This window comes from Pseudophryne corroboree, chromosome 3 (genome assembly GCF_028390025.1).
Source record: "Pseudophryne corroboree isolate aPseCor3 chromosome 3, aPseCor3.hap2, whole genome shotgun sequence".
In the NCBI taxonomy this organism is placed as follows: domain Eukaryota; kingdom Metazoa; phylum Chordata; class Amphibia; order Anura; family Myobatrachidae; genus Pseudophryne; species Pseudophryne corroboree.
In genome coordinates this window covers 293287394-293431572 of record NC_086446.1, presented here as the reverse complement: position 1 = coordinate 293431572, position 144179 = coordinate 293287394, and the positions used below count along the sequence as shown (strand labels likewise).

At 46.4% G+C, this 144179-nt stretch overlaps 1 long non-coding RNA gene across 1 annotated transcript; it reads right to left on the bottom strand.

Annotated features, from left to right (window-relative positions):
* Positions 1-66393: 66393 nt before the first annotated feature.
* On the bottom strand, positions 66394-143405 carry LOC135057717 (uncharacterized). Its single transcript, XR_010244321.1, has 3 exons — positions 143206-143405; positions 131976-132095; positions 66394-68572 (listed from the first exon to the last, which is right to left on the bottom strand). It is a non-coding gene; the product is annotated as an uncharacterized LOC135057717 (long non-coding RNA).
* Between the last annotated feature and the right edge of the window lie 774 nt (positions 143406-144179).

Sequence of the window (144179 nt, the reverse complement as noted above, 5' to 3'; positions counted from 1 at the left end):
TGGAGGTTCATGCCTCCGGCAATTTCTAGTCAATATTGTCCGTTAGCCAGAATCGCATTGTTTGTTATCCACTCACCTCTGTGTCTGTTGATACTGGGATTCCAATGGCTTTAAAAGTGCAACCCATTCATTGATTGGAAGCTTTGCCATATTCTAAAGGGGGTGGGAACTATTTTATGACATGCATTAAACTACCAATTAGTTTCCGTTCTGAAACTCTTGAGAAAATTCCTGAAACTTATCAAGATTTCACAGACGTGGATATTTTGCTGCTTCATCATCTGTATGATTGTGGAATAGATCTGGTTGCAGGAGCCAAGCTTCCCAAATGGAGATAATTTTTTTTATCTGTCCCGGAGCTGAAGTCCGTAGACAACTACAATGAAGAGAACCTCAAAAAAGTATGTAGGCAGGATTTCTTTTTTTAAGTATGACATTCACAATATCAGCAATGGCATAATGTCTACATTGTAAATAAAATGTTGGCAGATTATTTTTTAATCCCTGAAACCCTAAAATGTAGGGTTTATTTTAGTCTCCAATTAGGGTTATAGTTAGGGATACTAACCTTGTCACTGGAAAACCACATGATTGACATATTGACTGTTGCCATTCATGTTGACATTTTGGCAGTAGAATTAGTAGAGACCCTGGGGGTTATTCCGAGTTGATCGCTAGCTGAAAATGTTCGCTGCGCAGCGATGAAGCAAAAAAATGGCACTTCTGCGCATGCGGCGCAATGCGCACGCGCAATGTACTTTCACAACGGCCGATGTAGTTTCACACAAGGTCTAGCGAAGCTTTTCAGTCGCACTGCTGACTGCAGAGGGATTGACATGAAGTGGGCGTTTCTGGGTGTCAACTGACCGTTTTCAGTGAGTGCTCGAAAAAACGCAAGCGTGCCAGGAAAAACGCAGTCATGGCTGGCCGAACGCAGGCCGTGTTCGTGGCATCAAATCCGGAACTGAATGGACTGAAGTGATCGCAAGCGCTGAGTGGGTCTGAAGCTACTCTAAAACTGCACAATTTGTTTTTGTAGCCGCTCTGCGATCCTTTCGTTCGCACTTCTGCTAAGCTAACATACACTCCCAGAGGTTAGCGTTTGCACGACTGCTAAAAACTGCTAGCAACCGATCAACTCGGAATAACCCCTCCTGTCTATACAGCCAAAATGCCTTTTAACCACTTAACTGACGATTTATTTCACCAAAAACCGCTCCGAAATTGTCGGGTTTTTTATGAGTGAATTAGGTGAAGAACATGACTTTAACCCTATCCCAAATGATTTTAGTTTAAAAAATAGGATTTTAATACCTACCGGTAAATCCTTTTCTCTTAGTCCGTAGAGGATGCTGGGGACTCCAACAGGACCACGGGATCCGCAGGAGACATGGGCAGCTTAAGACTTTAATGGGCGTGAACTGGCTCCTCCCTCTATGCCCCTCCTCCAGACCTCAGTTATAGGAACTGTGCCCAGAGGAGACAGACATTTCGAGGAAAAGGATTTTGTTAAACTAAGGGTGAGATACATACCAGCTCACACCACAACACACCGTACAACATGGCATTTAACTAAAACCAGTTAACAGCGTGAACCAAAGCGATCAGCAACAGGCTGACCTTAACCAAAACTCAACCATTGTGTAACATAAGCAATAACAGTTAACAAGTACTGCAGATAGAGTCCGCACTGGGACGGTCGCCCAGCATCCTCTACGGACTAAGAGAAAAGGATTTACCGGTAGGTATTAAAATCCTATTTTCTCCTTCGTCCTAGAGGATGCTGGGGACTCCAAAAGGACCATGGGGTTTATACCAAAGCTCCAGACCGGGCGGGAGAGTGCGGATGACTCTGCAGCACCAATTGAGCAAGCATGAGGTCCTCATCAGCCAGGGTATCAAACTTGTAGAATTTTGCAAAAGTGTTTGAACCCGACCAAGTAGCTGCTCGGCAAAGTTGTAATGCCGAGACACCCCGGGCAGCCGCCCAAGACGAGCCCACCTCCCTAGTGGAATGGGCCTTCACCGAATTCGGTAATGGCAATCCAGCCGTAGAATGGGCATGCTGAATCGTATTACAGATCCAGCGTGCAATAGTCTGCTAAGAAGCAGGAACCCCAACCTTGTTGGAAGCATACAGAACAAACAGCACCTCTGTTTTCCTAATACGAGCCGTTCTGGCTACATAAATTTTCAAAGCTCTGACCACATCGAGCGACTTAGAATCAGCCAAGGCTTCAGTAGCCACAGGTACCACAATAGGTTGGTTCATGTGAAACGAAACCACCTTTGGGAGAAATTGTTGACGAGTCCTCAATTCCGCTCTATCAACATGGAAAACCAAGTAGGGGCTTTTGTGAGACAAAGCCGCCAACTCTGACACCCACCTTGCGGACGCCAAGGCCAATAGCATGACCACTTTCCAAGTGAGAGATTTCAACTCAACCTTTTGTAAAGGTTCAAACCAATGTGACGTCAGGAACTGTAACACCACGTTAAGGTCCCATGGAGCCACCGGGGGCACAAATGGAGATTGCAAAAAATGGAGAAAACGACCCAGCTGAAATTCTTCCGTAGGTACCTTCTTGGATTCGCACCAAGACACATATTTTCTCCAAATACGGTGGAAATGCTTCGCCATTACCTCCTTCCTAGTCGGGATGACCTCTCCGGGAATACCCTTTCAAGCTAGGATTTGGCGTTCAACCGCCATGCCGTCAAACGCAACCGCGGTAAGTCTTGGAACACGCACGGCCCTTGCAGTAATAGATCCTCTTTCAGAGGAAGAGGCCAGGGATCTCCTATGAGTAATTCCTGAAGATCCGGATACCAGGCCTTCCGTGGCCAATCTGGAACAACTAGTATTGCCTGAACCCTTGTTCTTCTTATGATCCTTAACACCTTTGCGATGAGTGGAAGTGGAGGGAAACATAGACCGACTGAAACACCCATGGTGTCACCAGTGCGTCCACTGCTATTGCTTGAGGGTCCCTTGACCTGGAACAATATGTCTGAAGCTTCTTGTTGAGGCGAGACGCCATCATGTCTATTTTAGGCAGTCCCCAACGACTTGTCACTTCTGCAAAGACCTCTTGATGAAGACCCCACTCTCCTGGATGAAGATCGTGTCTGCTGAGGAAGTCTGCTTCCCAGTTGTCCACGCCTGGAATGAAGACCGCTGACAGAGCGCTTGCATGTTTTTCCGCCCAGCAAAGAATCCTTGTGGCCTCCGCCATCGCCGCTCTGCTCCTTGTTCCACCCTGGCGGTTTATGTGCGCCACCGCTGTTATGTTGTCCGACTGAATCAGGACAGGTAGGCAGCGAAGGAGATGTTCTGCTTGTAGGAGGCCGTTGTAAATGGCCCTTAATTCCAGAATGTTTATGTGCAGACAAGCTTCTTGGCTTGACCATTTTCCCTGGAAATTTTCCCCCTGTGTGACTGCTCCCCAACCTCGGAGACTCGCATCCGTGGTTACCAGGACCCAATCCTGGATCCCGAACCTGCGACCCTCTAGAAGGTGAGAATTTTGGAGCCACCAAAGGAGAGAAATCCTGGCCCTGGGGGACAGACTTATCCTCCGGTACATGTGTAGATTAGTGATGAGCGGGTTCGGTTCCTCGGAATCCGAACCCGCCCGAACTTCAGTTTTTTTTACACGGGGCCGAGCGACTCGGATCTTCCCGCCTTGCTCGGTTAACCCGAGCGTGCCCGAACGTCATCATCCCGCTGTCGGATTCTCGCGAGGCTCGGATTCTATCGCGAGACTCGGATTCTATATAAGGAGCCGCGCGTCGCCGCCATTTTCACACGTGCATTGAGATTGATAGGGAGAGGACGTGGCTGGCGTCCTCTCCGTTTAGACTAGAGTACTAGAGAGAGACACAAATTTTGGGGAGCATATTATTAGGAGGAGTACTACTTGCTGCTGATAGTGTGACCAGTGACCACCAGTTTAATTAATCCGTTCTCTGCCTGAAAAAAAAGATGCACAGTGTGACACAGTCACATACCATATCTGTGCTCAGCCCAGTGTGCTGCATCATATGTAATACTGTATATCATTATCTGACTGTGCTGAGTGCTCACTGCTCACACAGCTTAATTGTGGGGGAGACTGGGGAGCAGTTATAGCAGGAGTACATATTTTAAGTACAGTGCACACTTTTGCTGCCAGAGTGCCACTGCCAGCGTGACTGACCAGTGACCACTGACCACCAGTATTGTGATTGTCTGCTGACCACCAGTATATTGTGATTGTCTGCCTGAAAAAGTTAAACACTCGTCGTGTGGTGTTTTTATAAACGCATTCTGCAGACAGTGTCCAGCAGGTCCCAGGTCCGTCATTACATAATATATACCTGTCCGGCTGCAGTACTAGTGTGATATATATATATATTTTAATTTTATCTCATTATCATCCAGTCTATATTAGCAGCAGACACAGTACGGTAGTCCACGGCTGTAGCTACCTCTGTGTCGGCAGTCGCTCGTCCATCCATAATTGTATACCACCTACCCGTGGTTTTTTTTTTTTCTATCTTCTTGATACTAGTAGCTTACTTTAGGAGTCTGCAGTGCTGAGTCTGACAGACAGTGTCCAGCAGGTCCGTCATTACATAATATATACCTGTCCGGCTGCAGTACTAGTGTGATATATATATATATTTTAATTTTATCTCATTATCATCCAGTCTATATTAGCAGCAGACACAGTACGGTAGTCCACGGCTGTAGCTACCTCTGTGTCGGCAGTCGCTCGTCCATCCATAATTGTATACCACCTACCCGTGGTTTTTTTTTTTTTCTATCTTCTTGATACTAGTAGCTTACTTTAGGAGTCTGCAGTGCTGACAGACAGTGTCCAGCAGGTCCGTCATTACATAATATATACCTGTCCGGCTGCAGTACTAGTGTGATATATATATATATATATTAATTTTATCTCATTATCATTCAGTCTATATTAGCAGCAGACACAGTACGGTAGTCCACGGCTGTAGCTACCTCTGTGTCGGCAGTCGCTCGTCCATCCATAATTGTATACCACCTACCCGTGGTTTTTTTTTTTCTATCTTCTTGATACTAGTAGCTTACTTTAGGAGTCTGCAGTGCTGACAGACAGTGTCCAGCAGGTCCGTCATTACATAATATATACCTGTCCGGCTGCAGTACTAGTGTGATATATATATATATTTTAATTTTATCTCATTATCATCCAGTCTATATTAGCAGCAGACACAGTATGGTAGTCCACGGCTGTAGCTACCTCTGTGTCGGCAGTCGCTCGTCCATCCATAATTGTATACCACCTACCCGTGGTTTTTTTTTTTCTATCTTCTTGATACTAGTAGCTTACTTTAGGAGTCTGCAGTGCTGACAGACAGTGTCCAGCAGGTCCGTCATTACATAATATATACCTGTCCGGCTGCAGTACTAGTGTGATATATATATATATATATTAATTTTATCTCATTATCATTCAGTCTATATTAGCAGCAGACACAGTACGGTAGTCCACGGCTGTAGCTACCTCTGTGTCGGCAGTCGCTCGTCCATCCATAATTGTATACCACCTACCCGTGGTTTTTTTTTTTCTATCTTCTTGATACTAGTAGCTTACTTTAGGAGTCTGCAGTGCTGACAGACAGTGTCCAGCAGGTCCGTCATTACATAATATATACCTGTCCGGCTGCAGTACTAGTGTGATATATATATATATTTTAATTTTATCTCATTATCATCCAGTCTATATTAGCAGCAGACACAGTATGGTAGTCCACGGCTGTAGCTACCTCTGTGTCGGCAGTCGCTCGTCCATCCATAATTGTAAACCACCTACCCGTGGTTTTTTTTTTTCTATCTTCTTGATACTAGTAGCTTACTTTAGGAGTCTGCAGTGCTGAGTCTGACAGACAGTGTCCAGCAGGTCCGTCATTACATAATATATACCTGTCCGGCTGCAGTACTAGTGTGATATATATATATATATATTTTAATTTTATCTCATTATCATCCAGTCTATATTAGCAGCAGACACAGTACGGTAGTCCACGGCTGTAGCTACCTCTGTGTCGGCAGTCGCTCGTCATCCATAAGTATACTAGTATCCATCCATCTCCATTGTTTACCTGAGGTGCCTTTTAGTTGTGCCTATTAAAATATGGAGAACAAAAATGTTGAGGTTCCAAAAATAGGGAAAGATCAAGATCGACTTCCACCTCGTGCTGAAGCTGCTGCCACTAGTCATGGCCGAGACGATGAAATGCCAGCAACGTCGTCTGCCAAGGCCGATGCCCAATGTCATAGTACAGAGCATGTAAAATCCAAAACACCAAATATCAGTTAAAAAAAGGACTCAAAAATCTAAAATAAAATTGTCGGAGGAGAAGCGTAAACTTACCAATATGCCATTTACCACACGGAGTGGCAAGGAACGGCTGAGGCCCTGGCCTATGTTCATGGCTAGTGGTTCAGCTTCACATGAGGATGGAAGCACTCAGCCTCTCGCTAGAAAAATGAAAAGACTCAAGCTGGCAAAAGCACAGCAAAGAACTGTGCGTTCTTCGAAATCCCAAATCCACAAGGAGAGTCCAATTGTGTCGGTTGCGATGCCTGACCTTCCCAACACTGGACGTGAAGAGCATGCGCCTTCCACCATTTGCACGCCCCCTGCAAGTGCTGGAAGGAGCACCCGCAGTCCAGTTCCTGATAGTCAGATTGAAGATGTCAGTGTTGAAGTACACCAGGATGAGGAGGATATGGGTGTTGCTGGCGCTGGGGAGGAAATTGACAAGGAGGATTCTGATGGTGAGGTGGTTTGTTTAAGTCAGGCACCCGGGGAGACACCTGTTGTCCGTGGGAGGAATATGGCCATTGACATGCCTGGTGAAAATACCAAAAAAATCAGCTCTTCGGTGTGGAAGTATTTCAACAGAAATGCGGACAACATTTGTCAAGCCGTGTGTTGCCTTTGTCAAGCTGTAATAAGTAGGGGTAAGGACGTTAACCACCTCGGAACATCCTCCCTTATACGTCACCTGCAGCGCATTCATAATAAGTCAGTGACAAGTTCAAAAACTTTGGGCGACAGCGGAAGCAGTCCACTGACCAGTAAATCCCTTCCTCTTGTAACCAAGCTCACGCAAACCACCCCACCAACTCCCTCAGTGTCAATTTCCTCCTTCCCCAGGAATGCCAATAGTCCTGCAGGCCATGTCACTGACAATTCTGACGAGTCCTCTCCTGCCTGGGATTCCTCCGATGCATCCTTGTGTGTAACGCCTACTGCTGCTTGCGCTGCTGTTGTTGCTGCTGGGAGTCGATGGTCATCCCAGAGGGGAAGTCGTAAGACCACTTTTACTACTTCCACCAAGCAATTGACTGTCCAACAGTCCTTTGCGAGGAAGATGAAATATCACAGCAGTCATCCTGCTGCAAAGCGGATAACTGAGGCCTTGGCATCCTGGGTGGTGAGAAACGTGGTTCCGGTATCCATCATTACTGCAGAGGCAACTAGAGACTTGTTGGAGGTACTGTGTCCCCGGTACCAAATACCATCTAGGTTCCATTTCTCTAGGCAGGCGATACCGAAAATGTACACAGACCTCAGAAAAAGAGTCACCAGTGTCCTAAAAAATGCAGCTGTACCCAATGTCCACTTAACCACGGACATGTGGACAAGTGGAGCAGGGCAGGGTCAGGACTATATGACTGTGACAGCCCACTGGGTAGATGTATGGACTCCCGCCGCAAGAACAGCAGCGGCGGCACCAGTAGCAGCATCTCGCAAACGCCAACTCTTTCCTAGGCAGGCTACGCTTTGTATCACCGGTTTCCAGAATACGCACACAGCTGAAAACCTCTTACGGCAACTGAGGAAGATCATCGCAGAATGGCTTACCCCAATTGGACTCTCCTGTGGATTTGTGGCATCGGACAACGCCAGCAATATTGTGTGTGCATTAAATATGGGCAAATTCCAGCACGTCCCATGTTTTGCACATACCTTGAATTTGGTGGTGCAGAATTATTTAAAAAACGAGAGGGGCGTGCAAGAGATGCTGTCGGTGGCCAGAAGAATTGCGGGATACTTTCGGCGTACAGGCACCACGTACAGAAGACTGGAGCACCACCAAAAACGCCTGAACCTGCCCTGCCATCATCTGAAGCAAGAAGTGGTAACGAGGTGGAATTCAACCCTATATATGCTTCAGAGGTTGGAGGAGCAGCAAAAGGCCATTCAAGCCTATACAATTGAGCACGATATAGGAGGTGGAATGCACCTGTCTCAAGCGCAGTGGAGAATGATTTCAACGTTGTGCAAGGTTCTGCTGCCCTTTGAACTTGCCACACGTGAAGTCAGTTCAGACACTGCCAGCCTGAGTCAGGTCATTCCCCTCATCAGGCTTTTGCAGAAGAAGCTGGAGACATTGAAGGAGGAGCTAACACAGAGCGATTCCGCTAGGCATGTGGGACTTGTGGATGGAGCCCTTAATTCGCTTAACAAGGATTCACGGGTGGTCAATCTGTTGAAATCAGAGCACTACATTTTGGCCACCGTGCTCGATCCTAGATTTAAAACCTACCTTGGATCTCTCTTTCCGGCAGACACAAGTCTGCTGGGGTTCAAAGACCTGCTGGTGAGAAAATTGTCAAGTCAAGCGGAACGCGACCTGTCAACATCTCCTCCTTCACATTCTCCCGCAACTGGGGGTGCGAGGAAAAGGCTCAGAATTCCGAGCCCACCCGCTGGTGGTGATGCAGGGCAGTCTGGAGCGACTGCTGATGCTGACATCTGGTCCGGACTGAAGGACCTGCCAACGATTACGGACATGTCGTCTACTGGCACTGCATATGATTCTCTCCCCATTGAAAGAATGGTGGAGGATTATATGAGTGACCGCATCCAAGTAGGCACGTCAGACAGTCCGTACTTATACTGGCAGGAAAAAGAGGCAATTTGGAGGCCCTTGCACAAACTGGCTTTATTCTACCTAAGTTGCCCTCCCACAAGTGTGTACTCCGAAAGAGTGTTTAGTGCCGCCGCTCACCTTGTCAGCAATTGGCGTACGAGGTTACTTCCAGAAAATGTGGAGAAGATGATGTTCATTAAAATGAATTATAATCAATTCCTCCGTGGAGACATTGACCAGCAGCAATTGCCTCCACAAAGTACACAGGGAGCTGAGATGGTGGATTCCAGTGGGGACGAATTGATAATCTGTGAGGAGGGGGATGTACACGGTGATATATCGGAGGATGATGATGAGGTGGACATCTTGCCTCTGTAGAGCCAGTTTGTGCAAGGAGAGATTAATTGCTTCTTTTTTGGTGGGGGTCCAAACCAACCGGTCATTTCAGTCACAGTTGTGTGGCAGACCCTGTCACTGAAATGATGGGTTGGTTAAAGTGTGCATGTCCTGTTTATACAACATAAGGGTGGGTGGGAGGGCCCAAGGACAATTCCATCTTGCACCTCTTTTTTCTTTAATTTTTCTTTGCGTCATGTGCTGTTTGGGGAGTATTTTTTTGAAGGGCCATCCTGCGTGACACTGCAGTGCCACTCCTAGATGGGCCAGGTGTTTGTGTCGGCCACTAGGGTCGCTTATCTTACTCACACAGCTACCTCATTGCGCCTCTTTTTTTCTTTGCGTCATGTGCTGTTTGGGGAGTATTTTTTGGAAGGGCCATCCTGCGTGACACTGCAGTGCCACTCCTAGATGGGCCAGGTGTTTGTGTCGGCCACTAGGGTCGCTTAGCTTACTCACACAGCTACCTCATTGCGCCTCTTTTTTTCTTTGCGTCATGTGCTGTTTGGGGAGTGTTTTTTGGAAGGGCCATCCTGCGTGACACTGCAGTGCCACTCCTAGATGGGCCAGGTGTTTGTGTCAGCCACTAGGGTCGCTTAGCTTACTCACACAGCTACCTCATTGCGCCTCTTTTTTTCTTTGCATCATGTGCTGTTTGGGGAGTGTTTTTTGGAAGGGCCATCCTGCGTGACACTGCAGTGCCACTCCTAGATGGGCCAGGTGTTTGTGTCGGCCACTAGGGTCGCTTAGCTTAGTCATCCAGCGACCTCGGTGCAAATTTTAGGACTAAAAATAATATTGTGAGGTGTGAGGTGTTCAGAATAGACTGAAAATGAGTGGAAATTATGGTTTTTGAGGTTAATAATACTTTGGGATCAAAATGACCCCCAAATTCTATGATTTAAGCTGTTTTTTAGGGTTTTTTGAAAAAAACACCCGAATCCAAAACACACCCGAATCCGACAAAAAAAATTCGGTGAGGTTTTGCCAAAACGCGGTCGAACCCAAAACACGGCCGCGGAACCGAACCCAAAACCAAAACCCGAAAAATTTCAAGTGCACATCTCTAGTGTAGATGGGACCCGGACCACTTGTCCAACAGGTCCCACTGAAAAGTTCTGGCATGAAACCTGCCAAACGGAATGGCCTCGTAGGCCGCCACCATTTTCCCCAGCACTCGAGTGCATTGATGAATCGACACTCTTGCCGGTTTCAGAAGTTCCTTGACCATGTTCTGGATTTCCAGAGCTTTTTCCAACGGGAGAAAAACTCTCTGTAGATCCGTGTCCAGAATCATGCCCAAGAACGACAGCCGTGTTGTCGGAATCAACTGTGACTTTGGCAAATTTAGGAGCCAGCCATGCTGCTGCAAAACCGTCAGGGAGAGCGCAACGTTTTTTCCTTAACTGCTCCTGTGATCTCGCCTTTATCAGGAGATCGTCCAAGTACGGGATAATTGTGACCCCTTGCTTGCACAGGAGCACCATCATTTCCGCCATTACCTTGGTGAAAATCCTCGGGGCCGTGGAAAGACCAAACGGCAACGTCTGAAATTGGTAGTGACAATCCTGAACAGCGAACCTCAGGTACACCTGATGAGGAGGATAAATGGGGACATGTAGGTAAGCATCCTTTATGTCGACTGACACCATAAAATCCCCCCCCCCCTCCAGACTGGAGATCACTGCGCGGAGAGATTCCATCTTGAATTTGAAACTTTTCAAATACAGATTGAGGGATTTTAAGTACAGAATCGGTCTGACCGAGCCATCCGGCTTCGAGACCACAAACAGGCTTGAATCTTAAACTCTAGTTTGTATCCTTGGGTCACAATTTCCAGCACCCAAGGATCCAGGCCCGAAAGAACCCAGACCTGACTGAAGAGCTGAAGACGCGCCCCCACCGATGCGGACTCCCGCAGGGGAGCTCCAGCGTCATGCGGTGGACTTGGCAGAAGCCGGGGAGGACTTCTGCTCCTGGGAGCCTGCCACAGCTGGCAATCTTTTTCCTTTTCCCTTACCTCTTGCCGCAAGGAAGGATGACCCAGGTCCTTTCCGGAATTTCTGCGACCGAAAGGACTGCATCTGGTATTGAGGCGTTTTCTTTTGCTGTGGAGGAACAAAAGGCAGAAAAGAGGTAGCTATAGAAACCAGGTCCGCGAGGCCTTCACCAAACAAAACTCCACCCTTATAGGGCAGAGCCTCCATAGCCTTCTTAGAATCAGCATCACCATTCCATTGATGAGTCCACAACGCCCTCCTAGCCGAGATTGCCATGGCATTGGCCCTTGATCCCAAGAGGCCAATATCTCTCGCAGTCTCCTTTAGATAGACTGCAGCGTCCCTGATATGACCTAGTGTCAAAAGCACGCTCTCCCTATCTAGGGTGTCTATTTCAGATGACAAGGTATCTGCCCACTTTTCAATCGTGTTACTCACCCAAGCCGATGCCACGGCCGGCCTGAGCAGCGTCCCCGTCGTGACATAAATAGATTTCAAGGTAGCTTCCTGCCTACGATCAGCAGGATCCTTAAGGGCCGCCATTTCAGGGGACGGTAGCGCCACCTTCTTGGACAATCGCGCTAGAGCTTTGTCTACCGTGGGTGTTGATTCCCACCTAACCCTATCCGGAGAAGGAAACGGATATGCCATAGCAATTTTCCTGGGAATCTGCCACCTTTTGTCTGGAGTTTCCCAGGCCCTTTCAAAAAGAGAGAGAGGGAGGAAACGTTACCTCCGGTTTCTTCCCCTTAAACATACAGACCCTTGTCTCAGGGACAGCGGGGTCTTCCGTGATATGTAACATGTCTTTTATCGCCACAATCATTTATTGAATACTCTTAGCCACCTGAGGATGCAACTTCGCATCATTATAGTCGACACTGGAGTCGGAATCCATGTCGGTATCAGTGTCTGCTATCTGGGTAAATGAACGTTTTTGGGACCCCGAGGGGGTCTGAGTGTGTGGCACCACCTCTTCCATGGATTGTCTCCATGCTTGGTTCTGAGACTCTGATTTGTCCAACCTCTTATGCAACAATGCCACACTTATTTAAAACACTCCACATCTCAACCCAATCAGCAGTCAGCGGTGCCGACGGAGTCACTCCCTCATTCTGTTCAGCCCCCACGCGAGCCTCCTCCTGGGAAGAGCATTCAGCTTCTGACATGCCGACACACGCGTACCAACACCCCCAAACACACTGGGCTAAAGGGGACAGACCCACAGTAAGGCCTTCCAGAGAGACAGAGAGGGAGTTTGCCAGCTCACACCCAGCGCCCCACCGGTCTGAAGAATTAAACAATGCCCCAGACCTATAAGCGCTGTTTTATAATAATAATAATAACCAACACCAAATTTTCGTGCCCCCCCCCCCCTTGTTTTTAACACCCTGTTTGTGACAGCAGTGAAGGGCCAGGAGCAGCGTCTCTGCAGCAAGCTGTGGAGAGAAAATGGCGCTGGTCAGAGCTGGAGGACGGAGCCCCGCCCCCTACATGGCGCGTTTATGTCCCGCATTTTTTTAATACTGGCGGGGGTCTCCTAACAGTGCCCCCGCACTGTATATACATGCCAGTCCTCATTTTTTAGGTTTTTATTGCTGCCCAGGGTGCCCCCCCTGCGCCCTGCACCCATGTAGTGCCTGTGTTGCTGGAGCAATGGCGCGCAGCGCGACCGCTGCGCAGTACCTCAGAAAGACTGAAGTCTTCTGCCGCCTTCACTGAAGTCTTCTTTGCTTCGGTTACTCACCTGTCTTCTTTCTTTAGGCTCTGTGAGGGGGACGGTGGCGCGGCTCCGGGAACGAGCAGCTAGGTGACCCAAGTGATCAGACCCTCTGGAGCTAATGGTGTCCAGTAGCCTAAGAAGCAGAGCCTTTCAACTCACAGAAGTAGGTCTGCTTCTCTCCCCTCAGTCCCAAGATGCAGGGAGCCTGTAGCCAGCAGCGCTTCCTGAAAATAAAAAACCTAACAAAAGTATTTTTAGAGAAACTCAGTAGAGCTCCCCTAATGTGTGACCAGTCTCCTCTGGGCACAGAATGTAACTGAGGTCTGGAGGAGGGGCATAGAGGGAGCAGCCAGTTTACGCCCATTAAAGTCTTAAAGTGCCCATGTCTCCTGCGGATCCCGTGGTCCTTTTGGAGTCTCCAGCATCTTCTAGGACGAAGGAGAAAAAGGACAAAAATATATATATTTTTTATTTTTATTTTGTCATTTTTTTCAAACATCGAAACATCGATCGAAAACATTGGGAACATCGGGAACATCGCGGCTTTCATTTTGAAAGCCGGGGCAGCCTGCAGGTATACAGGTGGGGTCTGGGGGTGGCTTGGGAGGGTTCATTTACACTTTCCCAGTGGCTGCCATTGTCTGCAGCCGCTGGATGTGGGGGATCCTGCCGTGCTGACTGATCAGCAGTGATCAGCAGCACGGCAGACACAGGGGGAGAGTGCAGGGAGGCAGAGGGACCTTCCGGTCCTTCTGACAGCAGCAGCAGCGGAGGGAAGTTTATCTTCCCTGCCACTGCTAACACTCTCTATCTGACTGGTCGCATCCTGTGTGTCCAGGTCAGATAGAGCACTTGCAGGCATAGTCGCATCTGATGCGACCATGCCAGGCAAGTGGTTAAAGTAAAGCCTCCATGGCAGTGGCGTCACAAGGGGGGTGCGGGGGGTGCGGCCCGCTCCCGGGTGTCACCCACCGAGGGGTGACACCAAAATGCCGGCTCCTGCAGAGTGACAGAAGCCGAGTGCTGCACTGTTATATTATGTGCAGCACTCGGCTCCTGTCACTTTGTAGGAGCCAGCACTGCAGGGACAGCACCTCCCGAGAGTCAGCCCTCACCTCCCACACACCCCAGTGGAAAAAAAAAACGGGTGTCGGGACGCAAAGCCCCGCCCCCTCGCAAAGCCCCGCCCCCTTTGCGTGCCTGCAATGGATTAAAAACGGGTTCCGCCCGCGAAGCCCCGCCCCTCTATTTAAGCCCCGCACATTCCTGTGAAGTCCCGCCCCTCTATTTAAGCCCCGCCCGTTCCAGTGAAGCCCCGCCCCTTTATCCTCGCTGCCGCACCGGGTGTCACAGAGGTGAGTGACGCCTCTGCTCCAGGGGATGCTACCCAAATAGTATAACCAGTGCCGTAACTAGACATTTTAGCGCTGTGTGCAAGAAACAGCATCGGCGGCGGCACGCATATACAAAACAAGGCCAGTGCACGCCAAAAATATAGAGGCGTGGCTTCATGGGGAAGGTGCATGGCCACAGATCTCCCTTTTTCACATTACAGCAGCAGAGTCCCCCTTTTACACATTATGGCAGGCAATCCCCCTTTTTTTACACATAAGGCAGGCCAGAGCGGTAACTAGACTTTTGGTGCCCTGTGCCAAAAAGAGAATTGGTGCCCCGTCCCCCCCCCCATAATTAAAATAGGGCAGTGCGTGCCACAGGCGTGTGCCAAATATATAGGGATATGGCTTTATGGGGATAGGGCATGGCCATAGAATTGTACCAATTCACATTACGCCACACAGCAGAATCTGTCAATCACTTTACCATGCACAAAAGCATCCGTCGGTCACATTACACCACACAGTAGCGTCCAACGGTCACATTACCCCACAGTAGCGTAAAACGGTCACATTACACCCCACAGTAGCGTACAACGGTCACATTACACCACACAGTAGCATCCGTCGGTCACATTACACCGCACAGTAGAGTCGGATCGGTCACATTACACCACACAGTAGCATCCGTCGGACACATTACACCGCACAGTAGAGTCGGATCGGTCACATTACACCCCACAGTAGCGTCCAACAGTCACATTACACCCCACAGTAGCGTCCAACGGTCACATTACACCCCACAGTAGCGTCCAACGGTCACATTGTACCACACAGTAGCGTCCAATGGTCACATTACACCACACAGTAGCGTCCAACGGTCACATTACACCACACAGTAGCATCCAACGGTCACATTACATCGCACAGTGGCATCCGTCGGTAACATTACACCGCACAGTAGCATCCGACGGTCACATTACACCACACAGTAGAGTCGGATCGGTCACATTACACCACACAGTAGCATCCGTCGGTCACATTACACCGCACAGTAGAGTCGAATCGGTCACATTACACCACACAGCAGCATCCGTCGGACATATTACACCGCACAGTAGCATCCGACGGTCACATTACACCACACAGTAGAGTCGGATCGGTCACATTACACCACACAGTAGCATCCGTCGGTCACATTACACCGCACAGTAACTTCCGTTGGTCACATTACACTGCACAGTAGAGTCGGGTCGGTCACATTAACCCCACAGTAGCGTCCAACGGTAACATTACACCCCACAGTAGCGTCCAACGGTCACATTATACTACACAGTAGCGTTCAACGGTCACATTACACCACACAGTATTGTCCAACGGTCACATTACACCACACAGTAGCGTCCAACGGTCACATTACACCACACAGTAGCGTCCAACGGTCACATTACACTACACAGTAGCGTCCAACAGTAACATTACACCACACAGTAGCGTCCAACGGTCACATTACACCACACAGTAGCGTCCAACGGTCACATTACACCCCACAGTAGCGTCCAACGGTCACATTGTACTACACAGTAGCGTCCAACGATCACATTACACCACACAGTAGCGTCCAACGGTCACATTACACCACACAGTAGCGTCCAACGGTCACATTACATCGCACAGTAGCATCCGTCGGTCACATTACACCGCACAGTAGCATCCGACGGTCACATTACACCACACAGTAGAGTCGGATCGGTCACATTACACCACACAGTAGCATCCGTCGGTCACATTACACCGCACAGTAGAGTCGGATCGGTCACATTACACCACACAGTAGCATCCGTCGGTCACATTACACCGCACAGTAGAGTCGAATCGGTCACATTACACCACACAGCAGCATCCGTCGGACATATTACACCGCACAGTAGCATCCGACGGTCACATTACACCACACAGTAGAGTCGGATCGGTCACATTACACCACACAGTAACATCCGTCGGTCACATTACACCACACAGTAGCATCCGTCGGTCACATTACACCACACAGTAGCATCCGTCGGTCACATTACACCACACAGTAGCTTCCGTTGGTCACATTACACTGCACAGTAGAGTCGGGTCGGTCACATTACACCCCACAGTAGCGTCCAACGGTAACATTACACCCCACAGTAGCGTCCAACGGTCACATTATACTACACAGTAGCGTTCAACGGTCACATTACACCACACAGTAGCGTCCAACGGTCACATTACACCACACAGTAGCGTCCAACGGTCCATTACACCACACAGTAGCGTCCAACGGTCACATTACACCACACAGTAGCGTCCAACGGTCACATTATACTACACAGTAGCGTCCAACAGTCACATTACACCACACAGTAGCGTCCAACGGTCACATTACACCACACAGCAGCGTCCAACGGTCACATTATACTACACAGTAGCGTCCAACGGTCACATTACACCACACAGTAGCGTCCAAAGGTCACATTACACTACACAGTAGCGTCCAACGGTCACATTACATCGCACAGTAGCATCCGTCGGTCACATTACACCGCACAGTAGCATCCGACGGTCACATTACACCACACAGTAGAGTCGGATCGGTCACATTACACCACACAGTAGCATCCGTCGGTTACATTACACCGCACAGTAGGGTCGGATCGGTCACATTACACCACACAGTAGTATCCGTCGGTCACATTACACCGCACAGTAGAGTCGCATCGGTCACATTACACCACACAGTAGCTGTTAGGCACCGTGGTCCGCGATGTCCTCGCGGCCCGGCACCTAGCAACTAGGGACGCCAGGCATGCGAGCCGCCGCGTCCATAGCAACGCTGGGACGCCGTGCGCGCTTAACCGCCGGCTCCCTAGCAACACTGAGCCGCCTGGACCCTAGCAACGGGGACGCCACGGGCGGACCGCGCTCCCCGTTGCAGGGTCAATCTAATCAAGTTAAAACACTCACACATTTGTCTTCTGCTCGTGCAGCAAGCCAGCTGCACGGCATGTTTGTTAATCAGGCTCCGAACATCTGATTGGAGGACTCCCTGCTAAATACCTGCTCAGTGCTTCACACAGACGCCGGTAATACCTTCCTGCATGCTGTTTTGGTTTGCTGAACGTCTGTTCCAGTCCTGCTGTGTCCGGTCATTCCTGTCCTCAGAAGTCCTGTATCTTGGAGTTGTCATCTCATCCCAAGAAGTCGTTTGGTCCCCTGTAGTCCTCAACGATCACCAGAGAATATCGAGTGGTGTTCGTGAGTTGCGGCTCTGCCGTGTGTTGCGGCTCAGCTGCTTTATCTTTATATTCTGTTTCGGAGCATTTGCGGAGGGTTCCGCTTCCACAAGTCCTCTCCGGAACTCGGCGGTGCCGGGTAGGAGAGTGGACAAGTGGATGATTTGGTTGTCCTTTTCCCTGGCGGTTTTTCCGCACATATTCTAGTTTCCAGTTAGCTTGTAGCCCCTGGCCTGGTTGTTTAGTCAGAGGGCCCTTTGTTATCACCCTGTCTCGGATTTCCCTTTGTCTCCCATTAAGACCTGAGGGGGCATCGGAGTTGGGCAGACATAATCCGCCCTTCAAACGCGGCTGCCATGGGCTCAAGCAACCATAGTCTCGCAGGGGATTTCTGACAGCACGGGCGAGACAACGGAGTTAGGGTGCCAGGGGCTATTTTCCATTCCCGCTCCCTTCCCCAGCATTACGTTCCAGTGCTCCGGTCCTTGCAATAAGATCTCCTCAGACCAGAGTGCTGGAATCATAACAGTAGCATCCGTCGGACACATTACACCGCACAGTAGCATCCGACAGTCACATTACACCGCACAGTAGCATCCGACGGTCACATTACACCACACAGTAGCGTCGGATCGGTCACATTACACCACACAGTAGCATCCGTCGGTCACATTACACCGCACAGTAGCTTCCGTTGGTCACATTACACAGCACAGTAGAGTCGGGTCGGTCACATTACACCATACAGTAGTGTCCTTCGGTCACATTACACAGCACAGTAGAATCCGTCAGTCACATCACACAGCGCAGCAGCGTCCGTTGTTCACATTACACCATACAGAAGCGTCCGTCGGTCACATTACACAGCCCAGTAGCATCCATCGGTCACATTACACCGCACAGTAGCGTCGGTCACATTACACAGCACAGTAGCTTCCGTCGGTCACATTACAGTGCACAGCAGGGTCCGTCAGTCTCATTACATAGCGTCCGTCGGTCACATTACACAGTGCAGCAGCATACGTCGGTCACATTACACAGCGCAGCATCATATGTCTGTCACATTACAGTACACAGCAGGGTCCGTCAGTCTCATTGCGTAGCGTCCGTCGGTCACATTACACAGTGCAGCAGCATACGTCGGTCACATTACACAGCGCAGCAGCATACGTCTGTCACATTACAGTGCATAGCAGGGTCATTCAGTCTCATTGCGTAGCGTCCGTCGGTCACATTACACCGCACAGTAGCATCCGTCGGTCACATTACACCACACAGTAGCTTCCGTTGGTCACATTACACTGCACAGTAGAATCCGTCAGTCACATTACACAGCGCAGCAGCGTCCGTTGTTCACATTACACCATACAGTAGCGTCGGTCGGTCACATTACACAGCCCAGTAGCATCCATCGGTCACATTACACCGCACAGTAGCGTCAGTCACATTACACAGCATAGTAGCGTCCGTCGGTCACATTACACCGCACAGTAGCGTTCATCGGTCACATTACACAGCACAGCAGCATACGTCGGTCACATTACAGTGCACAGCAGGGTCCGTCAGTCTCATTGCGTAGCGTCCGTCGGTCACATTACACAGTGCAGCAGCATACGTCGGTCACATTACACAGCGCAGCAGCATACGTCAGTCACATTACAGTGCACAGCAGGGTCCGTCAGTCTCATTGCGTAGCGTCCGTCGGTCACATTACACCGCACAGTAGCATCCGTCGGTCACATTACATCGCACAGTAGCATCCGACGGTCACATTACACCCCACAGTAGCGTCCAACGGTCACATTACACCCCACAGTAGCGTCCAACGGTCACATTATATTACACAGTAGCGTCCAACGGTCACATAACACCACACAGTAGCGTCCAACTGTCACATTACACCACACAGTAGCATCCAACGGTCACATTATACTACACAGTAGCGTCCAACGGTCACATTACACCACACAGTAGCGTCCAAAGGTCACATTACACCGCACAGTAGCAGCCGTCGGTCACATTACACCGCACAGTAGCTTCCGTCGGTCACATTACACTGCACAGTAGAGTCCGGTCGGTCACATTACACCATACAGTAGTGTCCATCGGTCACATTACACAGCACAGTAGAATCCGTCAGTCACATTACACAGCACAGCAGCGTCCGTTGTTCACATTACACCATACAGTAGCATCCGTCGGTCACATTACACAGCCCAGTAGCATCCATCGGTCACATTACACCGCACAGTAGTGTCGGTCACATTACACAGCACAGTAGCGTCCGTCGGTCACATTACACCGCAGTGTAGCGTTCATCGGTCACATTACACAGCACAGCAGCATACGTCGGTCACATTACAGTGCACAGCAGGGTCCGTCAGTCACATTACATGGCGTCCGTCGGTCACATTACACAGTGCAGCAGCAGACGTCGGTCACATTACACAGCGCAGCAGCATACGTCTGTCACATTACAGTGCACAGCAGGGTCCGTCAGTCTCATTGCGTAGCGTCCGTCGGTCACATTACACCGCACAGTAGCATCCGTCGGTCACATTACACCGCACAGTAGCTTCCGTTGGTCACATTACACTGCACAGTAGAGTCGGGTCGGTCACATTACACCATACAGTAGTGTCCATCGGTCATATTACACAGCACAGTAGAATCCGTCAGTCACATTACACAGCACAGCAGCGTCCGTTGTTCACATTACACCACACAGTAGCGTCCGTCCTTCACATTACACAGCCCAGTAGCATCCATCGGTCACATTACACCGCACAGTAGCGTCGGTCACATTACACAGCACAATAGCGTCCGTCGGTCACATTACACCGCACAGTAGCGTTCATCGGTCACATTACACAGCACAGCAGCATACGTCGGTCACATTACAGTGCACAGCAGGGTCCGTCAGTCTCATTGCGTAGCGTCCGTCGGTCACATTACACAGTGCAGCAGCATACGTCGGTCACATTACACAGCGCAGCAGCATACGTCTGTCACATTACAGTGCACAGCAGGGTCCGTCAGTCTCATTGCGTAGCGTCCGTCGGTCACATTACACCGCACTGTAGCATCCGTCGGTCACATTACACCGCACAGTAGCATCCGACGGTCACATTACACTGCACAGTAGAGTCGGATCGGTCACATTACACCCCACAGTAGCGTCCAACGGTCACATTACACCCCACAGTAGCGTCCAACGGTCACATTACACCCACAGTATCGTCCAACGGTCACATTATATTACACAGTAGGGTCCAATGGTCACATTACACCACACAGTAGCGTCCAACGGTCACATTACACCACACAGTAGCGTCCAACGGTCACATTATACTACACAGTAGCGTCCAACGGTCACATTACACCACACAGTAGCGTCTAAAGGTCACATTACACCGCACAGTAGCTTCCGTCGGTCACATTACACTGCACAGTAGAGTCCGGTCGGTCACATTACACCATACAGTAGTGTCCATCGGTCACATTACACAGCACAGTAGAATCCGTCAGTCACATTACACAGCGCAGCAGCGTCCGTTGTTCACATTACACCATACAGTAGCGTCCGTCGGTCACATTACACAGCCCAGTAGCATCCATCGGTCACATTACACCGCACAGTAGCGTCGGTCACATTACACAGCACAGTAGCGTCCGTCGGTCACATTACACCGCAGTGTAGCGTTCATCGGTCACATTACACAGCACAGCAGCATACGTCGGTCACATTACAGTGCACAGCAGGGTCCGTCAGTCACATTACATAGCGTCCGTCGGTCACATTACACAGTGCAGCAGCATACGTCGGTCATATTACACAGCGCAGCAGCATACGTCTGTCACATTACAGTGCACAGCAGGGTCCGTCAGTCTCATTGCGTAGCGTCCGTCGGTCACATTACACAGCGCAGCAGCATACGTCTGTCACATTACAGTGCACAGCAGGGTCCGTCAGTCTCATTGCGTAGCGTCCGTCGGTCACATTACACCGCACAGTAGCTTCCGTTGGTCACATTACACTGCACATTAGAGTCGGGTCGGTCACATTACACCATACAGTAGTGTCCATCGGTCACATTACACAGCACAGTAGAATCCGTCAGTCACATTAAACAGCACAGCAGCGTCCGTTGTTCACATTACACCACACAGTAGCGTCCGTTCTTCACATTACACAGCCCAGTAGCATCCATCGGTCACATTACACCGCACAGTAGCGTCGGTCACATTACACAGCACAGTAGCGTCCGTCGGTCACATTACACCGCACAGTAGCGTTCATCGGTCACATTACACAGCAGCATACGTCGGTCACATTACAGTGCACAGCAGGGTCCGTCAGTCTCATTGCATGGCGTCCGTCGGTTACATTACACAGTGCAGCAGCATACGTCGGTCACATTACACAGCGCAGCAGCATACGTCTGTCACATTACAGTGCACAGCAGGGTCCGTCAGTCTCATTGCGTAGCGTCCGTCGGTCACATTACACCGCACAGTAGCATCCATCGGTCACATTACACCGCACAGTAGCATCCGACGGTCACATTACACCACACAGTAGAGTCGGATCTATCACATTACACCCCACAGTAGCGTCCAACGGTCACATTACACCCCACAGTAGCGTCCATTGGTCACATTACACCCCACAGTAGCGTCCAACGGTCACATTACACCCCACAGTAGCGTCCAACGGTCACATTACACCCCACAGTAGCGTCCATTGGTCACATTACACCCCACAGTAGCGTCCAACGGTCACATTACACCCCACAGTAGCGTCCAACGGTCACATTACACCCCACAGTAGCGTCCAACGGTCACATTACACCCCACAGTAGCGTCCAACGGTCACATTACACCACACAGTAGCGTCCAACGGTCACATTACACCACACAGTAGCGTCCAACGGTCTCATTACACCACACAGTAGCGTCCAACGGTCAGATTACACCACACAGTAGCATCCAACAGTCACATTACACCACACAGTAGCGTCCAACGGTCACATTATACTACACAGTAGCGTCCAACAGTCACATTACACCACACAGTAGCGTCCAAAGGTCACATTACACCACACAGTAGCATCCGTCGGTCACATTACACCGCACAGTAGAGTCGGGTCGGTCACATTACACCCCACAGTAACGTCCAACAGTAACATTACACCCCACAGAAGCGTCCAACGGTCACATTACACCACACAGTAGAGTCAGATCGGTCACATTACACCCCACAGTAGCGTCCAACGGTCACATTACACCCCACAGTAGCGTCCAACGGTCACATTACACCCCACAGTAGCATCCAACGGTCACATTATACTACACAGTAGCGTCCAACGGTCACATTACACCACACAGTAGCGTCCAAAGGTCTCATTACACCACACAGTAGCATCCAACTGTCACATTACACCGTACAGTAGCTTCCATTGGTCACATTACACTGCACAGTAGAGTCGGGTCGGTCACATTACACCCCACAGTAGTGTCCAACCGGCAACATTACACCCCACAGTAGCGTCCAACGGTCACATTACACCCCACAGTAGCGTCCAACGGTCACATTATACTACACAGTAGCGTCCAACAGTCAAATTACTCCAAACAGTAGTGTCCAACGGTCACATTACACCACACAGTAGCGTCCAACGGTCACATTACACCACACAGTAGCGTCCAACGGTCACATTACATCGCACAGTAGCATCCGTCGGTCACATTACACCGCACAGTAGCATCCGACGGTCACATTACACCACACAGTAGAGTCGGATCGGTCACATTACACCACACAGTAGCATCCTTCGGTCACATTACACCGCACAGTAGAGTCGGATCGGTCACATTACACCACACAGTAGCATACGTCGGTCACATTACAGTGCACAGCAGGGTCCGTCAGTCTCATTGCGTAGCGTCCTTCGGTCACATTACACAGTGCAGCAGCATACGTCGGTCACATTACACAGCGCAGCAGCATACGTCTGTCACATTACAGTGCACAGCAGGGTCCGTCAGTCTCATTGCGTAGCGTCCGTCGGTCACATTACACCGCACAGTAGCATCCGTCGGTCACATTACACCGCACAGTAGCATCCGACGGTCACATTACACCACACAGTAGAGTCGGATCGGCCACATTACACCCCACAGTAGTGTCCAACGGTCACATTACACCCCCCCAGTAGCGTGCAACGGTCACATTACACCCCACAGTAGCGTCCAACGGTCACATTATACTACACTGTAGCGTCCAACGGTCACATTACACCACACAGTAGCGTCCAAAGGTCACATTACACCACACAGTAGCATCCGTCGGTCACATTACACCGCACAGTAGCTTCCATTGGTCACATTACACTGCACAGTAGAGTCGGGTCGGTCACATTACACCCCACAGTAGCATCCAACGGTAACATTACACCCCAAGGTAGCATCCAACGGTCACATTACACCACACGGTAGAGTCGGATCGGTCACATTACACCCCACAGTAGCGTCCAACCGGCAACATTACACCCCACAGTAGCGACCAACGGTCACATTACACCCCAGAGTAGCGTCCAACGTTCACATTATACTACACAGTAGCGTCCAACAGTCAAATTATTCCAAACAGTAGTGTCCAACGGTCACATTACACCACACAGTAGCGTCCAACGGTCACATTACACCATACAGTAGCGTCCAACGGTCACATTATACTACACAGTAGCGTCCAACGGTCACATTACACCACACAGTAGCGTCCAACGGTCACATTACATCGCACAGTAGCATCCGTCGGTCACATTACACCGCACAGTAGCATCCGACGGTCACATTACACTGCACAGTAGAGTCGGATCGGTCACATTACACCACACAGTAGCATCCGTCAGTCACATTACACCGCACAGTAGAGTCGGATCGGTCACATTACACCACACAGTAGCATCCGTCGGTCACATTACACCGCACAGTAGAGTCGAATCGGTCACATTACACCACACAGTAGCATCCGTCGGACACATTACACCGCACAGTAGCTTCCGTTGGTCACATTACACAGCACAGTAGAGTTGGATCGGTCACATTACACCACACAGTAGCATCCGTCGGTCACATTACACCGCACAGTAGCTTCCGTTGGTCACATTACACTGCACAGTAGAGTCGGGTCGGTCACATTACACCATACAGTAGTGTCCATCGGTCACTTTACACAGCACAGTAGAATCCGTCAGTCACATTACACAGCGCTAAAATATATATACAAGGCGCTTGTAACAATGTTACAAGAGCCTTGTATATATATTTTATTACTAGTATCCGTTTATTTTTGTTCAGGGCTGCTCAAACATTTAAATCCCAGCCACAGCGCAGTCTTTCTTTTTTATAAACATTACACAGCGCAGCAGCGTCCGTTGTTCACATTACACCACACAGTAGCATCCGTCGGACATATTACACCGCACAGCAGCATCCGACGGTCACATTACACCACACAGTAGAGTCGGATCGGTCACATTACACCACACAGTAGCATCCGTCGGTCACATTACACCGTACAGTAGCTTCCGTTGGTCACATTACACTGCACAGTAGAGTCGGGTCGGTCACATTACACCATACAGTAGTGTCCATCGGTCACATTACACAGCACAGTAGAATCCGTCAGTCACATTACACAGCCCTAAAATATATATACAAGGCGCTTGTAACAATGTTACAAGCGCCTTGTATATATATTTTATTACTAGTATCCATTTATTTTTGTTCAGGGCTGCTCAAACATTTAAATCCCAGCCACAGCGCAGTCTTTCTTTTTCATAAACATTACACAGCGCAGCAGCGTCCGTTGTTCACATTACACCATACAGTAGCGTCCGTCGGTCACATTACACAGCCCAGTAGCATCCGTCGGTCACATTACACCGCACAGTAGCGTCGGTCACATTACAGAGCACAGTAGCGTGCGTCGGTCACATTACACAGCACAGTAGCGTCCGTCGGTCACATTACACTGCACAGTAGCGTCCGTCGGTCACATTACACAGCACAGTATCGTCCGTCGGTCACATTAGATCACACAGCAGCAACCGTCGGTCACATTAAACAGCACTGTAGCGTCCGTCGGTCACATTACACCGCACAGTAGCGTTCATCGGTCACATTACACAGCACAGCAGCATTCGTCGGTCACATTACAGTGCACAGCAGGGTCCGTCACTCACATTACATAGCGTCCGTCGGTCACATTACACAGTGCAGCAGCATACGTCGGTCACATTACACAGCGCAGCAGCATACGTCTGTCACATTACAGTGCACAGCAGGGTCCGTCAGTCTCATTGCGTAGCGTCCGTCGGTCACATTACACAGCGCAGCAGCATCCGTCTCTCACCTTATTTGTGTTACACCATAGAAAAGCTTCTTATACATATTATGCTAGCTAGGTAGAGGAGTGAGAGAATGTGTGTACAGTATATGTGTGCAAAGAGTGTTTGTGTGTGTGTATGCAAAAAAGAGAGAGAGACTGTGTATTGCACTACTTACTTCAGCTGCCAGCTTCTGTTCTGTCCCCTGGAAGGCCCTCTCCACACACAGCAAGGTGGGCAGCGCAGGGAGGACGGTGATCTGACGGTAGATGCTAGAATCAAGTAGGCTAAGGGACCTTTTCCGTTTGGGGGAGGAGTCACAACACAAGGGGGAGGAGCAAGGCCAGCGGGATAGTTCCTCTACTATCCACGCCACCATTACCTTTAATAATCAGGTGGTGAGCAAAGCGAGCCACCGAGCCCGCGAGGGTACTTTTCGGGTACCCTGTTCGCCCGTAGCTCCTCCCCCTGGTGACGTGTCTCCTCCCCTAGATACGTCAGAAGGTCCCTTCTCCCACTCCGAAATAGAATCAACCGTGATCTGACCGCATGGGAAGCACTGTCTTACTTCCTGCTGCTGTAATCTACATACAGCAGACAGACATTGCGGGGCTGTCACAAGGAGGTAAGTGGGCGGGGCTTCGGGTGGCCGGAGGAGCTGCAGCCGGGTATGGGAAGCGGGCAACTGCAGCGCTGGTGGTCGCAGCAAGGTAGCATAGCGCTGATCACTAACAACAGACACACAACCATTGCGGTAATTGCGGGAGAAGGGGCCAGGCGTACCTCACGGTCACTGCTGCCAGCGCTGCAGCTAGCGGTGGTAGTCGCGGCCCCACAGTTTCTGGCGGTGGTCCTGCTCCCACAGTGCTTTTGCGCTGTGTGCCAGGCACCGCTGGCCCATAGGTAGTTACGGACCTGAATTTAACTGAAGGTTAGGAAGATCCAGACCCCAGAAGACTAAAGGCCCCCATACACTAGTATTATTTCGCCATTTTCTTCATGATTTCGATCCATGGGGCTGATAAATTGTGGGAAAAGTGTCAAGTCGTGTGTCATTTACTTCCGATTCCAATCTGATGTGTGGTCCACATCGGATCACATCCGGAGATTGTCACTGCTGCACCAAGGATACATTGTATACCAGAGCAGTGAATGGGATCGCATGCAAAATGACGGCATATGATGTACTGTATGCGATATAACCGCTGGCGAGGAGTTGCCGAGGTGCGATACCTTGGCTTAATGTATTGCCACCTTTAGACTAAAACAATATACAGAGACTGACACGTGCCTTTTTATCACCCCATATGAATGAGAAGAAAATTTGATCAATAGCCTGGAACACTTTTTTAGGAATGAAAATACTGGAAAAGATATAGGTATTTTCGCTAGATTTTCATTTTAAAAAGGTTTATACTGTCAGTAACCAACAATGGAAGCTTTTTAAAAAATGTGCCTGCAATTTAAATTAACTAGTAATAGGATCAAGGATATTTTAAAAGTGTGCCATGGAAGGGCTTAGAGCTGGTGAACATCAGTAGTTACTGGTTAGGTGAAACTATTTGTGTACTGGGTCATCACCAGAGGCGGATTGGCCATAGGGTTTACAGGGAAGATTCCCGGTGGGCCGACGCACCAGTGGGGCCTGTTTTTTTTTTGAGGACGTGGTCCTTTTTATAGACATAATGAATAAGATGCAAAATAATTTGCATATATGATAATTACTTTGCCACTTAGCCTGTGATTGCAGCTGATCTAGTGTATGCTCTGTCTGCCTGCTTGGCTGACATATAAGATTGAATGAATAGTGATTGGGATACGGTTGGTGTAATAAGCAACAAACTATATCTTTCAAAAGAATTACATAGTTTCCTAAATTATGAAGATGTATCATATAATGTGCTCATAATATTTAATTTTATTTCTTTTTAACTTCCCCCTTGATGCTGGACAAGCCCACTATCTGGAAAGTCTTGGGGGGAGGGTGCTGCTGCCATGGCCCATGGCTAGACCTAACACCTCTGGTGCTGCCCATGTGGGGCCGCTAGTACAAATTTTTCCAGGGCTGCTTTTTGTTCCCAATCCGTCCCTGGTCATCACCTATCTGGCAGCCTCACCATGGTAAAGAAGATGAATATATGAGAAAGGGGCACTACTGTGGCATCATGTGAATAAGGGACTCTAACGTGTGGCATAATGTGAACTTTGTACACTACTCTATGGCATAGTGTAATTTGTGTGCACTATTATGTGGCATAACCTGAATAAGATGTACTGCTGTATGGCGGAATGTGAACAAGGGGCACTTCTATGTGGTATAATGCAAGATGTGGCACTGCTGTGTGGTGTAATCTGATTTGGGGCACTATTGGGAGCATGTGAATTTGGAGCACTGTGTGTGGCATAATGTGAATTGGGGCATTATATTACAGTATAATGTAACACTGATTATATTAATGTTATATTACTGATGTATCTATAACTGTACATCAGCTTCAATGATGCACCCAAAACTTTGGCCTTCAAAACTCAAATGTGTGCACCTCAGTTGTCAGCAGCCTGCCCCCACTAACTTGTGCTATGTCAAAACCACAGATGATAGTTGGCTCTGACTGATATTTTTACAGTGGCAACATAAATAAATGCTGTACCAGAGTCTACAGTGCATGCAGAGTATTGCAAAATGCTGCAAATTGCGGGTCTGTGTAGAAGTGGCAGTGCCAGTATTACCTTCCCATATTGCCCACTTCTCTAGGAAGTGGGGGGGTGCAGAAGATCCACCCACTCTCCCAGGGGTCCGTGGGACTATCCGAAAAATTGTGAGTCTTTCGCACCTTCTGGGAGAGAGGGTGAGTATACATAATCCAGGTGCAGACCTACGTGCATCTTGTACTAGCAGTATCTTTGGAAAGGCAACATTTTTGCTGGACACATTTCATGCCTGCAATATTCATCTCATTTGTAGCCGAATGTGTATCTGTCTCTTGTAGCACAAATATTGCACTTTATCCCCTTAGTTGTCTTTATGGCTTTCCAAAGCCGTATATAGTAGCATGGGTTGGTATGTGTTAGTTGCATTATGCACTGTAACAAAAAGGGAGGTAATCTGCGCACTGGGGTGGTTTTACTGTATGGGATGTGCTGCTAGTCAAAAGGGTGTCCTTGCCCTTTGGTTCAATATGGATATCTGGTTTTCACCTGACTGCGCTCATCCCCTACAGTTTGAGTACTCGTGAAATGATGCAAATGGATACTTATATAAAGGTGTGTTTTACTTCCACATGTATCAAATATGACACTCAATATAATGAAACAGTGCAGATAAATATTGTTGAACATGAAAAAGGTGGTAATCACAATGTGTGCTCCACGGGGAGCACCTGTTTTACTCAGTCCTTTAATCACTCAAATTGGTGATTAAATCCTTTAGGTTCTTGGCGTGTGTGTTCTGACACAAAGGCCAATGGGCTGGAAAAAATATATATATGTAATGATTAAATCTGGCTGTGTTGCTTTAAAAGTCAAATATAGATTTTCCAGTGGAAATGTCTCTAGTCCTGACCGGACTGTGTGGGCTTTAAAAATCTGTCTTTAGTAATTAGATTCATATAGTTGCAGAGGACGGCGTCCCGTACCTCTGCGTGTGGAAGTCAGGTATTCGTGCACTATCGTTACGGCCGTACTTGTAAGATGTACAGGTGCGGGGGGCAGCGGGAACCTCCTGGCGGCTCCGGACAGACTCGTCCCTCAGCTCGCGCACCCGCTCTCCGGTTCGTCCTGTTAGGGATCTCCCCGTTTGCCTGCGCCGCTCGCTGGGTTGGTCGTGTTCGCGTGGGGGGGAGCTCAGCCGCAGGATCTAAACAGAGCCTGTGGCAGTGTTGCACCTCCCCACAACGGAGTACTCACCTGTGTGGTCCTCCTGCTGCCCGTCCGTCTGTACTGCTTACCGATGTCTGCGCCGTAGGTCCGAGGGTCTCACAGCACTCTCCTGTCCTCCAATGGTTTGATGTCTCTTAGTCGTCTCCTCCAATGCGTTTCAACCGGATCGGTCTTCCTCTGGGAGTCTTTGCAGTGTTCTGATAGTGGTGGGTGTTAAATTGGCTTGCGGGCGGGACCAGCATCAGTTCCTCCTTTGTTCCACTGATTTGATTGGTGGTTGAGGTTGTCAGTATTGGGTGTTAAATTGGCTTGCGGGCGGGACCAGCATCAGTTCCTCCTTTGTTCCACTGATTTGATTGGTGGTTGAGGTTGTCAGTATTGCAGGGGGCAGATCACATGTTCCTGCAATCTGTCCCATTTGTGAGTTTCAGAAACAGGGAAAGTATGAAAACATGGCAATGCAAATGAAATTCCTTTTTTTTTTTTTTTTTTTTTTTTGTTAAAAGGTCCATAGTGGTGTTTCTTAATTATTTTTTGTTAGGCATTTGTATTCTCAGACAAATAATACGATTCTGGTTGTGTGTCTGGATTTCTGAATTTCAGTCATCGGTACCAAGGTGCATTAACCAATGAACATAATATACTTTGGTCATGTAAAATTAAATGAGAATTGCGGTTATTGTATACCAGTGATGGTGTGAATCTTATTGTTAGAGCAAATGGTATAGGGCCTGTTGGTAAGCTTACTATTGTGGAAGATGTTACGTTACGTCGGGATATTTCTTATGTGTTTTATGTGGCAATGGTATGTGGCTTGTTAGTATGCTATCTGATCACGGAGCTTTTCAAAAATTCAAGATGTTTCTTGTGTGTCAACAATTGTGGTAAAGTGGATTCTTTGGTATTGTTATGAAATATCTGGGATATATGTAACTTTCCTACTTTGGAGTGGTTTATAATCCTATGTTACCTGTGGGCTATTTCTGGGTATTGGATATCTGTATACTAAATGATTGGTTCTACTTGCAGATGATAGACCTTATTTCATTATCAATGTTTAACCCTTTTGGTGCTAGTGTGCCAAAGGAAATTATTAAACGTAACTCTTCTTTATTTATTTTTTTGTATATAATCCCTTCCCCTCCAGTTCTTCTTGATTTCTTTCAGCCCCGTAAACTTTAGTAATGCGGGGTTTGATTCATGATGGTCTCTAAAGTGTAATGAGAGCGGATGATCTTCTGTTTTTCGTTTAATATTGCGAATGTGTTCAATGATTCTGATTTTCAGTGGTCGGACGGTTCTCCCTATATACTGTAACTTACATGGACATTCTAGTAAGTATATGATGCCTTTGCTGTGGCATGTGATTCTGTCTTTGATTTTGTAACTGTATGAGTTAGTTGCGGATTTTTTCATGATAGTGGGTAATGTGCTTCTTGCTTTTACCATATGGCAACCTGAGCAGGTCCCACAATGGTAAAAACCTCCTTTGTTCTGTGACCCATCTATTGTGGTTTGTATCTGATTTGGTGGCGGTATGTGGCTGTGTGTTAGTTTTTTCTTTATGTCAGGAGCCTTTCGATAGATGACTTTGGGGTTAGGGGGTAGAACTTTAGCTAAATTGTCATCTTGCAATAATATCTGCCAGTGTTTTGTGATGATCTTTTTGATCTGATGGGCTTGGTCTGAATATTGTGTTATGAACAGTGGTTCTTCGATTTGTGTCATCTGTTTTGGCTTCTCTTTGTAGTTAAGGAGTGCGGGCCTCTCTATCTTTTTTGCTGTTTCGAAGGCTACTTGTACTGTCTCGGTGTGGTAGTTTTTTTCCTTAAATCTGTCACTCAAAACCTTCCCCTGTGTTTCATAATCACTCATTTTGGAACAGTTTCTACGAAGTCTTTTAAATTGTCCCATTGGTATGCCATTGAGCCATGTCGGATGATGCCCACTGGTGGCTAGTATATAACTGTTCACGTCGACAGTTTTATTGTAAGTGTTTGTGTGTATTCGATCTTCATCTATGAAAATGTTGAGATCTAAAAATTGTACTTTTTCCTTGCTATATGTGGTGGTGAGTTTGAGATTCCGATCGTTCTGATTGAGGTGTGTATTGAAACTTTTGAGTGATTCTTCATCTCCCTTCCAGATGAAGAATATATCATCTATGAATCTGGTCCAGAGGACGAGGTTCGCACCAAGCTCCACATCAGACCAGATTGTATCGTCTTCCCACTTGCTCATGAACAGATTTGCGTACCTTGGCGCGAACCTCGTCCCCATAGCGGTCCCGGTGGTCTGTAGGTAATAGTTGTTGTTAAACCATAGGTAATTGTGGGTGAGAATATACTCTATGCCCCCCAAAATTAATTCTCGTTGGTCTGGTAACATGTTGGGGTCTTGTTCGAGGTAATGACGTGTGCTGTCTATTCCCTATGATGGAATATAAAGAAGTGACATCGCTTGTGACTAACCAGTAGTCCTCTTTCCATGTGATTGATTCTAACTTTCTAAGGATGTCAGTAGTGTCTCTAAGATAGGATTTCTGAGTTTTAACGTATGGCTATAGAAAGACATCAATATACTGTGAGAGATTTGAGCTGATTGAATCTATTCCGGATATGATCGGTCTGCCTGGTGGTTTTGTTGGGTTTTTGTGCACTTTTGGTAGGTAGTAGAATACTGGTATGATTGGATGTTGTATGTTGAGATATGTGTGTTCCTGTGCCGAGAGGATCCCTTTGTCCAACCCTTCTCTAAGTAGGGTCTGTAGTTGCTGTTTGAATGTATGGGTGGGGTCTCCTTGTAGTTTTCTGTAGGTGCTCGTGTCGCTCAGTATGTTGTTGGCTTCCTTCATATAGTCATCCTTGTTAAGAAGTACTACCCCTCCCCCTTTGTCAGCCGGTTTAATTACCAAGTTAGTATTTTTGCTGAGTTCTGTCAGTGCTCTTTGTTCCTTATTGGTCATATTGTGTTTCCTAAGTCTATTAGGTCTGTCGTCTAGTCTCATGACGTCTTTCTCTACCATATCGGTGAATGTCGCTATATGGTTTCCCATCATGTAATTGAGATAAAACTGTGACTTGGGTTTGAGAGAAGTGTGAGAAAAAGGGTCATCTTTGTCTGGTTTATGTTGTGGTAGCGGGGTCTTCTGAAAGTATTTCTTTAGTGTAAGCTTACGTGTAAATTTTTGTATGTCCAGATAAGTTTCGAATTTGTTTAACGGTGCTGTAGGTGCAAGTTTGAGTCCCTTATCTAGGGCACTAACTTGATGTTTGTTAAGTACATGGCTGCTCAAGTTGAATATGCCCTGTCCTTCGGTTTGTGTCACTTTAGGGTTCAGTGTTTTGCTTTTTTGTCCCCCCCTGCATCCTCGTCGGGTTCTGAAACTTTTCTCTTTGTCTGCTGGTTCTGTGTCTTGACAGACCCTATCTGGTGGATGAGGTCTGTCGTTGATTCTAAAAAACTGTTGGAGTCTCCACATGTCGGGTTGGTGTCAGTTTTGGCTTCTTCAATGAATATGGTGCTCTCACCGGTGGCCTTGAGATATTCCGTCTGTGACCCCAGTACTCCTGGTGTTGTATTGAGTAACGCTAATTCAGTGTCAAGCCAGCCCTGTTCTAATGATTTTCTGGCTAAATCATGGGAGAATTCGTCGTTAATGTCATAGTTAGAAAAGGATGTATCGTTATCAGTTATCGTAGATGTTTCAATGGATGTGTCATGATAGCTTGATTGGGTAATGGGTTTGCCTGTTTCTAAATTTCTCGAATGTAACTTTGTCATGTACTGTTGGTATGTTAATTTTGACCTTTTGTATATAGGTGTTCTAGGTATAGCTGGTGGTGCTTTTGTTCTCGCTTTGGGCAGACTTTTGTTCTGAATAGCGTTTCTGTGTGAATCATGAGTTGCTTTCTGTTTGGATTTGTTTTTCTGATGTATTCCAAATTTATCTCTGAGTATTTTATTCTTTTTAATGGTGATGATCTTCTCTTCTCCTTGTCTAATCCTTTGTAGTGTGATTTCTGTTAAAGTGCGGAATTCTTGTTTTTGTTCAAATGGTTCTAGTTCCAAACTTAATTGTTGAATGTTGTGTTCTAGTTTGGCTAACTCCTCCGTATGTGTATCTAGTAGTAATTTAACTAATTGATGAGAGCACTCATCAAGTATGTTGTTCCATCGTTTCGTAAATGTGATGTCAGGATTGTGTAGGGCTGAAGCCTTCTTGATTTTAAGCCCTTTTGGTATAATATTGTTGCTTTTGTACCATGCTAATGTCTGTATGTCCCACCATAGTTTATTTTCTTTCGTAATATGCTTTTCTAATAGGGTAAATTTGTTAAAGAAGTTAGTGGTGTTGGGTACCTCATTGGTGGCACTACTGAATTGTGCAAATAAATCCTTGGCTCTGTTTTCCCTATCTCTTCGATTGTAAATGATGTCCATGAACGTGAATGTAGTGACCCTTGCTGCAGATTATGGACAGGCTAGACAATTTAACAAAAAGGGAGGTAATCTGCGCACTGGGGTGGTTTTACTGTATGGGATGTGCTGCTAGTCAAAAGGGTGTCCTTGCCCTTTGGTTCAATATGGATATCTGGTTTTCACCTGACTGCGAATCATCCCCTACAGTTTGAGTACTCGTGAAATGATGCAAATGGATACTTATATAAAGGTGTGTTTTACTTTCACATGTATCAAATATGACACTCAATATAATGAAACAGTGCAGATAATATTGTGGAACATGAAAAAGGTGGTAATCACAATGTGTGCTCCACGGGGAGCACCTGTTTAACTCAGTCCTAAAATCACTCAAATTGGTGATTAAATCCTTTAGGTTCTTGGCGTGTGTGTTCTGACACAAAGGCCAATGGGCTGGAAAAAATATATATATGTAATGATTAAATCTGGCTGTGTTGCTTTAAAAGTCAAATATAGATTTTCCAGTGGAAATGTCTCTAGTCCTGACCGGACTGTGTGGGCTTTAAAAATCTGTCTTTAGTAATTAGATTCATATAGGGACAAATGGGACAGATTGCAGGAACATGTGATCTGCCCCCTGCAATACTGACAACCTTAACCACGAATCAAATCAGTGGAACAAAGGAGGAACTGATGCTGGTCCCGCCCGCAAGCCAATTTAACACCCAATACTGACAACCCTCAACCACCAATCAAATCAGTGGAACAAAGGAGGAACTGATGCTGGTCCCGCCCGCAAGCCAATTTAACACCCACCACTATCAGAACACTGCAAAGACTCCCAGAGGAAGACCGATCCGGTTGAAACACGTTGGAGGAGACGACTAAGAGACATCAAACCATTGGAGGACAGGATAGTGCTGTGAGACACTCGGACCTACGGCGCAGACATCGGTAAGCAGTACAGACGGACGGGCAGCAGGAGGACCACACAGGTGAGTACTCCGTTGTGGGGAGGTGCAACACTGCCACAGGCTCTGTTTAGATCCTGCGGCTGAGCTCCCCCCCACGCGAACACGACCAACCCAGCGAGCGGCGCAGGCAAACGGGGAGATCCCTAACAGGACGAACCGGAGAGAGGGTGCGCGAGCTGAGGGACGAGTCTGTCCGGAGCCGCCAGGAGGTTCCCGCTGCCCCCCGCACCTGTACATCTTACAAGTACGGCCGCAACGATAGTGCACGAATACCTGACTTCCACACGCAGAGGTACGGGACGCCGTCCTCTGCAACTATATGAATCTAATTACTAAAGACAGATTTTTAAAGCCCACACAGTCCGGTCAGGACTAGAGACATTTCCACTGGAAAATCTATATTTGACTTTTAAAGCAACACAGCCAGATTTAATCATTACATATATATATTTTTTCCAGCCCATTGGCCTTTGTGTCAGAACACACACGCCAAGAACCTAAAGGATTTAATCACCAATTTGAGTGATTAAAAGACTGAGTTAAACAGGTGCTCCCCGTGGAGCACACATTGTGATTACCACCTTTTTCATGTTCCACAATATTATCTGCACTGTTTCATTATATTGAGTGTCATATTTGATACATGTGGAAGTAAAACACACCTTTATATAAGTATCCATTTGCATCATTTCACGAGTACTCAAACTGTAGGGGATGAGCGCAGTCAGGTGAAAACCAGATATCCGCATTATGCACTGTGACTGGAGTGTTGCTTCTATTCCAGCTGCTCAATCAGCAAAAATTACTGTTTATTTCACTTATGATGGGAGACCTCTTTCCTTCTCTCTTAGTTTAGTCAAAAAGCACCTGTTAAGTGGTGAGATGGAGCAGTTTATTCTAATGAATGACTCAGAGAGTTGCCACTAATCTGTACAGATCAGGTTAGTGGTACATTATAATAATTATCTTGTCTGCAGAGAGTTGCTGCTTATTATTCCATACTTACCGAGACAGATCTCACGTATCAGCAAACTGCAAACTCTTCAGTGAAAATGTTCCTGTAGCAGTACATATACCCAGGGAAAAAAGGCTGAAATATGCATGTGTCTAAATAGCTTGTTTTCAAAAAAGAAAAGTCTGTCACATTTTGATATATAGTATACAGTCAATCCAAAATACCAGCTGTAATCATGTGTTTTAATTCTCTGCTCAGATACTGGTTAGCACTTGGATTTCTCTCTGTGTTTTATCATGTGTTTTAAATACACTGCTCAGATACTGGTTAGCACTTGGAAAGCAAATGCCGCCTCTCCCCACTGCCACTACATCCCTAGCATGTCCTCAGTAATAATAACACTGATCACTCATCCAATGTCCTTAGATGCACCTGCAGGACAAGCACTACCCTCCTTGCCTCTTATCTAACTCTCATCTCCTGACTGTCCTTTGTATCTCTTCTCATTCATAGTTGTTGTCTCATTTGTCTCCTGTCGGCCCTTTGTCATTACTGGAGTCTCTCTCCTCATGTCTCCTACCTGCTGTCCATCTTGTTTGCACCCCGGTAACTTTTGTGTCCATACATTATGTTTTCCCATTTACCCTCTATGGCTAAATTCAAGGTTGATTGCAAAATAAAATTTTCCTCTAATGGACAAAACCATGTTGCACGGCAGGTGGGGCAGATATACCATGTGCAGAGAGAGTTAGATTTGGGTGTGTTATATTGTTTCTGTGCAGGGTAAATACTGGCTGCTTTATTTTTACACTGCAACTTAGATTTCAGTTTGAACACACCCCACCCAAATCTAACTCTCTCTGCACATGTTATATCTGCCCCCCCCCCCCTGCAGTGCACATAGGCCCTCATTCCGAGTTGTTCGCTCGCAAGCTGCTTTTAGCAGCTTTACACATGCTAAGCCGCCGCCTACTGGGAGTGAATCTTAGCATAGTAAAATTGCGAACGAAAGATTCTCAAAATTGCGATTACACACCTCTTAGCAGTTTCTGAGTAACTTCAACCTTACTCGGCATCTGCGATCAGTTCAGTGCTTGTCGTTCCTGGTTTGACGTCATAAACACACCCAGCGTTCGCCCAGACACTCCTCCGTTTCTCCAGCCACTCCCGCGTTTTTCCCAGAAACGGTAGCGTTTTTTCCCACACGCCCATAAAACGGCCTGTTTCCGCCCAGAAACACCCACTTCCTGTCAATCACACTCCGATCGCCTGAACGAAGAAAAAGCCGTGAGTAAAATACCTAACTGTATAGCAAATTTACTTGGCGCAGTCGCAGTGCGAACATTGCGCATGCGCACTAAGCGGAAAATCGCTGCGATGCGAAAAAATTACAGAGCGAACAACTCGGAATGACCCCCATGGTTTTACCCATTAGAAAAAAATGTTGTTTTGTAATCAACCTTTAATTAGGCCCAATGTCCATTTCCAGTTCTATATCCCAATGTACCAGTGGGACCTTTATACTGGGTATTGGAGACTTTCTTGTTCTGAATTATTATAGTGACATCACAGTGCTGCATTTATGATTTAAAAAGTGTCATTAGGTACTCAGTAAAGCTAACGGATGTTGCATTGTGGTAAAGACAATAAAAGCTCTTTTCAAACATTGTGCCACTATTTATTCAGTCCTTATTAGGAGAAAATGCAGGAGTGTTTGTGGGGAATTGGCAGTAATTCTCTGGGAGGCAGATGTTTTACATAAAGCTATAATGGATTTATTTGTTACTTGACGAGTATTCAACTTTATTAGTCTGGTAAAACAAAGAATTTCTGGCCAGACAAAACTGTCACAGAGGATGTCATGCTAGCTCAGTGCAAATCAAAGATCTGTAATAAAAGCAATTTCACTCTGTTATAGAACTCCAGTGAAGTTTGCACATATCCTGGGTCACCTTCTTATATATCCTCTGCATTGTGCAAACTTAAAACAATGTGAAGGTGTCTGCACAAAGGCCAAGCCTATGCAAAGATTAAATACAGGGCTGCCATCAGAAATTGCGGGACCCGGGACTGACAAAACAGGCAGCCCCCCCCCCCCCCCCCTGCCCAGCCTGTGGAGGAGTCAGCTTTAGAATTGCACCAGTTAACGTGTGTGTGTGTGTGTGTGTGTGTGTGTGTGTGTGTGTGTGTGTGTGTGTGTGTGTGTGTGTGTGTGTTATATACATACATACATACTGTAAATACATACATACTGTACATACATACATACTGTACATACATACATACATACATACATACATGTGCCGCTGTCGGGAGGGCCCAGGATGCTGATGCCACTGCGTGCCTGCCTCCATCCCCGCTGTTCTGCTGCTCTCCTTCGTCCTCCTGCAGCTGTATTGAAAACGTCCCTCCCAAAATGGCCGCTGCCTCAGAGGAGACAGTTATTCAAGATACTAGAGGGGACGACCGCGGAACGGCGGGGATGGCGGCGGGCGGGCTGGTGGCTGCATGAGCATCCCGGGCCCTCCTCTATCTGTCAGAGAGGATGGGCCCAGGACAGCTGTGCCCCAAGCACCCCCCTGATGGCGGGCCCTGATTAAATATAATAAGATCTAGGGGGTATATTTACTAAGCTCCCGATTTTGATCGATTTTGAGTTTTTTCTTCAAGAGTCATCTCGGGAATTTACTAATCTCAAATCTCGGCAGTGATGAGGGCATTCGTATTTTTTTTGAAGGCAAAGAAAAAAAAACCGAATGAATACACCATCAGTCAAACACGCCTGTTATTTTATACAACTCGGTAATTTACTAAATATTCGTATTCACAGTCACTGCCGGCAACAGCCAAACACTGCCGTGAAAAAGTACAAATCGTAAAAAAAGCAGTTTTCAAATAGACCTGCTTTTTTTTTACCGTATTCTGATAGGCATGCACGGATCAGTGAGATCCGTGCATGTTTATCAGTGGGAAAGGGTGTGAAAGAGTTTAAAATCAGAAAAAAAATTGCGTGGGGTCCCCTCTCCTAAGCATAACCAGCCTCAGGCTCTTTGAGCCGGTCCTGGTTGTAAAAATACGGGGGGGGGGGGGGGGGGAATGACTGGGGTTCCCCCATATTTAAACAACCAGCACCAGGCTCTGCGCCTGGTCCTAATGCAAAAAAATACGGGGGATAAAAGACGTAGGGGTCCCCTGTATTTTTAACACCAGCACCGAGCTCCACTAGTCAGAGAGATAATGCCACAGCTGGGAGACACTTTTATATTGGTCCCTGCGGCCCTGGCATTAAATCACTAACTAGTCACCCCTGGCCGGGGTACCCTGGAGGAGTGGGGACCCCTTAAATCAAGGGGTCCCCTCTTCCAGCCACCCAAGGACCAGGGGTGAAGCCCGAGGCTGTCCCCCCACCCCACCCCCATCCGTGGGCGGTGGATGGGAGGCTGATAGCCTTTTGTGTAAAAACAGAATATTGTTTTTTGTAGCAGAACTACAAGTCCCAGCAAGCCTCCCCCCGCAAGCTGGTACTTGGAGAACCACAAGTACCAGCATGTGGTGGGGAAAACGGGCCCGCTGGTACCTGTAGTTCTACTACCAAAAAATACCCAAATAAAAACAAAACACACACACCGTGAAAGTAACATTTTATTAAACATACATGCACACTTACATACATACATACATACATACATACATACATACATACATACATACATACATGTTGACACGAAGCACTCGGTCCTCTTGTCCAGTAGAATCCCGGGGTACCTGTAAATAAAATTATACTTACAAAGAATCCGGTGTAGATCGGTCCTCTTCTTGGGGGAGATGTACTAAGCCTGAAAAGTGATAAATATCACTGTGATAAAGCACCAGCCAATCGGCTCCTAACTGCCATGTTACAGGCTGTGTTTGAAAAATGACAGTTAGGAGCCGATTGGCTGGTGCTTTATCACAGTGATATTTATCACTTTTCAGGCTTAGTACATCTGGTCCCTTAAAAGTTATAATCCACGTACTTGGTAAAATAAAAAAAACGAAATACCCAAACCACGCACTGAAAGGGATCCCATATTTACACATGGAACCCCTTTCCCCGAATGTCGGGACCCCCGTGAATCCTGTCAAAGAGGGTCCCTTCAGCCAATCAGGGAGCGCCACCTCATGGCACTCTCCTGATTGGCTGTGTGCTCCTGCACTGTCAGTCAGGTGGCGCACTGTGGATACAATGTAGCGCAGCGGCGCTACATTATATCCAATGGTGGGAACTTTGCGGTCTGCGGTAGACTGCGAAGTTAAGTGGGGTCACTCCCGTAAAACACTGCCTGAAATTACGAATGACATCGGCATCGGAAAAAACGAAAATGCAGAATACGACAGATTAGTAAATGAGTCGTAAAAAAAAACCTAAAAGTTGTAAATTCACACTACCGATATCATTCGTGTTTAATCTCCCTCCAAATCCCGACAATTACGAATCTTAGTAAATATACCCCCTAGATCTGAATCCCCTACTCTGAATGACTGACTGATAAAGTATGTAACTGAGATCTTGAATTGGCAACTGGAATCAGTCGGTCGGCACATGGTCATCTTAATAGTTTTAGAGGTTTTTATATGTTCAATTTTATTTTCTGTTTGCATTGCATGTGACATTGTGAGAATATGAAGGGGCTACAATAAAACATATCCTTATACTGGAAAATCTGTCAATCCAATTCCATCCTCCATATACATTAAATGAAACACATAATACTAGATATCATACCAAGCAATGGAAAGATTATAGCCATAGACTTTATTTGTTTCCCTCATAGCTATAATAACTCTAATAAAACAAATGGCCACTTACAGCATGCCCAACCACCGTAGCCACCTGATCTTGAGTCTTTATGACAATTATGGGGTATATGCAATTGCCGGCGAATCGTGGCAATTTTTTGCCCGTTTTTTAATTCGACACAATTCGACCGTCGAATTCCGGCAAGTGGGTGCCGGAATTCAACATATTCAATAAAAAACGGATTCGACAGTCCCGCTGTCGAAAAACGGCCGATTTGACGGATTTGGATTAGACTTGTAAAAATGTAAAAAAAACCCCGGGAAAAACGTTAAAAACCATGAAAAAAAATTGCGTGGGGTCCCCCCTCCTAAGCATAACCAGCCTCGGGCTCTTCGAGCCGGTCCTGGTTCTAAAAATCCGGGGGAAAAACTGACAGGGGATCCCCTGTATTTTTAAAACCAGCACCGGGCTCTCCGCCTGGTGCTGGTGCAAAAAATATGGGGGACAAAAAGCGTAGGGGTCCCCCGTATTTTTTACACCAGCATCGGGCTCCACTAGCTGGACAGATAATGCCACAGCCGGGGGTCACTTTTATACAGCGCCCTGCGGCCGTGGCATTAAATATCCAACTAGTCACCCCTGGCCGGGGTACCCTGGGGGAGTGGGGACCCCTTCAATCAAAGGGTCCCCCCCCAGCCACCCAAGGGCCAGGGGTGAAGCCCGAGGCTGTCCCCCACATCCAAAGGCTGCGGATGGGGGCTGATAGCCTTGAGAAAAATTATAGAATATTGTTTTTTTCCAGAAGAACTACAAGTCCCAGCAAGCCTCCCCCGCAAGCTGGTACTTGGAGAACCACAAGTACCAGCATGCGGGTGAAAAAACGGGCCCGCTGGTACCTGTAGTTCTACTGGAAAAAAAATACCCAAATAAAAACAGGAGACACACACCGTGAAAGTAAAAGTTTATTTCATACATGCCGACACATACATACTTACCTATGTTGACCCGCCGACTGCCACGCCCCCCTCGTCACTGAAGAATCCGGGGTACCTGTGAATAAAATTATACTCACCTGATCCAGTGTCCGGATCTTTTAAAATAATCCTCGTACTTGGCAAAACAACAAAACGAACACCCGGACCAAACGGACTGAAAGGGGTCCCATGTTTACACATGGGACCCCTTTCCACGAATGCCGGGACCCCACGTGACTGCTGTCACAGAGGGTCCCTTCAGCCAATCAGTGAGCGCAACGTCGTGGCACTCTGCTGATTGGCTATGCACGTCTGAGCTGTCAGACAGCGCATCGCAAAGCCTTACCATTATATTCAATGGTGGGAACTTTGCGGTCAGGTCACCCGCGGTCAGCGGCTGACCGCGGGTAACCCCACCGCTGACCGCAAAGTTCCCACCATTGAAACTAATGGAGGGAGCTGTGCGATGCGCTGTCTGCCAGCAGACGCGCATACAGCCAATCAGGAGAGTGCCACGAAGTGGCGCTTCCTGATTGGCTGAAGAGACCTTTCTGTGACAGCAGTCACTGGGGGGTCTCTGCATTCGGGGAAAGGGGTCCCATGTGTAAACATGGGACCCCTTTCAGTCCGCCTGGTCCGGGTGTTCGTTTTTTGTTTTTTTTTGCAAAGTACGAGGATTATAATAAAAGACCACAGGACACTGGATTGAGGTGAGTATAATTTTATTTTCAGGTACACCGTGGATTCTACTTGGACAAGTGGACAGAGGTCGGCGTGTGAACATAAGTAAGTATGTGTGTGTTGACATGTGTGAAATAAAGTTTTACTCTCACGGTGTGCGTGTCCTGTTTTTATTTGGGTATTTTTTCCCAGTAGAACTACAGGTACCAGCGGGCCCGTTTTTCTCCCGCATGCTGGTACTTGTGGTTCTCCAAGTACCAGCTTGCGGGGGAGGCTTGCTGGGACTTGTAGTACTACTGGAAAAAATAATATTCTTTCAATTTTCACAAGGCTATCAGCCCCCCATCCGCAGCCCTTGGATGGGGGGGGACAGCCTCGGGCTTCACCCCTGGCCCTTGGGTGGCTGGAGGGGGGGGGGCCTTGATTGAAGGGGTCCCCACTCCTCCAGGGTACCCCGGCCAGGGGTGACTAGTTGCGTATTTAATGCCACTGCCGCAGGGCGCTGTATAAAAGTGACCCCCGGCTGTGGCATTATCTACCCAGCTAGTGGAGCCCGATGCTGGTGTAAAAAATACGAGGGACCCCTACGCTTTTTGTCCCCCATATTTTTTGCACCAGCACCAGGCGCTGAGCCCGGTGCTGGTTTTAAAAATACGGGGGATCCCATGTCAGTTTTTCCCCCAGATTTTTAGAACCAGGACCGGCTCGAAGAGCCCGAGGCTGGTTATGCTTAGGAGGGGGGACCCCACGCATTTTTTTTTTCTGATTTTTAACATTCCATTAAAAAAAAAATATATATATATATATATATATTTTGAAAAATATATAAATAATACTTGTGCCTCCAAAATAGACAAACCAAGTACCTAATCCCTTCTAATATAGATATGCTAAAACCAATAAAAAAATAGCACCCAAAAAAAATGTTTTTAAATTTTTTTATTAGATTCCGCCAGCAAAGTGTGGCGGATTGAAAATGACGAATTTACTGTCTAAAAGCACTGTTGTCGAATTTACAATCTTCAATTGAATATACTTTTGTCGAATTGCCGCATTTGTACCATTGCAGAAATGTCGAATTTGACAAATGTCGAATTTCAAAAAGTCGAATTTTGAAAGTCAGTTTTTTTGACAAAAAAGTACTGAATTGCATTGTCAAATTTTTTTTGGGGGCGAAAATGTCCGGTTTTTCGACATTTTCGGGAATTCGACCGCAATTGCATATACCCCAATATCTGTTATAATTATCCAATACCATGCGTCAGGAACCACCTTTTGCATCCCAACTCAAGCAGGTTCAGGAGTTTCCCACAAATATACCCATATTTTATTACCTTTTACCTGATTCATCCATGCTATGGCCAGGCTGGGTGGCATCAATAAGAAAGAAATCAGATAAGCTACAGATAAGTGGGGGTACAGATTGCAATCAGTATAGCTGAGGAAAGAGAATCATAAAAAATAATGGAGTTTCTTAATTTTATTAACATTTACTCATAGAGCGCCAGCATATTCAGCTATGCTTTACAATCAGGAATAAACAGTAATAAAACAATTCTGGGTAATAACATACAGATAAAGAGGTAAGAGGGCCCTGCTTGCAAGCTTACAATCTATACATATGATAGGGTTCTATTATGAGAGTGAAGGGGTTAGAGTTTAATGGAGTTAATTATGAAGCGGTTATTTTGATTAAAATTAGAGTTTAATTGGTGTTAATTGAAATAATTAAGCAGGGCTTGAATAATAAAAATTAGGTAAAATGGACTTATAGTAGATAATTATGCTGATTTGGATTGTTATGCTGATGTAGTTAATGGGATGCTCTCTGTATTGTTTAGTGGTTACAGGGATATTCTAGGGATATGGCAATCACTAGAATGCTTTCTGTATTATATGGCAGTTACTTGAATACTCTTTGTATTGCATGGAATTGACTGGGATGATCTATGTATTATATGGTATGTATTGTATGGTGGAAGCACTCTATATTTTCTTGCATTCACTAGGATGTTCTCTGTGTTTTCTGGTGGTCCCTATAATTCTCTATTGTGCGGCAATCACTGGGTTGCTGCCTATATTGTATGGTGGTCACTGGGATTATCTAAATATTGTATGGTGGTCACCGAGAGGCTCACTGTATTATATGATAGCACCTAGGATGCTCTCAGCATTGTATGGTGGTCACTGGGATGCTCTCTATATTGTAAAGTGGAAATACTGGAAATACTCTCTGTTTAGTATGTTAATCTCTATATCAGGGCTTAAAATGGTCCTGTAGAGGCGATGGAACTCATTTCCCCTGAAACCCATCTGACATGACATCTCATCCCCCAAAAGGCGTCGAGGAGCGGGAGGCTGGAGATGGACTCTAAAATCTGCCTGACTGTGCTGCACCGCACTGAGGTCAGTGAGAATGAAAGCCCCTGCAATTCCACATCCGCTGTCATCCAACACCAACTCAGCAAGGAGCGAGAAATCATCCCTGGACTGAACGAGCAATAAGGTACCCTACACTATTGTGCACAAACTTTATTATTCAGGGGAGCAGGACGTGGAACCCCTGCAACTATAATAATATACATCTGAATATTTGACATGGATCATCCAAAAAAAAGGATTGACCACTGGCATCTGGATGATCACATACACCAGGACGCATTTCTGATTCATAGACATACATAATATTTCTGTTCTCATTTAAATTTTTATTTTTGCTTTGTTATGTTTTAACTTTTGTTATAACTTTTTGTCTGAGTTCTTATAAATTCTTCTTCTTACACTTTTCCATCCTTTCTTCCCTCTTTTCACCTTCCTCCAACTCGTCTACACCCCTTCACCCCCCCCCCCCCCCCCCCCCACACACACACACACCTTTTTGGCAATCCAATGAACCTCAGTGGTACGGATTCTCTGATATATCTGCAGATACCCTCCCTCTCTCCCTCACACTCTCTCCTTCGTCGGGCGGCGTAATGTTAATGAGGGGTACTAGTGTGTAGTGTAATGAGAATATTGTTTTTTTTTTAATTATTATTTATTTAGCGAGGGTGGGGGGCTAAATTACTGCCTTGCCCTGGATGCTGAAAATCCTAGTTTCAGCCCTGCATTCAACCATCTTAGTATCCAATCCCTTGCTTTCAAGTTTATTTAAAAGTGTATGATGTGGGACAGTGTCGGAAGCTTTACCAAAGTCTAGATCTAGATAAGCTATATCTACAACACCCCTTTATCTATTGCTTTAGTCACCCAGTCAAAAAAAGTAATTTGTTTGACATAATCTCCCCCAGTAAATCCACACTGTTTGGGATCCTGAGCACGTTGCTGCATTTGAGATGATTTACAACTTTTTCTTTTAAGAGTGTTTCCATCAATTTCCCTACTACTGATGTGTGGATGACTGGTCGGTAGTTGCTTGCCTCTTCCTTGCTTCCACTTGTGTGCAATGGGACTACGTTTGCTCTTTTCCAGTCCTCTAGACTTACTTCTGTAGCTAGTGACTGGTTGAATAATTCTGTTAATGGTGCGACCAGCACTCCTTTAAGCTATTTTAGTATCCTTGGATGTATACCATTTGGCCCCATTTATCTATTTTCAGCTTTGAGACTTCTATTATACCTTCTCTTCTGTAAATTCACTTTTCTCTGCAGGGTCCACAGTAGTATCCACAGGATATACATTGGGATATGAGGTAGCATCAGCGGATTGGCACCAATGATCAAAAGCTTTCGGCATCCCAGAATGCAATAAGCCAGTCCCCAATACCCCCGCCTCCTCGCTCAGGCAATTCAGGTTTTTTTGTTGGTGCGGCAGGAGCCGGACCACGATCTTTGGGTTGCTGATTTTGGTAGCCATAAGCTTTTTATTTACAGTATTTTATTTTTATAGTCTTACGATTTTTTGAGCACATTTTCTAAATGTCTTACATGCACCTTAGAAAGAGTCGCTCCACAACTCTCCCACGTGTACAGTGCTGTTTCGGCGGGCATCAGTATGGTTGTACTAGCAAGTCCAGCTGACGTTACCAGGCTGTGGCCGGAGCACAGGGAGAGGGTAAGGCATTGGTTCCGCTTAGCGGGGGAGATGCAAGACACAGCCGCACTGTTTTCGGGAGAAGATTACCGAACAGTCGCTGATGTGGCTGCCACCTCGGGTGCATCAGTGCTAGGCCCCAGGGATCATAACCTCCAGGGATTAGTGTGAGGCCAGGATCCCCGGGGTTGACATCAGTAGTGGAGAGTAAGACGCTCCCCTGGTTGCCCCTCCCCTCGGTTCATGCCGAGTTTCCCGTCATGAGCTGATTCCGCCGAGTTTCCCGTCATGAACTGTTCTCTAGTTTCCGGCTGAGACGCTGTTTATCTAAAAGACCCAGTCGTAGCATAGGCGGCTGTGTGACTGTTGCATCTGTGTTCAGCGTCTGTGTTCACTGTTGTGTACACTAGCGTTTGTGTACACTATTTGCATCTGGATCCACTCAGCATTCACTAACGTATTGATCGATCCTGGAAGCAGGGTGAAGTCTCCCTGTGTCCCACTCTCCTGAGGCAAGTGATACAGCACTAAGTTGGTCATTCCGAGTTGATCGCAGCCAGCAACTTTTTGCTGCTGCTGCGATCAACTAGTACATGCCTATGGGGGAGTGTATTTTAGCTTAGCAGGGCTACGATCGCTTGTGCAGCCCTGCTAAGCTAAAAAAATTTCAAGCAAAAGTAGACTAGGCCTGGACATACTTACCCTGTGCGACGATCTCTGCGACGCTGGGACCGGCTTTGACGTCAGACATCCGCCCTCCGTTCTGCTGGACATGCCTGTGTTTTCTTCTCCACTCCCCGAAAACGGTCTTCAACGGTCCGGATCCGCCCAGGTACGCCTTCTTTCTGTCAATCTTCTTTGCTGTCGGCTCTACGAGCGTTTCCTTCGTAGGACGCAACGAAACCCGGCGACCCCTGTCGCCGGGCAACGTCGCGCACGTGCACTGCAGCCACCGTGCATGCGCATTCCGGACCCGTTCGCACCGCAGTGACAAACCGCTGCGTGCGAATGGGTCGGAATGGCCCCCTAGGTCTACTACCTACCATTGGGGTATGAGTAGTTGGATATGTGCCTGATACATATGAGTCTGTAAACTATTGCTGCTTTGCTGCTATTTCTTTCGCTGTGCAACTGAATACGCTAGAGGTCCTATTTAAGGTAATGCAGTAATATGTTTCTCCTACATACTTAAAATATATCTGTAGTTGAATGTGTGCTCATATTGCTTATTATACTAATGTATAACTTGTGACTGATTACTAGTGTGATTGCTGACTTTACTATTCCTGTCAGTTTCTGTGTATATACCGATCCTTAATGCTGGTGCAAGGCAGGGAGGGATCGGATTGTATATCACTTTAGCAAGCTATAAAGTGATATTTTTTAAAAATATAATACAGGTTGAACTCGATGGACATTTTGTCTTTTTTCAGCCTCATCGACTACTATGTAACTATGGAAATTTCAGTGACAAAATTGTGTAGTTAACACCATACAGGTGTTTGATTTGTTTACCATGTCTAAAAAAGGCAAGGGTGAGGAGGATCCACTCTCCACAGCAGCACCAACACTAATTTCATGTTTGTCCTGCAAAGCTGGGTTAACCTCTCAGGATCTGGTTCAAAATGGATTATGTGCAAAATAATTTTAGCTTTCACCAAAGACTCCTGAATAATCCAAGGCAGACACAGGTTCAAGTTGAACCTCCGTGGGCTTCTTTTGCACATACATTATCCAATATGGCTGAGCGGACAGTGCCGGCTCCTATACCAGGAATAGGTTACCCTGTTAACCCTTACATGCAACATTTCCCCTGGGTTTTATGACATCCATTTCAGGAATCTGCAGCCTTTCAACAAAAACAGTCTGAAAGGCCTGTGGAAAGTAAATCACACAGACATGAAACAACATCTTCACAGTCTACACATGTTTCGGATGGAGACACTTTGGAGGATGAAGATTCCTTGCATTCTGGTTCTGCATACAGAGATGAGGAAGAAGGTCCCAGCTCAGTGGATATACCTGAGCTTATTAGTGCTTTGAAAGCCATTCTATCCTTATAGGAGGCAGCAGAGCCTTTGTTAAAATCCAAGGCACCTGTGTTTAAACGTCCCAAAACAGTCAGAACTGAGTTTCCGGGGTCAGAACAGCTGACAGAGATTATGGGTCACACCCAGTAAGAAGTTTAGAATTCCAAAGAAATGGAATTCCCATTATCCTCTTCCAGCTAGGTACTGTTTAAAAAGGGAGGTGGCTCCAAAAGTAGATATGCACGTCATTCGATTGGTGCGAAAATCTACATTGCACCTGTCTGCAACATCATTAAATGATGTTACGGAGAGAAAAAGTTAGATGGTTTATTAAAAACCATTTTCTCCTTGTCTGGGGCAGTTGTAAGACCAGCCATGGCTTCAGCTTGGATGGCAAAAGCAGCGGCAGCTTGGGTAGATGCATTGGAGGATGATCTATCATTGGCATTTAGAGAACAAAAATCCCATATTGCACATATTAAACAGGCGGCTATTTTTATGGAAGAAACAGTCTTGGATATGGATACTATTGCCTCTCAAGCATCGGCCTCAGCAGTAGCAGCTCGTAGAGCTGTCTGGCTAGGTACATGGAAGGCTGACTCAGAGTCCAAGAAGGTTCTTGAGTCTTTGCCTTTTACTGGAGATATACTTTTTGGTAAAGAATTAAACAATATTTTGGAGTCAGAGGCAGACTCCAAGAAAGTGAAGTTTACTTCAACCTACAAGTACATTTTTCGGTCCTTTCGGACCCAGGGAAAAGCAAAAGGAAAGGGTTATGGCAAACAGTCCCAATCTGATAAGTCTGGAAAGACTAAAAAGCATTGGGCTACCAGAGGGCCTGCTTCCAAGCCAGAAGATAAGCCATCAGCATGATGGTGCAGGCCTCCACCTGGGGGACCCCTGGGTGGGAGGCCGACTTCTTCATTTTGCACAGACCTGGCAGCAAGTCCACCACAGATGCCTGGGTGCAAGAAGCAGTATCTCACGATTATACGTCTGCCTTCACGAAACACCCTCCACAAAGATTCTTTTGTACCAGCCCGTCTTCAGTGGAAATGAAGGCCAGGGCCTTACAAGAGGCAGATCAGAAGTTGCTTCAATCAGGAGTGATAATTCCAGTCCATCCTGCGCAACAAGGACAGGGTTTATATTCCAACCTGTTTCTAGTACAGAAGCTGAATGGGTCGTTCCGGCCCATACTCAATCTCAAGGTGCTGAACAAGTACATTTGGGTGCCTTGCTTTCATATGAAGACTTTAAGTTCCATTATTTTGGCCATGGAGCCGGAGGATTTTATTGTATCCCTGGATATCCAGGATGCTTACTTGCATGTTCCTATAGCACAGTCTCATCATTGCTATCTCAGGTTTGCTATCCTCCAGCAACACTTTGAGTGTCAGGCCCTACCATTTGGACTGGCCACAGTTCACCAAAATTATGGTGGTAATGGCGGCTTATCTCTGTCATCAGGGGATAAGGATTTTTACATATCTCGACGACCTATTCATCCTGGCTCAGTCTCAGGAATTGCTTCAGTGTCATCTGTAACAGACAATAGCTTGTTTAGAGAAACATGGTTGGCTCATAAATTGGGCAAAGTCGTCCCGTGGTCCGTCACAACGTATGACACACTTGGGGGCTGTATTGGATTCAGGACTTCAGAGTGTTTTTACATCTGAACAAAATATCCACAATACAGTTGAGGATTCGGGAGCCACTACACAGTCAAAGGGTATCCATTCACATAGCTATGCGTGTGATGGGTTCAATGGTGTCCACATTCGACATGGTGGAGTATGCTCAATTCCACTCGAGGCCTCTTCAACAACTGATCCTTTCCAAATAGAATGGGTTACTTCAGACAATAAAAACTCAGACTATGGTCCTTCCTCTGGTAGAACGGAAATCATTAGCCTGGTGGCTACAGACAGCCCATGTGGACAAAGGGAGACCCTTTTGGATCTCAAATTGGGTGGTTCTGACAATGGATGCCAGTCTTCAGGTCTAGGGAGCAGTGTCAGAAAAAAGTTGCTTCCAGGGGCAGTGGACCAAGGAAGAAAGTTGCCTGCCAATAAATATATTGGAACTGCAGGCCACATATATGGCACTTACTGAGGCAAAATACATTCTTCAGGGGAAACCAGTTCAAATTCGCTTGGAAAATGCGACGGCAGTAGCGTACCTCAATCATCAGGGAGGAACGCTCAGCCAAAAGGTGATGAAGGAGGTAAGCCGCACATTAAGGTGGGCAGAACTTCATCATCCGGCCTTGTCCGCAGTATTTGTTCCAGGAGTCCTAAACTGGGAAGCAGATTTTCTCAGTCGACACGCCATTCATGCAAACGAATGGGCTTTAAACCCCAAGGTCAGAGTCTGGTAGACAAGTGGGAGTTGCCGGAGATAGATCTCATGGCTTCTCAGCAGAATTTCAAAGTGCCAGCATATGGGTCAAGAACAAAGGATCTCAAAGCGATCTTCATGGATGCTCTGTCGGTGAGATGGGACTTTCAACTAGCCTATGTGTTTCCACCAATCGCCGTGTTGCCCAGGGTGATTCAGAAGGTCAAACAAGGAAAGAGCGCCATGATATTAATAGCGCCGGCATTGCCTAGAAGACATTGGTACACAGATCTGCAGAGGCTGTCAGTGGACACTCCGCTGCTACTGCATCAACGTCCAGATCTGCTGTCTCAGGGTCCTTGTTATTACAAGCATCTGGATCGGCTGTCTTTGACGGCGTGGCTCTTGAGACATCCATCCTGAAAGCTAGAGGATTTTCACCACAGTTAATTCAAACAATGCTTAAAGCAAGGAAACCATCTTCTGCTCGCATTAATTACCGGGTGTGGCAAGCATATATTCAGTGGTGCGGTGCCAGGAAGCTGGACCCCAGGTCTTTTAGAGTTTCTAGGGTCTTAGCATTCCTTCAGGCAGGAATGGATAAAGGTCTCCGGGTGGCTTCCTTGAGAGTACAGGTGTCGGCATTAACGGTTTGGTTTCAAAAGAAAATTGCCAACCTGGAGGATGTTCGCACTGTTTTCCAAGGTCCAAGGGGCACTTCACATCCAACCACCTTTTGTTCCTCCTACAGCTCCTTGGGATCTAGGTATAGTCCTAAAGGCTCTTCAGGTTGCTCCATTTAAACCACTGACTTAAGTGGACCTTAAGTGGTTGACAGCTAAAGTTCTCTTTTTACTAGCTATTGCCTCAGCTAGAAGAGTGTTAGATCTAGGGGCATTGTTATGTCGCCCTTCTTTTCTGATATTTCATCCAGATAGAGCGGTTCTCAGAACCAAATCTGGTTATCTTCCTAAGGTGGTATCTAAATTCCACCTTAACAAAGAAATTGTGGTGCCGGCTTTTCAGGGGCCAGATCTTTCTACAGGAGATTCATCCTTGGATGTAGTCCGGGCTTTAAAGATCTACGTGGATCTTACCAGGGCCATCAGAAAGACAGATACTCTTTTCGTTCACTATGGGTTCCACAAGAGAGGATGGTGTACGGGCAAGCAGACACTGGCGAGGTGGCTTTGAATAACCTTGGAAGCTTACTCTCGGGCTGATCTCCCTATTCCGGCTAATGTCTCTGCTCATTCTGCTCGTAAGGTAGGTCCATCTTGGGCAGCATGCCGTGGTGCCTTTGCAGGACAGATATGTAATGCAGCCACATGGTCTTCCATAAACACATTCATTAGACATTATGCCTTTGATACCTTTGCCTTTCAGGACGCTGCATTCGGGTGAAGGATTCTCCTGTCCAATCAGGAGCATCCCCTCCACTAAATTTGCTTTGGGACATCTCAATGTATGTTAATTCAGTGGGAGTGGAAGAACCCACATCTCACCAAAAGAAAAGAAATTCCTTTGTTTGGAGCACTCTTTTAAACATTCAATGTGAATTGAAATGAGAAATTGAATAAATTAATACTTAACTTTTATTATTCCTTACTTAACTAAAATTTAAGAGGGATTGGTATATGTATCTCAAATTATTGTATCCCTATATAAACAGTGGTAGAATATAAAATAGGAGCAAAAACAATGGTAGAATATATATTGATGTGATTGCTCAAATAGTAAAATAACAGTGATAGTAATCTATCCGACCATTCAGACAGACAGCAGTGGTGATATTTGTATACTCTTGTAAAGTCAGAGGATTCATGACCATTGAGATATCACCAATAAGTTCAGACTAATAATGTGCGTCTGAGTTTCATCAAGCGGTGTAACTATTTCTATATGAATTCATTAGATCAGCTAATCCCCCGACCTCAATCAAAATTGTACACAAGGACTGATCCTTTATCATGTAGCAAAAAAATATATTATCCATATCTAGTGTTTTAACATATGTTGTATCACAATTGTATGGAGCAGATATAAATGCATAAATAGCCACCTTGTATTGGGGCTAACTTCCAATCACTAAGTCACACAATCATATGAGTCAATAGACATACAGTAACATTCAAAATCGACAGAGTATGCATTGCAAATCCTGTAATTTGTTCAAAAATTAATCCAAGATCTGGAAGTACATTGCTACATAAACAGTAGATGTGTTGTGTACCAAATGTGGAGGGGAGGGGGGAGAGAGAGAGACAAAAGGATAGACACTCTAGTCAAATAATCCCATCTGCTGTCCGACCTCATCCAAGAGCGGAGGAAAGATGAGAGTAGGACCGTCAACTGTGCCGTAGAAATAAGAAAACAGGCACTCTGGCTAAAAGCCCCGTCGTGGTGTTAGGTAGGCCCTGATGCTAATAAGCCTTGCAGGGTCTAAATGCGCCACTTGAGCCCGAGCCAGGGGCCGAAATATACTCTCAACAAAGATTTATGACTAATAAAATCAATACATCTGTTTTATATCAAAGTTTAGGATATAGAAATCCTATTTGGTATCTCTAATATAGATATAGGCACCTTGGTTGCACCTTGCCAATTGCCATATTTTTCAGAAACGATGTGTACCTATGAAGAAGAATTATTCTGGTAGAGATATACCTATATATAGACCAAAAAAGGATAGTAGGCACTCCTAGTTCACTATTCCCATCTGCTGTCTGGCCTCATCAATTAGAGCGGAGGACAGATGAGAGTGGGATCGTGGGCTGTGCCAAGAATTGGGAGAGAAGCGGAGGGTACCTTGAAAACCCGTAGGTGGTGTTAGGCGGGCCCTGATGCTAATGAGCCTTGCAGGGTCCGGATGCGCCACCGGGTATCAACTGTCCGTCCGTGAAAAAAAGGCAGGGAGAGAGGACAGGGGTTGTAAAGAGTGCCAGATCGTTGTCTCAAGTGTGACTCACTATACCTCACCGCCGGTGGCGGCGGTCCGTAGATCCCAGCCGCTCACCTAGCAGCCTATAGTGGTGTTCAAAAAAAAAAAACCTTTTGAACACCACTATAGGCTGCTAGGTGAGCAAGCCCAGGTGGTGAAACGTACGTCCTACTAATTACGGCCTCACACACGGTCTCCTCACTGCAGGGGGAGCCGTGATCAGCGGCAGCAGCGTTCAGCTATCAAGCGGTGTAAAATCACTGACCGTAAGCCGGCAGCGGGGAAAACCATTACCAGCAGCAGCAGCAGCTTTCAATGACCTAGCGGCTGGGATCTACGGACCGCCGCCACCGGCGGTGAGGTATAGTGAGTCACACTTGAGACAACGATCTGGCACTCTTTACAACCCCTGTCCTCTCTCCCTGCCTTTTTTTCACGGACGGACAGTTGATACCCGGTGGCGCATCCGGACCCTGCAAGGCTCATTAGCATCAGGGCCCGCCTAACACCACCTACGGGTTTTCAAGGTACCCTCCGCTTCTCTCCCAATTCTTGGCACAGCCCACGATCCCACTCTCATCTGTCCTCCGCTCTAATTGATGAGGCCAGACAGCAGATGGGAATAGTGAACTAGGAGTGCCTACTATCCTTTTTTGGTCTATATATAGGTATATCTCTACCAGAATAATTCTTCTTCATAGGTACACATCGTTTCTGAAAAATATGGCAATTGGCAAGGTGCAACCAAGGTGCCTATATCTATATTAGAGATACCAAATAGGATTTCTATATCCTAAACTTTGATATAAAACAGATGTATTGATTTTATTAGTCATAAATCTTTGTTGAGAGTATATTTCGGCCCCTGGCTCGGGCTCAAGTGGCGCATTTAGACCCTGCAAGGCTTATTAGCATCAGGGCCTACCTAACACCACGACGGGGCTTTTAGCCAGAGTGCCTGTTTTCTTATTTCTACGGCACAGTTGACGGTCCTACTCTCATCTTTCCTCCGCTCTTGGATGAGGTCGGACAGCAGATGGGATTATTTGACTAGAGTGTCTATCCTTTTGTCTCTCTCTCTCCCCCCTCCCCTCCACATTTGGTACACAACACATCTACTGTTTATGTAGCAATGTACTTCCAGATCTTGGATTAATTTTTGAACAAATTACAGGATTTGCAATGCATACTCTGTCGATTTTGAATGTTACTGTATGTCTATTGACTCATATGATTGTGTGACTTAGTGATTGGAAGTTAGCCCCAATACAAGGTGGCTATTTATGCATTTATATCTGCTCCATACAATTGTGATACAACATATGTTAAAACACTAGATATGGATAATATATTTTTTTGCTACATGATAAAGGATCAGTCCTTGTGTACAATTTTGATTGAGGTCGGGGGATTAGCTGATCTAATGAATTCATATAGAAATAGTTACACCGCTTGATGAAACTCAGACGCACATTATTAGTCTGAACTTATTGGTGATATCTCAATGGTCATGAATCCTCTGACTTTACAAGAGTATACAAATATCACCACTGCTGTCTGTCTGAATGGTCGGATAGATTACTATCACTGTTATTTTACTATTTGAGCAATCACATCAATATATATTCTACCATTGTTTTTGCTCCTATTTTATATTCTACCACTGTTTATATAGGGATACAATAATTTGAGATACATATACCAATCCCTCTTAAATTTTAGTTAAGTAAGGAATAATAAAAGTTAAGTATTAATTTATTCAATTTCTCATTTCAATTCACATTGAATGTTTAAAAGAGTGCTCCAAACAAAGGAATTTCTTTTCTTTTGGTGAGATGTGGGTTCTTCCACTCCCACTGAATTAACATGTATCTGGTACATATTCCTAGGAGCACCTCCAACGTTAAAATAGCCGCTGATGCGGGTTTAATGGTTTTTTTTTTTTTTTGTTTAGTTGGTTTCTGTTATTGAATTAATTAATTATATTTAGTCTGGTGCAGGATAAATTTTGTTTTGTCACATCTCAATGTATATCTTGTGGATACTACTGTGGGCCCTGCAGGAGAAATACGTAGTTATGGGAGACTTACCGTCGATAACTCTGTTTCTCCTAAGTTCACAGTATCCACAGGGTTCCCACCCTGATGCACCTCATTTGAGGATCCTTACACCTACTAACCTCTTCCTTCTTGTACGGAAGTATGTGTATTCTTCTCGCCTGATTAGAGCTCTCTATGATGCTCCTGCCTTGAGCTTTGGGAAAGAACTGAATTGCCTGAGCCAGAAGGCGAGGATATAGGGGACTGGCCCGTTGCATTCTAGGAGGCCGAAAGCTTTTGATCATTGGTGCCAATCCGTTGATGCTACCTCATATCGCAATGTATATCCTGTGGATACTGTGAACTTAGAAGAAATAGAGTTATCGACGGTAAGTCTACCATAACTATGTATTTTTTCTACCTAATTATTCTGAATATACCTACAACTTAACTGTTGTCCCTTCCCCTCTCTTTCAGTTGTGAATACAGAGCAAAAATAATTGTAAAGATGATCTGCTATTGCCTTGTCTCCCTCAGTGTAATAGCAGATCATCTTAATAATTATTTTTGCTCTCGCCTCTCTCTGTGTCCTTCTAGCCCCCTCCCATGTGGTTGATTTTTCTCACATTACACAACACATGATTCATATTACACCACATAGTATTGCTCCTTTTTCACGTTACAAGACACAGTAGTGCCTTTTATTCATGTTATGTAACTAAGTAGTGCACCTTATACATGTTCTGTCACACAGTAGTGCCCCTTATACACAATTCCCACAGTAGTAGTGCCCATTACATGTAATGCCCACAGTAGTAGTGTCACCTATACCAATAATGACAACAGTAGTAGTGACCCTTACACATATTGCCCACAATAGTAGTAACCCTTACACATAATGCTCATAAAAGTAGTGCCCCTTGTACATAATGCCCACAGTAGTGCTGCTTATACACATAATGCCCACAGTAGTGCCCCTTATACACATAATGCCCATGGTAGTGCCCACCTGAAATACCACCTAGTGCAGCACCTGCCGGGGACTCGTCAAGCAGGCAGTGGTGTTGGCGCTGCAGTGCACCCCACTATTTGTCCAACAGCACACTCCACTATGATAGTACTGTGAAAAAATCAAAAGAAACTACCACTCCCAGAAGCCCTTGCCTGCATTGATGGTATAGAAATGTGGTTCTCAAACTCGGCCCTCAGGACCCCAAACAGTTCACGTTTTCCAAGTCACCCAGCAGGTGCACAGGTTAGTCACTGACTGTCACATTTTAAAGATCCTCAGGTCACCTGGAAAACATGAACTGTGTGGGGTCTTGAGGACAAGTTTGAGAACCCTTAGTATATAGAGAAATTGTGGTAATGGTGGTAAGTTCTATTGTCTGCCTGTCTGATGATGATGATGATGATGATGATGATGATGATGATGATGATGATAATATTCCCATGTAACCAGAAGCTAGGCAGTCTCAGAAGATGATTGATATATGAGACGTTTGTTTGCAGAGTAACATTTCACATGGGTCAAAAAAAGTCTTTGTTGTTGAGGAGTGTTTTATTTAGAGATCTATTATTGATTAAAATAAGTAATTTGCAACAAAATATAGTTAGTAATTCAGTTTATCCAGAAGGAGGCGTAATATAACAGTTTTTTCATTAAGGAGCATGTCATTCTTATAAGTACGCAAAAATAAGATTTTAAACCTACAGGTAAATCTTTTTCTCGTAGTCCGTAGAGGATGCTGGGACTCCGTAAGGACCATGGGGATAGACGGGCTCCGCAGGAGACATGGGCACTTTAAGAAAGACTTTGGATCTGGGTGTGCACTGGCTCCTCCCTCTATGCCCCTCCTCCAGACCTCAGTTAGAGAAACTGTGCCTAGAGGAGACGAACAGTACGAGGAAAGGATTTTTGTTAATCCAAGGGCAAGATTCATACCAGCCACACCAATCACACCGTATAACTTGTGATATACTAACCAGTTAACCGTATGAAAACAACATAGCATCAGTCCAAGACCGATGAAAACTATAACATAACCCTTATGTAAGCAAAACAATATACAAGTCTTGCAGAAGAAGTCCGCACTTGGGACGGGTGCCCAGCATCCTCTACGGACTACGAGAAAAAGATTTAGGTTTCTGACTGGATCAGAACTGGTCAGTCGCAAAGTAAGGTCTCCGCTTGACGTAGGGCGTTGTATATGGCCCTTAGTTCCAGGATGTTGATGTGAAGACAAGTCTCTTGACTTGACCAAAGGCCTTGGAAATTTCTTCCCTGTGTGACTGCTCCCCAACCTCGGAGGCTCGCGTCCGTGGTCACCAGTATCCAATCCTGAATGCCGAACCTGCAGCCCTCTAGAAGGTGAGCACGTTAGGTTTAAAATCTTATTTTCTCTAACGTCCTAGAGGATGCTGGGACTCCGTAAGGACCATGGGGATTATACCAAAGCTTCCAAACGGGCGGGAGAGTGCGGATGACTCTGCAGCACCGATTGAGCAAACAGGAGGTCCTCCTCAGCCAGGGTATCAAACTTATAGAACTTTGCAAAGGTGTTTGACCCCGACCAAGTACACAGCTGTAGTGCCGAGACCCCTCGGGCAGCCGCCCAAGACGAGCCCACCTTCCTAGTGGAATGGGCCTTAACCGATTTTGGTAACGGCAATCCTGCCGTGGAATGCGCCTGCTGAATCGTGTTACAGATCCAGTGAGCAATAGTCTGCTTTGAAGCAGGGCCGCTGACCTTGTTGGCTGCATACAGGACAAACAGTGCTTCTGTTTTTCTGATTCTAGCCGTTCTGGCCACGTAAATTTTCAAAGCCCTGACCACATCAAGGGACTCGGAATCCTCCAAGTCACGTGTAGCCACAGGCACGACAATAGGTTGGTTCATATGAAAGGATGAGACCACCTTAGGTAGGAATTGAGGACGGGTCCGCAATTCTGCTGTATCCATATGGAAAACCAGATAGGGGCTTTTATGTGATAAAGCCGCTAATTCCGAAACTCGCCTAGCCGAAGCCAAGGCTAACAACATGACCACCTTCCAAGTGAGATATTTCAACTCCACTGTTCTAAGTGGTTCAAACCAATGTGACTTAAGGAAACTTAACACCACGTTAAGGTCCCAAGGCGCCACCGGAGGTACAAAAGGAGGCTGAATATGCAGTACTTCCTTCACAAAAGTCTGTACTTCAGGTAGAGAGGCCAATTCCTTTTGAAAGAAAATGGATAAGGCCGAAATCTGAACTTTAATGGAGCCTAATTTTAGGCCCAAATTCACTCCAGTTTGTAGGAAGTGAAAAAAACGGCCTAGATGGAATTCTTCCGTAGGAGCATTCCTGGCCTCACACCAAGAAACATATTTTCGCCATATTCGGTGATAATGTTTAGATGTCACGTCCTTCCTAGCCTTTATTAGCGTAGGAATGACCTCATCCGGAATACCTTTTTCTGCTAGGATCCGGCGTTCAACCGCCATGCTGTCAAACGCAGCCGCGGTAAGTCTTGGAACAGACAGGGGCCCTGTTGCAACAGGTCCTGTCTTAGAGGAAGAGGCCACGGATCTTCTGTGAGCATTTCCTGCAGATCGGATACCAGGTCCATCGTGGCCAATCCAGAACAATGAGTATTGTTCTCACTCCTCTTTTTCTTATTATTATCAACACCTTGGGTATGAGAGGAAGAGGAGGAAATACATAGGCCGACTGGAACACCCACGGTGTCACTAGGGCGTCCACAGCTACCGCCTGAGGATCTCTTGACCTGGCGCAATACCTTTGTAGCTTTTTGTTGAGACGGGACGCCATCATGTCTATTTGGGGCAGTCCCCACCGACTTGCAATCTGTGCGAAGACTTCCTGATGAAGTCCCCACTCTCCCGGATGCAGGTCGTGTCTGCTGAGGAAGTCTGCTTCCCAGTTGTCCACTCCCGGAATGAACACTGCTGACAGTGCGCTTACATGATTCTCCGCCCAGCGAAGAATTCTGGTGACTTCCGCCATCGCCACTCTGCTCCTGGCGGTTTACATGAGCTACTGCGGTGACGTTGTCTGACTGGATCAGAACTGGTCAGTCGCAAAGTAAGGTCTCCGCTTGACGTAGGGCGTTGTATATGGCCCTTAGTTCCAGGATGTTGATGTGAAGACAAGTCTCTTGACTTGACCAAAGGCCTTGGAAATTTCTTCCCTGTGTGACTGCTCCCCAACCTCGGAGGCTCGCGTCCGTGGTCACCAGGATCCAATCCTGAATGCCGAACCTGCAGCCCTCTAGAAGGTGAGCACTCTGCAGCCACCACAGGAGAGATACCCTGGCCCTGGGGGGACAGGGTGATCCGCTGATGCATTTGCAGATGTGACCCGGACCATTTGTCCAATAGGTCCCATTGGAAAGTCCTTGCATGGAACCTGCCGAAGGGAATGGCTTCGTACGTCGCCACCATTTTTCCCAGGACTTGAGTGCAATGATGTACTGACACTTGTTTTGGCTTCAACAGGTTCTTGACTAGAGTCATGAGTTCCTGCGCTTTTTCTATCGGAAGAAAACCCCTTTTTTGGTCTGTGTCCAGAATCATGCCCAAGAAGGGCAGACGAGTCGTAGGATTCAGCTGCGACTTTGGAATATTGAGAATCCAGCCGTGTCGCTGTAACAGCTTCAGTGAAAGTGATACGCTGTTCAGCAACTTCTCCCGTGATCTCGCTTTTATGAGGAGATCGTCCAAGTACAGGATAATTGTGAAACCCTGCTTGCGCAGGAGCACCATCATTTCCGCCATTACCTTGGTGAAAATTCTCGGGGCCGTGGAAAGCCCAAACGGCAACGTCTGAAATTGGTAATGACAATCCTGTACCGCAGATCTCAGGTACGCCTGATGAGGAGGATATATGGGAACATGCAGGTATGCATCCTCTATGTCCAGAGATACCATAAAATCCCCCCCCCTTCCAGGCTGGCGATGACCGCTCTGAGCGATTCCATTTTGAATTTGAACCGTTTTAAGTAAAGGTTCAGGGATTTTAAATTCAAAATGGGTCTGACCGAACCGTCCAGTTTCGGGACCACAAACAGAGTTGAGTAGTACCCCTTCCCTCTTTGAAGCAGGGGAACCTCGACCACCACTTGTTGAAGACACAATTTGTGAATCGCATGTAACACTATCTCCCTTTCCAGGGGAGAAGTCGGTAGCGCCGATTTGAAAAACCAGCGAGGAGGCACCTCTTCGAATTCCAGCTTGTATCCCTGGGAAACAATTTCTATTGCCCAGGGATCCACCTGTGAGTGAACCCAGATGTGGCTGAAAAGTTGAAGACATGCCCCCACTGGAGAGGACTCCCTCAGGGGAGCCCCAGCGTCATGCAGTGGATTTTGCAGAGGCCGGGGAGGACTTCTGTTCCTGGGAACTAGCTGTGTTGTGCATCTTTTTCCCTCTGCCCTTACCTCTGGCAAGAAAGGACAATCCACGTACTCTTTTGCTTTTATTTGAACGAAAGGACTGCATTTGATAATTAGGAGCTTCCTTAGATTGTGAGGGAATATAAGGCAAAAAATTCGATTTACCTGCCGTAGCTGTGGAGACGAGGTCCGAGAGGCCCTCTCCAAACAATTCCTCACCCTTGTAAGGCAAAAACTCCATATACCTCTTCCAGTCGGCATCACCTGTCCACTGTCGGGTCCATAAGACTCGCATAGCAGAAATAGACATAGCGTTTATTCTGGAACCCAGTAAACTAATGTCTCTTTGAGCATCCCTCATATATAAGACAGCATCTTTTATATGCCCTAGGGTCATTAAAATGGTATCCTTATCAAGGGTCTCAATATCCGCTGATAAGGAATCTGTCCATGCTGCTACAGCACTACAAACCTAGGCCGACGCAATTGCCGGTCTGAGTAACGTACCAGAATGTGTGTAAATGGACTTCAAGGTAACCTCCTGCTTGCGGTCAGCAGGATTCTTGAGGGTAGCCGTATCTTGGGATGGGAGCGCTATCTTTTTTGATAAGCGTGTCAAAGCCTTGTCTAACCTAGGGGAGGATTCCCACTGTATTCTGTCCTTTGGCGGGAAAGGATACGCTATAAGAATCCTTTTGGGAATCTGCAGTTTTTTGTCTGGAGTTTCCCACGCTTTTTCGCATAATTCGTTCAGCTCATGTGAGGAGGGAAAGGTGACCTCAGGTTTCTTTCCCTTATACATGTGTACCCTCGTGTCAGGGACAGGGGGTTCCTCTGTGATATGCAAAACATCTTTTATTGCAATAATCTTATATCGAATACATTTAGCCACTTTTGGCTGTAATTTTGCATCATCGTAGTCGACACTGGAGTCTGAATCCGTGTCGGTATCTGTGTCTACTATTTGGGATAGTGGGCGCTTCTGAGACCCCGAAGGTCCCGGCGACATTGGGACAGACATGGGTTGACTCCCTGACTGTACCCTAGCTTCAGCTTTGTCTAATCTTTTGTGCAATAAATTAACATTAGCACTTAAAACATTCCACATATCCATCCAGTCAGGTGTCGGCGCTGCCGACGGAAACCTTACATTCATACACTCCCCCTCCTCCTTAGGTGAGCCTTCAACCTCAGACATGTCGACACACGCGTAACGACACACCACACACACACAGGGAAGCTCTTTTCTGAAGACAGGTTCCCCACCAGGCCCTTTGGAGAGACAGAGAGAGAGTATGCCAGCACACACCCCAGCGCTATATGACCCAGGAAAAAACACAGAATGTTTACCCAGTAGCGCTTTTCAAGTATGTATATGCGCCAATTATGTGCCCCCCCTCTACTTTAAACCCTCTTTCACCGTGGTATCAAGCAGGGGAGAGTCCGGGGAGCTTCCTCTCAGCGGTGCTGTGGAGAAAAATGGCGCTGGTGAGCGCTGAGGGAGAAGCCCCGCCCCCTCGGCGGCGGGCTTCTGTCCCGCTCAAAATTCTTAAAAACATGGCGGGGGCTCTTTATATACATGTACAGTGCCCAGCTGTACATGTATATATGTACATTTGCCACAGGAGAGGTTTATATTGCTGCCCAGGGCGCCCCCCCCCCCTGCGCCCTGCACCCTTACAGTGACCGATGTGTGTGAGGTGAATGGGAGCAATGGCGCACAGCTTCACTGCTGTGCGTTACCTCTATGAAGATCAAGCTGTCTTCTGCCGCCTCTGAAGTCTTTTCCTCTCATACTCACCCGGCTTCTATCTTCCGGCTCTGCAAGGAGGACGGCGGCGCGGCTCTGGGACGGACGGCGAGGGTGAGACCTGCGTACCGATCCCTCTGGAGCTAATGGTGTCCAGTAGCCTAAGAAACAGATGCCTGAAACTCAGAGAAGTGGGTCTGTTTCTCTCTCCTCAGTCCCTCGATGCAGGGAGTCTGTTGCCAGCAGGCTCCCTGAACATAAAAAACCTAACTAAAATACTTTCTTTACAGGAAACTCAGGAGAGCTCCCTGAAATGCACCCAGTCTCCACTGGGCACAGTATCAAACTGAGGTCTGGAGGAGTGGCATAGAGGGAGGAGCCAGTGCACACCCAGATCCAAAGTCTTTCTTAAAGTGCCCATGTCTCCTGCAGAGCCCGTCTATCCCCATGGTCCTTACGGAGTCCCAGTATCCTCTAGGACGTTAGAGAAATAGTGGGTTACACTTAAAAATGGAAATCATTTTGATCAATGCAATATCTTACAAAATAATTGGTAATAACGGAGTTTGACAAAGTTGTTGATCTAAAAATAATGTTGTTTGACTTAATTAAGACAGAGATGGACTACTTCTGACTTGCCATTACGTAATTACAGGTCCAAGCATAACTTATTATTCTAGAGCTGAGAGGGTGTGTTGGGACCGGTCATTCCCACTAGCAAGCAGCCTTCTGCATAGATTCCTTCCCACGGCTATTTACATAGGACTAGGTGTGTGTATGTGTGCAAACTGTTCTCATCTGAGTCCTGGACTTGAGTCACTATAAACCTAAGTACACATTGAGTCACAGAAAAATCAGATAGAATGTTCCCAACATACATAAAACTTGTCTGCCTGGAGCGCTACAACCATGGACACAGATTGCAGATTGATGTGAGGTTATGAAAAACAAATGAATTCATATCTTGAATGATTCTCATTGTGAGTTACTGGACCTTTCACCTTGAATAATTGCAGCTGCCGCAGGTTTGCCTTTAGGCAAATGCATCCAAGTATAGGATAATATTAATCAGATATACATGTTAGAAATGAGTAATTCACTTGTTATCAGTATGGATTTAATTTCTAGCTATCAATCTTTGAATAGGCATCCTCAGTACATGTAGCTTCTTCTGATATATAACAACATATTTTTGTAAGAATTTAATTTTTTGCGCCTCTAAAAAGAGAGAATGGCCAGCGTTATCTTTTGAGTGACACTAAAGGGGCCGCTGTAAATGGCAATGAAAAATGAATCATCTTCGGGATGTATTAAGGTACACCCGCAGAGAAACAGACTCTGATAGGAGAACGACTCTGTGGTGAACGGATCACTCCAGGGCTTAATACATAGGTAGGTAGGCTCTGGGCAACTGAGAGTATTTCTCGCTCAATTAGTGCATCTTATTTGCACAAATAAAATAACTGTAAGCAACAAAACTACTCTGCTAAATGGCACCAATCATTGACCCCGGGGGCCCATGTGCACTTCACACACTTCATCCATTATAAATGCACCAGTGCTGTGATGTGAACAAGATGCAAAATTGAAAGAAAAATATTGTTTGTTACATTTCTCTGATGCGGGATTCCAGCTGATGGGATGCCACTGTCGGTATACTGTAAGCCGGCATCCCATCAGCCGGTCACCCGTATGTATTCCATGGGGCGTATTGAGGCTAGGTATTGTATATGAAGTACAGATGAGCGGGTCCGGTTGTCTGAGAACCCGACCCATCTGAACTTTGCAAATTCGAGTCCTGGTCCGAGTCTGGCTCAGGACTTCCCGCCTTACTCAGATCCCAAAATTAGGCAGAACGTCATCATCCCGCTGTCAGATTCTCATTGGTTTTGGATTCTATAAAGGTCCCCGGTGATTGGCGACATCTTCACTGGCTGTGGAGAGTGTACTGGATGGACGTGTCCGTCTCAGTACTGTGTTGTCTGGTGTGGGGCGGGTGCTCTATCTGCTGTATCTGAAAGGGGTGATCTGTGTGTCCATCCAGGGGCTCCACCCCAGTGTAAAATTCAAATAATAAAAGCTAATAACAAAAAGTCTAAAAATATAATTATAAAAATATATATATAAGTACTGGAACACTGCCGGTCATACTGCAGTATATTATTTTCTACTCATACACATATTGTGCGACACCGTTGGTGAAGGTCAACGCCAGTGTTCGATAACTATTTCTGGAGCACACCCGTATTGTGTGACGCTGTGGGTGAAGGTGGTGTCACAGTAATATATTTTATTTCCTACTCATACACATATAGTGCGACACTGTTGGTGAAGGTCAACTGCAGTGTTGGATCACTATTTCTGACGCACACACGTATTGTGTGACGCTGTGGATGAAGGTGGTACCACAGGAATATATTTTATTTCCTACTCATACACATATTGTGCGATACTGTTGGTGAAATTAAACCGTAGCGTTAGATTATTATCTAAGACTCATATACATATTGTGTGACGCTGTGGGTGAAAGTGGTACTACAGTAATATATTTTATTTCCTACTCATACACGTATTGTGTGACATTGTTGGTGAAGGTCAACCAAGGTGTAGTATATTTTATTTTGTACTCATATACATGTTTGTGCCCCCCACTGCTGGCACTTAGTCATCCAGATACCTTGTGCAACCTTTCGGCCTAAACTGGATGAAAACAGTATTATGAACTATGAGGTGGTCAAAATTGGCTGGAAATGAGTGGAAATTAATGTTATTGAGGTTAATACAGGTCCAAATTCTGTGATTTTAGCTGTTTCTAAAAAAAAATACAGATCCAAAACAAATACAGATCCAAAATTCGCAAGGGAGGTTTTGGCAAAACAAATACAGATCTAAAACACGAAGGAGATACAAATTCAAAACAAGAGCCCAAAACCTAAGATTTGGGCCGGCGCACATCCCTAATATGAACACATACCTGTATGTCTGCTCTCTGCTGACTAAGTAATGTAAGCTTATTTTAACCTATAGTAAATGCTAGCGATACAGTGCATCCGGAAAGTATTCACAGCGCTTCACTTTTTCCACATTTTGTTATGTTACAGCCTTATTCCAAAATGGAATAAATTCATTTTTTCCCTCAAAATTCTGCACCCCATAATGACAATGTGCAAAAAAAATGTTTTCGATTTTTGCTAATTTATTAAAAAACAACAACTAAGAAATCACATGTACATAAGTATTCACAGCCTCTCCTCAATACTTTGTTGATGCACCTTTGGCAGCAATTACAGCCTCAAGTATTTTTGAATATGATGCCACAAGCTTGGAACACCTATCTTTGCGCAGTTTCTCCATTCCTCTTTGCAGCACCTCTCAAGCTACATCAGGCTGGATGGGAAGCGTCGGTGCACAGCCATTTTCAGATCTCTCCAGAGATGTTCAATCGGATTCAAGTCTGGGCTCTGGCTGGGCCACTCAAGGACAGTCACAGAGTTGTCCTGAAGCCACATAGCAGCAAATAGGTCACAATCCATGACAGCAGATCGACGTATCGGTTCTCAAAGAACCTTTTTCAAGATCAATTCAAACACATCAGCAGGTCACCCAGTAGCCAATAATACACAAATGAGCCCTGACCCACTTTATAGCAGAGGCAATTACCCATGTCCCTCCTATCCTGCTCCTGATAGCAAGTGGAGTGTAAAATGTATAAAACTCTATACTAACTTGCCGTAGCAGCGATCGGGTCTGAATTATTACCCTATAGTGTACAGGTTTTGTTATTGATACCTCTTGGTGTGCCGGGGAAAACCCCTAAGAATTACCCCTCTCTTACAGCACCAGGGAGGTATTACTGGATTGATTGAGCAGCTACCATTCTATATTGCAGTTCAGAGAGGCACAGATGGTACCAGCATTTGGAGAGCATGCTGGTTCCTGTAGTGCCTTTTGGAGGATCATGGGGTTTCTCCAGGTGATCTGACTCTCATTGTAGATATATTTTAGTATGAGCCATTATCATGTAGCCTTACATTAGGCAATTACATGACCCAGACTGGGTGCTGTTATCATTTTAGGGATGAGTTTGGGGTATGACGCCTCCTAGTTTGGTGTGGCCAGGCTGTTTTGGGGTGGCACACTATAACATTTTATTTAGCACTTTGAAATAATTTTTCTACTAATACTACTCTTTTTAGCATTTTATTTAACACCTTTCACCTGTGTATCACTTTTTAATACATAGCTTTTGCTTCTAACTATTAACACTTCCTATTAACACTATTAACACTTTAGCCTTTCACTAGTTTGCTGCCCTGGGGTAGCTCGCCTTCACCAGCTTGGTGGGTTTCTGTGCCCCGGACTTAAATTTAGGATTAAGGACGTCCAATATCAGAGAAGCCTTGCCATTGGCTTTGAGGCTTAACTATATATTTGCAAATATACTGTATGAATGTAACTGAGATCTCTGAATTTTCTATTACAATATAGTGTTCAAGTCTTGTTACTGATACCCCTTGGTGTGCTAGGGAAAACCCCTGTTTAAATTATCATTAATTATCTACATCACATTGTAGTGAGTTTAATATTTAAACAATTGTGTGCTGCATGGCCCCTGTGCGTCTTTCAGCTGTCACTGTGTGCTCAGTTTTGTAATCAGGACTCTTCAGTTTCTATTCTGATGCCTGTAAGAGTGTGGAATCACAAACAGTCTTCTGGTTGCATCAGTATTTCTGGGGACCACAGTGACAAGGCAGGGTATCTAGACAAGGTCAATGTAGCAGATATCAAAAGCAGTGGGTCAAACATTCTTAATAAAACTTGATGAGGGTGAAATGTATTGATTAGAGATGAGCGGGTCCGGTTCTCCGAGAGTCGAACACACCCGAACTGCACGATTTCAGCTGGAATGGGGTTTTGACTCGGACCCAAAAATGAGGCAAAACATCATCCTCCCGCTGTCGGATTCTCGCAGGTTTTGGATTCTACAGTATATAAGGTTCCCCCGATGATTGGTGCCATTTCACTCCGGTTGTGGAGCTTGCATATTGCAGATGTGTCCATGCTGAGTCTGTCCAGAGGTGCTGTGTTGTCCATCGAGGGGTGCTGCAGTGTTGTCCATCAAGGGACTGTGGCTGCTTAGGGTAGCTCTCTCCATACTGTATTGTTCATCCAAGGATGCTGCAGTGTTGTCCATCCAGGGGTGCTGCAGTGTGGTCCATCAAGGGGCTGGGGCTGCTTAGAGGTACACTCTCCATGCTGTGTCCAACCACCTGTGCTGTGTTGTCCATCCAGGGGTGTTGCAGTGTGGTCCATCCAGGGGTGCTGCAGTGTGGTCCATCAAGGGGCTGGGGCTGCCTAGGGGTGCACAAAATAAAAAATAAATAAATATGTGTGTGTGTGTGTGTGTGTGTGTGTGTGTGTGTGTGTGTGTGTGTGTGTGTGTGTGTGTGTGTGTGTGTGTGTGTAAATATGTGTGTGTGTGTATGTATATATATATATATATATATATATATAAATAAAAACAATAGGCTAGAACCCACAGCACTCATACATCCACGGTGTCAGTGTTATTTGTGACCACACCATTTTTATAAGAAAATTCATACAAATTCAGCACTCACCTAATATTAGCACTTCAAACTGTAAATCATCTGAATTCAGGGAATGTTAGTTCCAAAATATTGCAATAGTTTGTTAAGCTGACCAGCCACTTCACGGCCATTCCCATTTGGTCAGTCCCTACACTGACTTTCAAAAATCTGGGCGTTGCTCTCAGGCATCTTTTGGATTTTAAATACACAGTATGCTTCTATCACGGGTTTAGGCCCTATCCCACTCTTTTAAAGAAACAGGAACCACACCCAAGCATATCAGTTAATAAACACCTGGGGAATTTCTTAACATTTAATTCACATATGGACAATAGGGGTGCAAGAAAAAGTGCGACCACATAAATTTTATATAAACAATAGGCTAGAACCCACAACACTCATACATCCAAGGTGCCAGTGGTATTTCTGACCACACCATTTAAATAAAAAAATCTTACAAATTCAGCACTCACCTAATATTAACACTTCAAACTGTAATTCATCTAAATTCAGGGAATGTTAGTTCCAAAATATTGCAATAGTTTGTTAAGCTGACCAGCCCCTTCACGGCCTTCCCATTTGGTCAGTCTCTACACTGACTTACACAAATCTGAGCATTTTCTAGAACACCATCACATTTTAACACATATCAATAAATGTTATGTTATATATATTAGTAGGTTGAGTGACCCAAAAAGAGAGTACTTTTCTGTTCTTACCTGCACTGGTACCAGTGCTCAGGTCCCCCTTTTCCCCAATTCCCTAGGCATATCATAATTTAAGAGGTAAGCATTTCCAGTATGTGTATGTGTCTCTCATTCTCTTAGCTGTGTGGATAGAACAGGATTTAATGTCCCTCTTTTCCTTTCATGCAGCTGTTGCTTGAAATTTCTATTGCTTTTTCAATTCTTTGTGGGTTCATTACCTTTGATTTGTATTTGTTTAAGAATGTGTGTGTTGGCATGGTGGGTGTGTCTCTATCTTGTTACATATCACTATGTGGGCAGAGCAGGTGTGGTCAGATGTTTTCCTGGTTACAGTACCTGCAAAACCGCCAACCACCAATGCATTTCAGCTACTCTCTGTAGCCTTTTTCAAGGTGCTTCAGAACATCTGACCGCACTGCAGACCTTATTAGAGCTTTCCACTTTAAATGCGATACATTTGGTCCTATCTGGTATGAGGCTTATTTGTCTAGAAAGTAACACAGGTCAGAATGTTTGACTTACTTTGTGCTGATTTATATATTATCTATGTGAGTGCTTATTATTAAAAATTTTCATGTGGAATATATGGTAATGCACTAGAAGCTGCTGTTTCTTTATTCTTTTCCCAAGGTATATGTCTGGTTTTCGGAGAAACTAACAAAGTCTGGAAAATGGAGATAACAGTTTTCCATACACGCCTACAAATCATGCATCATTTCAACAGTAATACCATAAGGTTTTTATTGCCTTGAAGTGTTTATAACGCATGTATCTATTGTATATTGTAACGGCCTCACTATAAAGGTGTTCTTTCTTTCTACTAAATGAGGGATATTATTCCTGGACCTATTTATATATATATATTATATATATATATATATATATATATACACTCAGCAATGTACCCGGCACTCCACCTTGAAGTAAGCTGGTTCTGGTGCCCTCATAAATAAAACATGTACACTCAAAGAAGCGGCACTCACGAACACTTTGTAAGAATCACAGACACCGGTAGAGGTAAATTCAACGTTTCAATCCTTTAAGGATATTATTCCTGGACCTATATATATATATATATATATATATATATATATTGATTGGGATAAATAAATTGTCTCTTTCACTCATATCCTAAGTGAAGAGTGTGATGTGGTATACTGATTTATGTAACTGGCGTGGTTGCTTTAGCTGACACGGTCGCATCCCATGCAACAGCTCTGCCCTGCTGTGTCCGCTGGCTTTTAAAGAGGAGATCCATTCTACAAATGTGCAGAACGGATCACCTCTGACTCCTTGGCCCCCCAGGTAGTGATGCAGTGATCTGTGACCGCCGACATCACTGCTGGAATTGCTCTCCAGAATGTTGTGCGAATGGCATGGTGTACATCCAATGCCCTTCCCTGGTGTACATCCATGCAATCGAATATGCAAGGACTGAGACACCCACTTTCAGTGTCTAGGGTGTCTACAAGCATGCTTTGTGCATCTTTTCACCAACCCTATGCTAGGTGCAGATCATCCGAGTATGGCCTCAATGTGAGCTAGACCACGTCTTTATATGCAACCACTTTCAGCAACACTACCATAATATGTTACATATTTCTAATACACTTTTTAGTGCACGTGTCTGAAAGTGTACTGCAGAAAGTTCTGTACGAACACCATCGGGACACATACACAGTGAAACATAAGAAAAAACAAGACAAACACATTAACCCCCACAGGAAAAAAATACATTGGCCCCAAACTGGAAAAAAAGACCAAACACATTAGCAACCGACAGGAAAAAAGGTGGTAGGTAGGTCTGTAGAGAGTAGGCAATAGATAATCAGTAATTATAGAGTAGTAAGGTAGGTAAGTGGGCAGTAGGTAAGTAAAAAGTATTAAGTGCATAGCATGTAGTAGTATATATGCAGGTAGTACATAGGTAAGTAGAGAGTAAGCAATAGATAAGTGGGCAGTAGGTATGTAGTGAGGTATATAGCAGCATTTAGTATGTAGGCTGAGTAGGTAAACTATAGGTAAGTAATAGTTCAGTGGGCAGTGGGTTCGTAGTTAAGTATATTGCAAGATACGTGGTATATAGGCAGGTGGAAGGTAGGTAAGTAAAGCATAGGCAGTAGATAGGGCAATGGGTTAGTAGGTAGGTATATAGAAGGTAGATGGTATGTAGGCAGGTGGCAGGTAGGTAAGTAAAGAGTAGGCAGTACATAGGTAGCAGGTTAGTAGATAGCAGTAAGGACTTGAGGAGAGGAGTGATAAATATGCCTAACAGGAGGAAATATCCCTTTTATGATCTCAAAGGGCAATCACAAAGGTGTTGGTCTCGATCATGATGGCAGCAGCGGGGGGGGGGGGGGGGGGCAGCACTGGCGTGAAAGATTTGGGGGCTATCACAGGGGCAGCCCCAGCAGTGATGGGTTGGTGATGGTGGTGCCACGCCTTCCCAGGTGGGCCCATGGTCGGTCTGGAGGTGGACCCGGAGGCAGAGCTGTTACTGGTGACTGACGGGCTCTGCAAAGCATTATGGGAGGAATGGTTGTGGCTGGGCATGCACAGCAGCTCCAATGTCTGCCATTTTTGTTTCTTCAGTGTGCTTCTGTAACACTGTCTGGGTTATGTACTTAGCCTTGGAGAGTGATAAAGTGGGGAGAGATAAAGTACCAGTCAATCAGCTCCTAACTGCCATGTTACAGGCTGTATTTGAAAAATGATAGATAGGAGTTGATTAGTTGGTACTTTATCTCTCTCCACTTTATCTCTCTCCAATGCTTAGTACATCTGCCCCTCTGTCTGTAACGCTGCCTGATCAGAGCTGAGCTCTGATTGCGGCAGCTGGCCAGTGGAGGGGTAAGTGAAGGGTGGCCACTGAGGGAACAAAGAGACAACATCCCGGCAGACTAATCCGCCCCTGCTCATTTTCCCTCAAAAGAGACTTGCATCACGAATAGAAGTAGTGATGTCCTGTGCAGGGCTGCCATCAGAAATTGTGGGGCCCAGGACTGACAAAATAGACAGGGTCCCTCCATCCCAAAAAAGTTTCTGCTGCACCGCTCCACCCCTATGTGATTTCATACATTGTGACGTTACATATAGGTGTAGCGTTGCGGACCTACAGGAACTATTCAGAGAGCTGATGTACAGAGAAGGCTTGTTTTAAGAGGTCCTCCCTGCGCATCAGCCCGCTGTTGATTCACAGCCTGGTGCAGCTCCACAGGTATTGGGGGTTGGAGCAAGGGGTGGGGCCCCCCTATTTGTAAGGGCCCTGGACACCAGTCCCCCCCTGATGGCTGCCCTTTTCCTGTGCCCCGCACAGCACCACCCCTTCCACTGATTGATCACCATCAGGTGTGTGTGTTGGCCATCTATATAAACCATTGAAGGCACCATTAATGGTGGACCATTCGATAGTCATTCCTACAATGGAAAAGAATAGACTTACAGACAGGGTAGAGGAGATTAAGGGGCAGGGACTACGGGAGGAACTATGAGGAGAAGTATATAGACTCACTGCAGCACTTTGGTGGTACTATATGTAAGACAGCACCAGGCTGGTCTCACTTCTTTTATTGAAAATACTGGCCCCAATTGTGATAAGAACAGAACAGATGTGGGAGCAAGCTAGAGCACTGTTTTTTTTTTTCTTTTCAATATGAAAAATATATGGGGGTAATTCCAAGTTGATCGCAGCAGGAATTCTGTTAGCAATTTGGCAAAACCATGTGCACTGCAGGGGGGGCAGATCTAACATGTGCAGAAAGAGATAGATTTGGGTGTGGTGAGTTCAATCTGCAATCCAAATTGCAGTGTAAAAATAAAGCAGGCAGTATTTACCCTGCACAGAAACAAAATAACCCACCCAAATCTAACTCTCTCTGCAAATGTTATATCTGCCTCCCCTGCAGTGCACATGGTTTTGCCCAACTGCTAAAAAATTTCCTGCTGCGATCAACTTGGAATTACCCCCTATATACATTTTTTCAGTCCTTAATCTAGCTTTGGCTGCTTCATCTGTGATACAGGTAATTGTGGGTTCTGCTCCTATAATACGGGCAGGGTTGGATTAAAGTATGTGGAGGCCCCTGGGCAAGAAATTTATGTGGCCCCTATCAATTACATTGATATGCGCAAATGTCATATAGACCTTATAAATATGGTGTAAATTCCAAAAGTGCAAAATGTTAGATGTAGTGCAGCACCGCCCACAGATGGCACAGGATGTACATAATAATACAAAAGCAGGAGTTGTCTGACTCACAAGTGTGTGCCCCATGCTTCTGTGTTAATACAGTATATGAACACTATGGGGTAAATTTAGATTCTACTTCTCATTTATCTAGCACCTTCTAGAAGATAATACCTGGAATCTGATTGGTTGCTATGGGCAACATCAATTCTTAAATAGAACTACCAACTTAGTAAATTTACCCCTATGAGTATTGGTCCATTTGACAGTGGTGCCCACTGGTGATGTTCCCAGCTCTCTGGAAGTCAGCCTGGATGCAGTACATATATTGTTTTCCATAACTATAGATTGCCATGGAAACAATTGGACTAACTATCTGAAGGGTAAATCAAAATAATTATTTCTGAGTTATCCATTACAATGCAGTCTGGGTATATCTGTGGCTGTATTACAGCAGTGTAGAAAATGCGAGATTGCAAAGTTTGGAGCAGATTTACCAATGAGTGATATTCTTGTTATCACTCATTACACATGATAAATGGTGCTGCAACCATTTAGCTCCTGTTAATTTTCAAACATGACAGTTAGAAGCTGATTGGCTGGAACACCATTTATCATTCATAACAAGTGATAACAAGAATATCACTCATTGTTAAATATGCCTATTTATCTTTTATTATACTTACTTTCATTTATGTATTTATTTTTGGCACCTTGTTTTAAAGTATTCTGAGGAGATCAGGATAGGAGTGCCCTCTCCTGTGGTAAATGGGCACCCCCAAACACATAGCAGCAAGGAAAACAGCACATCATTGTTATGATTCAAGGAAAATACCTAGGCAGACTGACGTGGAGACCTGGGTAGGCAGAGGATGATGAGTTGGATAGACTTGGAATGATGATGATCTTCTGGACAGTAACCCCGGACACCTGGCAGTAAGACTCATAGAGTACGCCAGCAGGTCTTCTAGCCTATAACAGCCGCCTTTTCCATAAGGCCAGTCACGCCTACCGGTACTAGAATGCAGCCAGGACTTACGCCACTGGCGACAGTACGAGCTTACCCCTGGGACGACCAGAGTTACCTGTCGGTAGAAAGGACAAGGACAGGAATAGAAAGACTAAGGACCTATAATAGGTCAGGGGACTGACCAATGGTGCAACAACAATACTAAAGATGAGAGATATGCAATGGAGAAAGACTGTAGGAGTCAGTGGTATATAAGATTGGTGGTATGGTAGTCAGTGGTACAGTTGTTAGTGGTACACCAACAATCAAGGGTAACAACTAGGGAGACGAGGAATAATAAACAAGATAAAGATATAAATATATTCCATGGGTAGATCCACACTGAACCTGATGATGAGGCAGACGGAATTCTGAACAGGACTGAATCTTTCAGAGATTCCCAGCACAGAAGTACACAGGACCGACAGGTCACACAGAAAGGTTAAACTATTACCAGCATTTGAGAAGTGCACAGGAAAGGAAAATAACTGGTAGCTGTACCAATCAAAAATGAGGAGTCCTAATTAATTAATAACATGGTGTTGCCCTGCTGCACATCCACTTAATCAAAATTACTGCACTTGCTGATTGCCCAGCAACGGGGAACACCATCTGCCTCCGGCGTCCCTACTGCCAAGCACCCAGCAACTCCCAGGCACCATAGCGGCAGCATCACTAGGTGCAGGGCGGGACCCAGCAGCTCCGGCGGCCGGAAGAGACGCAGTATCCCGGTCGCCTGGCAATGGCCAAGACCTGCATCTCCCACAAGCCGTGCCACGGCCACTAATAAGGGTTTTCAAAGTTTTTTTGTGCAATTTAGCAGTGGTTAGTTTTATTTTGCAGTACAATAACAAAACAAACAAACTAAACATTACAGATGCTCTCTCTCAGAGTGGTAGGACCTAATGCCCCTACCACAAACACAGGCATATGCACAGTACTTAAAATCAGTAAATAACAGTGTCTCGTAACATGCCTGATGCTTTATTTCCCAGGTAGAGAGACCCTGAGCCAAATCCTGACACAGCTTTTCTCAGCCTCTTAAAGGGGGTACTGACGGGAGAGCTGTGTGCTGAGCGATCTTAACACAGACCGCTCAGCACACATCTCTCCCCCGCTCAGCACAGCGCGATGTGCTGAGCGAGGGGGGGTGGACGGACGAGGGGCCGCTCACTTCACACAGCGGTGACGTGAGCGACCCACTAGATTGAGCCTGCATGCAGGCTTAATCTAGCACAGGCGATAGCGATGCGCGGGGCTGCGCATCGCTGGGGGGCATACAAACAGCAGATGCGTGCTCAAAATCTAAACAATCTAGTCAGATTGCTTAGATTTTAAACACGGATCTCTCCGTGTGTGCCCCCTTTACAGCTACAGGCACTAATTAGCCAGCTCTCAGGCTGAAGCCCTAAAATCCAGAAATGGGCTTTATTGGTGGAGCCCTCTCTTCTTTCTTACACCAATATCCCCGAGACCTATTATCTGGCTTTTACTAAAAGACCAAGGGGGTCATTCTGAGTTGTTCGCTCGTTGCCAATTTTCGCTATATTGCAATTAGTCGCTTACTGCGCATGCGCAAGGTTCGCAGAGCGCATGCGCTTAGTTATTTTACACAAAAGTTAGGTATTTTACTCACGGCATAACAAGGATTTTTCATCGTTCTGGTGATCGTACTGTGATTGACAGGAAGTGGGTGTTTCTGGGCGGAAACTGGCCGTTTTCTGGGCGTGTGCGAAAAAACGCTGGCGTTTCTGTGAAAAACGCGGGAGTGTCTGAAGAAACGGGGGAGTGTCTGGGCGAACGCTGGGTGTGTTTGTGACGTCAAACCAGGAACGAAACTGACTGAACTGATCGCAATGGCTGAGTAAGTCTAGAGCTACTCAGAAACTGCTAAGAAATTTCTGGACCTAATTCTGAGTTGATCGCAGCAGCAATTTTGTTAGCAATTGGGCAAAACCATGTGCACTGCAGGTGTGGCAGACAAAACATTTGCAGAGAGAGTTAGATTTGGGTGGGTTATATTGTTTCTGTGCAGGGTAAATACTGGCTGCTTTATTTTTACACTGCAATTTATATTTCAGTTTGAACACACCCCACCCAAATCTACCTCTCTCTGCACATGTTATATCTGTCCCCCCTGCAGTGCACATGGTTTTGCCCAACTGCTAAAATATTTGCTGCTGCGATCAACTTGGAATTAGGCCCTCTATTCGCAATTCTGCTAATCGTTCGTTCGCAATTCTGCTAAGCTAAGATACACTCCCAGAGGGCGGCGGCTTAGCATTTGCAATGCTGCTAAAAGCAGCTAGCGAGCGAACAACTCGGAATGTGGGCCCAAATTCTAATCAAGTCTGTTTAGCAGAAACAGACATTTCCTGGGGGTAGGCCAGAAACCTGGGACAAACATATGTCTCGTTTATCACTTTACCAGTGCTTCTGTATAGTATAGAATGTTACATATAAAGATGAGTCATATTCATATTTACAAAGCAAGATGTTAAATAACATGATAAATTACAGATTATAAATCTGCAGTTTGGTAAACATGGATTGTTATATTTACATTAAAAGACAATTTAGCGATGCTTGTTTAAACCAATTTTTCTTTTACCTCTTGTAACTGTGTTATTTTAAAGTTTTGTTGTTTGACCTCTCTGGAGACCGTTCTCCTGATAAGTTTTAAGTGCTTTGCATCTTAAGATAGAAGTTTATGATCCCAACAATGGAATTATTGTAATGCTTTTCATGAACACTGAAGTTTTATCTACTTCTCCTGCAGGTCCCTAAGCCCTCACTTACACGGCTGGATTTCATAATGCCTTATGGGGCTTTTTATTCTTTCTTTTTCAAAATAGTAAAATGTTACCTTTCATTTAATTGATAAGTACATTACATAATGCATGTGATATCATATTACTCGCTGAGATAGCTATCGTCAGATATAATACTTACACTTCTCATGCTGGTGATTTCTCACTCGGTGATGCATTTGACAGACTATTGTGTTATCACCAAAAGTGGTATATTTAAACCTGTAGGAAGTTGGAACTACATATTCTCCTGTTATGTACGCATATTGGGTATCCAGTTGATAGATCTACAATAAAGATAGACAGCCGATAAGTCGACCCCAGATGGTTGACATGCAAAAGGTCAACAGAGTCAAAAAGTTGACAGGTAAAAGGTAGACAGTACTTAAGGTCGACAAGTTCAAAAGGTTGATATGACAATGGTTGACACACATATCGTTGACACAAGTTTTTTGGGGGGTGATTTTTTATTTTTTTTTTCATTTCTTTCAACTTTATCATCATTTACTATCCACATGGACCATGATTGGGAATAGTAACCTGGGCTGAGCGCAGTGGTAGCGAAACTAGGCACCTTGCCTGAAGCGAGCCCGCGAGGGTTCACATTTACACTAATTTGGCTCAGATATTATGAAACATACAAATTTACACCATTTTTCTGTCAACCATCTTCATGTCGACCTTTTGATCTTGATGACTTTTTGTACCTGTCGACCTTTTCTTCTGTCTACCTTTTCCATGTTGACTTTTTGACCCTGTTGGACTAATGCATGTCAACCATTTGGGGACGACCTATTTACTATCTGTCTTTTTACTGTAGATCTATTGAACCACACCCTGCATATTGAATGAGGGACTCTTTCCCCAACAGTAACATTTAGCCAATGAATCTACGAATTTATCTTCATTTTCAGTGAGCATTGATTTTCCCTAATAAGCCCCTGGCTATAAATTGATTACATTCGTTTGCACTATTTTGTGAAATAATTGATATTCATCTACATTGTTTAACTCTGTTTCTTACTTGCACATTGAACATTTCTGTATAATGAGACGTGTTTTTGAACTGAAAAATGAACCTAAAATATAGGGTTTATCTATAATTACTGTAACTGAATCTGTTAAGATGGTAATTGTTCTATTGCATATAGAAAGTGTATTTTCAGTCAACAGTTTATGTCTTTTGTTCTATTAGAGTTCTTTGGTTCACTCTCCAAGACAATATTTCAATTTAAAAATCAGGAGTTATACCCCTTTAATTATGTGTGTACGTATATACGGTATAGGGTCACTTCTTTGTGTTTTCCAGTTAATGCGATAAATGGGGAAGGGTTCATGAAGTCTGTTCTACAATCAGAAGAGTTATATTTAAATAATTGTTTTCCACCTGGGCTGGTTCACCGGGTTAATATGCATTAGGAACATGATCATAGAAAGTTGGAGTATTGTCACGCACGGCGTAAGTTGGGGTTCCGACAACCGAGTTTTGGCTGATGAGACAGCTACCTGTGAGGAGAGTAAACGCAGGGCCGGCGCTTCCATTAGGCAGCTTTAGGCAGTTGCCTATGGGCGCCGGGACCTGAAGGGCGGCCCGCTGAGGCTGTCTGGAGGAAAAATGAAGGTCTTCTTCCAGACACCCGGAGATGGCAGACTACACAAGTGTGTGCCCGCCCATCTCTTTTCCTATTTGCCAGAGGTGGTCAGCGTGTGTAGGTCAGGTGGTCGTGTCACTCCCCCCCCCCCTCCCCCCCTCCCAAGTACCTGGCGCTCCTCCACTTCCGAGGGCAGGCTGGACAGCCACTTTCACCGACATCCCTCCTGCATGATGACCGCGCTGATGGATCCCTGCAGCTCTTCGGCCAGCACAGCAGCAGGGGCACCAACAGGAGACCCGTGGATCTATGGTGAGTCAGAGTGTGATTATGGCAGCGCTGGCGTTTCTTCCCTGGAGCCTGGCCTGGCCTGGCTCTGTAGTGCCGGCTTGCTGTGTATGTATGCAGCAGGGCCAGATTATAGGAAAGACGGAGCGGTCATCCAGGGGACCCCACACTGTGGCAGCAGGGGAATGCATTTCCGCGATTCGCGGGTGGAAAGGGGGTGGGGCCTAATTCCGTGACTTGCCCGCCCCCATCAGAAACATGCCCTGATGCCTAGCAAGGCTGGAATAGGTAGTGTGTCTCTCCTCATCCCCCTCTCTCTCTCTCCCCCTCTATCTCTCTCCCCTCTCTCACCCCTCTCTCTCTCCCTCTATCTCTCCCCTCTCTCCCTCTATCTTTCCCTCTCTCTCTTCATCTCCCTATCGCTCCCCCTCTCTATCTCCCCCCTCTCCCTCTATCTCTCCGCTCTCTCTCCCTCTCCCTCCCCACTCTCCCTCTATCTCTCCGCTCTCTCTCCCCACTCTCCCTCTATCTCTCTCCCTCTATTGCTCTCCCTCTATCTCTCCCCTCTCTCTATCTATCTCACCTCCTCTCTCTCTCTTTCTCCCTCCCTCTCTCTCCCCTCTTTCTCTCCCTCTCTCCATCTCCCTATCGCTCCCCCTCTCTATCTCCCCCCTCTCCCTCTCTCTCCGCTCTCTCTCCCCACTCTCCCTTTATCTCTCTCTCTCTGTCTCTCCCCTCTCTCCCTCTATCGCTCCCCTCTCTCTCCCTCTATCTCTCCCTCTATCGCTCTGCTCTCTCTCCTGCTCGCTCTCCCTCTATCGCTCTCCCTCTATCGCTCCCCTCTCTCTACCTCTATCGCTCCCCCCTCTCTCTCCCTCTATCGCTCCCCCCTCTTTCCCTCTCTCTCTCTCTCTCTCCCCCTCTCTATCTCTCTCCATCCTCTATCCATCTCCCCTCTCTCTCCATCTCTCCCCCTCTCTCTCCCTCCCCCTCTCCCTCCCTCCATCTCTCTCTTTCCTTCCCTCTCTCCATCTCCCTCCCCCTCTCTCTCTCTTCATCTCTCTATCCCCCATCTCTCTCTCTCCCTCCCCCTCTCTCTCTCCCTCCAACTCTCTCTCCCTCCACCTCTCTCTCTCTCTCTCTCTCCTCCCCCCCCCTCCCCCTCTCCCCCATTTCTCTCTCTCCCCCATCTCTCTCTCTACCCCATCTCTCTCTTCCCCATCTCTCTCCCTCCCCCTCTCCCCCCCCCCCCCCCTCTCTCTCTCTCTCTCTCATCCCTCTCTTTCCCTCTCTCTCTCGACAAAAAGAAACTCTTGTTGGGCACTCTTGTCTATGAAAAAATGGATTTATGTTAAAACTTAACTTTTCTTAGTTCTTATTAAAATAGATATACAATAGCCTCTGAGATACATTTTTCATGGGGCATAACTCTAGAAAGACATTTCTAGTAGAGATGAGCGGATTCGGTTTTACTCGGTTTTACTCGGTTCTCAAAACCGAATCTTATTGGCTCACGGGTGTCACGTGTTTTGGATAGCCAATAAGATTCGGTTTTGAGAACCGAGTAAAACCGAATCCGCTCATCTCTAATTTCTAGTGTTGGCGAAAATATCAGGAATAATTTTAAGAAATTTGAGTTCAATTACTCAATTCAAAACAGGGCACTGCAACAGGGCGCGCTGCTAACTCGACTGCTCTCCACAGCTGCCCGCTCTTTCTTCCTTCTATCTGGTCACAGCTGCGGCAGGACCCGCTCACTGCTGTCCACTGTGACTATATGTCACACACAGCAGGGGCTCTCCAGAACCTCACCGGAACTTTGTTCTACCTCTCTCCAGCTCTATTCCTCTCCTCTGCCCACACCTCATCTCATCTCTCTACCTCTCCAATCCAAAGTGCTGTCATTGGATCATGTGTCAGCAGTGCCCTGCACTGAATTTAATTAATTAAATTCATCAGGGACAATCTGACAAAAAATTTCTAATAGCAGACATTCTGTATACCCCCGTCTCCTCTCTAGAGTGCCGGCTCTGCGAACACGGTCACTCTGTCATCACTGCGACCCTTTACATGTGACAGAGCCGCAGCTGCCCTACAGAGCTCATAAACCGTGAGACTTTTTCTATCACCCCTGAGTGTACCCATGCAGGGTTTTATTGATACTGTACATCACTGAATCTAAACTAATCAGTAATATTTTCACTGCTAGCTAACATATATTGTATCCATCTATGCGGCAGACTTATTTTGAACTGTACTTTAATGATTCTGATTTGTTTCTTTCATTACCCTTACACAGCAGTATTGTATCACATTAAGTTTTACATTGACACATTGTTAGCCAGTTCAGCAACACACTATTGTTTGTTACCATATAGAGGGAATCTGTTAGGTCAGTGGTTCTCAAACTCGGTCCTCAGGACCCCACACAGTGCATGTTTTGCAAGTCACCCAGCAGGTGCACAGGTGTATTAATTACTCACTGACACATTTTAAAAGGTCCGCAGGTGGAGCTAATTATGTCACTTGCGATTCTGTGAGGAGAACTGCAAAACATGCACTGTGTGGGGCCCTGAGGACCGAGTTTGAGAACCTGTGTGTTAGGTTATTGAGATGGACTGCATATGCCACTCATGTATTTTGTGACTGCATGTGTTACTAATTTAGTGTGTGTGTGTGTGTGTGTGTGTGTGTGTGTGTGTGTGTGTGTGTGTGTGTGTGTGTGTGTGTGTGTGTGTGTGTGTGTGTGTGTGTGTAAATAGCTTCAGCCTAATATAGTGTCAGTCTGACCTATAATTGATGAAACTCCTTATATCGAAGCATCTGGCTTTTTATTATCTATATTTCAGGTTCCGGACAATTTTATAACAGTATCAGACTGTCATTATATTTATATAGGACTGCCTATATGTTTTGAATTTTGTCATTGAACTCCAATTTCTTAATATTATTCCTGATATTTTCGTCAACCCTAGAAATTTCTTTCTTGTGATATGCCCAATGTGAAATTTATCTGAGAGCTATCATATATCTATTCTAATTCTAACTAATAAAAGTTAAGTTTTAACTAATTCCATTTTTTCATAGACAAGAGTGCCCCAACAAGAGAGTTTATTTCTGTCTTTTTTCTGTTAATACTATATTTACTCTCTGGGCGCACCTCCACCTGCTATATGAAATATACGCTAGTTATTTGATGTCATTTTGATGTGGACTGTTCTTTGACCCCTCTCTAACTACTTTGACTTAAATTGCTGTGCTCGTTGACTGTTTCCCAAAACCTCCCCTCTCCTTGGTTGACACCCTCTCTCTCCCTGATACCCACCCTCTCTCTTTCTCTCTCTCTCTCTCCCTGACACCCTCTCTCACTATCTCACTGTTCTCTTTCTCCCTGATACAGTCTCTCTCACTCATCCCCCACTCTCTCTCCCTTGCTCCCCCCTCTTTTTCTCTCTCTCTCTCACTCTCCTCCCCATTCTGTCTTACAACCACCCCTCACACACCGTGACTCACGACTCACCCCTCTCACCTTTCCTAGATGGAAAGAGGGTATTGGGAGGGGAGGGGAGGGGGGGCAGTAGGCAGAAGTTTTGCCTAGGGTGTTGAGAAACCTTGCACCGGCCCTGAGTAAACGAGGTGGCTGAATGTAATTCCTCTTCATGGGGTGGAGGTCAAACTTAGTGTTAATGTTGGCCGGAGGGCGTAAAGAAAAGGAGGACTCCATAGGAAGATAACTGTAGTTTTAATGAATAATCAGGCTGTACACGAATATTGGAGAAATTGAAGAAACTGGAAGAATTAGAGTCTATGGTAAAATTACTTGAAGAGTGAAGCTGAAGAACTCCGGTAAAGAAGAACTGAACACTGTGTTTTATGATTAAAAGATGAGGCTGAAGAGCTTGGACTTTGAAGAAATGAAGATTGTGATTGAAAGACGAGGCTGAAGAACTTGGACTTTGAAGAAATGAAGGCTGTGGTTTGTGATTGCAAGACGAGGCTGAAGAACTTGGACTTTGAAGAAATGAGGACTGTGATTGTGATTGAAAGACGAGGCTGAAGTACTTGGACTTTGAAGGAATGAAGACTGTGGTTTGTGATTGAAAGACGAGGCTGAAGAACTTGGACTTTGAAGAAACGAAGACGTCTGCGAGAACCGCCATTAGCACCTGGAGCTCCTCTACGACCTGGGACCCTGTGAGCGCTTCCACGAGTGGCGATGGACTTAGACAGCAGGACTGCAGCAGCGTTTAGGTAACCGATAGATGAGAGCAACCAGGACCAGGGCACCAGAAGCAACCTGGGAGCACAGAGCTGGAGAACCTTTCTCAAGGAGGTAACTTGAAGCACTGGCACTCTCCCTCTGAGCCAGCCCCCTTTTGTAAGGGGAGAACACGCAGGATTGCCTGGACACAAAATGGGAACTTCATTGGTAATACTCTGGTCTCCAACATGGCTGCCCCCAGCACAGGAGACATACTCAGCTGTTAGCACACAGCTTTAGCCAGCTTCTGTCTCTGACACACTATACTGTGTCACCACTAGAGGACCTTACCGCAGCGATCCCTGCCACAGCGTCCGGGTCTCCAGACCCCCGGACCTCGGCAGCCGTACATCCGTCCAGGAGGACCCGCCGCAGCCGCACCAACCAGCGGGATGGCAACCCCTGGGAGTACCCGCCAGAGGTAAGGCTCCGGAGCCTGACAGCCCCCCCCCCCCCCCATTTTAGGGTGGGCTTTGAACACCCTTGTGTATTCATCGGGTTCTTGGTATTAAAGGCAGGACTAATCTTGGAGCGTGGACGTCCTCTTCAGAAACCCAGGACCTTTCCTCTGGTCCATATCCCTTCCAATCAATAAGATATTGGAGACGACCATAGCTTTTACGACAGTCAAGGATCCTATGAACTTAAAATTCTTCTCCTTGAGCAGCTTGCACCTTGGGAGGTCTAGGGAGCGCAGCCCGAAAATGGAAAAGTATGAGAGGCTTCAGTAAAGAGATGTGAAATGCATTTGGGATCTTCAAATACGGAGGCAACGTAACCTTGTATGCTACTGGTTCAATACTTTTTCAATAGGATATGGTCCAATGAATTTGGGGGCAAATTTCTCCGTAGCCTGACAATTATGACATTATCCCGATGTTTTGCTTCTTAATATAGTTCTATATTGGGTAGGGATATGTAGGGGCATATGCAGCCAGATCTGCGTCCATCTCCTCACATGCTGGGAACTGCCCATCACAGGGCAGAGGCCACCCAGCATGTGTGAGGCTGCCTCCCGATGGGTCTGTAATTAGATTGCAGACGCACTGGAACTAAGGATGACCACTGGCGCTGTCTGGCGGTTGGGTGACATTTTTTTTACTCGGAGCAGGTGAGTGACATCCTCGTTCGGCCCGCCCCCCAACGCTGCATCACTGCCCGCAATGCCCGGCCTCCACTGTCAATAACATTGCAGTCACTTCCATCGGAACTGCAACCACAATGTGTGTGAATTCGCAGCTGCAATGCGACCACTGCGCATGCGCATTTTGCTTCCATTGGCAAACTGCCGTGCGGGCCACAACAGCGGCAAGGTCGGTATTTAGGGGGTATTTAGTACACAGGTACTTAGGGGGTCCGGCATCGGGCGCTGCATTCGTGGCAAAAATCACAGCAAAAATGGCCGCCATGCATGCGCAGTAATGAAATAAGTCTTTGAAATATAGTGGGTGCAATGTTTCCGGAGACCTGCGCATGCGCAGTAGACTCTGACACAATGCCGGAGCCTACTGTGCCGTGGAGATGAGCGGGCCCACCCAGAGTCTGCACACGGGCTCCTTCCTCTGTTAAAACACCCCTGGATTTGTACCATCTTCTTAATCAACCAAGGCTATTTGATTTGGTTATCACTTCTCTTCACAGTTTTCTCAGAACTTCATTAATTCTCTTTCTATTATCAAACAAGCCTTTGACCTTCAATTTAATTAAACATTTATAAGATGTGATGGCTCATATAGCCCCACTAACCTTGTTCTCCCATTAGAAAATGTGGCACTTAACGTTATGTATCAAAGTTCTATTTCCTATGGAATATAAGCTTGTAAGCAGTGGGTAGGCAATCATGGGGATCTTTCCGACCTGATCGCACGCTGCCGTTTTTCGCAGCGCAGTGATCAGGTCACTACTGCGCATGCATATGCACCACAATGCGTAGGCGCATCATACGGGTACAAAGCAGATCGTTGCTGGGCGATGGATTTAACGAAGAATCCATTTGCACAGCCGATCGCAAAGAGACTGACAGGAAGAAGGAGTTTCTGAGTGTCAACTGACCGGTTTCAGGGAGTGTTTGGAAAAACACAGGCGTGTCCAAGCGTTTGCAGGGCGGGTGTCTGACGTCAATTCCGGGACCGGAGAGGGTGAAGTGATCGCAGCGGCTGAATAAGTTCAGACCTACTCAAAAACTGCACACACTGTTTTTGTACTGATCGGCTGCACAAGCGTTCGCACACTTGCACAGCTAAAATACACTCCCCTGTGGGCGGCGACTATGCGTTTGCACGGCTGCAAAAAGTAGTTAGCGAGCGATCAACTCAGAATGACCCCAAAGTTGTCGGCTGCCGGGATCCCGGCGTTCCAGATACTAATGCTGGAATCCCGACACCTGGGGAAAGACTGGCGATCGAATCCCACCCTCCACCCGGAATCCCCACTCTGTTGTTTTTGGAGCTTAATCGATTGGATATTTTCCCTGGAACCCATAGAAATGGGCTGCTATTGCATCCAGAAACAAAGGGCCTGCACCAGACATTTCTAACATCGGCTGCAGTGTACCACCTTGATAAATGTATTACATTCTTTAATATTGCTGAAATTCTCAGAATGTTTGCAGGGGATTTACTGCAAAACAGTTTAATAAATAGGCCCCTGCATGCATCTATTAGGCATCTCACTTATTATTAGTGATGAGCGGGTTCGGTTTCTCGGAAACCGAACCCCCCCGAACTTCACCCTTTTTACACGGGTCCGAGCCATACTCGGATTCTCCCGTATGGCTCGGGTAACCCGAGCGCGCCCGAACGTCATCATCCCGCTGTCGGATTCTCGCGAGATTTGGATTCTATATAAGCAGCCGCGCGTCGCCGCCATTTTCACTCGTGCATTGGAAATATTAGGGAGAGGACGTGGCTGGCGTCCTCTCCGTTATTGTTGAACTTGATTGTGCTGTGCACTATTGCTTAATTGTGGGGAGGGCTGGGGAGCAGCTGTATATAGGAGGAGTACAGTGCAGAGTTTTGCTGATCAGTGACCACCAGTTATCCGTTCTCTGCCTGAAAAAAACGCTCCATATCTGTGCTCACAGTGTGCTGCATATATCTGTGCTCACACTGCTTAATTGTGGGGACTGGGGAGCAGCTGTATTATATAGCAGGAGTACAGTGCAGAGTTTTGCTGACAGTGACCACCAGTATACGTTGTCTGCCTGAAAAACACTCCATATCTGTGCTCAGTGTGCTGCTTTATTGTGGGGACTGGGGACCACCAGTATAATATTATATAGGAGGAGTACAGTGCAGAGTTTTGCTGACCAGTGACCACCAGTATATAATATATAGCATTACAGTACAGTAGGCCACTGCTGTACCTACCTCTGTGTCGTCATTAAGTATACTATCCATCTACATTCTATACCTGTGGTGCATTTTAGTTTTGCAGTTTGCTGACACAGTGACCACCAGTATACTATATATAGCAGTACGGAAGGCCACTGCTGTACCTACCTCTGTGTCGTCATTCATTAAGTATACTATCCATCTACATTCTATACCTGTGGTGCATTTTAGTTTTGCAGTTTGCTGACACAGTGACCACCAGTATACTATATATAGCAGTACGGAAGGCCACTGCTGTACCTGCCTCTGTGTCATCATTCATTAAGTATACTATCCATCTACATTCTATACCTGTGGTGCATTTTAGTTTTGCAGTTTGCTGACACAGTGACCACCAGTATACTATATATAGCAGTACGGAAGGCCACTGCTGTACCTACCTCTGTGTCGTCATTCATTAAGTATACTATCCATCCACATTCTATACCTGTGGTGCATTTTAGTTTTGCAGTTTGCTGACACAGTGACCACCAGTATACTATATATAGCAGTACGGAAGGCCACTGCTGTACTTACCTCTGTGTCGTCATTAAGTATACTATCCATCTACATTCTATACCTGTGGTGCGCCTCTTTTTTTCTTTGCATCATGTGCTGTTTGGGGACAATTTTTTTGAAGTGCCATCCTGCCTGACACTGCAGTGCCACTCCTAGATGGGCCAGGTGTTTGTGTCGGCCACTTGTGTCGCTTAGCTTAGTCACACAGCGACCTTGGTGCGCCTCTTTTTTTCTTTGCATCATGTGCTGTTTGGGGACTATTTTTTTGAAGTGCCATCCTGCCTGACACTGCAGTGCCACTCCTAGATGGGCCAGGTGTTTGTGTCGGCCACTTGTGTCGCTTAGCTTAGTCACACAGCGACCTTGGTGCGCCTCTTTTTTTCTTTGCATCATGTGCTGTTTGGGGACAATTTTTTTGAAGTGCCATCCTGCCTGACACTGCAGTGCCACTCCTAGATGGGCCAGGTGTTTGTGCCGGCCACTTGTGTCGCTTAGCTTAGTCACACAGCGACCTTGGTGCGCCTCTTTTTTTCTTTGCATCATGAGCTGTTTGGGGACTATTTTTTTGAAGTGCCATCCTGCCTGACACTGCAGTGCCACTCCTAGATGGGCCAGGTGTTTGTGTCGGCCACTTGTGTCGCTTAGCTTAGTCACACAGCGACCTTGGTGCGCCTCTTTTTTCTTTGCATCATGTGCTGTTTGGGGACTATTTTTTTGAAGTGCCATCCTGCCTGACACTGCAGTGCCACTCCTAGATGGGCCAGGTGTTTGTGTTGGCCACTTGTGTCGCTTAGCTTAGTCACACAGTGACTTTGGTGCGCCTCTTTTTTTCTTTGCATCATGTGCTGTTTGGGGACAATTTTTTTGAAGTGCCATCCTGCCTGACACTGCAGTGCCACTCCTAGATGGGCCAGGTGTTTGTGTCGGCCACTTGTGTTGTTTAGCTTAGTCACACAGCAACCTTGGTGCGCCTCTTTTTTTCTTTGCATCATGTGCTGTTTGGGGACTATTTTTTTGAAGTGCCATCCTGCCTGACACTGCAGTGCCACTCCTAGATGGGCCAGGTGTTTGTGTCAGCCACTTGTGTCGCTTAGCTTAGTCACACAGCGACCTTGGTGCGCCTCTTTTTTCTTTGCATCATGTGCTGTTTGGGGACTATTTTTTTGAAGTGCCATCCTGCCTGACACTGCAGTGCCACTCCTAGATGGGCCAGGTGTTTGTGTCGGCCACTTGTGTCGCTTAGCTTAGTCACACAGCGACCTTGGTGCGCCTCTTTTTTTCTTTGCATCATGTGCTGTTTGGGGACTATTTTTTTGAAGTGCCATCCTGCCTGACACTGCAGTGCCACTCCTAGATGGGCCAGGTGTTTGTGTCGGCCACTTGTGTCGCTTAGCTTAGTCACACAGCAACCTTGGTGCGCCTCTTTTTTTCTTTGCATCATGTGCTGTTTGGGGACTATTTTTTTGAAGTGCCATTCTGCCTGACACTGCAGTGCCACTCCTAGATGGGCCAGGTGTTTGTGTCGGCCACTTGTGTCGCTTAGCTTAGTCACACAGCGATCTTGGTGCGCCTCTTTTTTTCTTTGCATCATGTGCTGTTTGGGGACTATTTTTTTGAAGTGCCATCCTGCCTGACACTGCAGTGCCACTCCTAGATGGGCCAGGTGTTTGTGTCGGCCACTTGTGTCGCTTAGCTTAGTCACACAGCGACTTTGGTGCGCCTCTTTTTTGCTTTGCATCATGTGCTGTTTGGGGACTATTTTTTTGAAGTGCCATCCTGCCTGACACTGCAGTGCCACTCCTAGATGGGCCAGGTGTTTGTGTCGGCCACTTGTGTCGCTTAGCTTAGTCACACAGCGACCTTGGTGCGCCTCTTTTTTTCTTTGCATCATGTGCTGTTTGGGGACTATTTTTTTGAAGTACCATTCTGCCTGACACTGCAGTGCCACTCCTAGATGGGCCAGGTGTTTGTGTCGGCCACTTGTGTCGCTTAGCTTAGTCACACAGCGACCTTGGTGCGCCTCTTTTTTTTTTTTTTTTGCATCATGTGCTGTTTGGGGACTATTTTTTTGAAGTGCCATCCTGCCTGACACTGCAGTGCCACTCCTAGATGGGCCAGGTGTTTGTGTCGGCCACTTGTGTCGCTTAGCTTAGCCATCCAGCGACCTCGGTGCAAATTTTAGGACTAAAAATAATATTATGAGGTGTGAGGTGTTCAGAATAGACTGGAAATGAGTGGAAATTATGGTTATTGAGGTTAATAAAACTATGGGATCAAAATGACCCCCAAATTCTATGATTTAAGCTGTTTTTTAGGTTTTTTTGTAAAAAACACCCGAATCCAAAACACACCCGAATCCGACAAAAAAATTTCGGTGAGGTTTTGCCAAAACGCGTCCGAATCAAAAACACGGGCGCGGAACCGAATCCAAAACCAAAACACAAAACCCGAAAAATGTCCGGTGCACATCACTACTTATTATAACAGTATATAACCGTATTTATTGTAACTCTCATTGTATGCAGGATCATTGTATACTGTATGAGGGACTGAGACATAATAATGTTCTATTGTGCAATGGTTTGTTTGTGAGTCACTACAATGGGGAAGACCAGTTTTTAGATTTGTTTTAGCTTGGCACTAAATGTTCCAGCAATGTGCTTACAGACTCATTTTTCATCCTCGCTGTCATCTCCACATTCTGCACTGGGACTATTAGAAGCCTCTTACAGGGAAGACACAGATTTATTCATAGTACTGCTTTCAATACACATGCACACAAACATAAATTTACTTTATCTTATGCATTTGTGCTACTGGGCAGTACTCCAGGAATTCATTTGTTGTGATACGGACAGGCTATTTGAAAGGTATTGGCATTGTACCAGTCAGAAATTCACAGCTTTTGGGATAAATTGCAGTAGGACTTTGGCAAGTTGCTAACAGTAGGATATATGAGTTGTGCTCTAGGCAGATAAGCAGTGTCTAGGACAGATTGCAATAAAAAGGTGAGCAACGTAGAGAATAAACTTGTGTCCATTTACCTGACCACGCCATCTATTTTTCTCCTACCCCTGCTGTCACCAATGGCCAGGTCTTTTATCACCGACATTATATCCACCAGCAGCAGTATGATAACTTTTTTATGGGGAAGCCTATTTAATAAGTATAGCACTAGGCACACACACACTATACAATTATTGGACCTCATTTATTGTATAGTTTGTAGACATGAGTGAATCAGCTTTTCAAACGCATTCCTATGATTATCCAATCAGTCAAGACCGAAAATCTCGGCCTCAAGTGCCCGATATAGAGCGGTGTGTGTGTGCATTCGCAATAATCTACTCATATTTCCTGTGTTTTCCTGTCACTATGTCATCCTTCTTGTGGCTAGACATATGCAAAAGCAGTGTGATGTGGCAGAAAATTGGTAGCGTCTAATAAAAAAATGCACAATGTGTAGTACAGATATTGGGGCTCTCAATTTGACAAAAAATCGTCCCATTTGTCACACTGAAGAAATTGGACAGATTTAGAGCAGTACTTGTAGAAGCCACAGAGCATATTCGCTAAAGGGGGGTACTCACTGAGCGATATTCTAAGCAATCTGACTAGATTGCTTAGAATTTAAGCATGATCGCTCCGTGTGTACCCCTTACAGCGATAGCGATGCGCAGCCCCGTGTATCGCTATCGCTGGTGCTAGATTGGACACCCGCTGGGTGAAATGAGCGCCCCCCCCCCCCCCCCCCCCCGTCTTCCCCCGCACGCTGAGCACACATCGCGCTGTGCTGAGCGGGGGGAGAGATGTGTGCTGAGCGGTTCGCTCAGCACACATCTCTCCCACATCGGCCCGTCTATATGGGCCTTAACATATTTTTCCTCCCAGACTGATCGTCTTCCTTGAAATACAGTTGCAGACAATTGGACAGTTGCACTTCATAAATACACCTCAAATTTCATTTGCAAAGCGCTATGGCGTATGATGACACTATATAAATAAATGTTAGTAAAAATAATGACTAACATTTGCTGTTCATAGTCATTGAAATAGGCAGTGCCGTTTCTTGCGGCGGGCGAGACGTGCAACCGCACGGGGCGCCCGCCGCGGCACTTCCTGAGCACTTTCAAACTCCCCTCTCCTCCCGAGTGCCCAACTGCACAGACGAGGGAGAGGCAGCTGAAGAGCGGGAAGAACCGCTTCAAATGTAAGTCAGCCCCTCTCCCTCTCTCTCTCTCTCCCTCCCCCCCACCACCACCTGCCGTACTGTGTAAAGTGGGGACACCTGTCTGCCGGAATGTGTAAAATAGGGACACTTGTCTGCCGGAATGTGTAAAATGGGGACACCTGTCTGCCGGAATGTGTAAAATGGGGACACTTGCCTGCCGGAATGTGTAAAATGGGGACACCTGTCTGCCGGAATGTGTAAAATGGGGACACTTGCCTGCCGGAATGTGTAAAATGGGGACACTTGCCTGCCGGAATGTGTAAAATGGGGGCACGTGCCTGCCGCAATGTGTAAAATGGGGACACTTGCCTGCCATGCTGTGTAAAATGGGGGCACGTGCCTGCCGCAATGTGTTAAATGGGGACACTTCCCTGCCGCAATGTGTAAAATGTGAACACTTGCCTGCCGTACTGTGTAAAATGGGGGCACGTGCCTACCGCAATGTGTAAAATGGGGACACTTTCCTGCCGCAATGTGTAAAATGGGGACACTTTCTTGCCGCAATGTGTAAAATGGGGACACTTTCTTGCTGCAATGTGTAAAATGTGAACACTTGCCTGCCGTACTGTGTAAAATGGAGGCACGTGCCTGCCGCAATGTGTAAAATGGGGACACTTTCCTGCCGCAATGTGAAAAATGGGGGCATGTGCCTGCCGCAATGTGTAAAATGGGGACACTTGCCTACCGTGCTGTGTAAAATGGGGACACTTGCCTACCGTGCTGTGTAAAATGGGGACACTTGCCTGACGTGCTGTGTAAAATGGGGTCGCGTGCCTGCTGTAATGTGTAAAATGAGGACTTTTTTTTTTTATTGTGTGGTGGCCGTGATGATGAGATCAGATGAGGCCACACCCATCTTAACAAAGCCACGGCCATTTTAACAAGGTCACGCCCCCTTGCCGGGAGGTCACGCCCCCTTGCCTTTTCCTCTTTATATCTATGGGGGGGGGGGGCGCATTTTTTCTTATGTGAATGGGGGGGGGGGGGCGCATTTTTAAATCTCGCACTGGGAGCCAAATTGGCTAGAAACAGCCCTGGAAATAGGTAATGTCATGTGTAAGAAAGAGTGTTCAATACATAATAAAAACCCTACAGAACGATCCTGTTTATGCACCATGCAAAAGCTCCTATAGATTTTTCTCCCATGTGTACATATGCTGATAACATACAAGCACAGCCATGGACAATAGGCTCACTGCTGTGCACAGGGCATTTATATTGATCAGTCAGAACTGTAGTCTGGGCCCTTTATTGATGAGATATTTATGCAGAACTCAAGTAGCATTTCTTTATACAGACAAGTAAACTCCTGTGACATTTCTCTTGCTCAGACCATGCTACCACCTGATGGACAGATGCAGTTAAATAATAATAGGAACCATTTTCCCACTAATTTTGATAAAATAGATATCTGAATTCCAGAGGAAGAAAAATGAGAGTACTGAACGGGAACATTGGCATAAAAGTCTGTATTAGCCTAGGGGGGCTGGAACCCTTAATCAGGCCCTGGCAGCAGCTATGCTTATACAGTATATGGTAATGCAGCAGCAGGCATCTGCTATAATAGGGATGTTATGGCTGCAATTGATATTATCGCACCTGTGCGTATAAGACCTCGTAAACCACAACGTCAAGCTCCATGGTTCGACAACAGTGTTAGTGAGCTCAAGAAAAGGGGGCGTAGACTGGAAAGACGATGGAGGAAGACTAACCTAGTGGATGACAAAATAAAACTAATAAAGCATAACGAAGAATATCAATCGACAATCACTCGTAAGAAATCACAGTTCCTGTCAAATGAGATCACAGCAGCAAACAATAGGCCAGCTCAACTTTTCCGCACAGTGGAGATGCTTTACAAGCCAGCATGCCTGCAGACTGATGAGACCCTCTCCCAGGCAAGATGCAACGAGTTTGCAAACTTCTTTGCAGATAAAATATCCACCATCCGGGCTGGAATCTCCACAGTGCCATCAAAGGTGTGCCAAACTACAAAGCCAGCCAATATAAGCTACCTGCCTTCATGGACCAGCTTTGACCCAGTGGATGTAAAGGACACTGCTGAAATTGCTCGGATTTTGCGTCCCACCACCTGTGATCTGGACCCAGCCTCAACCAAGCTTCTAATAGGTTGTATGGATATAATTGGTCCGGTCTTTGCAAAAATTGTTCAATGCTCTTTGCAGACAGGCATTTTTCCTGGACCCCTAAAGGAAGCAATTGTTAGACCGCTTCTTAAAAAACCTAATTTAGATCCCGACTGCATGACCAACTACAGACCGGTATCAAACCTTCCTTTCCTAGGAAAGGTTATTGAGAAAGTGGTTGCAAATCAACTGGAAACCCGCCTGACAACCCATGATATTTATGATCCATTTCAATCAGGATTCAGGAGAAGACATAGCACTGAAACAGCCCTGGTGTGTGTGTTTAAATGATCTTCTGATGGCAAAAGACAGAGGTGACTGTTCAATATTAATCCTTCTGGATCTCTCGGCAGCATTTGATACCGTGGACCATGGGCTTCTGATTGAGCGACTGATACATTTCTGTGGTCTGGATGGCACAGTCCTAAGCTGGTTCAAATCATTTCTCACAGGCAGGTCACAGAGAGTATCGTCTGGATTATACTCATCACCTCCAGTGCCATTGCCATGTGGTGTCCCACAAGGTTCTATACTATCCCCCATGCTTTTTGCAGTATACATGCTCCCATTGGGCGAAATAATCATGCGCCATGGCCTGGTCTACCACTGCTATGCAGATGATACACAACTGTACTTGTCCTTTGCTCCGGGCACTGATAACCCAATAGCAACCCTAAATGGCTGTCTAGCTGAACTACAGGAGTGGATGAGCGCCAGTTGGCTGCGACTGAACCCGGATAAAACAGAGGTCCTTATGATACGACCGCAACATCAAAGGACAAGACTGCAGCATAGCCAACCAACTGGACTTACACTCGGGGATTCAGAATTACAGACCAGTGATTGTGTGCGGAATCTTGGCGTTGTCCTGGATGGTGGCTTGACACTTAAACATCAGATATCAGCCACAATCTAATCCTCATTCTTTCACCTGAGGAACATAGCCAGAATCAAGCACTTAATTCCCTCAGATGATATGCCAAAAGTCATACATGCATTTGTATCATCTCGATTAGACTACTGTAATGCCCTCTACCTTGGTCTACCAGCAAAAGAATTGCAACGCTTACAGCTGGTGCAAAACACAGCTGCCAGGCTGTCAACTGACCAGCCCTGTTCTAGCCACATAACACCCATACTCTACTCCCTTCACTGGCTGCCTGTAAGATGGCGAATCATCTTCAAGATTGGCTTACTGAGTTTCAAAGCATTACATGACCAAGACCCAAGGTACCTGAAGCAGCTACTGTCCCCATACTGCCCCACTAGATTACTGCGATCTGTAGATGAAGGACTTTTAGCAGTACCTAGACTCTCCCGTAATTCATCTGGGGGTCGAGCTTTTAGTCATGCGGCTCCGACTCTATGGAACTCACTTCCCCACACAGTGCGAGAAGTCCCAACTATAGAATCCTTCAAAAGTAGACTCAAGACTTTCCTGTTTACTCAAGCATTTCCATAGTGTCCCTTTTAGTATCTTCATGCTTCTGTATTTTATGAAAATGTACTTCATTATTTTCTGTACTATATTATGCTATGTATCTGTTAAGCGCCTTGAGTCCTATTGGAGAAAGAGCGCTATATAAATAAAATTATTATTATTATTATTATTATTATAAATAGATGTATGCATGTGTGATCCTCTGCTGTGTCCGAGCATGCAGCATCAGATCTCCTGCCTTGACTCCCACAAAATGGCCCTGGCTTTGACTCCCACAAAATCGAGGCAACACGGCTCCTTTGGGCTTCATTTTGTGAAAGGGAGTCCATTACTGCCCCCTCCCCATCCCAAATGGCTGCAGACTGCACTCACCTGATGTCTGCAGTCATAATGCAACCTGGCCTGACTAAGGCCCATTGTATGTAGCAGAGCTTTGCTTTGTCTGCTTGTCAATAAATCTGGCTCAGCTTTCTATAGGCCAGTACTGACGGGAGAGATGTGTGCTGAGCGATCTTAACACAGACCGCTCAGTACACATCTCTCCCTCCGCTCAGCACAGAGCAATGTGTGCTGAGCGAGGGCCACTTCACACAGCGCTGAAGTGAGCGACCCGCTTGATTGAACCTGCATGCAGGCTCAATCTAGCACCGGCGATAGCAATGCACGGGGCCGCGCATTGCTATCGCTGGAGATGTATGTATGTATATATATATATATATATATATATATATAATATAAGTCAGCTCCTCAGTTATAATTATTATACAAGCAGCCCAGCAGCCATGCTGAGTGGCAACTCACCCCAGGAGCCGCCTTCACGGAGCTGCTGGATGTTAACTCTGCCGCTGCCAGTGCTTCCTATTTCGTTAGCGGGGTGGCCGGGCGATCGCTGCACTTTGGGACGTCACTCGTCCCGATGTCATGTGGCTTAGAGAAGGGGCCGCGTCACTTCGTATGAGGCGCAGTTAGGGCTAGTAAAGCCTTCTGCTGCCATGTGTATGAAGTATTTGCCTGCAGACAGTGCAGCGGCATTTGGTCCGCAGGTGCAGCAGGAGGGTGGTTCACAGTCTGCTGCCAGGGAGGGACCTTGGTTGCCACTGACAGGCTGCTGTAGCAGAAAAACATTTTTTCCTGTCTACAGCAGCACAGCAGAGGAGTATGGGCCTATTATGATGGGGTGGTCTGGAGCTGCAGCTCCATCCGCCCCATTGTTAATCCGGCCCTGGCTGGGGGGCATACACATGACAGATCCATGCTTAAAATGTAAGCATTCTAGTCAGATTGCTTAGATTTTAAACACGGATCTCTCCGTGTGTTCCCCCCTTATGACAGCCACCAAATTGGGCTGTATACTAATCATCATAATGTCCTTCAGTTTTGCATACTAGTCGCCAGGTTGTGTTCAGCTTTGTACACTGGTAACCAAATTGTGCAATATGTTTTTCTCTGACGTCCTAGTGGATGCTGGGACTCCGTAAGGACCATGGGGAATAGCGGCTCCGCAGGAGACAGGGCACAAAATAAAAGCTTAAGGATCAGGTGGTGTGCACTGGCTCCTCCCCCTATGACCCTCCTCCAAGCCTCAGTTAGATTTTTGTGCCCGGCCGAGAAGGGTGCAATCTAGGTGGCTCTCCTGAGCTGCTTAGAATAAAAGTTTAGTTTAGGTTTTTTTATTTTCAGTGAGTCCTGCTGGCAACAGGCTCACTGCATCGTGGGACTAAGGGGAGAAGAAGCGAACTCACCTGCGTGCAGAGTGGATTGGGCTTCTTAGGCTACTGGACATTAGCTCCAGAGGGACGATCACAGGTACAGCCTGGATGGGTCACCGGAGCCGCGCCGCCGTCCCCCTTACAGAGCCAGAAGAGACGAAGAGGTCCGGTGAAATCGGCGGCAGAAGACATCCTGTCTTCAGACTAAGGTAGCGCACAGCACCGCAGCTGTGCGCCACTGCTCTCAGCACACTTCACACTCCGGTCACTGAGGGTGCAGGGCGCTGGGGGGGAGCGCCCTGAGACGCAATATAACAGTATATACCTTAGGTGGCAAAAAGAATACATCACATATAGCTCCTGGGCTATATGGATGTATTTTAACCCCTGCCATTTTTACACAAAAAAGCGGGAGATAAGGACGTCGTGAAGGGGCGGAGCCTATCTCCTCAGCACACAAGCGCCATTTTCCCTCACAGCTCCGCTGGAAGGACGGCTCCCTGACTCTCCCCTGCAGTCCTGCTTCAGAATCAGGGTAAAAAAGAGAAGGGGGGGCATTTTTTGGCAGCAAATAACGATAATAACAGCAGCTATAAGGGAATAACACTTATATAAGGTTATCCCTGTATATATATAGCGCTGGGTGTGTGCTGGCAGACTCTCCCTCTGTCTCTCCAAAGGGCTAAGTGGGGTCCTGTCCTCTATCAGAGCATTCCCGGTGTGTGTGCTGTGTGTCGGTACGCGTGTGTCGACATGTATGAGGAGGAAAATGATGTGGAGGCGGAGCAGTTGCCTGTGTTGGTGATGTCACCCCCTAGGGAGTCGACACCTGACTGGATGATTATATTTAAACAATTAAGTGATAATGTCAGCAATTTGCAAAAAACTGTTGACGACATGAGACAGCCGGCAAATCAATTAGTGCCTGTCCAGGCGTCTCAGACACCGTCAGGGGCGCTAAAACGCCCGTTACCTCAGTGGGTCGACACAGACCCTGACACAGATACTGAGTCTAGTGTCGACGGTGACGAGACAAACGTAATGTCCAGTAGGGCCACACGTTACATGATCACGGCAATGAAAGAGGCATTGAACCTTTCTGACACTACAAGTACCACAAAGAAGGGTATTATGTGGGGTGTGAAAAAACTACCAATAGTTTTTCCTGAGTCAGAGGAAATAAATGAGGTGTGTGATAAAGCGTGGGTTTCCCCCGATAAAAAACAGCTAATTTCTAATAAATTATTAGCATTATATCCCTTCCCGCCAGAGGTTAGGGCGCGTTGGGAAACACCCCCTAGGGTAGATAAGGCGCTCACACGTTTATTTAAACAAGTAGCGTTACCGTCTCCTGATACGGCCACCCTCAAAGAACCAGCTGATAGAAGGCTGGAAAATATCCTAAAAAGTATATACACACATACTGGTGTTATACTGCGACCAGCAATCGCCTCAGCCTGGATGTGCAGTGCTGGAGTCGCATGGTCGGATTCCCTGACTGAGAATATTGATACCCTGGATAGGGACAATATTTTGTTAACTATAGAACATTTAAAGGATGCATTGCTATATATGCGTGATGCACAGAGGGATATTTGCACCCTGGCATCAAGAGTAAGTGCTATGTCCATCTCTGCCAGAAGAGCGTTATGGACGCGACAGTGGTCAGGGGATGCGGATTCCAAACGGCACATGGAAGTATTGCCGTATAAAGGGGAGGAGTTATTTGGGGCTGGTCTATCGGACCTGGTGGCCACGGCAACGGCTGGGAAATCCACCTTTTTACCCCAGGTCACTTCACATCAGCAGAAAAAGACACCGTCTTTTCAAACTCAGTCCTTTCGTTCCCATAAGTACAAGCGAGCAAAAGGCCACTCCTTTCTGCCCCGGGGCAGAGGAAGAGGAAAAAGACTGCACCGTGCAGCCGCTTCCCAGGAGCAGAAGCCCTCCCCTGCTTCTGCCAAGTCTTCAGCATGACGCTGGGGCTTTACAAGCAGACTCAGATATGGTGGGGGCCCGTCTCAAGAATTTCAACGCGCAGTGGGCTCACTCGCAAGTGGATCCCTGGATTCTACAGGTAGTATCGCAGGGGTACAAACTGGAATTCGAGGCGTTTCCCCCTCGTCGGTTCCTGAAGTCTGCTTTACCAAAGTCTCCCTCCGACAGGGAGGCAGGTTTGGAAGCCATTCACAAGCTGTATTCCCAGCAGGTGATAATCAAGGTACCCCTCCTGCAACAGGGAAAGGGGTATTATTCCACGCTGTTTGTGGTACCGAAGCCGGACGGCTCGGTGAGACCAATTTTAAATCTGAAATCCTTGAACACTTACATAAAAAGGTTCAAATTCAAGATGGAGTCACTCAGAGCAGTGATAGCGAACCTGGAAGAAGGGGACTATATGGTGTCTCTGGACATCAAAGATGCTTATCTCCACGTCCCAATATACCCTTCTCACCAAGGGTACCTCAGGTTTGTAGTACAAAACTGTCATTATCAGTTTCAGACGCTGCCGTTTGGATTGTCCACGGCACCTCGGGTCTTTACCAAGGTAATGGCCGAAATGATGATTCTTCTACGAAGAAAAGGCATTTTAATTATCCCTTACTTGGATGATCTCCTGATAAGGGCAAGATCCAGGGAACAGTTAGAAGTCGGAGTAGCACTATCTCAGGTAGTGTTACGTCAGCACGGGTGGATTCTAAATATTCCAAAATCGCAGCTGATTCCAACGACACGTCTACTGTTCCTAGGAATGATTCTGGACACAGTCCAGAAGAAGGTGTTTCTCCCGGAGGAGAAGGCCAGGGAGTTATCCGAGCTAGTCAGGAACCTCCTAAAACCAGGCCAGGTCTCAGTGCATCAGTGCACGAGGGTCCTGGGAAAAATGGTGGCTTCCTACGAAGCGATTCCATTCGGAAGATTCCATGCAAGAACGTTTCAGTGGGATCTACTGGACAAATGGTCCGGATCGCATCTGCAGATGCATCAGCGGATAACCCTGTCGCCAAGGACAAGGGTGTCTCTCCTGTGGTGGCTGCAGAGTGCTCATCTACTAGAGGGCCGCAGATTTGGCATTCAGGATTGGATCCTGGTAACCACGGATGCCAGCCTGAGAGGCTGGGGAGCAGTCACACAGGGAAGGAATTCCAGGGCTTGTGGTCAAGCATGGAAACATCTCTTCATATAAACATTCTGGAACTAAGGGCCATTTACAATGCCCTAAGTCAAGCAAAACCTCTGCTTCAGGGTCAGGCGGTGTTGATCCAATCGGACAACATCACGTCAGTCGCCCACGTAAACAGACAGGGCGGCACGAGAAGCAGGAGGGCAATGGCAGAAGCTGCAAGGATTCTTCGCTGGGCGGAAAATCATGTGATAGCACTGTCAGCAGTGTTCATTCCGGGAGTGGACAACTGGGAAGCAGACTTCCTCAGCAGACACGACCTTCACCCGGGAGAGTGGGGACTTCACCCAGAAGTCTTCCACCTGATTGTAAACCGTTGGGAAAAACCAAAGGTGGACATGATGGCGTCACGTCTAAACAAAAAACTGGACAGATATTGCGCCAGGTCAAGGGACCCTCAGGCAATAGCAGTGGACGCTCTGGTAACGCCGTGGGTGTACCAGTCAGTGTATGTGTTCCCTCCTCTGCCTCTCATACCAAAAGTACTGAGAATCATAAGAAGGAGAGGAGTAAGAACTATACTCGTGGTTCCGGATTGGCCAAGAAGGACTTGGTACCCGGAACTTCAAGAGATGCTCACGGACGAACCGTGGCCTCTACCTCTAAGAAAGGACCTGCTACTGCAGGGGCCTTGTCTGTTCCAAGACTTACCGCGGCTGCGTTTGACGGCATGGCGGTTGAACGCCGGATCCTGAGGGAAAAAGGCATTCCAGAAGAAGTCATCCCTACTCTGGTCAAAGCCAGGAAGGACGTAACCGCAAAACATTATCACCGCATTTGGCGTAAATATGTTGCGTGGTGTGAGGCCAAGAAGGCCCCTACAGAGGAATTTCAACTGGGTCGTTTCCTTCATTTCCTGCAAACAGGACTGTCTATGGGCCTAAAATTAGGGTCCATTAAGGTTCAAATTTCGGCCCTGTCGATTTTCTTCCAGAAAGAACTGGCTTCAGTACCTGAAGTTCAGACATTTGTAAAAGGGGTGCTGCACATACAGCCTCCTTTTGTGCCTCCAGTGGCACCTTGGGATCTCAATGTTGTGTTGAGTTTTCTAAAGTCACATTGGTTTGAACCACTTTCCACTGTGGACTTAAAATATCTCACATGGAAGGTGTCGATGCTGTTAGCCTTGGCTTCAGCCAGGCGTGTGTCAGAATTGGCGGCTTTATCATATAAAAGCCCTTACTTAATTTTTCATTCTGACAGGGCGGAATTGAGGACTCGTCCTCAATTTCTACCTAAGGTGGTTTCTGCATTTCACATGAACCAACCTATTGTGGTACCTGCGGCTACCAGGGACTTAGAGGACTCTAAGTTGCTTGACGTTGTCAGGGCCTTGAAAATATATGTTTCCAGGACGGCTGGAGTCAGAAAATCTGACTCGCTGTTTATCCTGTATGCACCCAACAAGCTGGGTGCTCCTGCTTCAAAGCAGACGATTGCTCGTTGGATTTGTAGTACAATTCAGCTTGCACATTCTGTGGCAGGATTGCCACAGCCAAAATCAGTAAAAGCCCATTCCACAAGGAAAGTGGGCTCATCTTGGGCGGCTGCCCGAGGGGTCTCGGCTTTACAACTTTGCCGAGCAGCTACTTGGTCAGGGGCAAACACGTTTGCTAAATTCTACAAATTTGATACCCTGGCTGAGGAGGACCTGGAGTTCTCTCATTCGGTGCTGCAGAGTCATCCGCACTCTCCCGCCCGTTTGGGAGCTTTGGTATAATCCCCATGGTCCTTACGGAGTCCCAGCATCCACTAGGACGTCAGAGAAAATAAGATTTTACTTACCGATAAATCTATTTCTCGTAGTCCGTAGTGGATGCTGGGCGCCCATCCCTAGTGCGGATTGTCTGCAATACTTGTATATAGTTATTGTTACAAAAATTCGGGTTATTATTGTTGTGAGCCATCTTTTCAGAGGCTCCTTTGCGTTTATCATACTGTTAACTGGGTTCAGATCACGAGTTATACGGTGTGATTGGTGTGGCTGGTATGAGTCTTACCCGGGATTCAATATCCTTCCTTATTATGTACGCTCGTCCGGGCACAGTATCCTAGCTGAGGCTTGGAGGAGGGTCATAGGGGGAGGAGCCAGTGCACACCACCTGATCCTTAAGCTTTTATTTTGTGCCCTGTCTCCTGCGGAGCCGCTATTCCCCATGGTCCTTACGGAGTCCCAGCATCCACTACGGACTACGAGAAATAGATTTATCGGTAAGTAAAATCTTATTTTATCAATATTAGTTACCAAATTGGGCTCAGCTTTATACTGATCACAAAATGTGTATCATCTTTGTATACTAACCATAAATTGTCTTAGTTTTGTATCCTAACATACTTGTCTACATTCCTGATTGCAATACCCCAATCTCACACACAATCTATGCATAGATCCATACCAGCCTCAGCTTCTGTTTATTACAGATCATAAGGTACATGGGGGTCTATGTACTAAGCCTTGGATGGAGGTAAAGGGGATGGAGATAAGGTACCAGCCTGTCATTTTTCAAACTCAGCCTGTGACATGGCAGTTAGGAAATGATTGGCTGGTACTTTATCTCCGTCCACTTTACCTCCATCCAAGGCTTAGTAAATAGACCCCTAGTCACTCTGGGGCACATTTATTAAACCTGGTGAAGTGATAAATTGCACGGTGATAAAGCACCAGCCAATCAGCTCCTAACTTACATGTCACAGGCTGAGTTTAAAAAATGACAGTTAGGAGCTGACTGGTTGATGCTTTATCACCTTCCACTTTATCACTTCACCGAGCTTAATAAATCTGACTCTGTATGTTGTATATTAGCAATACTGAGAATATTGTGTATATGGCTACTAATTGGGTATAATATGTGCAGTCACTGCTAAGCATAATATAAATGGGTACACGTAGCATACACAATGATAAAGGAGAGATATTAGAGTACAGTACAGAACACAAAATGTAATGTAATTTGGGCCCAAACAATAATTCCCTCCGGTGAGCCCAATGTACTGGAAGCCAACAATAAACCTTGTAATGAAGTGAGTAAGTCAGATTTTTAGTACAATGCACGCTTAATAGCCTGTTGCCAGAAACAAAACCACTCATTCTGTGCACTGGAGGTGTAAGAATGGCACTTTCCCTTCCAATGCACAAAATGTTAATTTCTCTTCCACAAATGAGAACTTTACTAAACCAAGATAATTAAAAGCAGAAAACTATGAAATGCACTATGTAAATCTCCCTCCCCACCCACTGTTCATCATAATACAAGGATCAAGAGAAATATGCCAGATAAGTCAGCTGTGCCCCGTTTATCTATGCCAAGGCTTGTGTTTGGGTTTTTTTCAATGGAGAGACAGAGCTGGCTGAAAAGCAAATTGTTCTTCTTAGGTTGTAGATTAAAGGGATACAATTTATCAGCTGGATCCCTTGGCTGCCTCCTGTAATGATGTGCTTTTTAATACAGCTCGTTAGGAACATAATTACATTTATTCCACAGTCAACATCGCTAATCTCGTTTCACTCTACCTGTGCTTATCTCATCAACTTCTTCACAATTTGACCTTTTATCTGCCAAAGCGTGCAGCAACAATTTGGTGAACATATCCCACCTCACACATGGGTCCACTAACATCTAACATATCACATCTTACATGTTTCTCATTGTTTAAAAATGCATTAAAATGAGGTGGAAAGTAAAGCAAATAAGCTGCTATACATTTACAGTATTGTGCACACTGGCATATCTATAATGGGTGCAGTGTGTGTGGTGCACACGGGTCCCTGAGTCCAGAGGGGCCCACACCGCACACACTGCACCCATTTCTTCTAAATATTTACCTTTGTGGTGTCCGGGTGTGGGTCCCCTACTCTCCCGGGGCCGGTAGCCAGCAGCCTCAGCAGCGCTGTTAGTGCTCTGTCTGAGCACTAGAGACTCTGGCACAGTGCCAGAGTCTACAGCGCATGTGCAGGTCTCCGAAAAAATGGCCGCCGCACCATTTTTTTGGAGACTTGCGCATGCGCTGTAGACTCTGGCACAAGGCCAGAGACTCTAGCGCTCAGACAGAGCGCTAACAGCGCTGCTGCCGACTATGGAACAGGGAGAGGAGGGGGCCTACACCCGGAGACTGCACACGGGTCCCCTCCTCTCTAGATACGCCCCTGATTGTGCATATTGCAAGTAGTGTTAATGTACTGCAAAATTAATTTAGTTTTTTTTCCTGGAGGAGGATGTTTTCAAGGGTCAGATGTCTTTATTATATTACACCATCAGGTCCTGTTTGTCTGGAGGTACCAATAATGATGTGGGCGGGAATAGAATAACCGGAAGCTATTCAGATTTTCAGAATAGTCACAGCAAGAGGTAACTGTCCTGATCTTACAGGAAGCAGTGACCTGTTCAGCTGTGATTATATTAGTGAGACATGGGTGCACATGTCAGGATCAGTGTCACGATGAGAGGAGGGGAATATGGGCAAAAAGCCACAGACAGAGAAAGGTACTCTATCTTGTCAGGAAAACTGTAGTGTATTGGTGTAGCGAGGGCGGCTCCGGTGGTGTGCGAGCTCCAGGCACCGAAAAAATTAGAGGGTGTACCGCCATCCAGTATCGGACTGGGGCATGAAGGGCCTTCCGGGGGAATGCAGTGGTAGGGGCCCATGTTTAGAGGTGTGGCCAGTCTCCAGAGGGGGTGTGGTCAGCTGCCAGAGGCTTGGGTAACCATTAGAGAGTGCATGGTCTTGGTCCCTTGATAAATTATATATATATCGTAAATACTGCTAGTGCATCATGATAATGTACCAGAGCAATGCACAGTAGTCCTGTACAGCATAAGGCATAATTGCCTACCCTCCCTCATTCTGCAGGAGACTCCCTGAAATAGCAGCAATCTCCCTGACTCCCTGAATAGACCAGCAATCTCCCTGATTGCACCTTATCCCCATTATGTAGCTGTTACATTCTTGGAGAAAGACGGAAAACAGAGATACATACATTCAAATGGAAACATCAGTGCCATTTCCCTGCATTGGTTATAAGGCACAATGATCCCTATGGCTATATGCATTTTAAATAAAGTTTCTCATGGCCACTTACAGTATATGTAACCTCTTGTAAAGCACAATACACTAACAAGTACTGCAAAATATCAGTGTCTTTTCTTCAACAAGTAGATCTTGCTAACTTTTGTGCACATTTACATTTGGATGTAAGTCATGTTTACGACACAGATGTAGTAACACATGTCTGCACTAATAGGTGTTACTGTCCCTGAAATGCTTTCCCAGGCAGTGGGGCCCACCAGCAGTTTCCCCTATACCCCTGTGGGCCAGTCAAACTCTGCTACAGCCCGATACCCCCCTTCCTCCAGGCCACTGTACAGGCAGCTTCAGAACAGGAAGAGGAGGAGCAGAGGGGGTGATTGTGAACACATATTAACCTTTTCCACCTACGTACCGTGTCCGATCCGGGATGTTTAACACGGCTACAACCCGTGTCGGCTCCCCCGTTTCCACTACACTTCGACACGGGTTATTCCCGTGTCTGATCTGTTTCCACTTAACCCGGGTAAGCTCTGTAAAAGCCTATTGCTGTCATTACAAATGGACTTTTTACTGTCTCATCAAGATGATGTCATCAAAAGGACCAAAAGGGAGGGGTGGGGCCTGCTCACAGCATTGCAGCAATGGACGCCGGTGCAGTAGCTGTGTCTAGCATGGAGTCGCAGACTGTTTGCAGTTTACTGCTGCTTTCTGCTACAGACAGCTTGATGCAGCTTTTCACCTTGTGCTACCTACTGCAGAGCTGGAGAAGGAGAGCTCAATTCTTTGCAGAGAGGGCTACCTATCGACGCAAATATTTGAAAAGGAGGAGAGCGCGTATATCATCCACTGTTGTTATTTCTTTAATAACAATGAACTGTACACCAAGCCGAAGAATGTGGATGAGAGATCGCAGACATGGGGAAGCATTCATGCAGACTATTCTAGCATATCAGGAGGAGCAGTGGATGTCAAACTTCAGGATGTCTCGCGCTACATTCGAATATGTTTTGGAACTACTGTCCCCCGCAATAACCATGCAGACCACCAGGTTCCGTAAGCCCATTGAGCCAGCCAGGAGGTTAGCGATTGCTCTCTGGTGGTATGCTACCCCTGGAGAGTATCGCACAGTTTCCAGTTTATTTGGAGTAGGGATTGGCACGGTCTGCAAGATTGTCTACCAGGTCACGCGGGCATTGCTGGATACCATGTACCATCGCTTTATTTCCTTGCCACAAGGACAGCGGCTAGATGAGACTATAAAAGGGTTTAAGAAGCGTGGCTACCCACAGTGTGCTGGTGCCATAGATGGGACCCACATCCCCATCATCGCCCCCCATGACAACCCAGCAGACTATTACAATCGTAAGGGTTGGCATTCCATTGTTCTGCAAGCTGTAGTGGACCACAAATACTGGTAAGCACTGTTTCACTAATGTGTTTGAAATAGGCTTGGCCTGTTTTATGATAATGCATAAACCTTTATTTTTAGTTTCACAGATGTCTTCATAGGGTGGCCCGGACGGTCACATGATGCAAGGGTTCTCGCCAACTCCGATCTTTACAGTATTGCTGAGGACAAGCTTGGTGGATGGCTTTTCCCTCGAGAGGTAAGATTATTTACTACTTAAACTAATGTTCGCCCATAAACCAATAGTCAAGTTTTACCCCTGTAATAATATTAATGTTTTATTAACAGAAATTGGTGATCGTACATGGTGTGGACATCCCGGTCCATCTCATTGGTGATGCAGCATACCCATTACAGCGCTGGCTAATGAAGGGCTACACCCAGCATGTTCACTTATCCCCCGAACAGACATCATATACCCATGCCCTAAGTTCGGCCCGTATGGCAGTGGAGAATGCGTTTGGGCGTTTAAAAGGACGCTGGCGCTGCCTCATGAAGAGGAATGATGTGGACTTGAAAATAATGCCAGATATAGTAGCGGCCTGCTGCATTCTCCATAACATATGTGAGATACAAAAGGAAAACTTTCTCCCCGAGTGGAATGTACATGATCATGGGGCGGGGGTCACTGTACATGATGCACCAGGCTTGGTGGGGGGGCATGACGCTGCCAGCGAGTGCATAAGGGCCACCATTGCAGCTAATCTTCAAACAATGTTGCAGTAGAGAAAACAGACAAGTTTTTGTGTGCAAACAATTTTTGTTTATTTCATTTTTTCAGTTATAAAAATTTGGTTCAAAAGTTGTTATTATATTTTTCCTTTTAAACAGTTGGCACACATTTTCTGAGGTAACAATATAAAATATTTAAGTGCAAACATGTCACTGTAAAATTCCACATAACGCAAGGGGTCTTCAACATGTGTCCCTCCAGCTGTTGTGGAACAACATGTACCAGCATGTGTTGCTATGTGTTTCCACAACAGCTAGAGGGCCACATGGTGAAGACACCTGCCCTGAGGTAAAAGAGTAAAGTGCAAACAGGGCACTCTGTATAAAAAAAAAACTAATGTTTGGTTTGGCAGATATCGGGTCACCCCCAATATTTGGATCGCACTGCCGCACATTTTCTGAGGTAACATTATAAAATATTTAAGTGCAAACATGTAAAATTCCACATAACGCAAGGGGTCTTCAACATGTGTCCCTCCAGCTGTTGTGGAACAACATGTACCAGCATGTGTTGCTATGTGTTTCCACAACAGCTAGAGGGCCACATGGTGAAGACACCTGCCCTGAGGTTAAAGAGTAAAGTGCAAACAGGGCACTCTGTATAAAAAAAAACCCTAATGTTTGGTTTGGCAGATATCGGGTCACCCCCAATATTTGGATCGCACTGCCGCACATTTTCTGAGGTAACAATATAAAAAGGTAGCCCAAATATCTGGATCCCACTGCCCATTTTCTGAGGTAACACTATAAAACTTTAAAGTGCCAACAGGGCACTCTGTAAAATCAAAATAATGTTTGCATTTGTAGGTATCAGGGTTGAGGATACAGTGCAAACATAACCTTAAAACACAAACATTGTTTTATAACCCGCTGCTCTAGGGCAGTTGTCTATATACCCGAAATTCTGAGGACTGCGGGATTTGTGTTGGGGGATTTGAGGGAGGCTCATAGTTGTATGGACCATATGGGTGCTGTGGGTAGGCTGTGTCTTGCTGTTGTGTTTGTGTGGTATTCCCTATGGTACGTGCAAACGTGCGTTCAAAAAATGTCATCTGCCTATCATGCATGGTCATTAACTGACTCATAAAAGTTTGATGCATTTCTTTTTCTGACGCAAGGAATCTCTCAAGCCGTGCATCTTCCTGGGCATTGAGCTCACTATCTGCCTCACGCAGGTGATCCAAGATAATGGACTTCATTGCTTTGACCGTTTGTTCTGTTTTGTTCAGTTTCTTTTTCCGCTGTGGAACGTTGTAGACTGTGAAGGAGATGAAACAGAATGTAAGCAACAATTTAAAAATAGCAGTGGTAGCATATACGTGTTTGTGGCCTTCTCCCACCTGCACACTAGCTATACTCTGCAACATTACCATGATTCTATTAAAAAATAGCAGTGGTATCATATACGTGTCTGTGGCCTTCTCCCACCTGCACACTAGCTATACTCTGCAACATTACCATGCCTTTACATATAGGGACTGCTGCAACTGTATTTGTAATGGTAATACTTACTATTTGAGCGCAAAGTCGTGGTCTTGGGGGGTTGCGACGTCTCCGCCTGAGACTGTGGTACGTCCTCAATAGTGGCACTGATGGAATCATCATTGACGGTTGAGTCTTCAAAACTGCTGTCCGATATAAGCAGCGGGGATGATGGGCTGCATTGTGAGCTGGGAAGGCTGTGCTGTGTTTCGTCACAGTCCTCGTCGACTGACATCTGGCGACTAGCAGAGCTGGATGACGATAGTGCTATGGGATTTGTTATCGCAGTTTTGCCGAAGACACTATAGCATAGGTCATAATATGCATAGGTGTGCGCAGGGGGGGTGCCTGGTGCGCACAGGCACCCCCTAATATCTGGCACCCCGATCTCACATGCCTGATGTAGCGATCGCCGAGCAGGCTGATTACTGTCCCCTCTGCGCTGCACCCTGTCATGACTGCATTACTGACCGGACGCCTGGGTTAATCAAGGGTGCCACTGCCACCGGCTTTCAAACTCCCGGCTCCACCTCCATGTACAAAAACAGCATGATGTGATGTGATTACGTCATACTGCTCGCACGCCCACCCGCCACACCCGCCACATGCCCACCTCTCTCCTTCAATGCTATGCCAACGCCAGCCAATGGTGAGGATCAGCATGCAGCCAGCATTCCTCTTAGGAAGACAAATTCAATACTGGCAGGCGGCCGGCAGCAGCATTGACACGTCACTCATTTTTCCAGCAGCGGCAGTACTAGTCTGCGACTGTCAGTGTCAGTGAGTGAATGACTTGTAAGTAAGCTGCTGCAGCTTGCAGGGGAAAGAGAGAGGGAGCCAGACCAGGCTGAGGAGGAGCAGTGTAATTACAGTGAGTGCCATCAGGGGTGTTTGTTTAGTTCACATCTGACAATGTATCTGCTTTATTAGGATTGGTACAAGGGTGGATATTTTATATTGCGTTGACCGTCAATAGATGGTGGTAGACACGCCCAAAAGGCGGTGCTAGACACACCCCTCCGACGGTGCACCCCCTAATAAAATGTGCTGCGCACGCCAATGATAATATGGCCATTCCATACGCCCAGCACCACTTTTCTTGCGGTTATGGTCGTGTACTTTGGTGAATTGTCTGCGTAGTGCCTTCAATTTGTTAACGACTTGTTGCTGGGTTTTTTGGATGCCCCTTTCTGCCAGCATAAGGGATATGTTCTTGTAGACGATAGCATCCTTAACTGTTCCAGTCACCTGCCTTCTTATTTCTTCCTCTCCCCGAATATTAAGCAGCTCCTTGATCTCTGTGTCTGACCAGATATGGCTAGCCATGTTGCTGTGCTGGAGCTTCTGCTGCTGTATATTGTCTGGAAGCTGCTGCAATAAAAAGATCTGTATGTACCCAGCGCGACTTCAGAGTGTTTTGTTTGCTGCCTCAATGCCTGCATGTGCCCAGCGTGTCTCCCAGGGATGACATCATCTTCCAGTGCCCCAGAAGCACCAATCAGCGTCTCAGAGCGTTACTCGGGTCTGAAAACACGTGTAATGACCGTTTCCACTGCACCGCTATCCGTGTCATTACCGTGTTCTACCCAGGTAAATAGCCGGGTTGGATTCCCGGGTCACTCAACCCGTGTTGACCCGTTTCCACCTACTAAAAATCCGTGTTGATGCGCGCCCCCGTGCAAAAACACGGGTAAAAACAGCTAGTGGAAAAGGGGTATAACTCAGAGACTAGGCAGGGAACAGGGCAAGCCAGAGGAGACACTGACAGCCGGCACATGCCAGAGCTCTACCCGCCCTTTTTATATGTTTCACTGTCTGCTTGTAGCTGTGCAGCATGGTTACTTCTGTCCTGCAGCACCACTGTCTGCCCCCGCTGCTGCTGCTGCTGCTGCTGCAGCACCTCTCTTTGTCTAACCCAGCTGCTGCAGCATCTCTTTCTTTCCTGGAAGCTGGAGCACATGTCTCTACTTCAGATGCTGCAGTAGTTCTCTCTGCCCTAGCTGCTGCAGCACCTCTCTCTGCATCAGCAACTGCTGCAGCAACTCTTTCTGCCCTGGTTGTTGCAGAACCTCTTTCTGCCCCGGTTGCTGCAGTAGCTCTCTCTGCCCTAGCTGCTGCAGCACCTATCTCTCTGCAGCAGCTGCTACAGCAGCACCTCACTCAGCCCTAGCTGCTTGCTACAGCACCTCTCTCTGCCATGTTTGCTGCATCAGCTCTCTCTGCCCTGGCTGCTGCAGCACCTCTCACTGCTGCAGCACCTCTATCTGCCCCGGGCTGCTGCAGCACCTCTATCTGCCCCCGGCTACTGTAGCACCTCTCTCTGCCCCAACTGCTGCAGCACCTCTCTCTGCCCCCACTGCTGCAGCACCTCTCTCTGTCCCTACTGCTGCAGCACCTCTCTCTGTCCCTACTGCTGCAGCACCTCTCTCTGCCTCTTAGGCTGCAGACTGCTGCGTTGCAGCTCTCCCTGTCCTCAGGCTGCTGCGGCACAGCTCTCTCTGCCCTTAGGCTGCTGCAGCACAGCTCTTTTTGTCCCTCAAGCTTCTGCTGCACAGCTCTCTCTGCCCCAAAGGCTGCTATTGCACAGCTCTTTCTGCCCCTCAGGCAATTCTGGAACATTCTTTTCATTGAGACATAGTGAGATTATCAGATCTGGGATGGCAGTTCTAGGGTATTATTTTCATTGAGACATTGGGGGATTATCAAGTTGGGGGGTTCAGTTTGGTGCATTATTTTCAATGAGAGTTTGAGGGGGTTTCAGGTCTGTGGGGGGTCACATTTGGGGCATTATATTTGAGGCATTAGTGCATTATCAAGTCAGGGGGTTTAGTTTTGGGGCATTATTTTCATTTAGAGATTGGGGGTTTTCAGGTCTGTGGTGTTCACATTTGGGGCATTTTTTTCATTGAGGGATTGGGTTGTGAGGTCAGGTCAGTCAGGGCATACAAGTAAATAATACGGCTACTTATATAGCAGCTCTACTGTGGTGTAACATTTATAAGGGGCTTTACCATAGTGTAACGTGTATAAGGGGCTCTACTGTGTGGCATAATTTTATAAGGGGCTTTACTGCCTGGCATAACGTGTATAAGGGGTACTACTGTATGGTCTAATGTGAATAATGGACACTACTGTGTGGTGTAATGTGAATAACAGACACTACTGTGCCGTGTAATGTGAATAACGGACACTACTGTGTGCTATAATGTGAATTGGTACTATTCTGTGGCCTTCTGGTGCGCTTAACAAACATGGGGGACACCCAAGGGAAACTTTCACCCTGAGCTCCACAAGGTCTAGAACAGGCCCTGTCACCAATTTAGAATGTTTAAATATTGTTTATTTTCAAATGTAACATGCCACCACATGTTGGCTAGGCCCCCAATTCAGTATAGGGCAGGGGACACCAAAACATATCCTTGCTCCAGGCACCATGGCATCTAGCTACACTTCTGCTCTAGTGCTAAAATGCACCTCTGTATGACACAAAGGGCCTAATTCAGACCTGATCACAGTAGCACATTTGTTAGCTAATGGGCAATACCATGTGCACTGCGGGGGGGGGGGGGGCAAATATAACATGTGCAGAGAGAGTTAGATTTGGATGGGCTGTGTTCAAACTGAAATCTAAATTGCAGTATAAAAATAGTCCAGCCAGTATTTACCCTGCACAAAACAAAATAACAAATGTGTTCATACCATGTGTGTTTTTTTATTTATTCTTGCAGCGTACTTCCACCCCACTGTGTGCTATTCCTGTAATGTGTACTTTACCTCCTCTGATCGCACACCCTACCAGCAGCAACCTACGCAGTGCATCCCAGATAGGTGCCTCAGATGGTTCTTCTGCGGGCAGGATGTACATCACGTGGATCTTTCCATGCAGGGTATATCACACACGTGTAATTTTACCCATATATGCAATGGGCCCTTATATGGCTCACCTCCCACAGTGTAACCATCTTAGGTGTCTATTTACTAAGCCTTGGATGGAGATAAATCCGATGGAGATAAAGTCCCAGCCAATCGGCTCCTAACTGCCATGTCACAGGCTGGGTTTGAAAAATGTCAGTTAGGAGCTGATTGGCTGGTACTTTATCTCCATCCACTTTATCTCCGTTCAAGTCTTAGTAAATAGACCCCTTAGTCCGGTAAGTGCGCCCAACATGGTAGCCTCGTCTGATATGCATGTGGGTTGGATGAAAAATACATGGACCTGACTGTTTTGTTGGGACTCTATTCTGAGCGTTAGGATGCACTGCGCCTAAGATGGCTGCCTCACCTGGTACCTTGTGAGGGTGGAAAAGAAACCCATGGAAGTTATTAATCAAAATGCCTACACGAGTCCAGCATTATTTTTACTCTGTGCTCTAGATTTTCTTTTGTTAATGTCTGTGCGGCTTGACTATTGCTGTATTACTTAAATATTCTGTATTATGTGCATTGTTTTTGATGTCTGTAAAGCGCCTTGAGTCCTGTTGGAGAAAGAGCGCTGTATATATAAAAGTATTATTATTATTATTATTATTATTATTATTATTATTATTATATACCCAGGTACTTTAAGTCTTGTTGAGCACAGTTGGGGCCGTTAAATTAAGTATATAATCAACCACCTTTTAGTATATAACATGAAATGAGAGTTGTAAATCCTTCAGTCCCGAGGCTCCTCTCTAAGCGGTTTTAGTTCTGCTATTATTAGATTCTGTATCTTTTCCTCTCTGAGCCTTATTACTGCTCTATTATATACACTTGTGAATAATGCTCCTTAAGTGTCCCATAAATATCACTTTTGCAAAGTTTGTTTGTATATTAAGTAAAGGTTGCTGAGAAACAAAGTTACAATTCACACTTCCTAAATAAGGTTCTGCAATAAATGAGCTCAGGTTAGGACTGTAAACTGTTATTTCCACTAATAACTTATATTTTATGCTCAAAGGAAAGATTGTTTCTTTTTCTTCTTGCTATTCTAAATATGTGTCAACTTTCAGTTCATCATGTGATAGTCCCTCTGACTTAGTGGAATGTTTAAAGTAATATATGGGCTGATTCAGACCTGGACGCAGCCGCGTGGTCGCACGATGTGCAACCATACACATTGCGGCCGCATGCCACAGTGCGATTGACAGCGGTGGCCATTTGGGGGGAAGTGCATCACGCCGTTGGGGAGTGGGGCATCCCAAACGGGGGCAGGCTGGGACCATTTTCTGGGCGGCTGCGTGACGTCACACACAGCCACTCTGAAGAAAATGTCGGCATACCGTCTGACAGCACAACCAGGATGTGCTTCCAGGGGTTGACCTTAGTTCCGATGTGTTCGCACATCGGAAGGCGGCTTCACACATGCCGGACAGCCTTGCCCGGTGCTGGGCGGCCCCCAGCATGTGAGATGAATGCAGATCTGGCTGCGTATGCAGCAATCTGCATTCATCTCTGAATAAGGACCATAGTCTATCACATGAATTACTTTAGTAGTGATCCAGATATATATATAGATTTTTTTTTCATATTAATTTTTATTATTTTGCGCGTAAGCAAAGCAAAAGGGAGAGGGGTACAGAAAAGAAAGAAGGGTAAGGGTAAGGGGGGTACACATAACATTCGGCAAAAAAAACATAATTACATAGAGGATATTGAGAAGAACATTGTATAAGAAAACAGTGCAAGGCTAAATCCGACCAACAGTAAATACATGCTAAAATGATACCAGATATACCTAAGTGTCAGGATGGGACGTGGAGTCTGGTGAGCGATTATGCCAATATGTAGACCACGAATACCAGCGAAGCAATGGGCAAGATGGGGTAGAGGCATAGGCCACTCCCGCTGTCTCAAATTCGTAGTGCGACTGCACGGCCATCTCTATCGCTGATATATGGGGAGCCCCGGTGGAGCGCCATTGGCGAGCAATTAATAGTTTTGTTGAGATAAGAATATGGCCTAAGATGCAGCGATCACCTGGCGATAAGTCGCCATAATATAAATGAAGGAGAGCCAGCCGCGGGTGGGGGGTTATAGGATGGCCCAGCACTGATTCTAAGAGGTGGAAGACAGAGGTCCACAGCGGGTTAAGTACTGGGCAGTTCCAAAAGATATGCATTAAGGTACCGACCTTACCACAGTTACGCCAGCACATATTGGATGTGGAGGGTTGCATCGCATGTAGGCGGGATGGGGTGAAATATAAGCGGTGGAGGAGTTTATAGGAAAGCTCTATATGCGATACACATTTAGATACTGTATAACAGGATCGGAAAATCAGCTCCCATTCCTCCTCTGAGACTGAGCACCTAAGGTCCGCCTCCCATTTCATCTGGAAAGGGGCTTTCTGCAGTGGTTGGGGATTGATAATGTAGTTATACCATTTAGTGATGCCTCCCCTGCCCTCCCCGGTTTCCAGTAACTTCTGGACGAGTTTAGGCAAGGAGGCGAGGGTGTGGGGGGGTGTCGAGGCCCCATGGAGCCAATGTCTAAGTTGCAAATATTTATAGAATTCCCCATGTGGCAATAAAAACTTTTCCTGAATCTGGGCAAAAGAGAGAAGGGTATTATGCACCATGATATCATGTAGAGACAGGACTCCCTTCAATATCCAGGAATCGAATCTCAAGTCAGGGATCAAGGAGGCTAAGCCCGTCAGTGATAGAGCAGGGGTGGGGAGAGTTATATCATTTCCGTTTCGCACTACCTCCAACCAAGCCCTCTGAGCAGATTGAACAGATAGAGATCTATTGGTTAATGATGTGCCCTCAGATTTCGGGAGTAAGAAAACATCAGTCAGGGGTATCGGGGCAACAAGCCCTTGTTCGAGCTGGACCCACGATTTGTGCGTAGGGTGTAGATACCATGCCCCTATCTGCGCTAGACGGCAAGCCAATTGATAGATATGCAAATCAGGATATGCCAGACCCCCTTCTCGTTTGGATCGGGTCATTGTTTTCCTGGCTAACCTCGGTTTCTTACCCTTCCAAACATAAGAGTTAAAGACACCGTTAAATTTGGACAAAAGGTAGTTGGGTAGGAGGAAAGGGATGGCCCGAAATAGGTACATGAGCCTGGGAAGGACCGTCATTTTCAGTGCAGCAATGCGCCCTAGCCAGGAAACCTGATGCATCATCCAGTCCGAGACCAGAGCAGTAAATTTGCGCAATGGGGGGGGGGGGGGGGGGGGTAGTTAGCGGATATTAGATCGTCCAACTTCTGGGTGATATGGATCCTCAGATATTAGAGGCTTCTATCCTGCCAAGAGTACGAGTAGGAAGTCTTCAGCTCGGACAAGAGGGAGGACGGAAAGTTAATAGGGAGTGCCTCTGTCTTAGTATTATTAAGTTTATAGTAGGATACTGTTGAATATTCAGACAGGAGTGTGTGCAAAGCTCGCAGGGAGGTAGTAGGGGCAGTGAGTGTCAAAAGGACATCGTCCGCGAATAGACATATCTTATGTGACTGTCCCAGATATTCCACTCCTTGATCAATGACGAAGATCGTATTTTCTCAGCCAAAGGTTCTATTGCAAGAGCAAATACTAGCGGGGATAGGGGGCACCCTTGGCGTGTGCCATTCGTAATCTTAAAAGAAGAGGAGAGGAGTCCATTCACACACACTCTTGCTGAGGGAAGAGAATATAAAGCCAGAATGGATGAGAGAACCCTACCGGTAAGGCCAAACTTACAAAGAACCGCTTGCAAGTACCCCCAATGAAGGCGATCGAACGCCTTCTCCACGTCTAATGAAAGCAACAATAAAGGAGAATCCGATAAAGAAAAGGCGTCCAGTACGTTTATCACCCGCCTGGTGTTATCGGGGGACTGTCTACCGGGGACAAAGCCCACCTGATCACAATGGATGAGCGAGGGTAGCAAGGGGTTGAGTCTGTTGGCCACTAACTTTGCATAGATTTTCAAATCAGTATTTAATAAAGCTATGGGGCAATAGTTAGGCATCATGGCGGGATTTTTCCCCGGCTTAGGAAAGGCGGCTACACGTGCCTCCAGCATCTCTGCTGGGAAATACCCTACGGAGGAAGCGTGATTATAGACTCCGTCCAGAATAGGGGTAAGCGTGTCTTTGAAGCATTTATAGAATTTATTTATAAACCCATCAGGACCCGGAGCTTTGTCTAATGGGAGTGAGTCTATAGCTTGAGTAATTTCTTTATGTGACCAAGGTTGATTTAAAGTCTGCAAAGTAGTTGAGTCGATGGATGGGAGATTGATATCTTTCAAAAAAGCCGCTATATTAGCTGGCGTGGGCTGTGGGATAGAGACATCATCTTTCAAATTGTAGAGAGAGGAGTAATATGTGGCGAAGGAGTTGGCAATATCTGATGGGTCGGTTATCTTGATATTATTCAAATTGAAAATAAATTTCACCCTTTCCTTAGCAGTTTTCCCCCTCAGTTTGCGCGCAAGCATTCTACCTGCCCTGTCCCCCTGCGTATAGAACTTTTGCCGCAGTCGGAATAGATTTTTACGGACCTCTGTGAAAGCTAATTTATTCATCTCATCCCTCACCCGAGTCAGATCTCGATATATTCTCTTATTAGAGGGGTTCAGCTTGAATAAAGTATCTAAATCTTTAAGACGGGCTTGGAGTTCCAACTGTTTTTCCCGGGAGGTCCTGCGTATATAGGCAGCCACCTGAATTGCCGCTCCCCTAACTACCGCCTTAAGGGCACACCAATGTGTAAATATGGACGTGTCTGCTGGAGTATTGGTTTCGATATACAGGGAAAGGGCCTGTGCAATAGACCGGTGGGCATCCGCATTTAAAAGGAGATAGTCTCCAAGGCGCCATAAGGTAGGAGAGGACCTCACATGACGGGGGTTCCAACGGACATATAGGGCAGAATGATCGGACCACGATACTGGCAGGATAGAAGCCTTCGAAACCTGTTGGAGAGTCCACTTATCCGATATTGCTAAATCGATCCTAGAAAAAGAGCCGTGCACCGGGGAAAAGAACGAATAATCCCTACAGGTCGGGTTCTTAGCTCTCCAGACGTCATAGAGGTCATACTCGTGCAATATATTTCTAAAGGCATGGGAGCTATCTCGCTGCGAACTTGCAGTGGAAGAAGGGCGGGCTAAGGACTTGTCTACCGCTGGGTCAAGGACCATGTTAAAATCCCCCAGCAGTAACAAAGCACCCGATAGATGCATCTGAAGGATTTTAAAAAATTTCCTAAAGAAAGGTATTTGTTTGGTATTGGGAGCATACAGCGTGGCTATAGTGACCGGCCTGTCTTCCAGTTTACCTGTCAGAATAAGGTATCTGCCCTCTTGGTCTGTAATTTGATGGTCTAGAGAGAAATCACATGTACTAGAGAACAATAATGCTACCCCAGCCTTCTTCTTCGGGCCATTGGACATATAGCCAGTGGGGAATTTGTTATCCTTAAAAGAGGGGGGTGACAAAGACATGAAGTGGGTCTCCTGTAAGGCCACTATATGCGCTTTGCATTTTGCAAAATGGCGCAGGGCCAGTCGTCTTTTGTTTGGTGAATTCAGCCCCTTCACATTTAAGGAAAGAACATTAACCATTAGGTATGTCAGTGAACAATGCTAAAAACAATCTATACACATAAGCTATGTAACGGGTTCTACAAGAGTATATGTGTACTAAAACTTGGAAAGGCAGGAAAGACAGGGAAGGCAGAAGAAACAGTAAGAGAGGGAAATAGAGCGGGCACCACAGGGATGCCAAACAGGGTTGCCTAGCAAGGCAACACATGGGGTCAGGGCAAAGTGCGGGGAGATACCTCACCCCACTCCTAAAATAATCAACAGAAAAAATAAACATCATCAAAGAGACATAGGGCACACGCCTCCCCTCGGACAACTCGGAAATCCGCACATATAACATTAAAGTAAGCAAAGATATCTCGCTAAGGGAATGCAGGATGAACAATGGGTAACAAGGTTATAACGGAAACATTACAAAGTAATCATCCCAAGTTAAACTAGTACCTCACATAAGCATAAATCCTACTTCGTGACTAACCGAAGCATTGCCCGGGAGGACACAGTAAAGGCATACAGTAATTCAAAGAGGGACAGGAAGATCAAGCTCGGCTACGGCATACAACCTGGGCGAGGAAATTAGTCTCTAGAGTCATTTGCCGGCTATCGACCACTCCTGGGCCAGTTTAAGGGTTGTTGGTGCCTTTTCAGGTAAGTCCTCCCTCTTCCAAGAGTCCAACAATTTCAGACCCGCCTCCGGCATGATTATCGCATGCAGAACACCGTTACGCCTAACCAGCAATTTCGTCGGAAACCCCCATCGGTATAGAATATCAGCTCTCCTGAGCGCCGAGGTCACCGGATAGAACGAGCGTCTCATAGCCAGGGTAGCCGCTGAGAGGTCTCCATACACTTGTACATCTCCCAAGGTCGCAGCTGGCAGATCCGGGCGCATAGCTGCCCGCAGGATTTGTTCCTTGGCATGGAAATAATGCATCCGCATCAGTGTGTCTCTCGGAGCGTCTTTTGGGGCATTTCTAGCCTTCGGTAGGCGATGGATACGGTCGATGAGAAAGTCATCAATAGAACTAGTAGGGAGAAGCGTCATGAAGAGGTCTGTCGCGAATTGGGTGAGCTCTGAGTTGGTGACGGTTTCTGGAATGCCACGAAGTTTTATATTGTTACGGAGTGACCTGTCCTCAAGGTCGCATGTCTTCTGCCTAAGGTCAGCGACCTCGGCCTGTAGCTCTTCGAGTTGATTAATCACCTCATTGTGAGATTTCACCACCTCCTCACACTTATTTTCAAGGTGATCCGTACGTTGGCCTATGGCGTCGACCGTCTGCTGGCAGCTTTGGAGCGCTGTCTTAACTTCCATCGTAATATCATCTTTAAAGGAAGCCAGGAGTTGCCGCATAGAGCCGAGTGTGAGGGGTGCATCATCATCCAGTAGAGAGAGTTTTGTTTGATTCACACGGGTAGTCGCTGATACCTCATCACTACCCTGGAATTGCTTGGGCAGGGGATCCGGTACAGCAGGACATTGCCGGCACTGGGACGACGGAGATTGCTTGAAAAAAGCGACCGGGCGGACCGGGGTCGGGTCTTTTTGGCATTTAGGCGGCATTATCCCAGAGGGTAACTCCCACCACGGTAGTTGTTGAAATGAAAAATCGGAAGCAGAAGGAGAAATAAACCGTTGTCAGCTCGATATATGTGCCCAAGGCAGGATCCCAGCATCAGGAGTGGGGGAGAGATCCAGACATTATACCAATGGTTACATCAGTACGGCTCGGGTAGCGGCGAGTCTCCCCGCGGCACCCAAGTGCCGGGTATAGCGGTGGGGGAGTCAGCCACTTGAATATGAAGGGTTAATGGAAGCGCCTGAGGATTTCCAGCAGTGAAACAGGCACTTATTATCCGTGGAAACAGTAGCAGCCCCTACAGGGTGAGGTGGGGGGCGATGAGCTGGGAATAATCACAGTGACTGCCTGGCACCAGTTAGAGCTGCTTAGGATTATTGGGAAAATCACAGGTGCAGGGAAGAGTGCAAGGTAGTGTGGATAACACAGTGAGGTCATGTAGATCAGTTGTTCCTATCTGAGGGTGCACCACATGGAGGTACATAGCAGGTGAGTAGGTATGCTGACATTCAAGGGGGGAGGTAGGGTAAAGATGAGGACCCCCTCTTAGCGCACGGAGCCCCCTGCCTCCCGCTATAATATACGTGTGGCAGTGCAGGGAGGGAGGATGGCCGCCGCTGGAGACCACTCACCACCGGAGGGGATAGCGCTGCGTCTTCCGCTCTAGCCGCTCTCAGCCGCCAGACCGCACGGAGGATCGAGGTTGCAGGTCTCAGCTGGCGGTCCGGCAGGGGGGTGGGGACAATTCCCGACACCCGCGCGCTGCTCCGTCCTCGGCCCCGGAGACGATGTAAAATCGAGGCCCCGGCTTTACATGTGGGGGAGGGCTGCAATCCGCAGAGACAGCAGGAGCTGTCTCCCGACTCCGCAGCACGCTCCCCTCCAAGCAGGTACACTGGTAGCAAGGCTGAGGGGTGAGACCAGGGAAGAATAAGGCACTGGAGAGGTGTTTAGGGCTTTCTGTAATCTTGCAGGCTGGAGCCCATGTAAATCGCAGCTTCTCTCCCCGCCAGTCAGGCCACGCCCCCGATCCAGATATATTTAAGTCACTTATAACTCTCCTCATTAGGCAGCAAAGTAGAGTAGGAATAAGAGTCATTATCCTAATGGCTGCTGTTATCCTTTACATCAGGGGTGGGGAACATTTTTTTTACCAAGGGCCATTTGGATATTTATAAAATCCTTTGGGAGAGCCATACAAAAATTATCAACTTAAAAATTAGCCTGCCCCCCCCCCCCCAGTAGTTGTGCCCCTGAGAGGTACTGTGTGCGTGCACCAAAAAATGGGTGTGGCCAATTAAAATGGGACGTGATACACATATACCTCCAACAGTGCAGTGCCAGATACATATATGCCAGTGCAGTGCCAGATACACATGTCGCCACAGTGCCAGATACACAAATGCCCCCACAGTGCCAGATACACAAATGCCACCCCCCCATCCCACTGTGCTGCTCACCACTGCTGCTCCTGCTCCGTCCGGCGGCGGCGTGTCTCAGCTATCAGGGGATCAGGGCAGGGAGGAGAGCGCGGCTATGTCGGGCAGCAACGGCGTGTAGGATCTCAAACCAGCCGCCGGTTCGTGAGCCAATCAGAGCTCGCAGACCGGCAGCAGTGGCTCCTGATTGGCTGCAGGTCCGCGAGCTCTGATTGGCTCATGAACTGGCGGCTAGTTTGAGATCCTACCCGCCGCTGCCGCCAGACATAGCCGCGCTCTCCTCCCTGCCCTGACAGCTGAGACACGCCGCCACCGGACTGAGCGGCGGTGTGTCTCGCTGACACACAAGTGGGTGGGCCTCCCTACACATGATAAAAGTTATTTTTTTATAATACAAGAGTAACAGAGTGTTCCTAATGATGCAGTATGAGTGTATCCAAGTTGTACCCAGAAACAACAGTATAAAATAACAAGAATCTTCCCTTGGTAGTGTCCTCCTCCATAGAGTTTTCTTATTGAGTTTACTGTACATTATGCATCAACAAGTCTTGGACTGGATGACTCCTCCACAACAATATGTGAATGGTATAAGAGAAAGAAACGCATACGTACATCACAAATAATTAGATATTTATTGAAAATATTTCTCCAACGCTAGGAAAAATAAGAACAAAAGTTCCATTCAATAATAGGCTAACAGCCCATCAGGATATAAGGTAACAGAACCATACCAATAATTACAGCAGTAAATACAATTAAAATGGAATACATACCTTTTACCGACAGCAGGATCCCGGTCACCAGTATGCCGGCAGTGGGGCGAGCGCTAGAAAACCCCTTGCGTCTCGCTGCATTCGCCGCACTCCGGGCATGGTGGCTCGCTGTGCTGTGGACACCCACAGAGGGAGAAAAGCCTGTGGCGCCGATATTCCAGTGGCAAGATTTCACCACCTGTCGGGATTCCGGCGTTGGGATTCTGACTGCCAGGATCCCGACAGGCGGTCTCGTGATCGCCTCCCATTAAAATAATACAGTTTGACACATGAGGTGAATGATGAAACCTTACCGTGGCAACTCTTGAAGGGGAAGGTTAATATTGGTGTAGTTGGGAGGCTCCTTATCCTCCTTTAATCTTCCCAGCAAGTGCTGTCACAGGTAAAACTCCATGCAAAGTCTTACGTACAGACGTCAGGTAACTACAAATGCTGCCAATGCGTTGGCTATACTCTTAATCAGTGCTGTGTGCACAATACGTACCGACCCTGTTCTTGCTGTTTTGACTACCTTGTGTTGCTGCTGTTGATGTCTCAAGCAGGGCCGGCTCGAGGGTTTTGAGCGCCCCGGGCGGGCGATGGGGGCATGGCTTCATACAGGGGGCGTGGTCACAGTAGTAGCGCCGATGAAATGATGTGCGGTGCGCGATGACGTCATCGCGCACCGCACAGCAAAGGTCCTCTCCACGAAGGGAAACTAGACGCTTCGTGTCTAGTTCCCTTCGTGGAGAGGACGTTTGCTGTGCGGTGCGCGATGACGTCATCGCGCACCGCACAGTTAAGGTCCTCTCCACGAAGGGAAAAGTTCCCTTCATGGCGGGGGACAGCGGCAGCGGGGGGCACACAGCACAGCAGCAGCGGATCTTGCCATGGTTCGGCGCCCTCCGGATGGCGCCGGCGCCCTCCGGAAGGCGGCGCCCCAGGCAAAAGTCCTGCTTGCCCGTGGCAAGATCCGATACTGGTCTCAAGCTCAGTTGCTGTTTGTCCAAAAAAACAGGATCAGGCCTGTGGGCAACCTTCTTTCACTTTGTGATGTGAGTCTCTCCTCTCAGCTGGCTCCTTTCTATGGTTATGATATGCAAACATTCTAAATCTATGTGCAATTTGACCAATGTTAATAAAAATAACAATATTATTATTATTTCTTGTATAGTACAGCAAATTGAATCTATATGGAAATAGGCATTGATAAACAGGATAATTGCTCGGCTACGATCAGCCACCCTGACATGCGGGGGGACACCCAGCACAGGGCTAGTCCACCCCGCATGTCTGGCCCTCCCCCCTCTGCGCAGGTACAAAAGCATTGCATGCCGGCGATGCTTTTGTACCTGAAGAGTAGCTCCCTACCAGTGCAGCTCCTGCGCGCTGGCAGGGAGCTACCCGTCACTCTCCGTGTCGCAGCGGCTGCGTGTGACGTCACGCAGCCACCGCGGCCCACTCTGACAGTGGCTCTGATAAGAAAGTAAATAGTATAGCGATAGAGCAGAGGTTCCCAACCTCGGTCCTCAAGGACACTAGCAGTCCTGGTTTTTGAGAAATCCATGCTTGAGCACAGATGGTTAAATCAAAATAACTGATGTACTAATTAAGTCACCTGTGCTTAAGTATGGTTATCTTTAAAACCTGGACTTTTAGAGTGCCTTGAGGACACTGGTTGGGAAACAATGTGATATAGTATATGATATAATAAAGCACAGGTTCTCAAACTTGGCCCTCAGGACCCCACATAGTGCATGTCGCAGGCTCACAGATTCGCAAGTTAAATAATGAGCTCCACCTATGGACCTTTTAAAATGTGCCAGTGAGTAATTAATGCACCTGTGCACCTGCTGGGTGATCTGCAAAACATGCACTGTGTGGGGTGCTCAGGTCTGAGACATACTTGCCTACCTGGCCCTCTCCATGAGAGAGAAAATGCTCTGTTCCTGGACTTTCCTGGAAATATATGATTGCCATCACCTGTGGTGAGCTAGTTAATTGATAAGAAAGGCGTTTCATCACAGGTGATGGCAATCATACATTACCAGGAAAGTCCAGGAACAGAGCATTTTCTCCCTCATGGAGAGGGTCAGGTAGGCAAGTATGGTCTGAGAACCTGTGTAATAGAGCTATTCAAAATTCAAAACAGTTATTCACGTAATCAAGCTCAGTAATCATGGCATTTAGCACAGTATAATTTGGGATGTGCTTAGCTGTATCGGCTTACCAGCAATTTGTTTCTTTAAATTATTTTTAAATCTTGAATGTGTACATACCTCCCATCATAACCCTCTCCAGGAGGGACACAATGCTCTGCTCCTGGACTTCCCTCTTAATGTATGATTGCCATCACCTGTGGTGAAACACCTTTCTTATCCATTAACCTGTTCAGAACAGGTGCCGGCAATCACAAATTAAGAGAAAAGTCCAGAAGCAGAGCATTGTGTCCCTCCTGGAGAGGGTCATGTTGGGAGGTATGTGTGTAACACCTTTGTTTAGAGCTGCATCCATAACTTTATATTCACGGACAATGTATTTGGAGTGGTAGAGAAAACAAGTCTGTCCCACTTCACGTTTACACTCTTGCATTAACTGTGCAGAATAGATTTGTATTTTTTAACACAAAATTGAGATTGCAGAGACTTCAGTCCATTGTTTTTTTAGGTTTATTTCCCATTATATCATGGACAAAATACAACTGTGACAGAGACAGCCATACAATATGGAAAGTATTTCCTGAATGTTTAACTGCAGTGCATTTCTCTCTCTTGTAAGAACGTCAGGAATGCTGAGTAGCAGAAGGACACGGATCAATTATTCAAAGTGTCTCACTTTTATTATTTTCTATTAGGCCCTAATGAAGCTAGCTGGCAAAGGGCCTGTCCATAATAAATATTAATATTGCATTACTAATTGGATTAATTAAAATTAAAAGGGCTGTTTTGTTTATGTGTCTCACAGGGTATCCTGTCACATAAACATAACTGGGTGTCAGAGACAATCTGACAGATGATGGGTCTTTCTGTTGCTTCTTTCAAAAGCTGACAATAAGATGTCATGAACCAGATATGTCTACAAGACATACATATATGGTTCAAATAATAAAATATGCAACTTGAGTAGTGAAACTACCCAATCCAGAACCTAAGTGGTTCATTTATGAAGAAATCAGATGTTCACTCCAAATGCAGACCAATTTATCCAACTCACATTTGTCAAGCATAATTTATTAAATATGTTCTGGTTTTTATTTTGTGTGCATAGAAAAAACTCCTAATGATATGCAAATATAGTAGGGGATGCTCAGAGAATCTTGCAGCAGAACCCTAGTTTTAAAATGTCATCTTTAATAAGATACAGTTTGATAAAAGCGATGGGAGCGCAGAAACACATCAGGAGAAAGAACAGCCTGGATCATTTATCGTGTCCTTACAGCCGGCAGTTGAACTTGCTACACTACAAAGCCACAAGCGACACCATAAAGTTGTTGATACAGTATAGTGTCTACGTCTACATAGAACATAATTGCCTACTTTTGAAAAAGCATTTCAGGGAGACTGTGAAAGTGACACCTATAGGTGCGGGTGCGTACTGCTACATCTGAGAGGCGTGTAATGAAAATGACTTACATCCAAATGTAAATGAGCCCCAAAGTTAGTAAGATCTACTTGTTGAAAAAAAGACACTGATATTTTTCAGGATTTGTTTGTGTATTGTGTTTTACAAGCGGTTCCATAGGTGTCACTACGGAATGCCGGCGGTCGGGCTCCCGGCGACCAGCATACCGGCGCCGGGAGCCCAACCGCCGGCTTACCGACAGGGTGGCGAGCGCAAATGAGCCCCTTGCGGGCTCGCTGCGCTCGCCAAACTACGGGCACGGTGGCGCGCTACGCTATTTTATTATCCCTTCAGGGGGGTCGTGAACCCCCACGAGGGAGAATAAGTGTCGGTATGCCGGTTGTCGGGATCCCGGCGCCGGTATACTGTGCGCCGGGATCCCGTCAGTCGGCATACTGAATACCACCCGTTCCATATACTGTAAGTGGCCACGAGAAACATTATTCCCTAGCTATAGAGATCATTGTGCCTAATAACCAATACAGGGTAATGGCACTGATGATCCCATTTGAATGTATGTACAGTAGCTCTGATTTCTTTTTCTTTTTTCCCCAAGAATGTAAAAGCTACAGTATGGGAGTAAGGTGCAATCAGGGAGATTGCTGGTCTATTCAGGGAGTCAGGGAGATTGCTACTATTTCAGGGAGTCTCCTGCAGAATGAGGGAGGGTAGGCAACTATGACATAGAATCGCAAAGTGGACACTGGAAGCAACAAGCTGGATCACTGGAAGGACCCAGCCTAATTACAGCAGGCTCAATCAGAGTCATAAAGTTTCCGTAAGACTGCCTTAATCAAATACCACAACTTCCTCATTGCTTTCAACAGTTTACATTTTCTACCCATTATACAGTATGCTGTCTTAGCAGTGGGACTGTTTTAATACTAGGGAGGGACATTCCTATAATGAAACTGTTTCTTGGTGCAGTAATAGATGCCAACTTAGAACTCCATACAAGCATGCTTAAATCACATGTACACAGCTGGCAAATTGTTTTCTATTACTATCTGAGTCTGAGATATTTTAAGCTATTATACACTTGGCCTGCTTGCAATTGTGAAAAATGCAGTTGTTAAGAATGTGATTTAAGAATGGAGTTAGAACCGGAGTTTGAACTGGATTTGGACTACGCTAAAATCTCGAATAAAACAATTTCCCCAAACACTGCAACTCAGGACCATCATGTGGCCTCTCCTCACCTCTGCCTTGAGAACACCAGGACCAATGCCTACTACTTCTCTGTCCAAGAACATCATGACTGCCCCCAAGACTACCCCTCAAGCTGAGCAGGGAACTGAGGGGCGTGCGCATCAGGACCAGATTTTGCTGGGTCTGTTCCATTGGACATTAGTGTGCACTCCACATTCTTACACCCACCCGCACTGCTCCCCACACTCTCACACCCACCCGCACTGCTGTCATGAGACCAGGACATTTATCATTTCCACAAATTAATGATTTCCTGCAAATGTGTCTTTCTCTTCTTTCTTCTTACAGGGTACTTTCCCCCCACTGTGTGCTATTCCTGTAATGTGTACCTCCATTGGTTGCACACTCTGCCAGCAGTAACCTACACAGTGCGCCTCACATGGCTGCCTCGGATGGTTCCTCCATGGGCAGGGTGTGCTTCATTTGGATCTTTCCATGCAGGGTATAGCATACTCCTACACTCGTGTCAGTTTTCCCGTGAATGCATTTGGCCCTTGTATGGCTCATCTCCCACTGTGTAACCTTCGTAGTGCGCCAAACATGGCTGCCTTATCTGGTAAACTTGTGGATGGGATGAAAAATACATGGACCTGATGGTTTTATTGGAACCCTACATTGAACCTAAGGACTCTGCAATCTCCCCGTTTTGTGTTCTCTTCTAGGGGTGGACTATTCCACCCTGGGTAATCCTACGCAGAGCGCCTAAGATGGCTGCCGCACCTGGTACCTTGTGAGGGTGGAATACACAACCCCTGGAGGTTATTACCCAAAATGCTTACACCAACCCTGCATTATGCTTTCTGTCTTTACTGCCTGTGTGGTTTATCTTTTGATGTAATACTTAAATCTTCTGTATTATGTGCATTGTTTGAGTTCTAGTTGGCGCCGCGGATGGCTGCCTCGGTGCTGCTCTGCCAAGCAGCCTTTGTGTTTAGTCCTACATGTATAATATGTCTAATATGTTGAGTCTATTGTACAGTTGCAATGTGCAGTATCAACTCATACGTGTAATGTGTGTAATGTATGCTATGTTCTTCCCCCTTCGTATGCTATGTATTCCCCCTTCATGTTGCTGCTTGGCGATGCATTGTACCACAAAGAATTCCTAGTGTACGTGAGTACACCTGGCCAATAAAGCTGATTCTGATTCTGATTCTGATATAGAATAATCCTATTGGCAACAGACCAGTAAACTTGTCTATTTTATTGTGTGATATATTTATTTATTATTTATACACTGTAGATTAATATTTGAGAATACATTCTATTTATATGGCATATCTGAGTTATAATTTGATGAAGTGTTCACAGTGAAGGCTTATTTTTCTGTTTTCCACTGATTTGCTCTTATATTGATCGCAATTTAGACTGCAAACACACAGATGTTGTAAGCATAACTAATATTCAAGAGAATGCAGCCTTTCATTTCACTTGCAACCAATGACAGCCAGGTAGTAGACAGACAGTGTAGCGAGTGTGAGGTCCGAGTGCCGAAAAAGTTAGAGGGCCCACATCCCCCCTACCCCAAAGTACTGTAGGCTTACCTACTTTGCTGCCTCCTCCTCCGGGAGGAGGCAGCGTTGTAGGTGAATGGGGGGCGTGGCCGGCAGCAGGACAGGTGGTTCGGGGGCGTGGCCGGCAGCAGGATGGGCGGTCCGGGGGCGTTGCATCAGGGTCGCGTCATCGTGACTCCACCCCCCGCTGTGCTGTACCGAGAAACGAGGCGCTGCATGGCGGGGGGCGGAGCTACGATGACGTGATTCATCGCGAATCGTGTCATCGGACCCCCTCGGCCCGCCTACTTGTTCACTGCTGCGGGCGGCCGAGGGGGAAAGCGGGAGGCTTGCCCACCTTCCCGGGGGGCCGGGAGGGTCACCCAATTTTCGGGAGCCTCCCGGCCATTCCGGGAGGGTAGGCAAGTATGAAGTACTGTCAACCGCAGAGCAGGAGGAGGAGCAGAGGGGGCGCACACTGACTCAGACTCGGAGACTAGGTAGGGAACAGGGCAGGCCAGAGGCGACAGCAGGAGTCACTGACAGCTGACAAATGACAGAGCTCTACCCGCCCTCTTTATATGTCTCACTGTCTGCTTGTAGCTATGCAGCAGGGTTACTTCTGTCCTGCAGCACCACTCTCTCACCCTGCTGCTGCAGCACCTCTCTCTTTCCTGGAAGCTGCAGCACATGTTTCTACCTCAGATGCTGCAGCAGCTCTCTCTGCCCTAGCTGCTGCAGCACCTCTCTCCGCCCCGGCTTCTGCAGAACCTCTCTCTGCCCCGGCTGCTGTAGCACCTCTCTCTGTCCCGGCTGCTGCTGGACTTCTCTCTACATTGATGCTGCAGCATATTAAAATTATGACCATAAATGAAAAATATAAAATCTATTATATAGAATATTATCAATCAAAACCACACTATTGGAAATTGAGTATGATAATCACATTTAGACACATATATCCATTTCACATAAAAGTGTATTCATAGTCCATTTTAAGGCAAAGTATGTATCTTAAGTGCACAATATCAATTTTGTATAATGATTCCACTTTGTCATCGGTGAAGTAGTGCTTTTTTTATGTATAAGGGGGGTCATTCCGAGTTGATAGCTCGCTGCCGATTTTCGCAGCACAGCGATCAGGTAAAAAAAATGGCAAAACTGCGCATGCGTATGCCCCGCAATGCACACATGTGTCGTACGGGTACAAACAGCATCGTTGCTGTGCAATGCTTCTAGCGACTAATCCATTCACACAGCCGATCACAAGAAGATTGAAAGGAAGAAGGCGTTTATGGGTGTCAACTGACCGTTTTCTGGGAGTGGTAGGGAAATTGCAGGCGTGACCAGGCGTTTGCAGGGCGGGTATCTGACGTCAATTACGGGCCCTCCGACGCTAGAATCATCGCACAGGATAAGTAACTACAGGGCTGGGCTTGTTTTGCACAAAATGTTTTTCTACTGCTCGGCTGCACAGGTGATCGCACACTTGCAAAGAGAAAATACACTCCCCCGTGGGCGGCGACAATGCGTTTGCACGGCTGCTAAAAGTAGTTAGCGAGCGATCAACTCGGAATGAGGGCCAAGGTACGACCACACAAAGGGCCTAATTCAGACCTTATCGCTAGGGTGCGTTTTTTGCGTCCCTGCAATCAGGTAGTTGCCGCCTACAGGGGGAGGGGGAAATCGCTGTGCAGGGGTGCAATCGCATGTGCAGGAGAGCTGCACAAACAGAAGTTTGTGCAGTCTCTGCACAGCCCAGTAATTACTCTTCAAGTGCGATGATCGGGGCTGGAGCTGACCTCCTGCGTTTCTCTGGACACTCCTTAAAAACGGTCAGTTGCCACCCACAAATGGCCTCTTCCTGTCAGTCACCTTGCAATCGCCTGTGCGATTGCTTTCCTCGCACCATCCGTCGCTGCCCTGCGCTCCCCGTCACTGCGGACTGACGCGCCTGCGCATTGTGGTGCATGCGCAGTTCAGACTTGATCGTAGGCTGTACGAAAACACGGCCTAGCGAGCAGGTCTGAATTAGGCCCAAAGTCCTGTTAATTCACACAGTATAATTTTCAAAGGGTTCTTTGTTAAGACAACTGATTTGTCAGCGATTGAGGTAGCTTTGATACTCCAAAAGCATGCGTTTATGCTACTACCCCCCGCCGACGGGTATTAGCTCACCACTTGGTTGTGACTGTCCTGCAGTGTCCGACCTGGACGATACGGTGATGTAATGAGAGTCCTGGTGATGTAATGAGAGTGATCCTTTATCAGCTGTACTTACTACAGAGACGCTAATATTGCAGACCACCTAAACTACTAAGGGGGACATTTATTAAGCAGTGATAAGGACGGAGAAGTGAGCCAGTGGAGAAATTTCCCCATCAACCAATCAGCAGCTCTGTATCATTTTATAGTATGCAAATTATAGATGTTACTTCAGTGCTGATTGGTTGCCATGGGCAACTTCTCCACTGGCTCACTTCTCCGCTCTTATCACTGCTTAGTAAATGTACCCTTAAATCAGCTTTGACTGTGCTTACTGCAGAGACGCTAATATCACAGACCACCTACAATACATTGAGAGATCAGCTTCGAGCCGCGTGCTCCCTCCCCGGGACTCTCATTACATCACTGCCGCTCCCACTATTACCGCATCGTCCAGATCGGACACTGCAGGACAGTCACAACCAAGTGGTGAGCTAATACTAGGCGGCGGGGAAGTCGTAGCATAAACACGTGCTTTTGGAGTATTAAAGCTACCTCCATTGCTGACAAACAGAGGCGTCACTAGGGTTGGTGTCACCCGGTATGGTAACTCATGTTGTCACCCCCATGGACCTCCTTCCGTATCATACCACAAGGAGCCCTTAGTAATGTTTTTGTACTAGTTTAGGGCATTTGTGTACGATATTGTGAGTCCAGGACTGCCGGGGATCTTCTGGGGAGTTCAAGGGAAATCGCAAGCGATGATCACATGCAATTCATCTTTCTGATGTATGGCCACCTTCAGGTATGCACATGCATGCTTAGTCTGTTTCATTACAAAAAAAATACATTTGCAGACTCGCACTTACAGATGTGTCCTCTAACACGCATGGTTTTGCCCATTAGGGAAAGATTTTCCATTTGCGATCAGGTCTGAATTAGGCCCAAAATCCACTGATATGCTAATAGTCACAGGTGTGTGTATATGCATGCACTCGCTAGCGGCCTGAACATTGCTGCAATAACTACGGGTATCAGGAGCATTACTAACCCCCAATGGTGCAAGTAGAAAAAAATGTCTTAGTGGTACTATGCGTGCATGCCATAGGTGCGCGCCGAAAAAATGGGTGTGTCCATGTAGCATAAAGGTGCGTGGTCAGTGAAAATTGGGTTTGTCGACATGGCAAGCCCCCATTTCTCGTCACTCTGGGAACATTAATTTACACTCCATATTCACCTTACCTTTATGGTGGTTTCTCTGAAGAATGGGGAACCTCTAAAGAAATGTATTCTCCCTGGTCAGACAGTGTCTTTAGTCGGTATTCACTATTCATGTAGGAAATCAGATGGTCCATAAGATGCCTGTTTGTGTAGGAATATAACTAAAGTCATAGTCATACAACAGAGGCTCAACCAGATTCATGCCAGCTGTGTTACTTCTACCCCCAGTGTCTCTCAGCTACACCATCATCTCCCCCCTGCATCTCTCAGCCACAACGTCTTCTCCCCCCCTGATACTCTCAGCCACACCATCATCTCCCCCCAGCGTCTCTCAGCCTTCGTTCCCCCACTCCTTCATTCTGTGTCTCTCAGCCTTTGTTCCCCCACTCCTTCATTCTGTGTCTCTAAACCTGCGTTCCCCCTCCTACATTCTGTGTCTCTCAGCATGCATTCCCCCCTCCTTCACTCTGTCTCTCGGCCTGCGTCGTCCCCCCTCATTCTGTCTCTCGCAGCCTGCATTTCCCCCCTCATTCTGTCTCTCTCAGCATGCATTCCCCCTCTCATTCTGTCTCTCTCAGCCTGCATTACCCCCCTCATTCTGTCCCTCTCAGCCTGCATTACCCCCCCAATCATTCTGTCTCTCTCAGCCTGCATTACCCCCCTCATTCTGTCCCTCTCAGCCTGCATTACCCCCCTCATTCTGTCTCTCTCAGCCTGCATTCCTCCCTCCTTCATTCTGTCTCTCGGCCTGCGTCGTCCCCCCTCATTCTGTCTCTCGCAGCCTGCATTCCCCCCCCCCCTCATTCTGTCTCTCGCAGCCTGCATTCCCCCCTCATTCTGTCTCAGCATGCATTCCCCCTCTCATTCTGTCTCTCTCAGCCTGCATTACCCCCCTAATTCTGTCCCTCTCAGCCTGCATTACCCCCCCCCCCCCCCCTCATTCTGTCCCTCTCAGCCTGCATTCCCCCCTCCTTCATTCTGTCTCTCGGCCTGCGTCGTCCCCCCTCATTCTGTCTCTCGCAGCCTGCACCCCCCCCCTCATTCTGTCTCTCGCAGCCTGCATTCCCCCCCCCTCATTCTGTCTCAGCATGCATTCCCCCTCTCATTCTGTCTCTCTCAGCCTGCATTACCCCCCCTCATTCTGTCCCTCTCAGCCTGCATTACACTCCTCATTCTGTCCCTCTCAGCCTGCATTACCCCCCCTCATTCTGTCTCTCTCAGCCTGCATTACCCCCCCTCATTCTGTCTCTCTCAGCCCGTGTTACCTCCCCCCTCATTCTGTCTCAGCCTGCCTTAGCCCCCTCATTCTGTCTCTCTCGGCCTGCGTTATCCCCCTGTCGAACTCAAAAATATTACCAAAAACATACAAACTCCACACGGATGAGTCACTGTGCGTGCGAATACACGCAGCGTGCACAGCGATATATGGTAGCATACGCATTCACACAGACAAGCCACAAAGATATATTCAATACATATTTCATACCACACATAAATTAAACATATCAAGCACTAGACATTATAATGTTTTAAATGATATAATGGAGTATAACATCATGTATATGTTTAATGAAACGGAACAAGATAAACATGTCATGCTTGGTGTCAAAATAATCAGAGGAATGTTTGGACTAATTTGATACCTGTGGTTAGATTGTAGCACATTGCAATGAGTAGTTATGATTGAATGTATGAATATGAAGCCACAATTTATATGGGAACAAAAGACATTCCTGCATCTTCAAGGCTGGACGTTGCTTGCATATGAACTGACCAATAACACATCATGAATGAGAAAGTTAAAGTTCCCTCCCCTGGACCCAGGGGCAAACGCAGGATTTGTAAGGGGGGGTCCAAATATGCCATATGATTACTGTATGTATATATATATGTATATATATATATATATATATATATAGTAGAAGAAACGACTGCGGCACTCAGGGTCTTGTGACAGGGCAAAGTGTATTATGTAGTCACAGCATAAAGCTTTATGCTGTGACTACATAATACACTTTGCCCTGTCACAAGACCCTGAGTGCCGCAGTCGTTTATTCTACTACCAATTACCTTCACTGGAGGCACCTGGGGACATTTGAGGAGTGCCGGGCTATTTGCATTTTATATATATAGTACACTATAGATAGATACATAGATAGACTCAGGGGTGCATCTAGGGGTCTGAGCGCCCCTGGCAAAGTAAGGAACTGGCACCCCCACCCAGGGACACAGAGGGGGGAGTTACAGATAGGCTGATGTCAGGGACACTAAGGGAGAATTACAGGAAGGGTGCGGGTAGGGACAATGAGGAGGAGGGTTTACAAGGAGGCTGAGATCAGGGACACTTAGGGGCAATTACAGGGAGGTTGTGGACAGGGACACTGAGGGGGAATTACAGGAGTGGGCGGGCAGGGACACTGAGGGGGAATTACAGGAGTGGGCGGGCAGGGACACTGAGGAGGAATTACAGCAGTGGGCGGGCAGGGACACTGAGGGGGAATTACAGGAGTGTGCGGGCAGGGACACTGTGGGGCAATTATGGGGAGGGTACGGGCAGGGACACAGAAGTGGAATTACAGGAGGTTGTGGGCAGGGACACTGAGGGGGGAGTCACAGGGAGGCTGAGGTCAGGGACACTAATGGGGAATTACAGGGAGGGTTCGGGTAGGGTAAATGAGAGGCAGGGCCTACAGGAAGGTTGAGGTCAAGGACACTGAGGGGCAGTTACAGGGAGGGTGCAAGAAGGGACACTGTGAGGGACTTACAGGAGTGTGCGGGCAGGGACACTGAGGGGGGAGTCACAGGGAGGCTGAGGTCAGAAACACTGAGGGAGAATTACAGGGAGGGTGCAGACAGGGACACTGAGGAGGAATTACGAGGAGAGTGCGGGCAGAGACACTGAGAGGGAATTACGGGGAGGGTGCAGGCAGGGACACTGAGGGAGAATTACGAGGAGTGTGCAGGCAGGGACACTGAGGGGGAATTACAGTTAGGGTGCGGGTAGAGAAACTGAGAGGGAATTACAGGAGTGTATGGCCAGGGTTACTGAGGGGGCAGTTACAGGAATGGTGCGGGCAGGGACACCGAGGGGGAATTACAAGGAGGGTGCGGACAGGGACACCGAGTGGATATATGCACACATACATACAGTTAAAAACCCATCTCTAGGTGTGATGGCACTACATGTCCCAGCAAATCCAGTTGACAAGGTATGCTGGGTATCAACACAGCTGGACAGGCAGTCACTGGTCTAGATACCTCTCCATACAGAGCTTTTTGTAAGCTGTGATCCAGACTGCCAGGATAGACCATGCAGTGCAGCTACAGTACCACAGAAAATGTACAGGTATGCTCATGCTGCACTGCTGACTGGTGCTGATTGTAGTGGCTGGTGACAGATCGTGTGGGACCAATGAGAAGGGGAGCGGATGAGGAAGAGGAGGTGCCTCACCCCTCCCCATACCTGGAAGTGCCCCGCTCCCTGGCTATATTCACCATCATTGTGACTGTAGTCACAGAGAGTGTCAGAGTGCAATACGCTTCTGAGAGTCCGGCAGTGGATAAGCACTGCTAAGGTATGTACTCAGTGAGAACTACCAAGTCATTCTACCCCCTGGCGTGGGTGGCACTGCTGGGCACTCAGAAACCCCCCCTGCATGTGCTACTGCCTGGACCAATAACAGAAGACTCAGTCCCAGACATGTACTCCCCCAAAAATACACAGGATATAGGTGATTTTCAGTCACACAAAACACTCTGTTTTGCTGTTATTTTGCTGCTGGTAGTTGCTGTTTGTTGGTGTTGGGGCAGACCCAAAGGTGGAGCGGAATGTGCATTGAGCAAATAGGGTGAAGTATTGCTGGCTTGGCTGTAATGGATTCTTTTGTATCTATCTTCTTGTGTAACTGTAACCATGTAACCATATATATATACTGTACATGTGATATATTGTATACATATCCTTTTAATATCAAATATATACATCTATGAGCATTGGAACTCAGACAATGTGTGCTTGTACTTGTTTTTTCTTAAGGGATGTAGTGTTTGCGACAAACAGTGCACTTTTATCGTATATGGTAATAAGATGCGCCTTGCGTCCGCAGCATATAGTAACGCTGGCATTTTAAATATTTATTAGAAATTATATTTAACTTCTCAGTTGGGGGCTGCGTCAGGGATATCACGCACTTAATTATGCACTGTACAGACGCCGCTGTGGTCTACCAGCTAACGATGGACGCATTGACATGCTGCTGAACAACATGCCATTTGTTTTTTGTGTTATCAGTAAGGCGCTGATATGAAATTCAAGGGACAATATATATTTCTTTGTTGTGTGAGTATGACAAAGAAATGCACTATTTGAAAATGCTACAGCGTATTTTTATTGTTGCAAAACAAAGTTCAAATAAGTCATATGGTGTTTGATTCAGATTGGATTGTTTATCTGTTAAGTAAATTTAAAAGTTGGTGCATAGGTATGATATAGCTGTGTTAGCATGCTGAGGCCAATTTGCGTACTTTTAAGCCCAGGCCTAAAGTAACAAACGTCCGGTGCTTGTATAATTTGTGATTTATTTGTGACAAAAGAGCTAGCCATATAGTCTGTCCTCCATTTTGTTCAAGCACATGGCTTGTGAAGGGGAAGGAGCAGTGGCCATTTTAGGAAGGTCACCCTATCCACCTAGCAAACAGCTGACTTTCAGTGTGTTTAAAACAATCAGTTTCCTTTGTCACAAATAAACAATAAATATGTACAAATCCAACACCATTTAAAAGCTACCAATGATTTTAACAAACCCATGCCATAGTCAATTATAAACAGTTTCAATTGGGCCTAGTGAGAGTTAATATTTAATGTAAGAAAATACACATAGATGAGAGGTTTTTTTTTCCAGGATTTGTTTTAGACTTGGAAAAATACTGAGTGTGTAAAATGAACTCTCTGTTTGCTACAAGCTATGCATTGAAATGTTAATGAACCTGGTCAACCATTTTGGTAAAATAAGCATATGAACCTCTATTGATATGCAAATTAGAAGCACTGAAGGGGTGAGGGGTTTCATAGAAGTGCAGTATATAGTGTGTGTGTGTGTGTGTGTGTGTGTGTGTGTGTGTGTGTGTGTGTGTGTGTGTGTGTGTGTGTGTATAATATTACTATTATTTTTTATTATTATTATTATTACTGTTATTATTATTATTATTATTATTATTATGTGTATATTTATATCAGCGTATGTTCTGCAAGATAGCTATCCAATCTGAATCATAGCATTTAAATTATAGTCAATAGTCATTATAGATCTGCAAAGAATCGGATACGTTTATTTGTTATACATTTTGTGTATTTGTTTAAGTGGGTAAATTTTAAAACACACACAAAATGCAGTTCCGGCCTAAAAGTTTAGGTAAGCACTCAAAGGAGGATTACCTGTGTGGGCGACTTCCAGCGGGTGTGAGGAACAAAAGTGTATTGTGTAGTGAGCAGTAGCATTTTGCTCACATTGATTGTGATAAGTGAGGTATATTAAATTGCGAACGCACGGTGTACACGTGGTACACGTGAGGTAAGCGTGCAGGAACGTGCACGTGGCGCAGGGACGTGCATGGTTGCGTGCTTACGCAAGGTTGCGTGTAGTAGCGAGCGCAAGTTTAAACCACACAATAGGAATACATTCAAAGGCGGGATAGAAGATATAGTTATACAATAGCAAGTAACTATCCGATTTTAAAAGCAGATTACTATAATATTTTGTTTAAAGTGTACTACCTCTGGGGCAAGCTATCAATCAAAGGGAGTGATATTTTTCTGTACAGAAAACCTTGTGTGTTAGCGTGAGTTGAAAGTAGGTGTGGATGTATTGAACCCCGGAGAAACCGGGATCCCGTGAGAGACGCTGAGTTGGCAGAGGCTTGGCGGCGTGACAGGGTCGCAACCTTACGTATTAACGAAGTAGGCATGTACTACAACGTGTAGAGGAGTGTAATAGATCGTGAAGTAGGCACGTACTACAACGTGTAGAGTATTGAAGAAGTAGGCACGTACTACAACGTGTAGAAGTATTATAGTGTTACGCTCCGGCTGTAGAGCGCAGCTTGTGAATTCGACTCCTGTGATCGTAGGGCATATAGATAACAAGTATCTACAGGCCGTGCGATTGGACCGCACGTCTATGTGCGTGATATGTGGTGCAACGTGATACCATTTGCGTAATTTCGCGCAATTGTGTCATCATACGCTCTGTGTAGAGCATACGCAGACGTAATTTGTGTAAAAGAAAAAAAAAAGGGAATTTTTCACTGACTCTCAGGAAAACATTCCAACAGGCTTTTAACCTCCACTGGAAGAGGTATTGTATTGATTCTGTTAATGCTTCAATAATTCCAGTGCTGAGGCTGGTAGGAGCCTAGTCTGGGTATGCGGGGGTCATTAATGGAGTGAGTCGTGGTACTGGCCAGTGGAGGCAGGAGCGGGTGAAAAGTGCTCGGTAAGGACTTTCACCGTTTGCTCGTATTGTGCATTTGGGGATTGTGTCAAAAGTCCGCGATGGGAACCAAGTGCACAAGCGAGAAACGTTTGGCAGCCAGGGTTCAGGCTGAGGAGCAGAGACCAAGAGGGTGCGCTCGAGATATTATGAGTAGGAAGTACGGTCCCTTCACAGAGGCTTTTTGTGACGCATGGATACGTATGACTGTTGAGGATAGGGCATCATTTCCTAGAGTTGGTGGTTTTGATCCTGAGGTATTGCAGGTAGTATGTTTAACCAAAGTCATATAAAACAAAAACTGTTTGAACTTGTAGCAGCAATAAATAAGTAGAAAAAAGAGAAAGCAGGTACACCGCCATATGTGGATGTGGAAGCAGTTACAGCCAGCATACAAACTATAGAAAATAATAAAAATAAAAATATAGAAAATGTGAATATAACCTATATTTGTACTAATGAATGTCGTAAAACTTTGACATTCATTAGTACAAATATAGGTTACATTCACATTTTCTGTATTTAGGAGAAGGCGACCTGACTGGTTTGAGCCATTTCTCGTGCACTCAGAGAAGTATCCAACCAGTAAAAGAGGAGCAGTAGACTGCGGGGGAAGTGGCTGAAACAGTGGAACTGGCAAGTATGGAGTCATTCAAGTACATATATAGTAAAACCCAAAAATAAAATAAAAATCAAGAAAGTAACGTCAGAAATGGAGAATATCCTGTCCGCACATTACTATTTCCCAGCAGGAAAGTGGACAGATATAGGGTAACCCCCGGGTATTTCTTTTAGTTACCACATAAGAAGTATCCATTTCTAGTAATGCCCCTAGTCAAGATAAGCTCGGAAATGTTTGTTGGACCATGTACAGACCCTTAATACGGGATGAGAAGGATTGAATGAATACTTCACATGACCTAGAAGCTTGTTGTTTTTTTTTGCAGTACTAGAAAATTCTTTGTCAGGATAAGATCACTGGTAAACACTAATTCGGCAAATGGGAGGAACGAGAGAAGTGCAACATTAACCTTTGACAAAACCTGCTGAAGTTACGATTGGGCCTCTATGATGCTAAACCCTTTCTTTTTTTTTTCCTAGCAGCAGTGGCCCCTGACTAACTTAATCGACAGAGATTTTGTTATGTAAATTGAAATGTGAAATACATATATTGTACTACCACTCGGTATGTTAGATACCCTCAAAGACTAATGTTGCATTCCACTGTTCTAGAATCATGTCCATCACAGGTAGAGGAAATTATCTCACAGATACCGGGTTCCCTATGAACTTAGGATGGACAGGACACTGGATTGAGGGCTGAGGTAGTCCCAGTAGTGACACAGCAAGCACAAGCTTTAAGGGGGGGTAGACCAAGTAGTTAATCAATTCCCCGTAGTGCCCAATCCAGTTGTCATTTTAATAAAATCCTCTCCACCTCTACAAACTTATCTGTCACCAACCTCTATTCTGTTTTTCTTCACAGTTTCCTCTTCATCGTTGCGTTCACAAGGGGGGTACAATACATGGACCCGATTCTCCCAAGGTTTCGAGTGACAGCCTGAGTATTTTCTCCCAAGCCCTACATGACTGTTTACAGTCCTTTCAGCCTGAGAATGGGTCAGTGCTGATACAATGAGTGGATGACTTGTTGTTGTGCGCTGATTCATTTGAGTCGTCCCTGGCAGATACAAAGCAGTTTCTGTTTTGTCTATTCCAAACAGGACACCAGGTCTCAAGGGATAAACCGCAGTTGTGTAGGACAAGGGTCAAATACCTGGGACATAGTACTGGTAAATGATTTGACAGTTCATACACCACATGCCATATTGGTCCTTCAAAGTTCTGCCCAAACCCGCTATGTCTCATCAGCACGATGGCACCAGTATTACTGCAGTGTGCCTTGTCATGCACAAAGGGTGGAGGATAAGAATACTGGTGAAGGTTTTATAGACACTGATATGCATGATGGTATGAAATATCCGAATCAGACCTTTACTATGAGACCAGACATAAGTGACAACCCGTTAGTGAATGCAGACCTGATATTGTCTTCTTCTTTTTCTCCTCTAGAGATGTTTTTTTCTTTTTTTTTTAGTTATGCTCATGGTATTCCACACTGCAAACACACTACAGTTATATTAAGATGCAAATTTGTGTTCATGATCTGACTCACCTAGGGTAAGGAAGGTATGTGCAAATTGGTAAGAGCTTACTAGCATGCACTAGGGTTCTCTTCTCAGGCAAGCAGGAAAGCAATGACCTGTCTTACTTGCATGAGGAAGAACATTTGGTAAGGGAGTACTAACAGAGCCATCCCATACTCCTCCTGCAGACGGACCTTTTTCAGGTAACACAAATCGACTTTGTACAGTTAACACCCTGTAGGAATTTGAATTATGTATTGGTGTGCACTGATCTCAAACTGGGTAGAGGCATTTCCTTCTGCCACAAATACTGCTGTGTTTACCGCAAAGAAAATTGTGCAGAAATTTGTGTGTAGATATGGTATCCTTAGGCGTAGGAGCAAAGTGATAGCTTGTAACTGGACTATTGTGGTCATAGACACTGCCACTAGTGTTACGTAGCATCGGAACCACTCCCAGATCCCCACTTAACGAATCACCCTCTTTGAAATTTTTAATTTTTTTTGGAAGACAACCTCATGTCATAATTGATCCACACAATGATCAGAAATACACCAATGAGGTGACAGTACAGTACCTTATCGAGATGAGCCAGCATTTGAGAACTTGACAAAAGAACTTGAAACTGTTGATTCCTGATATGCCAACTACTAACTGTCTTGATTGTGAACCAAGAGACTGTGTGATTGTTCTTAAGCTCAGGTTGCCTAATAGACAGGTGGGAAGGACTGTACCAAGTTTTGTTGACAGCACGATCCCAGTGAAAGTAGCCGAGAGAGAGACTTGGGTCCACGATTCCCATCGCAGGAAAGTCGGTAGTCCGGAAGGAACTCGTAAATGGAGTGAGATCGCAGAAGTATCACCAGAGAGTCTGTTCCGTGATGACCGAGAGGCGGCACTGTTGAACACTACCTGAGCGTACTAAAGGAGTACAGAACGACCAGTCGTTGTAATTGATTTGCTATGGACAAGATTTGTTTTGTTCTATCTTTTTTTTTTTCCTGTTGACAAACATTTTTTTCCCGGACATTCTATTTTTGTGAGGTTTTTCATGAGGAGTTGAGTGTGGGACTGGAACTGGTTCTGGAGAAAGGAGCGATGTCTTTATAGGATCCAGGATTAGCCTATCACTTTGTTAAAGCCAGAGAAAATCAAAGGTCTAGCAGTTACGGAGTTCGGAGGTAACGTGATAGGCTATTGTCTGAGGAATACTGTATTTTGTAGTTATTGTGACCCCATAATTGAAGATGAGTGCATCCAGAGATGTCAGTCTAGCAATAAGGCAGCGTTTGACAGACATCCCTTGAGTGATTACCACTCATTAGTGGGTAAGGTCTTAAACCAAACAGAATGTTGGATGTGCTCACAGGTTCCTCTAAGACCAAATAATGCAGGATTAGTGCCATATTCTTTAAAGTTAGCTGAGGTACTTGGATTACACGGAGGGGGGGGGGGGGGCGATGGACAAGGAATATAATATAACTAGACCCCCTAGTCTTAACATCCACCAGTATCATAGATAAATCCCTGGTATGTTTAAATCTCACGATTTCAGGAAATCAGGTAATCATGAACAATCAGACAATGGCTATTCACACATAGCAGATAAAGAGCTCATTAATATATGTGGAAGAAAGGTTTATGAATGGCTCTCCCCGAACTCCGAAGGTTTATGTTATCTAGGAAGGACACTACTAATAATCCTTGTTCACTGATGAAACAGACCTAGCATACGATCCAGAAATGGAAACAATGTTCAGGAAATGATAGGAATATATATCATGAAAATTGTATATGTCTTTTCACGATTTGTTTGTGTTTTCTCCCTCTACCCAGCAAAACCTCTATCGAATCCGAACATCAGTGTGCAAATGCGTACCTCCCTTTGCACATCAGGCTGCTGTAGCACAGCTCTCTCTGCCCCTCAGGTAATTCTGGGACATTATTTTCATTGAAGCATAGTGGGATTATAAAGTCTGTGATGGCAGTTCTAGGGTATTAATTTCATTGAGGCATTGGGGATTATCAAGTAAGGGGTGGGGCCATATTGGTGCATTATTTTAATTGAAAGTTTGGGGGGCTCAAGTCTGTGGGGGGGAGTCACATTTGGGGCATTATTTTCATTGAGGCATTGGGAGATTATCATATCTGGGGGGCAGGGACGGATCTAGACATTTCTTTTAGGGGGGGCGGTTTAAGAATCTATGCGGACTCCTCCCCTCTCTACTCATTACTCCTCCCACTTCTAGTCCAGCCCCTCCCAAACACAAAATATTAAACTTTCAAAGCAATGGGGAATTTAGCTGTTTTTGTGTGTGAGATAAGAGTAGTATTTTATTTTTTATTAAATTGTATTGTGATGCTAACTAATAAATGAGCAGCAGTGGGGGTCAGGGTGAAAGTCTGTGGCTGCACCTAAGAAAGGTGTACAGAACTGCCCATAGTCTGTCTGAGAGGAGACATGTCTCATGTTACAAGCAGGCTGCACAGACCTCTCTCTTCACCCAGTGCTGCTGCTATCACACAGAATGCATGTCTCTCTTCACTGATTGCTGAAGTCTGACCTGTAAGCAGACATCAGCTAAGTTGCCCAGTGCACACATACGGGACACTGACCTCCGTTACAAGCTGCAGACAAGGAGATTGGAATTTCTGGGGGGAGAAGGAAGGTGAGGAGGGGGGCTCCTCTTGCAGCTCAGTCAGGAGACATGATGCAGGGCAGACACTGGTGAGACGCGAGAGACTCCCAATCCCAGTAATGCTTTGCAACAGGCTGACCAGGCTCACACACAGGGAGACCAGGGGAGAGAGGAGGAGCAGGGGAGGAAGGCCAGCTCTGATTGGCTTGGACTCGGGAGAGCTCTCTCCTCCCTCTGCACAAGTGCTCAGCTCAATCCCGTCTATCTGTCTCACCCAGCTGTGACTCGCTCTGCTGTGGGAGGGGCTAATGCAGATCTCCGGTACACTGTGTGCACAGCAGCACATGGAATGGAGCTGTATGTTAGGGGGGGCGGTCGCCCCGTTCGCCCCCCCCTAAATCCGGCCCTGCTGGGGGGGCAGTTTTGAGGCATTATTTTCGTTTAGAGATTGGTGGGTTATCTGGTTATCTGGTCTGTGGGGGGGGGGGGTCACATTTGGGGCTTTATTTTCATTGAGGAATTGGGGGTTGTGAGCAGGGCTACCATCAGAGATTGTGGGGCCCGGGACTGACAAAATAGACAAACAGGGCTGCTCCCCCCCAAAAAAAAATATTCTGCCGCACTGCTCCACTCATATGTAATGTCATACATTGTGATGTTACATAAAGGTGGAGTGTTGCGGACCTACAGGAATGATTTACAGAGTGCTGATGTGCAGATAAGGCTTGTTTTAAGAAGTCCTCCTTGCCCATTAGACTGCTGTTGACCGACTGGTGCAGCTCTACAGGTATTGGTGGTAGGAGCCCGCAGTCCTCCCCTGATGGCTGCCCTGGTTGTGAGGTCAGGTCAGTTGGGGCATACATAGTGTTTTCAAATGATTTGAATTAAACAAGCAAATAGTTAAATACAGCTAGTTCCACTGCGGCTCAACCATGGTGTAATGTGTATAAG